Raw genomic sequence first — 102,528 nt, 5'->3', positions numbered from 1 at the left:
CTTTCCAGCAGAAGTCATCCAGGTTTACAATATAAAATTTTTCAAACCATCTAAAATATTGACAATGTCAGACAGCCGTGGCAGAAATGTTCTTCTGACTGTTTTAAAATTTGCATGAGCAGTCAATCAAATTAATTTGGGTCCAAAGCTTTCTTTGAAAGCCACACTTTGCTCACCAAAAAGTAGTCATAAAGGTCTTTCTGGGGAGTTGAAAAATGAATGCAGACCGGAGGACACCAATCTAAAAGCAGGTTCATATGGAAAGTCACAGTCCTTTCCCATAGACTGCACCCAGGCCATTTAAGGTGCCTGGCAAGCTCCTTGTCCCTCTTGATTTTTTTCAAAAATTGTTTAATGGGAAGGCAGGCATGCTGCAAAGAGAAGTGCAAAGCAGGCATGCTGCCATCTTTATTTCCAGAGGCCCGAAGGCTTTCTTAGAAAATCGAAGTGGCAAATGGCTGCCACCCAGCACTTTGTTTTGAAGTGTGCCCAGGCAAAAGAAAAATATATTTTGTGGGTGGTACTAGGGAGTGTCACTGGGGGCTAGATGGGTTGACAGGGAGTGGCGGGAACTGTTTTGCCTATGGGGTGTGGTTTTCCTTTTTGGTGTGTGTGTGTGTGTGAGTGAGAGAGAGAGAGAGAGAGAGAGAGAGATTTGTTTATTTTTGTGTGGTGTGTGTTTTGCTTGGGGTTGTTTGTGTAGTGTTTGTCTTGTCTGTGTGTGTGTGGGGGGGGTTTGGTGTGGTGTGTGTTTTGCCAGGCTTGTGTGTGTGTGTGTTTCTCGGGGATTCAGATTTTTGGTTTTTGCTGTGGCTGTGTGTGTGTGTGTGTGAGCTTAGTGTGAGCTCACTTGTACATAGGCTGTTGGGTAAACTGCTTTTGCCTTCTGGGAAATAGATGTTTTGTGTCTGCTCACACCGACTATGGCAGCCATTTCGTGAAGGGGCAAGCCCTCCCACATAGTAGCCATTTTGTGGGAATGTCCATAACACTCTCTCAAAACTCCAAATATGCCCACCTGCCAAAAAACATGGGGGCAGTGGACTAGTTTAGGACATTAAGGTTAGGAGCAGCACTTAATTGGTAGCCAGCCCTGGGGTGATGTGATCAGAATGCCTCACACCCATTGATAGTCTAGCAGCTGAAAGTTCCAAATCCTTTTCAAAGGCAGCCCCCATGTAGATTATTTTTCATTAATCCAACCTGGAGATAACAAGGGCATGACTGACCATGGCCAGGTCCACACTCTCCAGGTAGGGATGCACCTGGCACAGCAGCAGTGGACAAAGCTGATGAAACTGAGAAGTTGAGCTGAGTGTTATCAGTGTACATCTCTGGCCAGCCTCACTCAATAGTTTCACATAGAAGTTACACATAAGGGGGTAAAATGGTGCAAAGCTGAAGAGAAGTGCACTCCACAGGCCAGGGGCTGAAGCAGTAATCTCCCAGCCTTGGCCTCTGAACCCAACCTTCCTGGTAGGACTGGAGCCACTGCAATACAGGTACCTCTCAGCCCCAAGATAGGATCCAGAAGGACATGATGGATGGTGATACTGAAAACTGCCCTAGAAGTCCTCTATGAATTAACAGGGCATTGCTCCTGCTGCCCATCTCCCAATGTAGGTCATCCACCAGCGTGACCAAGGCCATTTAAATTCCAGATGCATGATGGAAGCGAGATTGATAAGGGTTTAGATACTTGGCATCATTCAGGAAGACCTGGAGCTTGCAGCATGAAGATGTTGCCCTTCAAGTGTGCGAAAGGTTAGTGAACTTCATTAGCCAGGATCAGCTCTAGCTTTGAAGGTGCCTGGAGGTGTCTCTACCCTCCCACCTATGTGGCTCAAAGGTATCTTCTCCTCCCCCACCCCTTGCTTCCTTAGAGCCAAGTTATCAAACCTTTAGCCCTGCATGGAGCTATTGCTACGGAGGAAACACATCCTCTCCTAGGAAAAATGGTCCTTTTGTCCAGTGGTTGGAGGACAGTTGGGGCTTTGCTGATTACACAAAATTCCAAATAGCCCGCTGGAGAACGTGTATGATTTTGATGCTTTTATGCCCAGAACTAGGTGTTAAGGAAAACAACATCAGAATAATGGTAATAAGATTAGTTGCTGAGAAATCTCTCCCCCCCCCCCCCCCCCGTAGCGGTTGGGAAGGAATGAAGAAGATAAGTGCAGCAGTGTGAAACCTCATTAGTAACGTTTCTATGAAGTGTAACAAACATGCCTGTCATCCACAAGAGGGTGCTAGTGTACAAGGATTCAAGAAGCATCTGGAACTGGAAGAAAGTAAAATGCAGTGGGCAGAAGAAAACCCAGTCCTTCGGACCAAGTTTAGCTAGAGCAGTGCATGCAGTGAGTTGCACCACAACAGGTGATATGTGCTGCCTAGTGAAGGATGAGGCCCTTCCTTGCTTCCGAGGCAACCCTCTTCCCTGTCCTGCTTTACCTCTCTCTGTGTGATGGCTTCTAATTTTCCTGTGGTCCTAAAAGGCTGATGTGACCCCACCAAAAGGGGCCAGGGTAGGGATGAACTCTCCCTGGTTGTGTTGCCCCTGGGAGCCATAACCAGAGCTTAATTTGAGTTAAACGTTTCCTTAGCACCAGTTCTCTGCTCTGGAATGTGTGCAGCAATGGTGTCTCTGACCATATACAGAGTATATGTCCTGTACCTCTGAACTAGTGTCATCTCACCTCCATGTATCTGGGATGAAGAGATAGTACTTACTCCTTTATCAAATGTATATTCACTCTCCCTCCCAGGAATGCAGGGCAGCATATCCCCCCACCCCCTTGTGAAATAGTGTGGGTGAAGAAATGGTGAGCTGTCCTAGGCCACTGATCCACAATAGCTCCCCCACGGCACAGGTTCCAGGCAGGCATGAGCCTCAATTGGCTGCCAGTCCATTTCCTGGCCCGAATCAAAGTGCTGGTATTAACATTCAGAGCCCTTAACAGCTTGGGGCTGGGTTACCTGAAGGATTGTCTCCTCCCCTATATACCTGCCAAGACCCTAAGATCAACTCAGTGGCCCTTCTCTGGGATTCCCTGCAAAAGGAAGTGAGGTGGGTGGCTCCTAAGAAGACGGCCTTTTCTGCTGTGGCACCCTGGTTGTGGAATGAGTTTCCCAGAGTGGCTCATCTGGTGCCTACACTGTGCTCTTTTTGGTGCCAGGTGAAGACTTTTTTATTTTCCCAGGTTTTTTAGCTTTTCAGTTTGTTTTAAATCTAGTATTGTATTGTAAATCTTTGCACTGCGGCTAGGTTCTATTTGGTTATTTTATTTTATACTGTAGTTTTAAACTTTTTAATTTGTATATTATATGTTATTGTCTTATATTTGGTGGTTTTAATTGTGAATCACCCAGAAAGCTTCGGATATTGGGCGGTGTAGAAATGTAATAAATAAATGTCTCTCTTTTTAGACAGGGCCACTGGGACTCTGTAGGTCCCAGTGCTGGCACCAAGGCACATGGGGGGGGGGGTAGTTCTGTAAACGTAGAGTTCCGCTGAGCACACCGATGCCACCTCCTTGTTTCTCAGTAGCCCTGTTTTGGCTCAGTTTCTATTAGTTTATTATGACACAAGCTTCTGTGGAACCCAGACTAGAGATGCATTGAGGGAAATTTAAGAGGTCTTTCTGTTTCAGGAATTAGATTTTAAATAAAGATTAGATATTGAGGCTAGATGTGATGTTTTTGGCATTATAGCCCAGCAGACCAAACCATTCCTTTATTGCAGCTCCAATGATGTAGTGAAATGTACTGGTTCTGCCAAGATGAATGCAAAATATGCATTCCGCCTCCTGTAGGGGTCTCCTGTAACTTAGGTATGTAACAACATATTTTTGCAGTTCATGCATTCTTAGTAGAAACCTTTGCAACCCTGCTCTATCTTTTTTGGAGCAATTTCTAACTTCCATGGAATTACCTTGCTAGAAGTGTCAAAATGTCCATTTCGTCCAGCATTCTGTTTCCAGCACTAGCAAGCCAACCAGATGCCCCTAGAAGTTTACAAACGGGATTTGAAGCTGATGGATTTTCCCTATTTGTTGCCAATATCTCATCTTCACAATAACCCTATGGTCAGGCTGAGAGTTAGGAACTGGACAATAAGCTTTGTGGCTGAGTGGGGATTTTAATCCAGTGTAAGTCCAATACTCTTACTCAGGAGTGGGCAACCTGTGGCTCTCAAGATGGTGCTGGACTTCAATCCCAGGCCCAAGCCAGCATGGCCAATGGTCAAGAATAATGCAAATTATAGTCCAGCAACATCTGGAGGGCCATGGCTTCCTTGCCTCGACTCTGATCACGACACTACAGTAGCGCACTGCTTCATATATTCCAGCCCTGCAGGGAAACTGGGCAGGCCCCACAGTACCCAGTGTTGTTCTGTCAGTCCCAGATTATAGGAGAGGCAAACAAAATGCTTTCCTCTCTCTCTTTTTTGGATCCCTTTCAGATTTGTGAGTTTATGCTGGCATTCTGAGCTTAATTCAGCTCAGGCTGTGGTTCTGTCTGCCACGAAAGCTCTTTATCTGGTTCAGTGAAAGGCATCTCTTTGTGGAGCTTTTGTCCCTTCGTGTAGCTAAATGCTAGCATGCCTTTTAGAGGCATTGTGCCTTATAGTCAAGGTAATGAAGAATGCTTTGGAATAAATAACAGCCAAGTAGCATTTCTGTTAGAAATGGGCAGAAAACTCTCCTTTCCCCCTGACCACATCAATCAATAATCTTTATGTTGAAAAATCTAAACAGACATTTCTGTTTAATGGCTTTCCATTTCCCATTAAAATTTCCATTAGTCACATTTTCCATTACAATGTTTTGATTGTAAACCCCCCTCCCCTCCGGTCTTTCCCCTCTATACTGTATTTCAGCGTAGTCCGTGGAAATCAATGAATGTTGGGTATGCAGCAGAGCCTGAGATTATTTGGTTTACACTAATGGTTTTTGGATGGAAAATTTGGGGGTAGAGTGGGGTGTGGAGCAGGTGTGCTGATTCAATGCATCCCACACCCACGCACTACAGAGGGACCGTTAGGAGACTAGCGGGGTCAGCATGGGTGGCGTAAGCAACAAGGTGATACAAAACACTATGGAACTTTAAGGAACCCAATCCCTTTGGATTCCCTAGATGGCCACGCCCCATTCCTCTGACCACGCCCCATTCCCATGTCACCTGACCAGTGATCGTTTGGTGGTTTCCAGTGGAGGCTGGTGGCTCCAATGTCAGTGGGGCCATGAATCCGCTCCAGGTTTCAGTCAGAACTCTAAAGATGCCATCCAAGGTGCTTTGTCGGTAACAAGTCACCATGCTTCACACTTTGGATAGCTTTTAGAATTCTGACTGAGAACTGGTGTGCATGCACTGCACTGCTGACATTGGCACCACCAGCCTCCATTGGTGGTTTCCCAGCTTTTCTGCACCCCCTTCCCCATTCTAAGAGGTTTCCCATTCCTGCCGGTAACGAAGGATTAAAGGTAAAAAGGTAGAGGTGTCCCCAACCAGTCGTGTCCGACTCTAGGGTGTGGTGCTCATCTCCATTTCTAAGCCGAAGAGCCAGCGCTGTCCGAAGACACTTCCGTGGTCATGTGGCTGGCATGACTGAACACCCAGGTGCACAGAACGCTGTTACCTTTCCCGCCGAAGCGGTACCTATTTATCTACTTGCAATTCCTTGCTTTCGAACTGCTAGGTTGGCAGAAGCTGGGACTGAAGATGGGAGCTCACTCCGTCACGCGGCACTCAGGTCTCGAACTGCTGTCCTGCTGACCTTCCGGTCTGCAGTTCAGCGTCTTAACCACTAATATGCTGACAGTTCTTGTATTTTGGCCTTGCCTCTTTGCCTTTGTCCCCACCCACCCGTGGAATCACACCCCTAGAACTTCTCTGAAATTCAGCACTTAGTCTAAAAGAGGTTTGGCACCCCTTCTATGCACACTTATCTGGGAACATGTCCCATTGAAGTCAATGGGATTTCCTTCTGAGTAGACACCTATAGGATTGCACTGTAACCCCCTTCCCTGCCGCCACGTATGATTTCCTGCACTTCTCATTAGCAAAGTATGCAGTCAGCGGTATGAGATGCTGCTTTCCGCCAACTTTCCTACCATTCCTTATTGGCTCAGCCAAAGCCCTTCTACTTCCACCTCCTCATGCTGAAAGAACAAGAGAAATGTTACCCAGTGTGGGATGAAGGAAGGGCATTTGTATATCCTGGTGGCTAAAACCCAGCATTTCACAGAGCTAGTCTCAGTGCCTAAAGTCAGCTTTGTTTTCAGAAAAGCAGAACTCTGAAGAGTTGGATTTTGAATGCATGGAAATATACCTAATAGGCACTATTTATGGTGCGTATAGCCAGATGTTCAGAATTGTTCACTAGGTGCAGCAACAATTTCTCAAAAATCAAATACTGAGTACTGCCCAAAATGTAACCTAGAGATTAGCTTGGCAAAGAAACCTTTCATTTAAACAATTATGAACAAACAACCAAATTTAAATTCTTCGGTTTAAGTTAGTTTTAGTTTTAAATTTAAGGTTTAAAGGTGAGATTTAGTTTAAAGTTTAAATTTAGTTTTATGTTCTTGAGTTTAAGATAGCAACTTTGGGTAGTATTGAACGTTAGTCCTATGTAGAGTAGACCCATAGAAATGAATGAGAAAAGTTAGCCATGACAAATTTAAGACCCATTAATTTCAGTGGGTCTACTCTACATAAGACTAACATTGAGTATTTTTAATGTAAAGCTAATTGAAATAACTAATTTCTTGACATCTGAATGGTGAAAAAACATTATGAATTTGTGTAATGACAGAGGTCGGGAAATAGGAGAAAGTGGGAAGCATAAATAGGATTATTCATTAGTAAGTCCAATTTGATTCAAAGAGGCTTACGTCCAAGTAAATGTGCACAGGAGTTAGCCTATGTGATTCTTGGCCAATTTTAATTCACCTTTTAAAAATGCAGTGCATACGTCTTATTTTATTTTACCCTTTTCCCCAACACTTTGGGGACACGAATATTGCTGTTCCCAACATGAGTATATGGTAGACTATTAATAGTTATATTGTTTAAAAAACAAAGCAGACTGAAACATATCAGAAATGGCTAGTGCTGGCATCAAAGAATGTGTGGAGGTTCACTCTTATGAACACACTTATGCAGCCATTTCATGTACATTATAGTGTCACACAGAATCATCACTTTATTGAGTGTTGGTTCCCTTTCATATTGTATGTTCACAGCAACTCAGCCATGCCACATTTTGCTCAGTCTCACGCCACATTCTGGAAGAATGGGATCTCTTCATAATATTCAAGCACACTGCCAGCTCCAGGTTTTTGAGGGCCCTTAGGCAAAAACACCCCCAATGGGTCCCCTCCCTCAGTGAGTCTATCTTCTCACCACCATTGTCATTAGCTGCTATTGTTCCTCACCCTCTTTCTCATCATTGCTACCACTTGCTTGTCCGGGGCAGAGCGAGAGACAGGAACAAGAAGGTTGCCGTGGGGAAGCTGAGTAGCAACTCCAAGGGCTCTATGTGCCTTATCTCTTAAGCTAAGTAGGGTCAGCCCTGGTTAGTACTTGGATGGGAGCCCACCTGGGAATCAAGCTTCCTGCACTGAGCAGGGGGTTGGACTCAATGGTCTTGTAGGCCCCTTCCAACCCTATGAATCTATGATCAATGGGCCCCTACTGGCATGTGGACCCTTGGCTGGTGCCCAACCATGCTTATTCTTGATGCCATCCCCGTTCAAGAACACTGTCTAATGACTATACTTTTATGTATGACTTTTCATATTTTTTAGCAAAGTGTGCCACTTCATTGTTGTTCAGTCTGTTTGAAGGGAAAAATAGACAATAAAAATGGGATGACATCACAAACAGGGAAAAAAAGGAAACTCCAGATGCTGAAGGAAGATTTATTGGTAGGCCCAATGCATGTCCTTAAGGGCACTATATAGAACACCATTTTCACTTTCAACAGTGATCTACCAATGGTAGGGAAGGATTCCCAAAAGGTATTGGGCCAACCAATATATCTTCCAGCGTCTGGAGTTTCCTTTTTTTTAACCAGTGTCAACTGATTTTTATTTGAATTGATTAGAATTCTGAAATGCTTAATAAAATGTAATAGTAGTAGTAGGATGAAGATGTCTGGTGCTCCTAGGCGAGGGGCTCACAGCCCATGCCCACAAGCAGCCTTTGGCTTCTCCGAGTGCGCCCCGTGGAGCCCTGCCCAGAGACTGGAAATAAGAGTAGGGTTTTCCTTGTTAGCACTAGTGCTAGCTAGGGAAACCCCAGGGCACTAGCCATGGCAAGGGAAACCCTTCCCTTATCTCTTCAAGGGAAACCCCACCTGGCAACAAGACCTCTGAGGGCCAAAAGGGGCAAGCAAGCCAACAACAGCAGTGAGGAGGCGCAGCTGTCACCATTCGCTTACTCACCTGCCACTTCTCCCTAGCAAGTTAATGGTGGTGAGGAGGAGCATCTGGCAGCAATGATAGCAAGGGGGAGGAGCAAGGCCCCTCGCGCAAGGATTTTCTCAAACCTTGAACTGGTTCTGTGCAGGGAGGGGGCAATGCAAATGTTGGGGATTTCAGTACAGGGTGTGGTGAAGGAGGACCCATTTGGGCTTGACAAGATAGCAGGCCTGGAGGGGACTCAATGTGTGTTGGGAGAAGATGTCTGCCATACCTTGAACCCCAAGGTTCAACACGATTGCAGTTAATTGTTTGACCCATGGTGTCACAATGGCCCTGGATCCAATTTGAGTCCAACACTGTCAAGGATTCAGCCAGACCCAACTTGGGAGATAGGATGGAATGGGACCAATGATGTGGTTGCTATCAAAACTGAACTGCTGCTAAGCCAAATGCAAGACTGGACAGTGGGAGTAGCTCCAAAGGAGCCGTGTAGCGAGCACTTGGAAGCCCTTCCCCTCCTGTTACCTTGCTCATTAGTGATTGGAACTGAGTTTCAAACCACAACATCTAACTTCACATTTCCTTTTATCTAGAAGGTCAGAGCCAGGAAAGAGCTGTGTATAAGCTTGTGGGGAGGAAGCTTTTTAAGCCAGGTGTTGATGGTCTGCTTAGCAGCAGGTTTTATGTGTTCGATGGTGGACATCCTCATGCCCCCTCAGACTGCGAAAAGCAGTTCAAATCCCTCTTCAAACCCCACATTTTCTGTGAAGCCTTTTGCACAACCCCCTTGTTCCCATGCCCTACGGTAGCCTTCCCCAGCCTGGTGCCCTCCAGATCCATCCCACTCCTGATGGAAGTTGTAGTCGAACACACCTGGAAGGCACCAGGTTGGGAAAGGCTACCCTAGTGTAACCTAACCTGGAACGAAGTCATGTGTATTTGAAACAATTGCATATTGATTCCCTGTTTACCCCTACCTCCCCTTCCCCTTTGTCAAAGTTGAGATTGTAAGCTCCTCAGCACAGAGATTTGTCTTCTTGCATTCTGTAAAGTGCGATGCACGTGGTGCTTTACAGTATAATAATAGCAGCATATAGTCTCCTTCTCCCACAAACATCTTATATATCAACAACTGTAAGATACTAAGACACATGACGAAACAATGGGGCCATCCTTACCGGGGACAGCAGTTACATCTCCACAGAAACCATGCCTCATGCCATATCCAGGCCTGGACCTTTGTTGGGAAGGCAGTTAGCTCCTCAGAGTGACGTGCTTCCCACATAACACTCAATTCCTGGTTCAAACACATAATGCTCAAGTGAGTGAGTGCACTGCCACCCTCCCACCTGCCACTTCCCCTGTACAAAACAACCCAGGAATGGGCATGCCTAGGTTGTTCCATGATGTCTGAAACTAGGAACTCTGGGTTGTTCAGCAGTTAAACAACCTAGAGTTATCCCAACATTGATTAACTCACAGTTGTTTAACCCCTAAATAATCCAGAGTTCATGGGTTTGGACATCATGAAGCAATCCAGAAATGGGGTGTTCCTGGGCTGTTACGGAAAGAGGAAGTGACGAGTGGGAGTGAGGCAGCATCCTCTCTGGCTCCCCTGCAGCTATGCCAATTCCTGGGTTGTTTGACCCAGGAATTGAGCATTATGTGCAAACTAGATCATGTCTTTCCACGCTAATTGGTTGCTACTCTCTTATGTCTTGCTACTGTTACTTTACAACCAACACCATACAGACATATCATTAGTGCAGTTACCTAATTAAACTTGGGGTAGGGGCTGATTTGTCCTCCTAGATCTGCCAGCCATCTCATACCATGGCAGGTAGATCTCCTGATGTTCTGACTTCAGCTCCCAGAAGCCCAGCCTGCCAGCATGGCCAGGAATGCTGACAGTTGAAGTCCAAATCTACTCTCTGCCCACCCTTTGCCCTACAGTGCAAGGCCTGTTCCTGCGGCGGAGCCTAAAACAAGAGTACTGCTTACTTGGAATGCAGCTAGGAAAGATTTTTTTACAAAAGTATGTTATATATCTTATTGTATACAATAAATTTAAAAACAGAAAAGCTATCTATTGAGGTGGATCAGGGATGGGCCATGGGATAGCTGGGGCCTGGCTCTGAGTCTCTATTCTCCCTCCCCACCACACACTTTGCCCAGCCAGCCTTGGTCTTACATAGCAGGAGCAACCAACACATTTCCCCTAAGCCCTATGCCCAAGGCAGAGTCTGGCTGCCCAGCTGCAGGAGAGTGCTTCTAGGTACAGGGTGCTGGAAGACCAACTGGAGTTCTTCTCGTGAGGCTCTCAGCTATGTGTAAAGTTGCCATCTGGACTCAGCCTTATTGTTGCAGTGATAACAGTATTTACGGAGTGCTTCTGTGTGTTTGATAATGCTTCCATGTCCCTTATCTCAGTTGTCTATACAACCTTTAAGGAAGCTTAGTATTCTTACGCCCATATTGCAGATGGGGTTTGTAGAAGACCGAGAGAGAATGTTTCGCTTAAGGCTGCTTGGTGTGTCAAGAACTCAGGCAAGATTTGAACTGGGGACTTCCCAGCTCCTACCACCAGAAATTATCTGGAAAGTAAATGTTGTTTATTTGTTCTGTCGCTTCTGACCCTTCATGACTTCATGGGCCAGCCCACGCCAGAGCTTCCTGTTGGCCGTCGCCACCCCCAGCTCCCCCAAGGTCGAGTCTGTCACCTCCAAAAGTGAACATACCATGCTGCTATTGTAGGCAGTTGTTTGGATTGGCCTGTGTCAGGAAGTCTACCGGAATGGCCCATTCTTGTCACCGGTGGTGAAAGGTAGCTGGAAGAGAGAGGTACAGAGTGAGTACCAGCAAACTTTCCAGAGTCCTGCCCAAACATTCCACCCACGTTCACTCTCCTGACCCATTTTCATATGTCAGTTTAACCCCTACCATTAGGCAGGATGAGGGGGCCTATGAGTTGGGAGGCAGGGGTAACATTAAAGGACAGCCCATTTTAATTTAGGGTTTCGGCTATTTCTGTGCGTGTTAGAGGTAATGTGAGTTGAACAGTTACCGTGCATAACAACCAGCCCTTGTGCATCTTCACCAAGGTTCATGGAGAATATGCATACAATCTGTTCATGAAGCGGGAACTGTGCACATTCTCAGGCCATTATGCCTTGGGGAATGGAGGACACCATTTGGGTTTTCTGCTTTGGGCACCAGCATGTCTGGAACCATCTCTGCCAAGGTGACTAGTAACACAAGAGGGCAGGGCTCGTCTCCGTTAATCGTTCTGCGGAAGAGGGAATTTGGCGGGTGCAGCTTTTCTCCCTCGCCCCTGGGCCCACTTTGCCCCTCTGGCTAGGAACACCAGGCGCCCCCTCTGCCTCCGCTCCCCGCCAATGGGCAGAAATGACCTTGGCCCCGAGCACTTCCCAGCTGGGAAGGGACCGGCCCGGGCCCGGGGAGGCCCCGCTTTCTCCGTCCTCTGCCTCGCTCCCTTCGCAGCCTCCGCAGCGGTTAGGGAGCCCATGTGCGGCGCAGGCCAGGCGCCAGCCGGAGCACGCTCGGCGTGCCCTTGTCCGCCGGTGCCAAACAGTTCCGCGAGGCCCGTTGTTTGCGGCAGGCAGGGCAGCGCGCGGCCCGCCTTGGGCGACTTTCCCCGGCTCTCCCCCCCGCCCCGGGACCTCGTGGGTCCCCTCCAAGAGGTCCCCTCCCGAGGGAGAGAGGGCGGGGTGCGCGGGCGAGCGCGCTCTCCAGGCATTGCAGGGGTACGTGGCGCCCCCGCAGGCAGGCAACGGGGGCGGGGCGGAGGAACGCGGCCCGTCGGCCTCCGCTCGCGCAGCGTAGCGGCTCCGCAGCGCAGAGCAGAGCAGCGCGGGGCGGGGGGAGGCAGGGGCGCCAGCCACGTTCCCGGGCTGAGCCGCCAGCCCTTGCGCGCGCTCGCGAAGGAGCCGGGGAAGAGGCGGTGACTCAGGCTGCCTCTGCGCGAGCCCAGCGCGAAGAAGTGAGCGGCCCCCTCGCCTCTCTCTCAGGCCGGCGGCGGGGAGGAAGGAGGCAACGTGCCGGGGATGTGCCGCTGAGGAGCCCGAGCCGAGCTGCAGAGTTCGGAGGTCATTAGCGCTGCACCAAACTCCAGGCGAGGTAAGAGGCGCCGCGGCTGCTGCTGCGCCACCACGCAAGGCGCTCGCCAGCGTGTGGGAACTCAGCTCGACGCGGGGACGGTCGGGCCGGGGGGGAGACCGGCCAACGCAGCCGGCAGCTCCTCCGGCCGAGCTGCTGCTTTGGGCGCGCGCGCAGAGCGCGGCGTCCGCGCAACGCGGCAGGCTGCTGCTTCGCGCGTACGGAGCTCCCCACGTTCGATCCCTTTGCAAAGCTTATGGGACACGCGGGCGCGCGCTCAGCGTGCGATCCGCGGCGCCCTGGCTTCCCCCCGACGGCCCCGATCCGCGGCACGAGCCCGAGCATGATGGGGGGAGTGCGCGTGCCTCGCGAAGTTTGCGCCTCGGCCGTGTGCGCGTGTCTGCAAGGGGGGTGGGAGGGGGAAGCGGGCTGGGCGTGACTGCCGTGCGGAGTCTTCCTGGCTTTAATTTAATTAATTAATTTGTTTTTTTTTTAAAAGAGAAGGTTAACCGGACTCGGAAAGGTCCAGTTAGTTTTGCAAGACATTTATCAGCCGGCCGTTGGAGGCAGGAGGCGAGGATAAGGGGGAGGATGGAAATAGTGGCAGGGGGTTGGAAAGGCTCGGATCCAAAGCGCGTGTTCAGGAGGAGCAGAGCTGCTTGGATAGAGCCCAGGCGTGGGAGGGAATTGCATCAAAGCAAAGGGTGAAGTGATACTTTTTTTTTTTTTAACGCATCTATGTTTCTCAAAAAATACACTTCACAAATCCCAGAACCCCCCGATATTGTGGCAGAGCGTCCAACATCAGCTGCATCCCGTCGTGTAAATGCATCAACAGTTCAGCTTTTGAATGGGGAGGGGGCGGCTTTGTGTGTCGCTCCGGAGGCAGTCGAGGCTCTCTCCCCGCGCTCCTCCGAAGCCAGGAAAGCCTTCTCCTCAGGCTACACTTCGGCTCGTCGTCTTGCGTGCAGGAGGAGCAGTCACGGCTGCCTTTTGGAGCAAAGCTTTCCTGGAAGTTTTCGCCTCCAGGCTGGGGCCGCCGTTGCAAGCTTGCCGGCTTTGCGATCTAGGTCAGGGCGGCGTGCCCGTGGTGAGGAGAGGGCTCCCCCCACCCCGCCTCTTTCGCCCTGGGCCAGCGCCAGGATCGGGGGCGCTTTGGTCTTTGTAGTATACCTCCGTGCCTTCCTTCATGCCGTATTTGATTGTTGGGGGCAGGAGAAAGATGTGGAGCTTGCTCCCCCAAATCCCGAAAAATCTCTCATGTGGGGGAAAGGGGTTTGTGGCGACAAGATAATAAATGGCAAGATGTGATGGCTATATAACTAAGCCCTCTTGTCTCCACTTGGCCTCTGAAGCAGCTACTAGCTACAAGATTGCCTAGTTAAAAAAGGGTTGGAGCTGAGATGCTTTTGCCTCTGTAGTTCCCACGTACTGATTAAAGCTGTCAATTCCTACAGCTGCCTCTCTCTCCTCCTTCCTCCCTTTGGCTTGTTTTTCCCCTAGAGACATCTGGAGTGCTTCAGTTTTTTTTCTTTATTTTTACCTTCCCAAGAAAACTGCCTGCCTTTGTAGATGATGTGATGTGTAATATCACATGAATAATGAATTGCGTAGTACAAGGAATACATTCCTCATGTGTAAATCAAGAGCCCCTCTGCTGATGGCAGTTTCAGAAAAGCTATTAGGTAGAATGTGGAATAGCCTTTAAAAAAAATTGGGGGCTGAGAGAATTCCTTCCATAAAATGCATTCAAAAATTCTCAGCTAGGATCGGATTTATTTGATGGATTGATTTAAAATGTATTCCCCTCCTTTTTGAGAAGCCGTCAATGTGGCTTGCAATTTATCCATAATTACTTAAATTGGTTTTGTCCTCATTGGTATTCCAGCCTTCCTGCTAGGCTCTCAGGTCAGGCAGCAGACGTGGTTCACACATAACCAGAAGAGAAGCCCCCATGGGTGAATTTTCCCATGGTGCTTCTCACTGCAGTGACGAGTGCCATTTTGAATATTTGAACTGTGGTGGGAGCACGCCCTAACTTCTTGTTACCTGCGAACCTGGCAAGAGTGGGTTGTTGGGGCGGTTGACAACCCATCCAGAACCCGTGGAGTATTTTAGGGTTGCAGCACTTGTCAATCACCCCAACAACCCACCCACGCCAGGTTCACATCTAACAAGAAGCTATGGCGTGCCCTTGCTGTGCCCCAAATTTTCAAAATGGTGTCAGTTGCCACAATGAGAAGCCCCAAGGGAAAATTCACCCACGGTGGCTTCTCCTTACATGTGAGCCGGGCCACAGTTTCCCCCTTTCCGCCTCTCAGTAGTACCGTGAGGCTGAAAGAGAGCATCCAAAGCCCAAGGTCACCAGCGAGCTTCATAGCTGCACAGGGATTTTTGAATGCAGGTTTCCCTGTTCAGAGTTAGAAACTCTGTCCACAACGTTATACTGGCTTTATGGTAAGACATGCACTAATATGACAAAATATAAAACACAGTCAAAATCAGTTAAAATCATCAGAGTGGCTTCATTTTCCCCCTAACCACAAAAGTAAATAAAAGTTTTGTCACAATGTAACATACTTTTGACTAGAGTAGTGGTGTAATACTTTCAACCGTTCCATAGCGAACCAGTGGGACTTACCTCTGAGTAAGCATACATAGGGTTGTGCTTCATACCAACCCCCCCACCCCCGATAAGACCCTTAAGAGCTGTTGTCTTCCTAAGGTCAATGGTGCAGTGCCTTTGTTGTTGTTCAGTCGTTCGGTCGTGTCCGACTCTTCGTGACCCCATGGACCATAGCACGCCAGGCCTTCCTGTCCTGCGCTCTCTCCCGGAGTGTGCTCAAGTCCATATTCATTGCATCGGTGATGCTATCTAGCCATCCCATCCTCTGCCGTCCCCTTCTCCTTTTGCCTTCAATCCTTCCCAGCATCAGGGTCTTTTCCAGGGAGTTTTCTCTTCGCATTAGGTGGCCAAAATATTTCAGCTTCAACATCTGCCCTTCCAATGAGCAGTCAGGGTTGATTTCCTTTAGGATGGACTGATTTGACCTCCTTGCAGTCCAGGGGACTCGTAAGAGTCTTCTCCAGCACCACAGTTCGAAAGCATCAATTCTTCAGCGCTCAGCCTTCCTTATAGTCCAGCTCTCACAGCCATACGTTGCTACTGGGAAAACCATAGCTTAATGTTATATTGCTTCCTTGCATCATAATCCACAAAAGCTGTTTAATGCACAATATTTGTTATTGGCCTGTTTGCCCAAATACACCACTGAAAGTCATCCCCCCCCCCCCGCAACAGCCTGAAAGAACAAAGGACCAACTCTTTTTCCAATTTATAAAGAATCCCCTCCCAGATTGCCTAGACTCTCTGCCCTAGGCATATCTTACTTGCCGTAGGCAGTAAGTGATTATTTACAAGCCCGTTAGATAGGTTATGAAAGCAACAGCAGTAATAATAGCAATTGTCCTAAGCTGAGAAAGAGAAGGTGCATGTCTAGTGGCTATGTGCATTTCCTTAGGAAAGCTCACTTGGTAAATCATGGTTCTACCTGTTGTTGTTGTTCAGTCGTTCAGTCGTGTCCGACTCTTCGTGACCCCATGGACCACAGCATGCCAGGCCTTCCTGTCCTGCACTCTCTCCCGGAGTGTGCTCAAGTCCATATTCATTGCATCAGTGATGCTATCTAGCCATCTCATCCTCTGCCGTCCCCTTCTCCTTTTGCCGTCAGTCTTTCCCAGCATCAGGGAAGTAAATTGTTTTTCTTCTTTAGAGTATTGTGGGCAATCTACATTTCATTTCACTTGCCCCAAGTATGACTATAGCTTACACCGCTAACCCTTACTCATAGTGAACCCCTTTTATAGCTATTGCTTCCACTGTCAGCTCAAAATCCCGGAGTAAGCAGATTTACACCAGCACTTTTGATCTCAGAGTGCAAAGGCAAAGGATGGGCTAAAAGCAGGACTGAGTTTTCATCTCCTGCTCCACCCCACCCTGATCAGTTTTATTCCATCTGAACCACAGTGTGCCATAAACAGAGAGTGAGTGCATTGGAGGAAGGTGCCAGCACAGCAAAAACGAGCAACTCCAGATCACTCCAGCTGGCAAGAGAGCCAAGTCACATACTAGTGGGGAGCACCACTTGGCATGTCTGTGCACCCCACAGCATGATGCTTGTTCCAAAATATGTTTCTGCTTATTTCATAGTTTAAAAAAAAGATGAGGATCACTCACATTTATGCATCCTTTCCTCCAAGGAGCCCAAGGGGGCATACATGATCCTCCTTCCCATTTTAACATCACAACAGCCCTGTGAGGTAGGTTAGGCTGAGGGTTAGTGACTGTTCCAGAGTCACCCAGTGAGCTTCATGGCAGAGCGGGGAGTAGAACCTGGGTCTCTCCAGTCCAAGTCCAACATTCACTGGCTCTATGCCATGTCAAGTTGCCCCCCTCCCCCAAATACACTTATGTCACCATTAAACATATATGCTATTGATGCGGAGACAATCACAAGATACATTTTGTTGAAATCCGTTTTTGCTGTGGTGACCAGATGTCACTTTTGGTCATTGCTTTTGGGTTTGAAATCTAATGCCATCTGGGATAACTGAGGGAGTGTTTTGCAAAGGCCTTCTATCTGGGACCTTGGTCGGGCACATTTCTTTTGCTTTCAGGCTCTTTTTTCAAACATACTCAACTTTAGCTGTGGTTGGTTTATATGAGCTTCTGTGCTGGGAAATCTCTGAGAAGGCTTCTGTCTGCATCTTGCTTGCAGTGTCAGGCTCATAAACCTGCCATGGGAAGATGTCGTATACATTTTAAATGAAAATGTCCATGTGAGATACATTGTCACCACTGGAACTCAGCTGGATTTACTTATACTGATGCATGAAGGTCGTATTCTTTTAGATTTGCTGCCTCTATAAAGCAGTAGAAGCTGTGGGTGGGCGGCCACAGCTTCAGTTTTCAACACCCCCTTTATACTCAGAGAGACTAGCCAGGGGTATACTAGGCCATTTGTTCTTTGGTGTTTCTGGTTTCAAATGTGGGATTCCTTTAGGAATGCCCTTTCTTGCTGATGTAGGAAAATGATCTTGTCTGCAGCAGCTGTTGAGCATCCACAGCTTCCTCCAGTCTATCTGTAACACCCCTGCCTCTGGTTTCATGGCAGGTTTGTTGTGTTCTCTCGCCTGTGCTTGGTTGAATGCGGGCTACCTGATGCGGGAGCTCCGCTCCTGAAACTTCAAAGTCTTCGCCAACCTGGCGCCCTCCAGATGTGTTAGAGTACAACTCCCATCATCTGCAGCCAGCGTGGCCCATGGGCATGTTGGCTGAGGGTGATGAGTTGTAGTCAAAACGCATCTGGAGGGCACCATGTTGGGGAAGACTGGTCTATGGGCTAGTGTGGTTACTTCATAGAGAGAGGAGATCTCTTGGCATGTGCTCCAGGGATCCTTTTGTCTTCACACATTCCAAAGCTGAATTCTGGCCTTTGCACAAAACACCACAAAGCACCTTGGGCTAGCCAGAATGGTCACCCTGAAGATCATCTAATCGAAACTCTCACACTGAGCAGGACACCCCATATCTCACAAAACAGTCTACTTTATCCGGATCACAGATGGACATCTTCAGGCAGCACCAAACCCACGTTATGATTTTGTCCCCACGCACACCTCTCCTCCCTGCAACGTGTTGTGCACCATTTGCAGGGGTGCACGTGGCTGTTTTGTCAGGCTCAGAATGCCAAAGAGGACGACGTGGAGGCGGAATAACTTTGGCTTTCTTTTTTGCCCTCATGCTGTCCTCTACTTGGAATGTGCTTAAGAGTCACTAGGTTCTTGAGTTGAGGGGAGGTCAACAAGGCACTGGGTCTTTCTCCAAGTTCCCCCACCAGATAAAGTGAGGCAGATGGCTACTACAATGAGAGCCTTTTCTGCTGTGACACCCCGGCTATGGAATGAGCTCCCCAGAGAGGCATGCCTGGAGTCTTACATTGTGGTCTTTTCGGCACCTTATTTTCCCAGGAATTTTAGTCTTTCAGTTTCTGTTGTTTTTAATGTCATGGGGCTAATACCCCACCCCCAGCACCCACTTCAGAATTAATTGGTGGACAGAACAGCAACAATTGCACAGCACCACTGTCACTTTACTTTCCCCCACTAGACACTTCAGTTCTGGATCCCTGTTTTTAACACCCAGTTCCTCTCTGCCGCTTCTCTCCTTCTTTCCTCCTATTTGCTTTCTCCTTCATGTCCTGTCTTCTTGCTTGGCCCCATCTCTGCCCACTTGCTGCCTTGAGCATAATTGCTCGAAGGCTGGGGAAGCACTGTTGTGGATGGAGCCTTGTTTCAAATGCAGGGTGTGAAGGATTGTTGGTCTCACCCCAGCAACCCTACAAGGTAGGCCAGGCCCAACTTAGCCACAAATCTTCCCAAGCTTATGTAGTAGCTTCCCTCCCAGGCCAATAGACACTGTATTTAGCACTGAAGTTATATAGGACACACCACACCAATGGGAAGTTGGATAAAAGTTTATTAGGGGAAAGGAACAAAGAGGAAAGGGAGAGGTGGTAGGTTGTACAGGAAATTACAAGCAAGTTACAATACTCAAAGCAAAACCAGAAACACCAGTCACCAAGGCACACACTCCCAGGAGCAAAACAATAAAGCTAGCTAGTCTATCCTATACATGCCAAGGTATGGGTCTCTCAGGATAGTCATTGACCAGCAGCACATCCTAGTACTATCAGAGCAAATGAAGAGACACCTGCCCCTTCTTTGGCCCCCTTTTTATAGCCCAGCCCTAGCAACTCAAGGCAGATTTGAAACACCCATTTGTAGCCCAGTTCCAGGACACCCCACTCAACCCTCCAAGGAGGCTGAATTTTCTCACCAGACACGGCTGTTATCATTTCCCCAATTAGCTGGAACAGAGTGTGGCCTTGAGCTGCCAGGCTGAGAAACAGCCAAAAAATCAATCAGCTTCCAGGTGGCTACTTCGTACCTGACAACCCAAGCGGCCCTCATGGCTTCAGCTTCTACTACCCTCATCCTTAACGCAGGGAAATGGTCATGGAGCAGCTTTTCATGCATGAACTGTTGGGGAGGGAGAATCTGCCCTCTGAGTTTTTTTCTCACTTTTTGGGGTACTTCTGCAGACCCATGGGTTTCCTGAGCATGCTGATGCACTGTTCTTGTGAACTGGTGGTGCTGTTTGGCCACATAAACATTGGCACTCATCTCATGAAGTTGGCAAATAGAAGGAATGATAATACGTGTGGAAACACACAATCATTTATAGTGAGAGGAACACATGGGACAGTTTCTAGTACAATGTAAGCTAGCATAGGTTTTTTGGTATAGGTGGAACTTGCTGTGTTGTAAGCTCTGTTTATTTTAAAATAACAACTTCCCATTCTCAGGACTTGAATAGGAATAATGAGTAGCTCTCTTGTTATAAAAAGTATCTCATTTTTTGTGTATTGTACTCAAGTTCATTGCTACTATAGTCAGAGGGTGTTCTCACCACCTGAAGTGTTTCTTCAGTGTGATTGAGTCTTTGGCAGGAAGTATTTTGAGGGGCTACATGATCACAGTTGGTGGCAAAACTTGGTGACATTGCATTGGGAGGGATCAGGGCCTTGTTCCAGATAACGCACACAACCAACTCCGTTTGAAAGGTGATTCCTGTAGTGAGGCGTTATCTATCACAAGCCCACTGGAAAGAAAGTAAGATTTAATAGAGAAAATGTAGAGGCAGCTTCAAATGGACAGATGAAATTGGGTTGTGAATTTAAATGGATCAGTTAAGCCATATTAAGCCTCCATGTGGACATGAATTATTTGGATTAAGAATGTTTCTTTAAAGTTTAGCCAAATCCAGTTAGGAATGGAATAAATTCAAATTGGTCAAGATTAAAATGTCTGACTGCAAAGTAGCCTAATCCATGTTATCAGATTTAAGCAAACTGGTTTATACTTAGGGTGGGTTTATACTTAGTATAACCTCCCTGTGAGTCCCCTGACATAAACATTTAGAAGCAAGGGTTGTATTTTGCTGAGATCCAGGCTCCCAGCCACATATTTGGATTGCCCTGTATCACACAGACAGTTTTGTGAGTTGCCAAGTCCACAGCTCAGAGTCTCAGTCCATTGGTCTGGGTGTGTGTTATGCTGCCAGCACCAAAGTCTGATCTTTTACAGTTTACTCCAAGGTAACTTTGGAGGCCTATACATGTTCTACGTGGGCTATGGGAGGATCAGTGCCTTGACAATTTCGGAGTCTTTTAGACACTTGCAGCACAATTCTAAGCAGGTCTGCTCAGAAGTAAGTCATTCAATGGAGTTTACTCCCAGGTAGTGTGCATAGGATTGCACCTTCAGTTGTTGACTTTGGGAGTAAAGCTCTTCTAAAATATGATTGCATGAGGCTTTAGGAAGTTGTAGGTGCAGCCTTTTGAATCTCAGGGCAAAAGGTTTTATTTTAATAAAAAGAAGGGAGTGACAGAGTTCAGCTTATTTGCATTCTTTGATAGGATTCAGTCCCTTGTTCGACAATGTTATTTTTCATCACTCACAAACGACCACAGCCCTTTACATTGTAAGCACCATGCCTCTCTCTGAAAAGAGAAATTGTTAAAAAAGGTCAGTGGGATGGAGGGAGATGACATCATAAGGGTGGGGTTTCTGGAGTGAGGCCACACCCCCTGACATCATCTGGCACACCAGCTTGGTCCAGTTGAGTAATCTGGCCCCCAGACCAAAGGTGGCTGTCCTCCCTTGCTCTACAGCCTCACCCTTTACGGGGAATCACCATAGTCAGACAGGACAACTAGTGATAGATGGCCACAGAGCATGGCCTCTGATGTTGAGTAGTGAGGTCTATGGTTAGATGTGTATGAGAGGATGTATGAGCAGATCCTTAAGGGATCCTGGCCTCAAGCCATTTACAGTTTTAAATGTAGAGAAACTTTTATGATCAGAACCTCAACACTAGCTCTTTTGGGGCAGGATATTGAAGGATATGCGAGATAACAAGACTTTTATAAACAAAAATAATCATGACCTATTTTCATTTCCTCTTATGATAGCACACCGTAGCCAGAACCTCTTCAAAATATAAACCAGCACGGCTGTCCATCTCAGACTCACATTGATTAACTTTTGGTTTCATCGAGAAGTTGATTAATCTTCTGATTAAAGCATACAGCCTGAGCTTAAATCATGGTTACACTTACTATTTTAGAAGTGATACTCGGCTGTTCCTTTGTTCCAGGAAGTCCTTTCTTCTTCCTGTGATTGTTTTTTCTCACCATCCATATTGAAATGTTTATTATTTCTTTTTTTGCAAACGGAAAGTGATTTCCCTGGCTTCATTTAGCCCTGCCTGTCACCACTCTCCAGTCTAGAGCAGCGCATAAAGAAAACTAATGAGAATCTGTCTTCGGTTGCCTTTGTCTTCATTAGATTTTCATCAGCCACCACAGGCTCCACCGGTACTTTAGTAAAACTACTGGCAACACAAATAGTATTAAATAATGTTGCTCTATGACATGTTGCTCTACAATCACTGTATGGAAACCTTGAGGGATATTCTGATGAGTGACATAAAGCCCTGGAATAGTGAGTGAGGAAACATTCATTTTTTTAAGGAGAGAGAACACTCTGCTATGATACAGAAGCATATGAAATTACCTGTCATGATTTCCAACCCTTGCACCTTCCATAGTGCAGCAGAGGATTCTGATGAGGAAGAAGCTTAGGGTACTTCCACAGAGGTAGGACAGTGAGGGCTTTAGGCAGGGCCCTCCCGGCCAGAGGACACAGTCCTGCCATCGGCCTCTGATTCAAAGGATGAGTTCCCTGCATGTCCCCAGCCTAGCAAACTACAAAATCAGGCAAGGGCCCTTTAACAGGCCAGTCAGCTCCTCCAGGAGGGGTGGAGTTGGCCATACTACAGGTCTTGTCAGCCTACATAAGGCTTCAGTTGGCTTCAGCTCCCTGCTGTGCTCTTTGTGAGGTTTGTGGAGTGGATGAAACTACAGATCATCTTCTTTGGGACAGTCTGATATATAGTACAGAATGGGGCTTTCTTATTAATGAGCTCCAGAGCTTGGTGATTTAAGGCTTTTCCTTGGAGTCTGTTCTCTAACTTAAGAATCTTAGTAGCGCAGTATTCAAAATGCTATGGAGATATATTAGTTACAGGCATTTCTGCTCACTTGTAAAAATTAGTTGTGGGTTTTTCCAGTTTCCAGTAGGTGGGGGTCATGGGGACTTTTTGGCCTTGAACGGTCATTACATCCCAAAAGAAACGGCAGCAGTTCCCCGCTGAGACAACATCCTCCTATTCTAGTATGAGAGAGTTCCAGCCAGCAAGACCCACTTGGAGCTATACATCATCCTATTTTCTTCCTGCCTCTACCTGACTGCCATTGGATGCTACCAATGTCAGCTATTGAGAGCTTTGGCTATAGGGCAGTATAGAAATGAAATAAATAAATAAGCAAGCTTCTCCTGTGAGCCTCAAGGAATCACAGAATGGGACACTGCCTTATAATGACTCTGATTATTGGTCCATCTAGCTCAGAACTGAGAGGAGACAGTCTTGAGCTACATGAACCAATGAATGGACTCATTGGATGGTTTCAAGGCAAAGAGTTGTGAACAAATGAGAACTAGGGGAGCCTTTTAACTTGAGATTCCAGGGGTTGAAACTGGGGCCTTCTGCATGCAATGGCTGTGCCATGGAGTTGCAGAATCCCCTTGTAGAATACACTTAATGTGGGTTAGCTAAGAGGTGTGAATGAGTGTAGTCCTTTTCAGGTCAGAAAGGTTATGCTGGCATTTCCCCACTGAAGATCCCAAGGAATCCAGCTAATGCAATTGGCATTGCGCTAGAAGTCCTTTACAGAAGCGCAGTGTAATTTGCTTTAGTGGATTGTCACAGTAGGATACTGCTCCAAGTTTATAATGGTTCAGTTAATGAGGTGTTGGATTTGGACTGGGAAAATCTGCATTCCTGCTCAGCCTTAGCCAGTGGATTTGGGGAGATTTCTTACCAGTGTTTCCCATCTGTATTATAGAAAGAATATAGTGAGCTACTTAGTCTGTTGGGTTTGTTTGAGGATGAATGAGAAAACAAAACAATCACTGAGCTTTAGAATCTGGTCTGGCTATACATCCAATTGTGCAACATCTTTTAGATTGCCAATTGTCTAGCATTAACATGTAGGTGCCAGATACCAGCCCTACTCATGTTACAAATGACATGAATCTGTTTGGGTCAGTCTCTTGTAAGTGTTTACTCCCTGGTTTTATTTCTTTTGCTGAATGCAATGTTTCTCAGGCTAGAGTTGCCTGAGAAACATTAGCTAGAGTTTCTCAGGCTAGAGTTGCAAGCCATTTGTGACTGGGGTCTCAAAGTACATAATCTTGGAGGGGGGGCACAGTTTGCATATTTACATTTAAAATCTTCTTCTTCTTCTTCTTGATATAGTGCAGAGTGCATCTCGCTTTGCTCCCTCTATCAAGGAGCTTACGGCACTGGGGCCTTGAACGGTCATTACATCCCAAAAGAAATGGCAGCAGCTCCCTGCTGAGACAACATCCTCCTTTTCTAGGCAAGGACAACAAATTAATAGAGGGGAGGAATGAGAGAGGTAAGAGAAGCAAAGGATGAGCACATGGCTGTTCCATGCGCCCAAGCTTACAGTGTGACCCTGTGCATGTTTACACAGAAGTAAGTCCCACTGTGTTCAGTGGAGGCTGCTATGGGGAAGGTGTGCATAGGATTGCAGGCTTAGTTTCAGTTGGGGATCTTGAATAAGAGGTTAGATTAAAGGATTCATGGAAAGCCTTATATCTAATAATTTCATTAAAATACTGTAGCCTTCCCCGACCTAGTGCCTTCCAGATATGTTGGACTACAAATCCCAGCATGTACTGCTGGCTGGGGATAATAGGAGCTGTAGTTCAACACATCTGGAGGCCACCAGGTTGGGGAAGACTGAGCTAGGGAATGAGAACAAGTCAAATTCTTTGGTATCTTTCTTGTTCCATTTTGGACAGCTCAAGGACAACGTGGTCACACTGTTCAGCACCAAGAACAGCTCCAGGGATTGATTATGATCTAGTATGCAGATTGTGTTTACGCATAGCAAAGTAACTTGAATAAAACTTAACTAGATATCAGATCATGGCAAAGTGGCTGATTCCTCCACTTCTGCACTATTTTTGGAGGTATTTATTTGATTTGTACCCTGCCCTTCTACCAAAAGTGGCACTCAAGGCAGCTTACAATCACTAATAAAACTTGATAAAAACAATAACAAGCAAAACATTAAAACACAGTTAAAAACACTGATGCCCAGTGATTGAAATATTTGTTCATAAATCTACAAACAACCCAGATAGAAGTCCTGGAATGATGAGATGTATGCAAAGGTTCATCAGCTAAGCTTTCCAGCCAGATGGGTTCACCCGGCTCAATCTTTACAAGTTGAGAATTGCAAATCTCACTGTAGTTGAATAATTTTCCCTATTGCTGATCTTCAGAAACAACAGCTTTCTTTGCTACTCTTGACTTCTTCTGTAGCTTCTTTAGGATTATGCCTCTTATTTTTTAGTTTTTATCTTCAGTCCAGTTCATTAAAAAAAAATAGCAGTAGGATACTCTAAGAACCTCCCATTTCCTAGGTAGGAATTACAAAAAACCCAAAAATCTAATCAGAAAGGTTTGTCTTATTTAGCCATAACAGTTCAGTGTCAAGTGTTAATATGGGGCTGGTTCACACATACATGTTCACCACCTGATTAATTTGACTTGCATGTGCAAATGAGCTATCACAGATTAGACAACGCTGACAGAATTTCCATGTTTCTTCACCTCACATCACACACAGTGCTTTTCAGTGACCCTCAGCTGTCAATAATGAAAAGTTATTAATGTGTGAACTGCTTCATATAGTACAGTGGGTTGTATACAACCTTGCAGTAGCAGAAGTTTGCTCATGCAATGGGACTTTCGCCCTCACTCCTGCCCCCTGTGCTGCCCCCAAATCTGTTCCATAGGGTTTTCCAGTTCTCTGGAGCATATTTTGAGGGCATGCAGGAGGCTTGGGGTGGGGGGATCACCCCTGTCCCCTGACAGAAGCAGTTCCATCAATGGAATTCCACCATTGGACCCAACCCAGTATCTGTTTGATGATGAACAAAGTCTAGACTCGATGAAAATAGCATGGTTAAAACAGTCTTCCCCAACCTAGTGCCCTCCAGATGTGTTGGACTATAACTCCCATCATCCATAGCCAGCATGGCTATTGGCTGTGTTGGATGGGGATGATGGGTGTTGCAGTTCAGCTCCCTGGAGTGCACTAGGTTGGAGAAGACTGGGTTAAACTTTTCTTTAGGCAGTAGGAACAACAACAGTTCTTTCAGTTTGATTTCTGTTTATTCCTCCTAGAATTCTGGTGATTTAATGTCCACAAACAAAATGTACTATAAGCTGCATGACTGATGATCTTGTAGTGGTGTTGGTTTTTTACTCCACTGCGATTAGGGATTCTGTTTCATCCATTTTGCTGTTCCACCTCAGTTTGCTGGTATGACATCTCAATGCACGCTTGTGACTGTGCTAGGTTTGTGGTCCCTGTTGTGTGAAGATGGCTTTGTAGAGCATCCTGGGATAATATTTTAGGCTGGAATAATCTTTTATGATGTAATCAGAAGAACAACACACAGAGGATCTCTGAACCAATTGCTGACCTCATCTACCTTCAACAGATTAGGAAAAGGGGAACATGAATAAAATGCCAAATGGGTTCTGTGTTTCCATATTTATGCTGGTGCTTTTTATTTTTATTGTGGATCTTCTTTTGTTTTTATGTTTGTTTGATATATTTTTATTTATTTATTTTCAATAGCCCCTAGTCTGCTTTTCAAAATAACCTTCCTCCAAGCAACTTACAAACTTGAAAAATAAAAAAATATTAAAGCAAAAATATAAAATGCAATAAAAGTAGCACACAAACATTTATACATGTAAAAGCCAGCCAAATCTCGCTTTCAAAGGTCTCAACACTAATAAGAGGGACCCAGTGGCCTTCTTAACTAAAGTCAGGCCAAAACAGAAAGGAGCCCATATAAAGGTCACAAGAGAGGGAGCCAAATGTATATCTTCGGGGAGGGAGTTCCACAAATAAGGAGCCACTGCTGAAAAGGTCCTATTCCTTATGCCTACCAGTTTATGTCCTGCTAATCTTGGGCATATGTGCAGAGCCTTGGTAAAGATCTTAATATTGGGACAGGTTCCAAGGAGTGCAGGAGGTTCTTCAAGTAATTTGGTCCAGAATTTTTTAGGACTTTAAGGGTTAGTTCCAGCTCTTAGAACTGAGCTCAGAAGTGAATAGGCAGCCAGTGCAAAACAGCTGTAACGTAATCTGAATGACTAGCCCCTGCTAGCATCCAGGCTAATGCATTCTGCACCAGCTGAAGCTTCCGAACATTTTTTTCAAAAGCAGCCCCACATAAAGTGTATTGCAATTGTCTAACCTGGATGTAAGCAGAGCATGAAGTGAGATCTGCCACATCCAGATATGGTTGTAGCTGCTGTACCAGCCTCAGCTGGGAAAAGGCACTCTTGGCTTACGCAGCCATCTGCATATCCACAGATAGCCCTAAGACGACCCCCAGACTGCGAACTTGGTGCTTCAGAGGGAGTGCGGCCCCATCTACAGCCAGTTGAACATCTCTGTCCAAGCCTGCTGGCTTTCCTACCCACAGTACTTCCATCTTGTCTGGATTAAGTCTGGATTTGAGCTTGTTCACCCTCATCCACCCTAAAACAGCCTCTAGACACTTGTGTGAGGAGTTCCATAGCCTCCCAGGAATCAACAGGTGGAAATGTGGGGTGAAACTGCACGTCAACTGCATATTGATCGCCCTTCGGCCCAAGCCTCCGAGTGGCTTCCCCCAGGGCCTCCACGTAGATGATAAAAAGCATAGAGGACAGTATAGAACCTTGTGGCAGTTAGTTAGTTTCTTAACTGAGCATGGTCAGTTAGGAAAGAGCAGAGCCAGCTTAATACCAGGCCCTCCAGCAGACCCGGACCTGGTGATTCAGATGAATACCATGGTTAATGGTATTGAAGGCCACTGAAAGATTTAGGATAGTCAAGTTCACACACCCACCGTCCATTTCCTAGCATAAGCACCAGGGCAACCAAGGCTTTTCCATACCACAATCAGGCTGAAAGCCAGATTGCAACAGGTCTAAATGCTCTGTATGATCCAAGACTGCCTGGAACTGAGACACCACCACCCTCCCCAGGACCTTGTTCAAAAATGGAACATTAAATACTGAGCAGTAGTTAAGCAGGATTATAGCTCTGATATTTTCAGTAGAGGCCCCACTATGCTGTTCTGAAGGCAGCTGGCACTTTATCTTCCCTCAAGGAAGCATTCACCACTTCCAAGGTCCATGCAACTAATCCAGATCTGGCAGATTTTATTGGCCAGGAAAGGTGAGGGTCTCAAGAGCAGGTGATAGGCCTCAGTCCTCCAACCAGCTTGTCCACATCCTCAAGTTGTACAAGGTGAAACATCCAGCACAACATAACCAGATGGAGCTCTGGCTCTCCATCTCTGACAAAACTGTGGTGTCCAAGTTGAAACGAATGTGAGCTATTTTATCTGCAAAATGCTATACAAATTGGTCACAGTGGGCCTTCGTTAATTCCATAAACCAGTTCTGCACGCTGATATGCAAAAGGTTCTTCACAACACAAGAAAGATCCCCTGGCCAGCATTCCACAGATGCAATGGTGGTGGAGAACTGGGATTTCTTTGATGGAATCACTGCCACAGAGTAAGCTGTATAATGGTTTCTTACCTGCATTTAGTCATGCTTGTCATGAGTCTTTCAGCTTTTGCACTCTAGTCATTTCATTGCCTGCAGTTCTTTGGAAAGCTAGGGAGCTGACCTGGCTCAGGAATTAGGTCAAGGATGGTTGGGTGTGATCATATTAGTGGCTCTAGTCATCTCTCTATCCTGGCCAGAGTTGAGACCCTCAGCAAGACCACTGGCTAAGTCTAGAGGGAAGTCCCCCCATGACTTCAGGAAACCCTCTGGATCCATCAGTCTTAACTATGGGCAGTATCTTATACTGTCCCCACACCAACAGGACCCACCGCTGGTGCAATAGGGAGCCAGTGGTTGTTAAAGCAACCTGAAATTAGCAGAAATGGGGCAGGTCAGCAGGTCTGGCGGAAGGAAGCTCCGCTGGTATGTCTTGATCTGGAAACGAGTGTTTCCACTTATTTCTGGAGTTCCTTTATGAACCACTAACTTCCCATTGTGCAAGTGGTAGGTCCCACTGGAGCTACACAGTCAGTAGGAGTGCAGTGGCCCAGTTGGATATTGCCCTGTAAGTCCTTCACCTCTGCAGGGGTTATAAGCAGCCACAAGATTCATCTGAATCAGGAAATGTTCTGTTCATATCACAGAATCACAGAATAGTAGGGTTGGAAGGGCCATCGAGTCCAACCCCCTGCTCAATGCAGGAATCCAAGTCAGAGCATCCCTGACAGATGGCTGTCCAACCTCATCTTGAACGCCTCCAGTGTGGGAGAGCCCACCACCTCCCTAGGTAATTGGTTCCATTGTCGTATTGCTCTAAACGGAGTCGTCACAGGCTCCCCTATCCACAGGACATTGTCCTCTAAATCAGTACAGAAGACACATTCTCATGTTCATGAGTCAGGCCAGATATACTTTGAGACCAGCCCATGGTTGTCATGGAGGCCAGGAAATCCCGAGCCTCTCCAGACAAGAGAGCCTTAGAGGATATGCTTAAGTTCTCCGTGACCGAAAGACAGAGGTCTTCAATACCACCTCTGCGACCACCTCCTTCAGCTCAGGCAGGGAGGGTGTTAGGCAGTGTAGTGGACAGTACACTAACAGATATCCCTATCCTGTCTCTCGTGCAGACACTCAAACCTTGTTGACTGCTGGATGGAGTATGGCCAGGGAGGTGTTATCCTTAAAGATGTGGCTGCTACATCCTGCCCTGCTGCTCAATTCATACTTGGGGCTGCAATGGGGATCCTGGTGGACATAACTGGGAGAGTTTTACACCGTTGTCCTGGTTATACAGGCCAGGTCAGCATGATCTTGTTGGATAAGGTCAGATATAATTAGTGATCTGGTGTTTGCGAGCAGTACCTTCAGGCCTGAAGGGACTGCACCTAAATCCCCAAGTTGACTGAACCTGGAGATGGAGTAGTAGAAGAAAGGGTGCATACATGTCAATTTCGCCTTTCTCTGGATAGAAACCTCTGCTTCCCACCACCATAGCACCGTCTGCCTTTAGTAACCGTTATGGCAGCCTCCTCCCCCTCCCTACACGCCCTAGTGTTGGCTGTTGCTATATTGCAAGCCAGCTTGGAGATTACCATTGAGAGGCAGGGTATAAATATTTTAAATATTCAGTAGGCCACCTGTTTTGGTGCATTGTGTGGGAGGATCTTTTCAAATTCTTCTGGTAAACAGAAAAAGCAGTATTATTCTTTCCGTCTCGGGTCCTGTGCTTATGGACATGTTGGGAGCTCAAACCAGGAAGGGAGGCAGGGTAAGAGGGGAGCTCTGGGCAGGTTAGAGACCACCTTTCCTATCAGTAAATAATTGGAGGGGGTCAAAATTACCCTCCCTCCCAAACTGGCTCCAGCCTGGGAGGTACATCCACTCTTCCCTTTGCCATTGGTAAGTAACTTTGGCTGAGGGGAGTAATGCACAGCAACTAGTGCTGAGCAGGTATGGGGAGTTAACGGTATTGTTGTCTGAGGAAAGTGAGCTGCTCAGTCAACACAAGGGGGCTACATATCTCTTCCCTGCAGAGGTTGCTTCAGTGAAGTGAGGCTGAGCCCTCCTTTCCCCTTCAAAGTAACCACTTCGTTTGTGTACGTGTACGCGTGCGTCTGTTTCAGAGAGACAGAGAGCGCACAGAGATACCATGCTTTTTTTGTGCTGCCTTTGAACCCCAATCCCTCCTCCTCCTCTGAAGTAACTACAGTGGGAAAGAGGGTGAAACCGGGCTCAGAGAGCACCCTTTGGCATGCATCTCTGTGCCTGCCCCTCCCATTTTGGGGGGCAAAGAGTGGCTGAGCTCTCTTTTTCTCCTCTGGAATTGGTCCGTGGGGAGAGTGATTTTCCCCACAGTTCATTCCTCCCCCTTGCAAAATTCACAGGGATCCCACTCCGTAGTATTCTGTATTGCCTTGAAACAGAATTCCTAGCTAAACATAGCAGAGTTTAGAGCAGCACAGTGTCCATGTACCGTGGGAGAATGTTCCTCGAGGCCATAGTGATAATGAACAGTTTTTGTTGAGGGAATCCATTTAGTAGCTCCAGCATAATCTATCTATTTTGCACTGACCTCTGAATAAGACCAACTCCATACTAAATGATTTGGCCGTATATTATCCAACACAGAATCATTTGTACACAGAAAATGAGGCAAGTGATGGGGAAATAACAAGCTAAAGAGAAAGGCTTAGTAAGGTGGCTGTAGAATGTGAATGAGGTTGAAAGGGAGCAACATCCCAGCTGGAGAAGAAATCAGATGTTCGAATGGGCAGAGGGGAAGGGAAGAGAAGAGAGGGTTGATACGCCAAGAAAATACAGAAGGAGAGCTCTGAAGTAATGAAAGTGCTTATTCCCTATGTACTTATTTATATTTTACCATTCAAAATCTAGAAGCATAAAAACCAGTTGGAAAAATGTTAGCAGCTTAGAAAACATGAAGATTTCTTCCAATCATTGCACATTATATGGTCCTGTTCCTCAAAAGGCTGACCTTTTGAATATGGGCTATAAGGCCACATTGCAAAGGGTCAAATTGGATGAGACAGAGATCCATGACCAGATCTCTTGTCTGTCTATTTATTTAAACTGCATGACGAACCTCAAATCGGATTGGGACCATTTTCCTTTCCCCATTTTCTTTTTTCCTGATGTAAATCCCGCCCCCAAATCTATTTACCATTTTAGGGAAAACTTAGTGCCCTAAAAATCCTGCAGCCTAAGCAGTCAGAGTATCTTATCATCATTGTCCTCTCATCTGTTTATTTGTATGCTGCTTTTCCACGTGGTTGTGCCTAAAGCCATTCACAATTTACTAAATTAGTAAGGAGGGAGGGCTTCTGCTCTGAAAGGTGGCCAAGAAATATTTCAAATAAATAAAATTAAATAAATAAATTATTGGATATTTTGAGGGTTTTTCCTCTTTTTATTGTTCTCCACCCAGAAATCTTGCTAGATATAGAGCAGCTTATAACTTTTGTAAGTAAATGAACAGCAATAAATATAACAATTCAAAAAACATTACAGAAACAATTGCAAATAACTATGATGTCAATAAGTAAATATATAATTAAAATATCTATAAATCCACACAGCTCTGTATAAAACAATACAAAGAGCATGCCTCCCCTCTGTATCTGGTGTGATAGGTACAGTATAGGGATGCTGGAGAAATTTGAGATGGACTAAAATGAGCTTGAATTTCTAAGAATCCGACCTGCGGAATCCGCTGTGGAGCGGCACCCTCAGGCTGCGTGGAGTCCATGGACATTCAGATGATTTTTTTACTTTACGCATATAAATTCATAGAAAAATACGCAAGTTTCTGCTGAATGGAAATGTTGAATGGAATGAGGGACAATACACTAAATGTTACGTACTAAGGTAATTATGTAAATACTTACATGCAAATTTTTCCACATGATGAAAAAAAAAAGTTGCATCTGTTTGTGGGCAGACAGTGGAACAAAAGGCACCTGATAATCCGCGAAACACAGACAGAGCAGATTTTACACAGTCCGTACATCCCTAGTACAGTACCTGCTTTCTCACTATGTTTTGAAAATCCCTGATATGTACTGAATCTGTATCCAATATTGGTATTTGCTTGTCAACTCATTTGTAATCTGTTTGGCTAGCACCATGCTTCCCACTTTAGTTGCTAGTAGGATCTCAGTGTGTAATGTAATGTGAATTTATGAAAATGTTGAGAGGAAGATGTTTTGTGGCCAAAAAAGTATGAAATGATGGTTTCTAAATATGGATAGGTGCTTTCTGAGTCATAAGCTTATGCATATTTTCATTGCGATATTTCAAAAAATTCTTGGGCAAGGACACATCACCAATTTCCCGCAAAGTGTCATTCATACTACAATCCCCATGTTTAATGTAATATAACATTTATTAGGTAGTATCCAGCTGTGTCATTCTGCTAGCATAAATGGTGTTCTGCTAGCAGAAACTAGGTTCCAAACTGTGCCTAAGAGGGGAACCCAAGTAAAATTAGGTTTGCTCAAGTGCAGTTGCGCAAGTGTTGTGCATTATGGTTGTGCAATCCATTGTGCAACCTGTAGTGCATTATGCTCGCACACCCAGTTGTGCACCCGGTTGTGAAATGGAAAGACTCAGTGGAGCTCTGCTAGCACTATTTGCGTTTGTAGAATGACACTGTTGGATACTACCCTTAGGGTGCAATCCTATACATGTTTAGACAGAAAGAAAAGTCCTACAATTCCCAGCATTCCCCAGCTAGCCATGCTGCCCGGGGAAATGCTGGGAGTTGTAGGACTTTTTTCTGTCTAAACATGCATAGGATTGTGCCCTTAATTATGTAAAAGCCAGTGTGTGTAAAGTAAAACCAGGGATTGTACATGAAGTATTCAAGCTGCTGTTGTTTGTTTTGGCTCCACAATTTGGTGGCATGACTCCAACCTCAAGCAGCAGCTGGGACTCTGACCCAGAGGTGGAGGAGCCAGAGAGATCAGGAGGCCTAACAGGGCAAACTATGGATGTGCTGGACTAAACCCATGCTCAGGAACCAAACCCAATCCTGTATCTGGGAGCCTGTTGAACTGGGACCCCTGAGACAGCACCTCGTGAGCCAGACTTGTTATTATTTATTTATTTGTTATGTTTATATCCCAGCTTTTCCTTGAAGGAGCCTAAGGTGGCATACATGATCCTCCTCCTCTCCATTTTATCCTCACAACAACCCTGTGAGGTAGGTTAGCTGAAAGTCACCCAGTGAGCTTCATGACTGAGTGGGGACTTCAGGCTATGTCTTCCCAGTCCCCGTCCACCTATCCACTACACCAGGGGTCCCCAACCCCGGGCCACGGACCGGTACCGGACTGTGGCCTGTTAGAGACCGGGCCGCAGTAGGGGTGTGGGAACCCCCACTTACCTTGGGTCCGTGGGGGGGAGGTGATCTGTCCCTCCCCCCCGCCCCGGAATCCTCGCTGGCCCTGGCCGGCTCCGCTCCGCGGTGAGTCTGCGGAGCTGCCAGCCAGCTCCTGCTCTGTTCTTTGCAGTAATAGCCTATTACTGCAAAGAACAGGGACGTAAATGGCGTCTGCTATGCGGATGCCATTTGCGTCCCAGCGGCTGGAAGTCTGACCCCAGCCACAGCTGGCCGGCAGCTCCGTGGCGAGTCCAGGGCCAACGAGGATCCCGGGGGGGGGGGGGAGGGACGGATCGCCCCCCCCCACGGACCCAAGGTAAGGGGGGTTCCCACACCCCCACTGCGGCCTGGTCCCACCCCGCTCTGTGGAAAAATTGTCTTCCACGGACCAGTCCCTGGTCCCAAAAAGGTTGGGGACCGCTGCACTACACCACACTGGCTTCTCAGGTTCCCCTGAGGGGCCTTCTGTACCAGGGGTCTCAGGCTCTCTAGTCTCCTCTCACCACTGCAGGCAGTGCACCAGGTAGGAGGGAAACGAGTGGCAGAGTGCGAGGTTGCATGCCAGAGGGCCATAGCTCAATGTGATGGAGCACATGCTTTGCATGCAGACGGTCCCAGGTTCGATCCGTGGCTTCTCCAGGTAGAGCAAGGCAAGAATCCTGCCTGAAACCCTCAAGATCCACTGCCAGTCAGTGTCGACAATACTGGGCTAGATGCACCAGCGGTCTGACTCAGTACAAGGCAGCTTCCTGTGTTCCTAAGACTATCCTTTTAAGGTTCTTCCCTCTTCAGGAAGGGGGCAGAGCCTGAAAGGATAATCTGACTGGCCTAAACTGGATATAAGATTTCAGCTGAGTTCCAGGCCTTGTTGGGGAAGTTGCTCATGCCGAGCTGTCCGAAGTCCTGGAAATCCAGCCCCGCCTGCTACTCTGATGTCTTCCACTGCCTCCTCATGCCATGTGCGTTTGTGTGTCCCGTCAGGGCAGGAATCTGATACTTTCTGTTTAATTCATCTGATGCTAAGAGATTTAATATGCTCCATGGAAGTCCCCATGACACATCCTAGGAGGCTTTCCGCAGAATTAGACCCAGAAAACCATAGTTTGCTTTGCGGGTCAGGTTTGGAGACTAAGGAAACTGTAAAGTGTGCTTTGGAGGTGTTGTTCAGTATCTTCATTCATCCCTCCTGTAGGATTTAGCTGGTGGGAAACTGGTGATTTCACGAACAATATAGCAGAAAAGTTCACTTTCAGCTATATGGAACATAGGGAGTAATACAGCCAAAGTTAAGCAACTTTAAGTCGCATTGTGGGAGTGGGTTTGTTGTTGTTGTTCAGTCGTTCAGTCGTGTCCGACTCTTCGTGACCCCATGGACCATAGCACGCCAGGCCTTCCTGTCCTCCGCTCTCTCCCGGAGTGTGCTCAAGTTCATATTCATTGCATCGGTGATGCTATCTAGCCATCTCACCCCCTGCCGTCCCCTTCTCCTTTTGCCTTCAATCTTTCCCAGTGGGAGTGGGTTAAGCATTGGTTAAGCATCAGTGGGAGAGAGTTGAGCATGTGTGTAAGTCCTTCAGACTTAATGGTGCTTAACTTTAGCAAGACTGTGCCATTGTACTTCAAACATTTCCCTGAAATGTCTTTCAAGTTTATTTCTTGGAAATAAGAAGCAGCCTATCTTCATGATTGTGTTCAGCAATCACCATCCCTTCTGTTTTTGGCCCTGTCAAAAGTACCCAATATTCTTGCAGAGGTTAATGACATTGTACATTTGTGTGCTGTAGTATTGAAAATTATTTTGTTTTTTAAAAAACTGCCATGAAACATGCATGTTTTTTGTGTGTATTTGTTTTTAACCACAGAAGCCATCACATTTTTAACATGTCAACCGTTGATGCTCCCTTTAGCATTACAGATGTGTGGAGAGGGGCTTGAGATGTAGAAAAGTTAACAAGGTTTCCACGAGCATTTGCGGTTGTGATGCAAGAACTGCAGAAGGTTGGATCCAGAGTTTTTATTCCACTGGCTGGAGCACCCCCAAGTGGAGTTCTGCTCAGAACACTCCTGCTGGCAGAAAGGGGTTGGGGAGGTGATCTTCGCAGATTCTCCCTTCCTTCTGCATCTCCTGGCACCACCTTCTCCACTGTTCTGGAGGGTTCTCCAGTCCTCCTGGACAGATTTTTGGAGAACATAGGGGACTGCAGAGGGAAGGGGAATCAGTGAAGGTTGCCTTCTCACCCACTCAGCTGGTGGGCAAACTTTCCTAGACCAAAAGCCTCTTGCTGACAGAAGGAGCTCTTCCATCTGCAGGCAGCTTCTGCTGGATCCAACCCAATCTCTTTACCCAAAGTTGCTGAGATAGAAGAGGCTTTAGGGCATCCTGGCCCCATAGATCAGAAACTGCAGCTTGCCACTAAAAGTTGTGATGACAAATCTTGATGGAGATCCTTAATGCAAAACACTGGGGGTCACTAACTACTTGAAAGGACAGAAGCCAAGCAGGAAGTCTCAGGCAAATCTTCACCGATTCATCACTTGAACTTGAAATGGAACAAGGTAGTAATTCTTCCCCAGCAAACAAAGAAAGAGCCTTCAAGAATGAAAGATAAATCAGAGCTCTGCCATTGGCAGGTTATACTGCAGCCCTGTTGCAAGGTTCCAGAAATCAGTGACTTCTAATCCTGGATGACCTACCTGAGAAGCAGGTTTTAATAAAGCATTTCCACAAAATGCTGTGTACTGAGGACTCAGGCAGCGCCAAAGACAAAGACTCTTGTCTCACATAAGTTCCCAGCACAGTGGCTGGGATTTTAAACTTGTTTTGTCTACCAGCTTATCGGGTCACTATTGGTTATTGAAAGTGTTTTATAGTGCAAACTCCAAGGCCTAATTAATGTGCTGTCTGTCTGGCACAATTGCCACTGGGAACTCGACTGTGTGGCAGCTACTTCACCTCGCTCCACCCCCCGCAAACAAACTGGGGATGATCAGAGCCATGTCCCCAGCTCCATCCACGAAAGGAACTTGGTACCCACATTAAAAACAATCAACTAAAAAGCACACATGGAGGTTTTTCTCTTCCTGTGAGTTTGCTACACAAGGGGCCTCTTCGGTGACGGCAGAAGCAGGGCTGCTGCTGACCCCTCATATAATGTTAGGGCCATTGGAGCAGTGTGCTAGCACCACATAGCAATGAGCAACAGGTAATAGGACTGGGGCAGGGCGCTGCTCCACCTCACCAGGAGAGAGGATGCTGTATTAGCTGCAGGAGCAAAAGCCTCTGTTTGCACGGCTGTAGCCTAAGCATCGTTTGAGGACCAGGCTTCCCACAAACAAGACAGTTGACGTGTACAAAGGGCTTCTTTCACAATCTTGGAAAAGTGCAGCACAGTGAAGAATGGCATTCCTCTTTTATGTTAGTGATGGCGGGGGGACAGAAGTAAGGAGGATATGTTTTGATTCATGATGAGTTCCAGGGTAAAGAGTGTGGTCTTGAGTGACCCTAGAAGTGGGACTGCTCCTGTGTTCCTTAGGGACAGTCTGTGTGGGTCCTGCATTGTCCCAAAACAATCACCCCAGTTTCCTCAGTCTCTTGTTCTGATCTTCTTCTAGGCAACTGCTGTCACCCAGGATAATCACCATGGACAGTAACATTGCTGAACACCGACTCAGTGGTGAGTATGTTGAATGCTGAGCAACCTGGGTTAGGACGTTATTTGAGGGTGTTAATACAGATGAAATTCTCCTTGCTAGAGAAAGCATCCCATTATGTGCCCTCTGTTTAGGCAGGCATTTTCTGGACACAGTAACCATAGGTGAGGATGCAGCTGTCGTAGCCCTAAGAGACGGGAGGGTATCCAGGCAGACATGGAGGGCTGTATCAGAAAATGTCATGTGTGGACTTCACCTTCTATCCTGCATTTTTCTAGCTATCAATTCATTCTAAGTTCTAAGGGCCAAACTAGATGAGATGATGGAGATCTGTGAGTAGTTCAGTGGTATATATGCCATGTGCTTTAGGGCAGAGATATATGAGCATATCACACCAGTTTTGAAAACTCTTCAGTGGCTATGGGTGAACTACTGGGCCCAAATCAAGGTGTTAGTACTAGTGTACAAAACCTTAAATGGCAAAGGGGCCAAGTACTTGAAGGACCACCTTCCCCAGTACCGACCAGCCTGGATCTTAAGATTGGCTGAGGAGACTTTGTCCTTGATGAGTGCGGCCAGGGGGTGGGCAGGCTACCAAGTGTGGCAGGGCCTTTTCGGTGGCAAGGCCCTGGCCGTGGAACTCTTTCCCAGTGGGGATCTGGCTGTCCCCCATGCAGTTGTCATTTAGGCACCAGTCGACAATGCATTTGTTTGTGCAGTCTTTGGGGGTATAAGCATGTTCTTACCTGTTCATCTTTCTACTTTGGCTGATGGTTTTATTGTATTTTATTATATGTTCAAACTTTTAGAATAATGGTTTTAATAGTGTTTGTGTGTGGTGTTGGGTTTATGAAGGTCATTAGCCATCCTGGGCTCTTTGTCAGGAAGGGCAGGATAGAAATTCAGTCAGTCAGTCAGTCAGTCAAATATACCAGGAGCTCACGGAGTGAACGGTGTAGTAAGGTCTGTGGCAAGGAGATGAGCAGGGAGAACATATGAATCCATGAGCCTGCCCTCCTTTGAGTTAGACCACTGACCCATCAGCTTCCTAGAAAAGAAGCATCTTCTCCCAACCGGGGTCTAGGGCTTTTCAAATGAATATCTCCGTTGGGAAATGGTTAGTGCGCAATGCATGTTTATGGGCCTCGAGGTCTTCTAGAAAGTAACCTGGGAAGCTGTCCTGAGAATATCTGGACACAAGAAGAGACTTGGCTATATGATAGCCAAATAACTTGTGGTATTTTGGTTCACCGAAATCTCTTATTGCTAGCCTCTCGCAGACCACTGTTTTTTTGCTTGCTCATGAGATGCTCACATTTATCGTAATTAAGTGGAAGCAATTTTCTGTGCCAGTATGAAATCCATAGCATGAAGCTGAAATCTTGGCCATGTATCTCTGTTGAAAAGATGATTGCAGTCCCAGTCTGGTGAACAGGCTGCTTGGATAAATATGAAAACAGAATATTTGAAAAACGAAGAGTCAGAATACCAAAGATAATTCCCCCCTCCTCCAAGGAAGAAACACATTTTAATATCAGTTAGAGAAAAAAATAGATCAGTTTTAAAAGCCAGGGACATCCAAGCTGAAAGGAGGAGATGATTCCTTAGGAACAGCTGATGGTAGTATTCATAGAGCAATACAAATATTGAACAGGAACTGAATAATGTGAAATTATTTAACAAAAGCTTTTACATATCAAAAGAAGAGATACAAAGATAATAAGAACAAAATACTGTCATTTTCCTACATTTGAGAAGTCACTTCAGTGAACTAACCAAGAGATTTGTTATTTCAGTGGCAAAGATCCATTTATGTTAAATGACCACATTTCTTCATAAATATTTGACTGTCCAACAGTTCAGTTTTGTAAATAAAGATGTGATGAATGTTGTTGTAGATTCAAATCATTTTCTTGCATTTTGAAAGAAAAAAATGCTGTTTACAATGGCGGAGTGGGTGGGGAGGAATTAAAGATGACCTGTCCTAGGAATCTCACTCTCACTCTCACCCTCATCCCAACATCACTAATCTATCAAGGGAAATACAACACAGAGTCCAATTAGTTTGATAGTCATAGACTGTTGCTGTAACATTTAAATACACTGTGGTGGGTCTTGGCTTCTCTCACAAGAACTCTGTTTTCTTTCAGTCATAAAAAATCCACCTGCATGGGAAATTGGTATCTATATTGCTGGTGCACTGGCTCTGCTGGGAATAGCTGGAGTAAACCTGTGGAAGCTCTGGAAATCTGGCAGCTATCCTGCACCGTCTCCATTCCCAAACTATGACTACAGATACCTAGAACAAAAGTATGGGACCACGTATTCTCAGATCAAGCAAAAGGTAAAGAGCAGTTGATTGTGATACTGTTGAGAAATCCATCAGTTACCACATCTACCTATCCATCTCCTCTGTGTGCCTACTGCCTACAATATCAAAATGTGAACAAGAGCTCCCTCTTGAGTTCAGCCTCTGTATTCCTGGTTAAGACAGTCAGGGTACAATGCTATGCATGTTCAGACAAAAAAGAAATCCCTCAATTGCTGACTGGAGGGATGCTGGGAGTTGCAGGACTTCTTTTCTGTCTAAACGTGCATAGGATTGCGCCCTTAGAGCATATAGGGAAATGTTGTTGTTGTTGCTATTGCTGTTGTTAAAAGCATGAGTGGACAGATCCCTGTCTCAATGGGCTTACAGTCTATATAAATCAACACAAGGGAGACAGCAGGGCAGGGAAATAGAGGCAGGGGTAAATGGGAAGAATATGGAGTTATTTTAGTTCTATATAAAGATTAGTTACAGTAGGTCAGAGATAGCCAACTTGGTGCCCTCTGGATGTTTTAGACTACAAATCTCATAAGCCCTTGCCATCATGGCTAATGGTTAAGGATTTATGGGAGCTGTAGTCCAAAACATCTGGAAGGCTAGATAGCCTCTGCTACTCCTCCTGCCTTGCAATGGATGACTAGATGCTTCCAAGTTTGGGGGTTTCCGATCATCGAGGGCGCAATCAGTGGGATCGCACCTAAGGCATTACACCCCCAATGTTTTTTCTGTGGTGAATACAGTTAGTTTTATCTCCTAAGGAGACAGTAGCAAATCAAGATTTCTAGTCCTCCTCCCTCTCTGGGCTAAAGATTCTGAATTTGTTTTTTTATTTGAATTCAAGTATCAAGATTTTTAAAAACTTTTTGCCATAATTATGAAGCAGAGAAACACTGCAGGTATATTTGTTGTTTTTACTTAACACTTAATAAGGGCTAATTAGATGTAGAGCAATAGACCCATGTGGCATACTACCAGATTCCTATGAAGTGTGCGTGTGTTAATTTAAAGCACCAAAGGGGTGAGCCGAATGGGGTTGCTGAACTCGTCCCCTGCCCACTGCCGCTTTTCCTTGCCAAACCTGCTCCTTCTGCTGATTTCCCATGGATGGAGCCCCAAGACCCAAAGTAATTCTGCCAGAGGAGAAATGGCTGTGTGTGGGGGTGGGGGTGGAGTGGGGGTGCAGAATAGGTTTTTAAGGGGAAAACATGGACAGTGGAAGGGCTCAGCAATTGCCTGCCTCAGATATGCTTCAAATCTCACCCACCCACTCATCCGGCTTTAATTAAATTTGGCAGTACCTGCATTCTAACGGGTGGGTTGGAAAGTCACATCCACTGTTGTACGCAGTTAGTAACTCCTTAACCATAGACCCAAGGCATGTTACAGAGAAGTGACATCAGTGTCAAAAAACCAATGAAACACAACGAGCTACTCTAAAAAGCTATCAAAGCGTACATTTTAAAAATAACACCGTGCCATTCCAAACACCTTTAAAAAGAGGAACGTCTTCACAATCTTTTAGAAGGAGGCTCAACGTTGACCCAAACTGGCCTCCCAAGGGAGAAAGGTCCATAACAGGAAAGGGCCCTGATTTGTAACTGCCGGTGTAGCCTCCAGAGTTGGTGGTACACTGAGCAGGGCTTCCCTGGAAGATCTAGGAGGGGAGGTTCATATTGGGGCTGTTCACACAACATGTTGTTTTGGACCATGTGTTGTTTGTTGAACCAAGGGTTATCGTGTTGTCTGAATGCAGTTGGAATGGCTTGTTAACCCTGCAGTGTGGCTTATTTTCTCAAACAAACCACGTTGACCCATGGTTTTTTGTTGGGTTGTTCAGGGTGGTTAACAACCACAGTGCATGGTTAACAAGCCACCTTGGCTGCTTTCAGACAACATGTTAACCCACGGTTCAGCAAATAACCCGTGGCTCAAAACACTCAATCAGTGAGTGTGGGTTAGCATGTTGTGTGAACAGCCTCGCTGTTACACATGCCACACTTCCCCAAGTGGTGGGATGTTCCAGATGAGCAGTGTTTAGCCAGATTTGATTTTCTTTGGAAGGAGAGATAACTGAAGGTGTTTCTGTCTCATTTCAGTTTATTTACAAGTATACACGTTGAGCATAGCTGGAGGAGCACAGCTTAAAACACACCTATCCCAGTGGAAGCTGGTGGCTCTGATATCAGTGGGGCAGGGAATCTGCTCTTTGTTTCAAGTCAGAACCAGTCAGAACTCTAAAGGAGCTATCCAAGGTGCTTCTCAGAGAGCTATTCAAGGTGCTTTGCTATCCACGGTGCTTCGCAGTCCCCAGGGAGAGGGACTGCAGGTACCCCAGAAGGTGTCTTTTAGAACTCAAATCTAGCTTCTTTTGTCTGGCCTGGTTCACACGTAATGAGAAGTCACCATGGGTGAATTTCCCCATGGGGCTTCTTGTTGCAGCAGCCACTGCCATTTTGAATATTCGGGTGCAGCAGGGTGGTGCCGTAGCTTCTTGTTATGTGCAAATGGAGCAAGGGTGGGTTGTTGGGGTGATTGACAAATCACCCAGAATCCATGGGCTTGTCAACCATCCCAACAACCCACCCTCACCAGGTTAGCACCTAACAAGAAGCTATGGTGTGCTCCACATATTTAAAATGGCAGTGGCTGCCACAACGAAAAGCCCCACGTGGAAATTCACCCACAGAGGCTTCACGTTATGTGTGAACCAGCTCCTGTGCTCTCTCTCTCTCTCCCTCTCTGCATCCCTTCCAAATCTATTGTTTTGTTCCTTTTTTATAGACACACAGGCCTAGATTATATTGGCTGCGATGGATTGGGTGGGAGAAAGGAACGCCCTAATTCAGAACAGAACAATCTAGGATCTTCCTATTACCTAGCTATTGAGAGAGCATCTATTGGCCAAACAAAAGGAAGGTATGGGTCAGCCTTCCCCAACCAGATGCCCCCCAGATGTGTTGCAGCATGCCTCCCATTATCCCCAGCCAGTAACCATGCTGGCTGGGGATGGTGAGACTTGCAGGATGACACATCTGGAGGGCAAAGGATTGGGGAAGCTTGGTATATTGAGACTTGGCCAGCAGGCTTCACCATTTTTAACCAGTCCTTCACTTCTGGCCCCGATAACCCTCTCCTGTCCAAACACATAACACCATGAAAACTGACACTTCCATAGGCAGTTTGCAATAAAAGCATGAGTTGGCCGTGCCACATCTGTGCCTAGTTTCTGTTATATGAGTTGATGGGTGTAGGTGTATTTCTGTTGGGTGTATCTTCATAAAGACACTCACTGATTGCTAATGTCATCAGTCCTTATGGAGGATATGCCGGATGTAAAAAAATAACAGCATTGAGAGTTCCTGCTCAGAGTGAATTTTGGGGACAAATAGAGGCATGAATCATACACTCATTGATGTATGATACACTCAGTGAAATGGTAATGCTGGGGCAGGGGGGTAGGGGGGAGAGGGATCAGAATTAGACTTGCCTGCTATCAGAGTCTTGATTCTGGTCATTCTGATTTGGCTTGTTTGTCCAGTCATTAAACTGGACCCTGCTGTCTTAGATATTTGTAAAATCCAGTCAAAACAGATAGGACCTGTAAAGCTCTCTTGGAGAGGGAGTTCATTGGAAAATAGTCACTTTAAACAATGAGGGTCATTTGTCCCACATGGCTGGGTTGCGTAAGTACTCTGGGTATGGATATAGGAGAATGCTACAGACTGCACTTGCTGCTGAGTTAATATAGCTTTGGGGATTTCTCTCTCTCTCTCTCTCTCTCTCTCACTGTCCATTTGCCTCATAAATAGGAATACCTGACATGTTTTTATCTGAATAGCCCTTCCACAGGTAGGCAGAGAACACTGACAGGAGAACAGTTGTGGGGGAATAGGAATTGGATGCAGTTCTAAAGCCTTCAATAGGGCTATTAACATGGGCAAACACAGGAAAACTCGAGGCTGCATAAATTGGGTTATTGATTCTCTGTCAGAGTTAATATATTCCTGCAGAGGGTGAAGGCTTAATGGCTCAAAGCCATAATTCTAGTCGCCTTGTTAGAAACAGTCTAGATCACCTATGAGTGTGTGTGCGCAGGGGTCTGTGTGTATGGGTTTGACAGCAGTTCTTATTAGTGTCACTGATTAAAAGTGTGTTGAAGATTATTGCATCCTTTTTGATGATTTCAGCGGTCTTTGAATCAAATTTCATAATTAATAAACACTAGGAAGGGTCATAGCTCAGTGGCAGAGCAGCTGCTTTGCATGCTGAAGGTCCCAGGTTTGATCCCCGGCATCTCCAGATAGGACTGGGAAACCCTGGAGAGCTACTACCAGTCAGTGTACTGCTCTAAATGGATTAATTGGCTGGCTCCGTATAAGGCAGCTTCCTGAGAATATGTGGCTCATGGTACTGGCTCTGCACAGTTTCATTCACGGGTTCCTAAGCTTTTTGGGTCAGTAGGCACCTTTGGAATGCTGAGAGAGTTGGTATTCTCACAAAATGGCTGCCATGGGGGGCTTGCCCATTCACAAAATGGCTGCCATGGGGGGCTTGCCCGTTCACAAAATGGCTGCCATGAGGGGCTTGCTCGTTCACAAAATGGCTGCTATGGGGGGCTTGCCCATTCACAAAATGGCTGCCATGGGGGGCTTGCCCGTTCACAAAATGGCTGCCATGGGGGGCTTGCCCATTCACAAAATGGCTGCCATGGGGGGCTTGCCCGTTCACAAAATGGCTGCCATGAGGGGCTTGCCCATTCACAAAATGGCTGCTATGGGGGGCTTGCCCATTCACAAAATGGCTGCCATGGGGGGCTTGCCCGTTCACAAAATGGCTGCCATGAGGGGGCTTGCCCATTCACAAAATGGCTGCCATGGTAGGCATGGCTGCTCAAACATGAAAATGAAAATCAGGAGGGGCAAAGAGCCTGGTGGGCACCAAGAGAGGTGTCAGTGGGCACATTGGTGCGCATGGAGACCACATTTGAGACGCCATGCTAGAAAAAGTGTTGCACTCAGGTGGTTTTTGGTGCAGACAGGTATTCTGAAGACATCTTTTCCCTTTATTTATACCTGATTTTCCTTCCTGCAGTCCTAGGTACAACTTAAATTCAGGAATTATTTTTGGCAGACTGTTCATGAATCATATATAGCTTTCCCCAAAATAATGATGGGATTATGTGCAGTCCACATATGGAATGACCATTAACTGAATCTTGTATACAACAAAGTAATGGAAGGAATAAAACAGGTATGCAAATTTTAAGTTGGAAAGAAATGAGGGTTACCTGAAAATGCTAATAAAAGAGTGTACACATACATTTACAATTTTTAAAATGGATGAAAAGATACTCCATTATGGAACAGTTGCTGTATTAAGCTAATTATTGCAGGAGAAACAGCAGTCTTGTGACACCTGAACATAAGAACAAAAGAGTTCTGCTGAATCAGACCAAGGGTCCATCTAGTCCAACATTCTGTTTGCACAGTGGCCAACCAGCTGCCCACAGGAAACCCACAAGCAGGACACAAGTGCAACACTATCCTCCTGCCCATGTTCCCCAGCAACTGGTGTAGATAGGCCTACTGCCTCTGATACTGGAGAGGGCATACAGCCATCAAGACTAGTAGCCGTTGATGGCCTTACCCTCCATGAATTTGTCTAACCCCCTTTTAAAGCTGTCCAAATTGGTGGCCATCACTACGTCTCATGGTACCGAATTTCATAATTAAACTATGTGCTGTGTGACGGAAGTACTTCCTTTTATCTGTCCTGAATCTCCCACCAATCAGCTCCATGGGATGACTCTGGGTTCTAGTACTGTGAGAGAGGGAGAAAAATGTCTTCCTATTCACATTCTCCACAGAATGCATAATTTTGTAATTTTAATGACTACCAAGTGCTTCTTGCCTGTGAAAGCTCAGGAGTACATTTATTGTACTTTGTTGAGCTTGGTATTCAGCGTTCCTGTGGAGCTACCTTTAAAAAGTAGAGACACATGCATTCACAAAAAGATGAGTTGAATTACAATTATGACATCTTTAAAAAAAATCTGACTACAAGAATTGCCTCGAGTTGTTTCACACCACCACTGGATCAGGATTATTGCTATTGTGGACAACTTTCAAATGTCAACAGACCTGTTACCATTCAGAAAATATTTGTAGCAACTTGTAGGGATGTACAAAACCCCCTTACCTGGAGTCCGCGGGGGGTCCGCGGGGGGGGGGAATCCTCACTGGCCAGCTCTGCTCCACGGCAAGTCTGCGGAGCTGCCAGCCGACTCTGGCCGCTGGCGGACTTCCGGCTGCTGGGACGCAAATGGCATCTGGCATAGCGGACGCCATTTGCGTCCCTGCTCTTTGCCGTGATAGGCTATGTAAATCTTTATGTAGCCTATCATGGCTAAGAGCAGGGACACAAGTGGCGTAGCAGATGCTTTTTGTGTCCCTGCTCTTTGCCGTGATAGGCTACATAAAGATTTACGTAGCCTATTACTGCAAAGAACAGGGGTGCAAATGGCATCTGCTATGTCGGATGCCATTTTCTTTCGCAGGACGGCAGCGGACGGACCAGACTGGCCAGTGGCAGGTAGGATCCATTCCGGGGCAACTTCATGGGGTGACGGAGGTGCATGGTCCGTTCTGCCACGGACTCCGAGGGGCCGGATTCTTTAGAGTCCATGGTGGAATTCTCTAACAACCCTACTTCTGAGTAGCTTGAACTAATGTTTGAATTGGCACACTTCTTGGCATCAAGTGTTCCTGTTTTAGTAGCACACATCTGCAAGATCTCACTTTTTGACTGTGGTTTTAATTGCCTTCAATTTCGCCTTTCATTGAGAAAATGGCCCCCCGCCCCCTGAAATGTGGCATATTTCGATCAGCTTTGCTCTGAATGTTTTCATTGTGCCCATTGATAATTATAAATTGGGGCCTGCAAAAGCTTCGGAGGGTGGGTTTAACTGGTTGGTTGCTGTCTATTTCTTTTATTGCTGTGTTTTTAATGCATTTATTTTTATGTTATGTTTTAATTAAGATGCTGTTTTAATCTGTATTTTATTACTGTTAGCCGCCTTGACCACCATTTTTGCCATAAAGGTGGGATATAAATGTTGTAAATAAATAAGCAAACCCACAGTGGTAAATATTTTGAAGTTGAAGTGAATCATGAGCTCTGACTGGCTTTCTATTCTCTCTTACCGTCTGTAGAGAGCTGCGAGCAACTTCCGAAAGGCAGGAGAAAGGATATCTCCTGTGCGCAAGCCAAGTTTGAAAATGGATGACACTTTCGAAAATATTAATGAGTTAGGCACTCTAGAGCTGATGAACAAAGAGCTTGAGTTGGCTCCCTATGGGCCCCTGAAAAAATCTGTCTCCACTGACTCGCTGAGTTCCATCTCCTCCATTGGGAATAACTTTGGCCAAGAGTTCACGGTGGGACAAGTGGAAGTCAACATGGAGTACAATGTGAACTCCAACACCTTGCATGTCACACTGCTGCAGGGGAAAGATCTCATGGAGAAGGAAGATGTCAACTTTGAATCCTGCTTTGTGCGCATCAGTTTGCTCCCGGATGAACAAATTGTTGGCATTTCTAGGGTAAGTTTCTCCACCATCTTTGCTTGTATTCAGTGGGGCATTACACAATGGCTAGTAATTGCTCAGGCTGGTATTTCACCAGGTCTTCCAGTCGTGTGAGCAAGTGTTCATTCTTGGAGAGCTTATGTTGTATTGTTGCTGGCTTAGTTGTACTGAGTGGTGGGATCTGGGCAGGTAGATTTCTTTTCTATTTTGGCCTCCACTATAGTTGATTCCAGAGTTGTTCTGTAATTGGACTGAAGTTGGACTGAAGCTCCTTAAGGCAGAGATTGTTTGCAATTTGGCTGTGACCACCTTCATGGCAGGAATTGTGTAATGTGGAGGCACAGAACATCAGGCCAAATTGAGTCCACCCGGGGTCCCAATCTGGCCCTCTGGGGTTCCCTAGACAGCAGTGCCCCCCACCGGCCCCACCTCCATTGCCCCCACCACCATTTGGTGATTTCCCAGCTTTGGGGCAGTTTTTTCTCCCATTCTAAAAGGGTTAGTTACTTGCAATAAGAGATTTCAGCTAAAAGATGCTGGCATTTTTCAGCCCCACCCACCCCTGGAATGTAGCCTTGAAGAGCTTATCTGAAATTGAATTTGGCCCTCGGGCTGAAAGAGGTTCAGCACTGCTGGTGTAATGTATAAACCAGCCGAGGGCCTGCCAGTGTAGCTGGGTGCAAGTATCAAATCACCTCTAATACCCACCTTGCTCCTTCTCTGCTTCTGTCTGCATGCCATGATTGTCTCCAATAGTTCGCATAACTGTTGACCTCCACAGAACAAAGCATACTTGCTGTAACAAAAGGCACATCCATACCTACTGCATCTGATTGGGTGCCCACATAGAGCACAAATTCATGGAGGACAGGGCTATCCATTGCTACCAGTCATGAAAGCTATATGCTACCTCCACTATCAGAGGCAGTAAGCCTCCATATACCAGTTGCTGGGGAACACGAATGGGAGGGTGCTACTGCACTCATGTCCTACTTGTGGGTTTCCCACAGGCAGCTGGTTGGCCATTGTATAGACAGAATGCTGGACTAGAACTAGATGGACCCTTGGTCTGATCCAGCATCTTGATCTTCGTACATTTTAAGGTTCTTACAGAACTTTTTGACAACAGTCTTTAAGCTGTCCTGTAATTCAGCATCGTTCCGTGCCATTTTCTGTGGAGTGTTTCAGATCTGGAACATAGCTAAGTTATAAATGGCATCCAAAGGAACTGCCCTGCCTTCCTTGTGCTCTTGCCAAGTATAGACAGCTTGAGCTTGTTTTTAAGTGGATTTTGCTAGGGTTACATGCTATCTCTTTTTAATAGATCTGTGGTTTGATTTTAATTTTTTTTTACTGTACATCGCTTTGGGCATTCTTTAAATCGAGAAGAAGTTAATATGTTTTATAAATAAAAAACAAATAAATCCCTAAAGCCAATACAATCTGCTGATCAGCTATTTTAGCTGCCCGCCCCCCCAATATTAAAGTTAAGGTGCAATCCTATGCATGTTTAGATAGAAAAAAGTCCTACAAGTCCCAGCATGCCCCAGCCATCATGGCTGGCTGGTACATGCTGGGAGTTGTAGGAGTATTCTCTGTCTAAACACGCATAGGATTGCACCGTTAGTCGTTGTTTCTCTTTGAAATTAGCTGACCCAGCTTAGCTAGTTTCATGTTACAATCTGTGATAGCATATAGAGTCCTCGATGGCCACTGGCTACTTTAAGGCAGAGAGAGAACCTTAGATTCTACCATTCCAAGGTCTGTGAGCAATTACTGCCCAATGAAATAGCAACAGTTATGTAGTTACACTTACGGGTTTTGAATGAAATCTTGCTGATACAAGTTGGCTGAATGTTCTCAAAGCTTTTTGCTCAAAAGGGGCAAAAGTGCCCAAGCTTTATCTTGAGATAAGATAAAGAAAATTATGCGGTACCAGTGATTTCTCCACCTTTGCAGGACTCCAGATATTTCCCATAGTTCACAAGGGGGATAATGAAAGCACTCTTCAATCAACTTGATACTTTTGCTGAATAGGCATAGGTTAGCAGAAGCTGTGTGATCATAGAATGATCAAATTGTAATGCTGACAGTGACCTAAGGCTCAGCTAGTCAATTTTTCCCTTGCTTAGTTTCTAGGCAGGATCCATCACACCACCAACACTATAAACATGACAGCCTGTGGTGTTGCTGAATTTTTGTAACCATTTCTTGACTGGTAGCCATGTTAATCTGCTGCAGCAAAAACAACAGGGTCTTGTGGAACTTTAATGAATAACAAAGCAGACTCTAGTTGGTGGACAGTTAGATCCTGGCTTGTTTGAACAAACCAGAGTTTAAACTAACCAGAGTTGCCCCAAATTTAGATTTAACAAGAAACTCTGAGTAGCTTAAAAGCCCAAGTGAATGCTTCCAGTTTCACCTTCTTGGCTGCTCCTGTCTTAAGCTGCATGGATATTACTGTATGTACTTGGATTGGGGCTGTTGTATTAAGGCATACATTAGGGAAAAAATGATCCCAGCATTGTCTGTCAGGTGCCTTCAGTGTGGCATCATGAGTGTGGGAGTTGCTTACCTGTCAGTTTACTCCACACCACTGCCATAGCATTGAAAGTAGGAATGGAAGAATTAGGAAAACTCGAGCTTGCTGAAATTATCTGAACTTTACTTCACACCTCAGTTTGGCTTGGTCCCATTCTTGTTTGCAACCTGTTTTTTTCAGTTTGAATGGGAAAAATGCTAATTTTTCAATGAGCCATTGATTAAAGTGTGAAAATGTGATTTTTTTAAAGTGTGCATTTTTTAAAAATGCACACTTTTAAAAATTCACCCTTTAAATTTTTAAAGTTGTGCATTTTTAAAGTTGCGCATTTCTTAATGTGTGTATTTTTTAAAATGCACATTTTGTGAATGCAAGTTCAGGAATTTACGAACATTTTGAAAACATGCGCCCCTGTTCCCATTGGTGTTTGGACTTGTGAACAGGGCATTTTTGCAAACTGAAACAAAATACTCATACATCCCTAATTGAAAAACCCAGCACCATGTGGGCAGGGCCAGTATCCATGGGTCCTTCAGCCAATTGCCTGGAAAGGATCCACGCAGTGGGCCCCTGCCCACATAGTGACAGATCTTTAAACAAGCTGTTGGCATAATGTCAGGGGGCATAAATTTGAAGAGTTAAAGGCTCTGTCTGACTTTGAGGTCCATCATTATAAATGCTGCTCAATAGATCATGTACTGTATTTATTCTGGAGTTGATCTTGCATACCAGGGACTAACAAGATACCATAATTTTTGGGATCCAGATTCTATCTCACTCAGATAATATCCTGAGCTCACTTGGCTGATCTTGTATTCCAATTGTATTACTTCTAACTAGGTAAGTGCTGCAATTTGTTTAGTTCCTCAGTTATTAATATTTATATCTGTAATTTTTAATTGTTCAACCTAGTAGGTCATCACAAAACTCCATTCAGATATTAGAACAAAAATAGAACAGTGATTATAGGAGATTAATTTCGAACAGTCACTTCTGATTGGGTGAATATCTGTGATTCTGTCTGTCAGCTGAATAACACAAACTTTTGCTTCCCATGTCACAGAAAAACAACAGCATGTTGTTCGCTGTCAGCCCTTCTTTCTTGAAAGTTTTGGGTGTTTATTTAGCAAGAAAATTGTCTTGCTCAGTTCAAGCATACAGAAAGAAAGAGAAACAAATCCATGCTTTGAAGTAAAAATACAATGTAAATGCTTGGTGAATGTAATTAACTTCATATTACCATACTAATACAGCTTGACACAAGTCATGAGCAAAGAGTTCTAGAAGAACAAATGTACGATTTTCTAAAATAATGAAAATATTGTTGTATATTCATTAAATAGATTATATAGTTAAAATGTACCCTTCTAGGCAGCATAAAGGCTTTTCTGATTTGTAAATCAACATGTTTTAAGTAGCTATTTCATGCATGTTTGTTTAGGGAATTCCTAAAGTGAGATTTAAAATCAATTATTTAATTCAAGGATTTTTTTCTTGGTTACGTAATTTATCATTATTTATTTATTAACAGTATGTACATAGACACTCCATAATGCAAGTTCCTTGGGTGGCTCATGAAAGAATTTAAACTAATTCACCCAGTGCAATGTCTAAAGTCAGCCAAGTCTCTGTTTTTGTTTGTTTTAGATGAAATAGAGAGTTCAGGGTTCATTAACTTACCAGGGTCTGTTTTCAGTTAATTAGTCTCATCTCATTCTCAATGCCAGGATGTGCTTGCTTATAACTTAAAAACAAAGTGTTCTTCAACTCTCCAATGTCTTTTTCATCCTACGGAATGGATTTAATTGCTCCCATTAAAGTTAAATTGACAGATGGTATCCCAAACAACAGTCAGAGGATGCTCGACTTTATCACTAAGTTTATCCCCCAACACCAAACTTAGATTCTACAGGAAAGGCTTCTTTTGTGATTAAGATACACATCTCCAGAATAGAAAGACAACTGCATATACTGATGGTGCAAATTCATCTAGGCCCTCTCTTCCTCCTTAAGTGAATAATGGGATCCCTTTAAAACAGGCATCTTGTTTGGGTTGGAACGTCTGGGCCCTTTCTTCTCCTTTTCCTCTCCTGCACTGCTTTGTCTGGATTTTAAATGTGCTATACTGGAATCACTAGGTGTCAATGTAGTGCTAGCAGCACATTTAACTGCATTGTATCAGGGTGAAGCTACGAAGAAATCATGTCAGACTTTGAAGCTTTGGGAAGGAAACAAGAACTTTTGGGCCCAGATAGTTTTCTCATCCATCCTTCCAGTAGTTAGAAGAGGGACAGAAAGGGAAAGAAAAATACTCCGGGTGAATGACTGTCTACGAAGGTGGTGCCAATGAGAGAGATTTGGATTCTGGGACCACGGGCTATACTTCCTGGAAGATGGACTGTTGGCAAGGGATGGGTTGCACCTCAGGCTGGGGAGAATGTGTTTGGCCACAGCATGAAGAACTTTATCAGGAGGGCTTTAAACTGAATCCTACGGGGAAGGGAGACGTAAAGTTGGGGGTAACAATGGACGAAGGCTCATGCACCGCAACGGAGAGAACAGCTCCAATAGCACCCAATAATAGTCTTCACAAACATGTAGGAAGAAAGCCAGACCATGAAGCACGTGGTCTTCGATGTCTATATACTAATGCCCAGAGTATGGGAAACAAACAGAACGAACTTAAACTCTTAATACAGGAGGGAAATTATGACTTGATAGGTATAACTGAGACTTGGTGGGATGACTCTCATGACTGGAATACAGCAATTGAAGGATATAACTTATTCAAAAAGGAGGAACAGAAAGGGAGGTGGGTTGCACTGTATGTTAAAAATACATATCTCTGCACAGAAATATAGGAGGATGAGCTTGGTAGCCCCATCGAGAGCATCTGGGTGAAAATAAACAGCAAAGAATAAAAGGAGCCTGGTGGTCAGAGTCTACTACCGGCCACCCAATCAAGGAGAAGACGAGGATGAAACTTTTGAAAAGCAAATAGCCAGTGTTTCAAGGAAGCATGATGTAGTAGTGACGGGGGACTTCAATTTCCCCGATATTTGTTGGGAGACAAATTCTGCAAAACATGGCCCCTCCAGGAAATTCCTGACTTGTGTGACGGAGAACTTCCTCCTACAGAAAGGAGAGGGAGGAACTAGAGGATTGGCTATCCTTGACTTGATTGCAACCAACAGAGATGACTTAGTGGATAAAGTAGCAGTTACAGGAACTCTGGGGGAAAGCGACCATGTTGTACTTGAGTTCATGGTTCTAAAGGAAGCAAAAGACGAGTGTAGCCAGACGTGTACCCTGGATTTTAGGAAAGCTGATTTTAATAAACTCAGAACAATGATCAGTAAGGTCCCATGGCAAGCAACTCTAACAAGAAAAGGAGTCCAAGATGGGTGGGAGTTTTTAAAAAAGGAAATTCTCAAGGCGCAATTACAAACAATTCCAACAAGAAGAAAATGTGGAAGACAACAGAAGAAGCCAATATGGCTTCACAAAAAGCCTAGAGATGACCTGAAAACAAAAAAGGACACATAAAGGAAGTGGAAGGAAGACCAAGCAACAAAGGAGGAGTACAGGCAGATAGCACATGAATTGCAGGGATGGCATCAGGAAGGCTAAAGCTGAGAACGAGCTGAGGTTAGCGAGGGATGCTAAAAGCAACAAAAAGGCTTTCTTCAGCTACGTGCATAGTAAAAAACAGAGGAAATAAATGGTTGTTCAGCTATTAAATAAGGATGGCAAAATGATAACAGATGACAAAGAAAAGGCAGAGGTGCTCAATTCCTACTTTGGCTCAGTCTTCTCCCAAAAGAGGGTCCATGACCCCCCTGGCAAAGGCGAAGTACAGGCGGAAGGGGCAGGATTGCAGCTTGAGATCGATAGTCATTTGGTCAAGGAATACCTAGCTACTTTGAATGAGTTCAAACCTCCAGGGCCAGATGAACTGCATCCTAGAGTAATAAAGGAACTGGCAGAAGAACTCTCAGAACTGCTGTCTATTCTCTTTGAGAAATCGTGGAGGACGAGTGAAGTGCCAGATGACTGGAGGAGGGCTAATGTTGTCCCTATCTTCAAACAGGGTAAAAAGGAGGAACCTGGGAACTACGGACCAATCAGTCTGACATCAATCCCTGGGAAAATTTTGGAGCAGATTATAAAGCAATCCATCTATAAGCACCTTGAAAACCATGCAGTGATTACTCGAAGCCAACATGGATTTGTCAAGAACAAATCTTGCCAGATGAATCTGATCTCATTTTTTGATCAGGTCACCTCTCTTGTGGACTATGGGAATGCTGTGGACATCATATACCTTGAATTCAGCAAAGCTTTCAACAAAGTGCCCCATGATATCCTGATGAGCAAACTAGCTAAAAGTGGGCTAGATGAAAGAACTCTCAGGTGGATCCACAGTTGGCTACAGAATTGGACACAAAGAGTGCTTATCAATGGGATCTTCTCAAACTGGGGAGAGGTAACAAGTGGGGTACTGCAGGGCTCAGTCCTGGGCCCAGTGCTCTTCAACATTTTGATTAATGACTTGGAGGAGGAGGTGCAGGGAATGCTGATCAGATTTGCAGATGACACAAAATTGGGTGGGATAGCTGGAAGACAGAAACAAAATTCCAAGTGATCTTGATAGACTGGAGCGCTGGGCAGAAAACAACAGAATGAAATTTAATGGGGATAAATGCCAAGTTCTACACCTAGGAAAAAGAAACCAAATGCACAGTTACAAGATGGGGTGTACGTGGCTCAACAACACTAAAAGTGAGAAGGATCTTGGAATTATTGTAGATCACAAGCTAAATATGAGCCAACAATGTGATGTGGCTGCAAAAAAGGCAAATGCTATTTTGGGCTCCAAATAGAAGCATAGCTTCCAAATCCCGGGAAGTACTAGTTCCCCTCTACTCATCTGAAGAACTGTGTCCAGTTCTGGGCACTGCACTTTAAGAAGGATGCAGACAAGCTGGAGAGGGTTCAGATGAGGGCAACAAAGATGATCAGGGGACTGGAAACAAAGCCCTATGAAGAGAGACTGAAAGAACTGGGCATGTTTAGCCTTGAGCTCAAGTTACAGGAAGCCAGATTCCGGCTGAACATCAGGAAAAACTTGCTGACTGTCACCGCAATATGACAATGGAACCAATTACCTAGGGAGGTGGTGGGCTCTCCCACACTGGAGGCATTCAAGACGAGGCTGGACAGCCATCTGTCAGGGCTGCTCTGACTTGGATTCCTGCACTGAGCAGGGGGCTGGACTCGATGGTCTTGTAGGCCCCTTCCAACCCTACTATTCTATGATTCTATGTTCCTTGCGCAGTAGTCTTCAACATTTTCAGACCTGGACTCACCTTTAACCCAAACATTTATTTGGGGATGCATTTCTCAGTGTTTCACCATACTTTCTATGGTGGTAGTCCTACTGTCATTAGGTTGCCAGTTTCTGAACCAGCCTGTGTAGCTCTGCTTTTAACACATGATCTATAGCAATTAAACAGGTACTGATGCCACTATGTTGTGAAACGCTCCTCCTAATTCCTGCATATGAGGTTACTATTAAAGACACAAGAGCAGACCAGGCTGCTGTCTTTTTTCTAGTTCTTTGGCAACCCCTATCGCTGTAATGATTTCTAAGTCTATATATCAACATTATTTTCAAACAGTGATTCAATTCCTCCCCCCCACCGCCAATATTTGAGAGTAACAGTTGTAGAATAAAATTGTTGTGGCATATGTGTCAGGAGCACCCTAGCGGCCCCTTTCAGTATACTCCAATAGCCAACTCAAGACACAGACGAAAGGATTCTTTTCAAGCCTTTAATCCTTTTACAACTTAATGACTCTTTCAGATGCTATCACCAGCGACTAAGCAATGAACAGCAGAGTAGCCTATGCTCCGGGTAGGCAGTTGGTCCCCGTTTGAAGGACAATCACTTGAAGACCCTGAACTTATGGGCTAGGGAGAGATCCTCCCTCTTTCCCTTGGGTCCACGGGACGCAGCCGTTGCTTGCGTGCCAAATGGGCGCTACATCTCCTTTCCACGCCCTCCATCGCTTGTCGCTCCCTGCGTCTGCGTCGAGCATCTAGCAAGCCCCCCTCCCACACTTTCTCACTGCCAGGGTCACTATCTATCTCAGGAATGCTGGTAGGAGGAATCTCTGCCAGCTGCTGTGCCTGTGAGGGATGAGCTGGCTCCTCTCCCACGGATTGCTGATCCTCCTCAGAATCAGAACTGCTCTGGGGTTCTATCGGCTCAGTTTTCACCCTGACAATATGTTCAACATATGCACTGTGCTTTAGTATCACAGTTATTCACAAAATAATTATCATAGAATCCTAGAATAGTAGGGTTGGAAGGGGCCTACAAGGCCATTGAGTCCAACCCCTTGCTCAGTGCAGGAATCCAAGTCAGAGCATCCCTGACAGATGGCTGTCCAGCCTCGTCTTGAATGCCTCCAGTGTGGGAGAGCCCACCACCTCCCCAGGTAATTGGTTCCATTGTTGTATTGCTCTAACAGTCGGGAAGTTTTTCCTGATGTTCAGCCGGAATCTGGCTTCCTGTAACTTGAGCCCATTATTCCGTGTCCTGCACTCTGGGATGATGGAGAAGAGATCCTGGCCTTCCTCTCTGTGACAACCTTTCAAGTACTTGAAGAGCACTATCATATCTCCCCTCAGTCTTCTCTTCTCAAGGCTAAACATGCCCAGTTCTTTCAGTCTCTCCTCATAGGGCTTTGTTGATACATTATGATACATTAATTATTTTAAGTACAACATGAATCTGCCGATAACGTAGCACTAGGAGTTCCATGTGTACCCTTATCAGACATTAAACTGCTCTCGTGAGTAGACTGCTTGCAGCACAGTCTTTTGTATAAATGAACAGGCAAAAGGCTCTTAGCTCTTGTTCAGGTGCAAATCTGATAGCTTAAGCTAAAGGGCAAGCAACTGGGGCCCCCTGAGCCAAATCTGTGGCAACAACCCTAGTGAAAAAGTCACTAGTAGTTTTGTGTCATCGTCATCCCCCCCCCCACCTTTCTCTCTTCTCAAAATGGCCCTCTGGCAACACTAGTGGTTGACCAGTTACCTGAGCAGTTTATAGACCACTTGCTTTGGCTTAAAAACAAGATACAAAGTTTTGTCTACATTGGTTTGTAGAGTTTATTTACTGGTAGCCAAGTCATCTCCAGCAAATCTGAAAAGTTTCCCATTTTGCCTGGGTCACTTGCAACATCTGTGACCCGTAGGTCATGGTGGAAGAGGCTGGTGTTGGTGCCAGCTGCAAAGCCCCCTGTTCCTCCGGCACTTCCACGCTTGTGCTTCATTGCCGCCTTTGCTACAGTCCCGTCCCCTGGTGAAAACTGCAGTTACCTTCGACTACAAGTGGAATGGAGAGCAATGTGGATAAATGGCATTTCTGGACACACTGACGTGAACTTGACAAAAGAGGGAGCATTTGGGAGCCTGGCTGTGGAAAACATAAGGACAGTTACTGGGATTGAAAAATATGTGTGTTACCGTTGTTTTCCCTGCTTCTCATCCTACCCGGGCCACCGGAGGCCATTTGTTTCACTGTGCTGTTGGAAGCCATATCACAAAATCATATTTCATGTTTGCTCTTCCTTGCAGGCCATGAGCCTTGATGTCTTGTTCCTTATCGGGCTGTGGGCTTGCTCATCCGGATGGATGAGCAAGCGAATGAAAGCAGCTTTGCAAATTGGATGAAAACGGCTACATCAAACGCACTGGCTAGGGAAGTGGTTGGCCACATGCAGGTTGCATGCGGCTGCTGCGGCCTTTTTTTTCCCCCGCTACCCACACTGGGTTTGCCACACGACTGGATTCCCATTGATTCTGCTGGGAAACAAGGCATGCAGGCAGTGTGCATCTTGTTTCCCAGCAGAATTGCACTCCCACCCCCAACCTGCCAAACAGCGATTCTGCTGGGAATCCAACCATGTGGCCACTTCTGTCAGCAGCAAGGAGGGATTCAGCCAGCAGCAGTTTCCAGGGAGGGTGCTAATGTGCCCCCCTGACCCATCATAGTTGCCCACCCCTGGCTAAGGAGTGAGCCCCACTGAATACAGTGGGACTTGCATCCAATTAAACATGCATAGGGCTATGCCAGTGTGGTGTAGCGGCTAGAGTGTTGGACTGGGAGTTGGGAGATCCAGGTTCTGGTCTCCACTCAGCCATGGAAGCTCACTGGGTGACTTTGGGCCAGTCACTGACTCTCAGCCCAGCCCACCTCACAGGGTTGCTCTTGTGAGGATAAAAGGGAGAAGGAGGATTATGTAAGCTGCCTTGGGTTCCTGAAGGAGGAAAAAAGGTGGCATATAAATGTAATAAATAATAATACTAATAATAAATAAAATATGCTGTCAAATCAACAAGCGGGTAGCCGACCCTTCTTTGATGCCAGCTGCAAATATCTGCTTTTGCCACCAACCTCTGCATCCTTCTCAGGGCTGTAAGAGCTTCCTATTCTCAAAGGATATTTCATTCTCTAGATCCCTTCAGTGCCACAAGAAGACTCAGATTTCTGTAAAAAGAAAGCAGTTGTGTAGGGGGGGGGGGTAGAAGAAAAAGAGACCCATGTCCTTTCATTCCTGACTCATTTCAGTCATTAGCTTTGAGTAGAAACAGGCACATCCCGACTGCTTTGCTTTAAGCATACTTACAGCCTGGAGACGGAGCACAGTTTTTTCTGAGAGCTGAAAATGGTGCATTAGAACTATCGAAGCACATGGTGCATCCGCTCATTCCGCCCCCCGGGCCAGTCCAGTGAAGTCACTGGCAGAACAAATATTGCAGGATTTTGTAGTGCTTCAAAACCCTGCAAAACCTTTTTGATGAAGGTGTAGCAAATGAAAATAGTGTGTACAGCACAGGCAATGGCAACGTTCTCATGCCACCTTTTCTAAAACAGTTGTCTGTCTCCAGCCATCAGTGAAGCTGGAGCTGCCTGGTTGCTTCAGTCTCTGGCCTTTTCATTCATCCTTAATGTGTGCAATTCACCACCAGAAGATGTGGTGGTGGCCGTGAACTGAGACGGCTTTAAAAGGGCTTTGGACAAATTAATGGCGGATAAAGGCAACTGAAGGCTCTTAAGTGATGGCAGCTAAACAGAACCTCCATGTTCAGAGGCTGTGTGCCTCTGAATACCAGTCACTAGAGACATACGATGTCGATAGGCTTCATGCCCAGCTTGTAGTCTTCCTGCAGGCCATTTTCCAGCTGCCTTGGTTTATTGGCAAAGTTTGTAGGTCTTGAGAACAAGTTTCTCTTGAAATGCATAGGGAATGAAGCACTCCACATTTCTGCCTGCCCTTCCTTCCTTCCTTCCTTCCTTCCTTCCTGGAAAAATAATAATGTGGTTGTCTTTCTTCAGTTTCAGCCTAATACAGCCTTTCGCAACCCAGTACCTTCCAGATGTGTTGGACTACAGCTCCTATCATCCCCATGGGAGTCGTAGTCCAACACATCTGGAGAGCCCTGGGTCAGGGAAGTCTGGCCTAACTTTTCCCTTTGCAGCAGCCATGTGAAGCTTGTACCGCTTTGCATCCCATTGCCCCCTGCTGCTCCCAAGAATTCTAAGCAGCTGCTTACCACCTGTAGCATAGCTGCATGAATGTATGGGGCTCCCTTATACTAGGTCAGAAGAACATCGATCCATTTATCCCAGCTTTGGCAGGCAGCTCTGGCTGGCGGCAGCAGTGGCAACTCTCTAGGAATGTTCAGGTGTGGGGCTCTTCCTCAGCCCTACTGCCTCAGATGCTTTAACTGGGGATGGTAGCATCTGAACTCAGGATCTGCTCTACCACTGAGTTATGGCCCCTCCCCTAAACTATAGCCTCTCCCACAGGTGACAGGCCCTGACTGCTTCCTTCTGAGGTTTTTGCAATCCTTCCATGTCTCAAATGTTCAAGCTACAGCTCAGCAGCTCCCCTTTTGATGCTCTATAAGACAAAGAAAGAGTCCATCTTCTCCAAGGCTACATTTTCAAACATCCACACTTACAACTGAATCTTACACTTAAGAGTACAAGCTCTTGGAGCTTTTCTACACAAGGCTGTTAATCCACTGTATCTACTTTCGGTTTTGTCACAGAATTGGCATCTGGACACTACACAAACAGTGTTTCCTTTCTTGCTTTTCCACTACATAACCTCTAGGTTGCACTATGGTATAGTGCAAATACACAAGTGGAAAAAGCATTTTCTTTCCCTTTTACAATTAAATACTGCACTTTCCCTGCTCTAAAAAAATTGTCAAAAGTGCTGTTTACAAACAGAAGCAAAACTGGACAGTCACGATGTCGTCTAAAGAACCCATAAACAACTGTGAGTAGGTAATGACAAGCACACAATAAATCCCTCATGTAGAAAAGCCCTTTGTATCTAGAACATTATTTGGATATTCATCGCCTTATCACCACAACTGTGCATCCAGAGCCCCACCCTGTGCAGAGTTAGGCATGCTAAAGCCAATGGATGTCAACAGGTTTAGGGATGCCTAACTCTGCATAAAATTGGGTTGTCACAGTCTTGTGCCTCCTGAGCAGCACTGAAGCAAGCGAGACTATCCCCTGGTAGAATATTTTCCTTGAAGTGGCGCTCATTTTGACATTGCTACTCTCGATGAACGTATGGATGAGCGATCATCAGTGGAGGCTGGTGTCTCTGATGTCAGTGGGATGGTGAATCAGCTCTGGGTTTCAGTCAGAACTCTAAAAGTGCTATCCAAGGTGCGGAAGCACCTTGGATAGCTCCTTTAGAGTTTTGACTGGTTCTGACTGAAACCCAGAGCTGATTCACCACCACATTGATATCAGAGCCACCAGCCTCCACTGTCTATCATCCCACTTCTGTGAAAATGTATTTATTATATTTTTAGTCTGCCCAATAGCAGAAAGTTCTCCAGAAAGTTCTTGAGAAAAATCATGAGAGGAGAGGAATCATGTCTCCCAAGAGAAACAAAACAAATAACCCTGGCCATTGTTCATTTGCATTTGCTACTTCATTAAGATATATGCTAATTTAAAGTGGACCATTATCTAATATCAGCATTGACCTTTAAAAAAAACCAGGCAAACATTCAGTACATGTATTATCCTCCACCTTATATAATTTCTGCTTCCTTGCCCCCTAAAATTCCAAATTTGCAATAGCTTGGGTTAAGCAATAAAAGTGCTACAGGCATTTTGTGCAATGTTAAGGAAGCTGTTCCTAAATCTGTGTGATTTTAAGATTATTGCATTTGCAATATTCAGCTGAGATTTGGGGGGTTTCGTACCAAAATGTAGACCAACATTATTATACTCATTTTAATGCCACTCTTGTCTCTCCACAGTAGAAATTTTCAGTAGTTTTCCATTACAAACCTCTCCCACTTGCAATAACATCTCCAAAAAGGAATCTCCGTTCCCTGCACAAACACATGAATACCATTCCTCCTGGGACTTGTCTATTCAGTGTGCTGTCTGTAGTTGTGTGTGTGTGTGTGTGTGTGGGGGGGGGTTATAGAAATATAGTCAGACAACCTCCTCAGTTACAGGAAAGGACCTGGGTTTCCAAGAGAACCCAGCGAGTACAAAATAATACTGTCTGACAAGTATCTTGGCAAGTAGCTTTGGTTAAAAGAAAATCCTTATCAAATAAAGACTATTCTCTCTCTATTTACACTCTACTGTTATTTATTATTTATCACCTCTATTTATAATTCACTGCCAGTATTTATTGTCTCCCCCATGTCCTGTGACAGGTAATAAAGACACATTAGTTTCTTCGCTTTAATGCTCTCCAGTCTTTTAAGAAAATAAGTAACATTTGTAGATCATCTTTCGTCGGACTATGCAGCTTTTTGCAGAGATCAGTCTTCCCCAATATTGATAAAGGCCGCAAGAAGAGATGCTTGCTAGTAATGGCATTGCGTCCTCTTGTGCACTGATTTACAACAGGACACGTAGAGCAAGGATGGGCAACACTCAACCCATGGGCAACAGCCTTCCCTATACACATTCCATCCTAATGCAGGCATTGTACTGCTGATTTTGTTGTCATGTTTAAGAGATTGGCCACAGGTTTGGTTTAAGAGATTCTCCTTCATGAATTCCCCTTTGCATTCCCATCTCAGCATTAATTAACCATGGCAAAGTGTTATGGCTGAACTGTTGCTAGTCACGGTTGGCTTTAATCAGGAATTTACAAAGGAGATTGGCTTCAAACCACGGTTAAAAGCTAACCCTGGATACCATTAATCATGGCTAGCTGCGGTGCAGATATTCATCATGGTTAACTCTGACAAAGTGAGAGAGAGGGCAGAAGTTCACAACTCACCCCCATTCTGCATTGGGCCAAATTAAGACTAGACCACGTATTCTGCATTGGGCCAAATTAAGACTAGACCACGTATTCTGCATTCTGAATGGCATCTAAATGGCAAATGTGGTTCATTGTAAGCAAGTATAAAGTGATGCACTTCGGGGCAAAAAATCCCAGCTTCAAGTATAAGCTGATGGGATCTGAACTAGTAGTGACTGACCAACAAAGAGATCTTGGGGTTATGGTGGACAGCTCGATGAAAATGTCAACCAAGCCTGCAGCTGCTGTAAAAAAGCCAAACTCCATGCTAGGCATAATTAGGAAAGGAATTGAGAATAAAACTGCCAATATCATACCATTATTATACTACTCTTATATAAATCTATAGTGTGACCGCGCTTGGAATACTTTGCTACTAGTCCTGATGCCTCTATGCTACCTCCAGGATCAGAGGCAGTAAGCCTATGTACATCAATTGCTGGGGAACATGGGCAGGTGGGTGCTTTTGCACACATGTTGTGCTTGTGGGTTTCCTGTCGACAGCTTTTTTGTCACTGTAAATAGAATGATGGACTGGATGGACCCTTGGTCTTATCTAGCATGGCTCTTATGTTCTTCGCTATCCCATTTTTATCTCAGTTCTCCTCTAAGGAACCCAGGGCATCACACAGGGCAAAATGTTTTTCGAGTTTACTCTTGCAACAGCTCTGTAGGTTAGGTTGAGAGTTTGCACTGGGAATGTCGCAGGTGTCCAGCTAGGGCCGTGTAATCTTGTGTAAAGGGCCACTTTCCGGCCGCCATTTTCTCAATTGGATGTTTATGAACAAGGACAAGCTGTCCTTTCCCACAAAATGGTGGCTCAGTGCAGAAGTGGGCGGCAGCATGCTGCTTTCTAGGCACTCGCAGACCGCCTGGCAGCTTGCATGGCACAGCGAACGGGATGGGTGGCTGCCAGGGGTCCAGCAAGCCGTGTGCAACCCAGACCATGGTGAGTTCGCCCATCCCTAGTTTGCACCTAGTCCCTGGTCTCCCTATGAGCTTCACGGCTGCGTAGGGATTTGAATGTAGCAACGAATAATCGCAACAGCTTTCACCTGTAAACACTGCTAGAACAACATAGAATCCGCCCTGTTCAGTCACACCGTGGTCCATCCCACTCAGTTTTCTGTCTCCAACATTGGTCATTACCAGTGGAAATGGACAAAAAATAAGGCAGTCAGCTAGAAAGCTATTTCCAGTTTTAGCTAGCAAACCATTTTCAATTTTCACATCAGTCTATATGGAAGTAAATGGAACCTTCCATTTAAGGCAGTACATGGAATACATGACATTTTTCTTCGTACCCACATTGAGTAAACTACTGATGGGCACATCTTTCATTCTTTCTCTCTGAACTAAGGCTGGAATCCTTTGCATAATTTCTTGAACCCAGTTGGATTTACTTCTGATAAACATGTATGAGAGCTTCAGCTGTTGGGTTGTATAGAAATGTAATAAATGAAATGAAATCTTCTAATAAGAATGCACAAACTGTGGTGGCACATTGCAGGCTGCAGGTTGTCTATCCTGTAAAACAACACATTGCTCTCTGTCATAATGCCTGTACTCTGAGACAGTACTCTCTGTCCACCTTCTTTGTTTGAACTTTTTTGCTGGTGTGTGCAGGAGAGGTATTGTCAGAAAGTTAAGAATATGGGGAAGCTAATAGATGGTTTAGATTCATAGATTCATAGAACAGTAGGGTTGGAAGGGGCCTACAAGGCCATTGAGTCCAACCCCCTGCTCAATGCTCAATGTTTGGAGAATCTGGGAGAGAGGCTTTTTAGGAATTGTAGTAGGTAATTATCACTGCTTTCCCCTGGTTTAGGAAGCCATCAGTGCCTCTGTAACATCAGCAGGCATTATACCTATCTCTTTTGTCATCTTAGCCCTGTTTGCATGTCTAGCAACCAACATTACAAGGAAAGACAGGGGGCAAAGACAAGCATGCATACAAAGCCTGGAATCAAAGAGTCATGAATGACTGTGGACATATCAAAGTGAACAAAACCAGCACAACTGCTGCATATTCATTTCCATCTCATCAATTTGCTCGTCATTTCTCCGTTTAAAAAAAAAACATTTTGCTGGTTCGCCATATTTTTTCTTAATCTACTTCTCTGTGTTTTATATACATTGCTTCTTGTCCTGCATTTGAAAGATATGGTGAAAACCTCCCTAACCCTTTAAAATAATTTTCCAGAAGCAAAACACACCGAGTTCCTTTACATTTCCTTTACATTTTTCACACTTGAGTACTGTTTGAGACTGTCATCAACCTTACCATTTCCTCCAAATCTCTCGAGTTATTCACCATCTTTATTTAATAGTGTTATCCAGAAGTGAACCCAATATTCTTGATAAAGTCTTAGCATTGTAGAATGGAAAGGTACTTTTCAAGTCTGGGATATAGGGTTTTTGTACATATCTCTACATGAGATATGTAGAGTCATGTCTCGGAATGATGTGCCTTCGTCATTCTTTACTCACAGTTGTTAACAGATTCTTTAGTCGATGTCATGACCCAGTTTCACTTCTGTGTCTAACAAGCACTTTCGATGAGGTTGGGTTTTTTTGAGCAAGGAAAATGCGGCATTTAATTGTGGAAACGAAATAAAGTATGATTTCCTCTTGTGTATTTGGGCTATTCTGCTGTACCACAGTGCTACCTAGAGGTTATGTAGCAGAAAAGCAGGAAAAGAAATGCTCCTCATGTCGTGCTCGGATCTCAGTTCTGTATTGAAACCGAAAGTAGATACAGCAGATTGACAGGCTCATATAGAAAAGCTCATGTTTGTTAAAGCTTAAAATTCCAGTGGTCATGTATCCCGGTGTATCCAATCATTGACATGTGAGAAGATTTCTCTCTATTCCTCCCACCCCATTTACTTCTCCTTATCTGCTGACTTATGAGTGATGGAAGTTCTGTTGAGCCCCATCTGAAACAAGAAGGGGAAAAAGAGAAAAGGAATGGGATGCTCTTTTGAGCAGCAAGTGTGTGGGGTCCTTCCTGGATGGAAAGAATCCTCCAAAAATTCAGGGATTTGAGGTGCACTTTTTATCCCTTCTTTCAGAATAGAGCCTTGTGTGGCACAGAGTGGTAGGCAGCAGTATTGCAACTGAAACTCTCCCCATGACCTGAGTTCGATCCCAGCAGAAGCTGGGTCTTGGGTAGCTGGCTCAGGTTGACTCAGCCCTCCATCCTTCCGAGGTTGGTAAAATGAGTACCCAGCTTGCTGGGGGGAAAGGTAGTCACGACTGGGGAAGGCAATGGCAAACCACCCCACTACAGTCTGCCATGAAAATGCCAGCGGAGGTGGCGTCCCTCTAGGGGTCAGTAATGACCCGGTGCTTGCACAGGAGGAACCTTTCCTTTCCTTTTCAGAATTTAGTATTTAAACAAACAAAACAAGTTCTCACTTTGAGGTTGCTCACTGGATTTGCAAGAGGAGGTTTCTAGGTGTCAGACGCCAGGAGAAGAAAGAAGAAAAATGGCTTTTCTTTCTGCTTGGTGGCCTGAGGAAAGTGGTAGGGGTGGGTGGGTAGGGGGGAGTAGATGGGTCTTTTGCATTAATATATCTGGCAATCACATGTGCAGGTGAGAAGGATAACCAGGGGGATCTTGGTAATTGTCTTAAAGGAAGGCCTCGCTAAGACGACAAAAGTAGTCAGGTAGGCATGCCAGCCTACACAACACTGGAGGTTTCAAAGTTTCACAGCTTAAAATACTTAAGCTGCAATCCTATGCATGTTTAGAGAGAAAGAAGTCCTACAACTCTGAGAATTCCCCAGCCAGCCATGCCGGCTGGGAAACGCTGGGAGTTGTAGGACTTTTCTGTCTAAACATGCATAGGATTGTGCTCTTAAAAAGTTAAACAAAGTTAAACTGGGTAATATTTTTTCCTTCCATCTGGCTTAAACAGGAAGGTTAGAAACCTGCACAAAATATTCCTTGATGGGAGCTTCTCTGTCTGTCACCCTGAAGTAAGATCTGAAATGTGCAAGTGTTAATACAGAGGAATTAAGGAAATGCAAGGAGTCATGCAGGTAGCATCACTTGGGATGTGCAGGTGTGTAGGGCCTGAATGTCCTAATGGAGTATCCTAATGGAATATCCTAAAACCCCAGTCTCCTTCCATACACAGGCCCCTTCTTCCCCAAAACAGCAGCATTTGGGGGAAGAACATGCATAGCTGCCCATTTCTCCCATTGTGTATACCAGGCATGGGGAACGTGTGGCTGCCTAGATATTGTTGGGCTACAGCTCCCATCAGCCTTAGCCAGGATAGCCAGTAGTGAGGGATGATGGGAGTTACCGTGCAGCAATATCTGGAGGGCCACATGTTCCCCATCCCTGCTGCATGTTGCCTGCATTATACCAAAATGACAAATCATAATGTTGGAAGACTTGGAAAGGAAATTATGGACTATATTGTTTGCTTCCATCTAAGGACAGGATTGCCATCTGTGTGAATAATTATTCTACCTACAAACTAGTGTGGAATCTAATCCAATGCCCTTGGGTATATGTGTGCTGTGGCATTTCACTGGCATCCAGCCCTTCTAATGCCATGCCACATTGGTTCTTTCTTCTTGCATGCCTTGGGTAGCACATTCAAATCCCCTGCTGCAATGCAGCCTGTCTCTTTGGCAGCCTCCGGAATATGAGTCATCTCATCTTAGGAAGTCTGTCGAGGACTTCCGAGGGGACACAAGCTGTCTGTGAACTACAGCACATTTGTTTATAGCCACAACTGAGAAATACTAGCATTAATCTGCAGAGAAAACAGTCATGCCCCACTGTGCTATAGCATGTCAAGCGGAAGGCTAATTCTTTGACAAAGTTGAGGATTTACACATATCATGGTTGCTGGGGAAATGAGAGGTTTCACATTCCTAAATGATGCATATGTGAGAGTTCAGGGATTGATCGGTAATGTTGTTTGGAAAGGGATGGTACACTGCAATTGGAGAAGCCCCAGATTATTTGAAAGATTGATAAAGTGACCGCTCCATGGTTATTACCCTGTTTAAATACTTCTAGTTTACATGGGTGGGGAATTCCAGTCTTTTTGCCACATCATGTTCCACATGTTGAAATGTCTGAGCCCCGGCAGCAGGGGTTGTTTGGGGTTAAACAACCCTCAAATAACCCCTGGTCCGTTGTAGGCTTATTTGGGGGTTGTTTAATCCTCAAACAAGCCCTGCCATTTGGATTCGGATGACAACAAACCATGGCAAACAACCCTCCACCGGGAGCTGAATATACAAAATGGTTGCCTGCCCATGCTGCAACCCACCCTGGCTTAAATAAGCCACGGTGGGCTGCGGTGATCATGCGAACCGGCAGATTGTGTTGCATTTTGAGAAGCAATGGCTACAGTATACTTTACAGCATGGGAGGCAAATCTCCAGCCTGCAGGTCTAATCTGACCCACAGAGGTTCCCCATATGAGGACAATGTGCGCTGTGCAGAACCAGAGACTTGGCAGGTGCGCTCTTCCCAGCTCCAGCCAAGTCCATTACCCCTGTGGGGGCGACACATACTGCCTGAAGCCTGGGATTCAATTGGCAGTGGGAGGAGGAGCTGCTCTTCTCAGCTCCATCTGAATTCATTCACACAGCACACACCACCCCAAGCTAGGGACTCAGCTGGCGCTGGGAGGAGTAAAGTTTACAGACATTAATTAATTAATTAATTAATTACATTTCTATATTTCCCAATAGCCAAGGCTCTCTGGGTAGTTCACAACAATTAAAACTTTAAAATACAATACAATAAAATATAATCTAAAAGTTTAAAACTACACTATAAAATCAAAATGAAAACCAAAATAAAACCTAGCAGCAGTGCAAATATTTTAAATACTGTAACTGATTTAAAACAACAGAAGCAAAGATTAAAATGTCTGGGAAAATTAAAAGATCTTCACCTGGTGCTGAAAAGACCACAACATAGGCACTCAGGTGAACCTCTCTGGGGAGCTCATTCTACAGCCTGGGTGCCACAGCAGAAAAGGCCCTCTTCCTGGTAGCCATCCATGTCATTTCCTTTTGGGGGAGGCTCCCAGAGGAGGACCCTGAAGATGATCTTAGGGTTCAGGCAGGTGCATATGGGAGGACACTTAGACAGAACAGTGCTGAAATCATGGCAAACTAATCAAAGCCAGTCGAAGTTTATTTCAGGACAACTAATTAGCCAAACATATATACACTTCTACCTTACATTGGATTTAGTCCATGTTAACATGGCTTCCTCCAGAGAATCCTGGGAATTTTAGTTTGGCAAAGTGCTGAGAATCCTCTGTGGAGATCCCTGGGTTCCCTCCCCCTGCAGCATAACAACAGGTATATATCTACCATATGGGGTGTGTGTGTAGGGGGTGTTGACCCACAGTTATGTGGAACTTCCCCATGGAACTGGCATCCCGCTGGGAGTCACCTTGCATCTGTTTTAAGGTTTTGAATGCCTGGCCCCTTGTTTGTGGTTTGTATCTGCTGCTCCTGTTTATATTTTTAGTTGCCTTTAAAAAATATTGTGATTGCTTTTTAAATGATGTTATTGGCCACCTTAGGCATTTTATTTTAAATCAAAAGGTGGGATATAATAAATATTTTAATAAATTATATTAAATTAATAACAGTATAAACTAATAATATTAGTCAATAAATAATATTAGTTTTGCTTACCTACAAAATCTAATCTATATTAAAATGTCTATACCTCAGCCATTCTAAAATGTATCTTTTCCCAAACATCTTAAAACCTTTCCTTTGCCTAACATGCCAACTCAGGGTGATGGTCAGCACCAAGGGTCTGTCATTAGGAAACCCATATCAATAAATTCAAATAAGACAGAAGCTGTTCAATAAACATAGGATCGATTTTCAAGATGATAGTGAAATAATCTAATGAATGCGTAACAAGTACAGAGCAAAATCAAAACGAACAGACCCCAAAACAAGGCTAATCCACACTGCTAGTTCTAGTCTTTCTGTGCTCCAAGGAGCCAAGAGCCAAAGTCCCCCCCGCCCCGAAATATAGTTCGGGGAGGGGCCCTCACAAGGCTAGATGCTTCCCAGCTGGCTCCCTCATGTCTTCTCCAGAGGAGGCCGGCAGCAGTAAAAGAGTACAAAGGTTCTGCGCAAATCCATTTTCAGTCTTCATATGTACTTTCTATAGATGAATATTTTAAGAGAGAGATAACATTACATATGTGAAGCATGAATAAAAAGCTAATTTATAGAATGCCTGTTCTGGACCATGTTTGTGAAAATCCAGATGATGGAGTTGTCAGTTTTTTCATGACAATCTTGCTGCAGGTTATCGTTAGGCAAAGGGTGATATAATTTGGGTTTTAAGTTGAAAACTGAGAGGTGTTCAGTTCCCTCTTCTAGAATGGACTTCCCACCTTCTTTTTTAAGATGCTGAAATATTCTTTCTGTTCCAAATCTATAACAAAAGGATAGAGGCCTACAAAATTATGCATGATGTGGAGAATGTGGATAGGGAGACATTTTTCTCCCTCTCTCAAAATACTAGGACCCGAGGTCATCCTATGAAGCTGATTGGTGGGAGACTCAGAACAGATAAGAGGAAGTACTTCACACAGCATGTAGTTAAACTATGGAATTCGCTACCACAGGATATAGTGATGGCCACCAATTTGGATGGCTTTAAAGGAGGGTTGGACAAATTCCTGGAAGAGAAGCCTTTCAATGGCTACCAGTCTTGATGGCTATGTGCTCCCTCCAGTACCAGAGGCAGTGAGCCTATGTACACCAGTTGCTGGGGAACATGGGTGGGAGGGTGCTGTTGTGCCCATACTCAGTCGACAGCTAGTTGGCCACTGTTTGAACAGAATGCTGGACTAGATGGACCCTTGGTCTGATCCAGCATGGCTCTTCTTATGTTCTTATGTTCTTAAGAGAGCTTATCTACTTGAAAGGGGCACTGTTGATGGCAAAGAAGGACCAAGACACAGGTTTCTCTTGTGGCAGGGGAGTTTCTTCTACAGGGTTGGATCCCATTTCGCACCACAGTGATGTGGAGCTGAAAAATTTCCAAAGCAGAAATGTTGGGGGCGGGAGTATTTTTCCATAGAAAATTTTCCATTCCATAAGTTCATTAGTAATCATGAACGGATGCCAAATACAAATACAATATTAGGGAAGCTTGGTAGTTTCAAAGTTGTAATTAATGTCTTTCACGTGATTCTCTTTTGCAAGTATGTGAGAGAATACATACATGCCACTGAAGTACATGCACATGTCTCAGTATGAAATAGGACTAATAGGCAGTGACAGTTAAATTGAAGTTGCCCCAACAACCTTAGTGGAAGAGAGTTGAATTCTGTTGAAATAGACAAGTGGTTTCCAGCATATCATGCACAGTTCTTTGGATTGCTAAAATGTATTAGGGCACAATCCTATGCATCTTAGATAGAAAAAAGTCCCACAAGGCTAGCTGTGGCATGCTGGGAGTTATAGGACTTTTTTCTGTCTTAACATGCACAGGATTGTGCCCTTTGTCATCAATTTACAGCAACTTTGGGTTTTTCCCTTAAATTTAAACAATGCAGGAGAAGGACATGCTATTGTCTTTAACTTTTTACAAGTATTTCAATAAAAATGTCTACATATTATAACATTTAAATCACATTAAATGTGCTTTAATTTTCCCCCTCAAATATTTCAGATCAAATCTTTATGGTGTATTGGGATAAAAAATTAACACTGGTTACTTTTTTAAAGCTTTGTTTACTTAATACAAGTAAAATAAACATACTAATTTCATCATTATCCAGGGCATCAGAGATTTTTCCTATTCAGACTGAAAATTTTACCTTGTGAATTACAATATGCAAAACAGCCTAACTTGCATTGTAAAGTTTATGGATTTTTTTCTGGAAAGTTTTCCAATTCAAAAATGTCCAGGAAATCCACATCACTATGCACTTATAACATCTATGAAGGAACTGTGCAGGTCGAAAGGACAGGGCAACCCAGACTTAGCATGGAAAGCAACCACATCTTCCTCATCCCACCCGGTTCCTCTCTTACTTGTTCAGCACAAAACCTGACCACTTACAAACATTTCCTTTGCTGCAATGGTAATGTACTAATTGGCTCTAAGATTTTAAAATGCAAGGAGACTGTATACTGTGTGCTGCTGATGAGTATAAAACCTCCGAACTCTCTCGCTGTATTTCAGATGTTTGCAAACATTCATCTCAAATGGCCTTTAAAAATGAGTGAAAATGTGTTAACTCCCCAGAGGACAGACTTGGCAGACCAACTATAAACATTGCTGCTGGGCGGGTGATGAATTGAGCACAGAAGTAGTCTGTGCTAAAGCTGCCTCTTTCCTTCCCCCCTGCATCCTTTCTCTTTTTCTTGGTGTCCCCTTGTTTGTTTCATTCACAGTCCAGTGGACTCTACTGACCTGCATATGCAGGCCTGCTACAGACAAGTGGTAACATGCCAGGCATAAACTGTCCCACCTGCCCCCATTGGCTGTTTCCCTAATGTGACAATCCCTGAAACATACCTCCTGGGCAAAATTTGCACCGGTACTCACAAGCATCCCATCCGCTGTACTATGGATTGAAGAAGCTCGTCAGGGGTTACTCACTGAGAAGAACTGTAGTTTGTGATGGCCTTCCTGGAAAGGCAGCTTGCCATTGTATCCTTTGTAATGTGCCACTGCAGGAGAGGGTTTGGATTTGTTTTATTTAGGGCAGGGGTGGGCAACTTTTGGAAGTCCAGGGGCCATCCCCTCCCCCCTGCAAGTCGCACTCCTGCCACCAGCGCCCTGTAGAATTTGGCGGCAGCAAAAACGTGACAGATTTGCAGTCAGTTTTTAGTGGCAAACTGCTACAGAACACAACAGTGGCCAAATTGAGCTTGAAAACAAGCTAAATGAGGCCATTGTAGCATTGTGTAGGCTGGGCACCGATTTCTGGTGGCAAATTGACCAAACTTTTTACTGCCATGAATTTTGGTGGCAGGGTTGGAGGGGCCACATGTGGCCCACATGTAGCCCATCCCTGACTTAGGGCCTGCTCTTAAATTTATGTGAGATGTTGGCAAGGCCCAACCAGCTTGGTCATGCCCTGGACCCCATAACTCAGTGGTAGAAGGAATACTTTGGGATGAGGAAGTCCCAGGCCAAGACCCCAGCATTTCCAGTGGAAAGGATCTCCAAAAGCAGGGCTAGGGCAGAGCACAGGCTGAGACCTTGAAAGTTTCATGGCCCAAGACTGCAAGCTCTCATAGACGGAAACCTCTGGAAACAGTGGCTCTGAGGAGGCAGCAGGACCAGTCCCTGGTCCTTCTGAACTGGCATCCACTTGCTTGGATCTCATATCCAGTCCATGCAACCCCCCATGAGGTGCCACCACCTCCTGACTCTGAACAGGAGCCAAATACAGCACCTGAGGGGATGGAGCTTCCAGAAGGCTTTTCCTGACTGACTATAAATCCCTGCTAGTGGCTCCTGGTCAGTGCAGGAGCAACTTGTTAGTACTCCAGTGCCAAGACCGTTGTCCATGGTCCTGAAATCCCAGACATGATCCAGTTGCCTCTTCATGTTGTGCCTCCTTGCTTGAGATGGCAGAAGAAGCCCAGATGAAGCAGGACAGGAAGCTGCCAGTCAGAGCAGGCAATACTGGGCTTGGTGGAGCAATGGTCTGGCTCAGTATAAAGCTGTTTCATATGCTTCATATTGATGAACTGGGTCTGAATCCTAGAATAGGCCCCAGGAGACTTTGCTGAATGCATGGGTTCATTGGCGGATGAGTCCTTGTGGAAAGAGTTCCCTAAAGAGTGTCATGCAGGTCTTCTCATTTTCTATTTTTCTGATTCTGCACTCCTCTTTCCCACTCTTCAGATATATTTTATGCACAACTATTAAGCCACTGTTCCTGGCTTTTAAATCTCTGGGTTAAAGTTAACCTTTACCTACCTATTGCTACTCCTCTACCAAGCCTTGTTATCTTCCTTTTGTCTCTGGTCTTTGCTCTTGAACATGTTTCTTGGATCATAAAGCCTCAGGGCAAAGGCCGTGTCATTTCTGTCTCCTCTTCACATCGCATTGCACACTGCTAAATAAATGTTCATTAGCAGCTGGATGGAAGAAATCATCAAAAGTGTTGATCAGTGGCTCAGGTTTGTACTATAAAGGGCTCTTGTGCTTTTAAGAATTTCACAAAAAGGACATTCTCCCAAAGGCATCTTTTTCTACCACTGCAGCAATATGAAGAACAAAGATACAGCTGGTAAAATTCTCCCTCCTCTGCAAGCCTTAAAAGGCACTGGGGCCCTCTCAGGGTCTGGGCCAGGCACTCCTAATTGGCCTCTTTGCTTTCTTGAGGTTGACGTCTTGTGAAGGTTCATTTTTCTAATACACTGAAGTTTGGAAATGTACATTTTTAAAGTGTTTTTAAATAATTATTTTAGATTTCAGTCCTGCAAGATTTTACTTTGGATTACTCCTTGTGAAGCTAAATAATCACAGTTGTTACTGTCTGGTCTTTGTTTAAAGCCCAGAGATGTGGCATGTATAAATTACATGACTTCAAGAGCTAATGGATTTACTAAAGCAATGAATATTGCAGGGCTAAGTGTCAGAGGTCGAGCATTTACCACTCTGCACTATACATTTGGTTTCATCATGAGGATTGCAGTCCATCTGGCAATGGAGTAGTTCCTATGTGTGTGGCAGCCTCTTTCTTGATTTATAACCTTTTGTAGAATTTTAAATCACATTTTTTTTTATCAACAGCAGCATGATGCAATAATAAAAGTGCATCACATTGGTACCATTTGCAGCAGCAGCATCTACAATATGAAGCCATCATACACTCCAGGCTGTATGTGATAGTGCTGATGCTAATGATAGCTAGGTGGTTGCAGGGTTTGAGGGTACATAGGCAAAGACCTAGTGCCTAATGATGTTAATAGCAGCTAAATAAATGATAAAATAAAAAGATTGTGCAGAAACAGCAATTGGGTCCTGGTATTTGGGGATGCCATAGATTTGTTTTGCTGCGTACAAATATCTCATTACTGTGTTGGAGAGAGAAGATGCCTGAGTGAGGAATCTTGCTAACTGCCTACCTGCTTAGTGTGGTTGGCCCAGTGATTCCTGAACTGTGCAAGGAACACTAGCTTGCTTGAAGTGTCTGTGCCTTGAAAAGTTAATCCATCATGGTGGACATGCTCACTAGTCCATGTCTGTTGGAATGGGAATGCTCCATGCAGCAATGATTTCCCACTCCCTTCCAATATATGGGCAGCAATATCCTCCAGAGACATGGGGTAAAGAGAGCCCAGGATCCCTTGATTCAACCCATTCTACAGCTAAAAGGCACAGGGAAATCTCAGAAGTATCATCATTGACCAGAAAGCACAGTCCCATTCTATCCCTTTGATGGGGCAAAGGAGCTGGTAGGATGCCAGGAGGCAATACAAACTGTCCAGTTGCAGTTTGTCTGTTCATTGTCTGTTCATTGTTGCAGGACCTAATTGAGAAAATTTGTATATATTTTGGGGTATAAGAAAGACAAGTGCCTCGAATTTTAATCCAGAAAAAAACTGTATCCTGTCAAAAGTTTGGGAAACACAAAGTTTTAGTAGCTACATGCTGGGTGCCATTTTCCAGCTTGAAAGTGTTCTAATCACAGAAGCTATTTTACATTATTCAGGTAATTAACCGCCAAGGGCTGCTAGATATTCTGCCAAAAAGCTCCAACATTAAGCGCTGTTGAGAGTTCCTTGAGTATGAAGTGCTCTAATGAAGGAAATGACACAATGTTGTAGAGGAGAAGGGTGTCTAATTTATTAGGATCTAGAGAATGAGTATCAAAACGAAGGATGGATTCCAGCAGAACTAAAACAGAACCGGAATATTGGCACTGAAGATCCAAATTGTGGTTGAAGAGCATCTAAAGAAAATATTCACGAAAGGATGACAGGCATAGGAAAGGTCAAGGTATATCTTTGGGGTGAATTTACATATTTGGGTTCCATAATCCTACAAAAGTAGATGAGGTAACTTGGTATGGAATAGCATATCTGCCACTAAAGAAAGAGAATGACATCTCTTGACAGTTTTAAAACTTGGTAGATTAACTGGAATGGATGAGAGACAGTCATGCCAGGATACAAAAGCAAAACATCAACCAACGGTAATGTTTTTGGTAAAACAAGCGGCTCCAGTGTGAGATTCTAGATATTCTGCAGAACTTCTATAGAACCTTTACAGACAGAATTTCCACATATCTTAGTGGAAATTCTGAGTGGTTGGAGATGACTATTTTACTACCCGTTCTACCACCCATTGGCACCGGTTGTGTGATCTTGGTAATATGATATGGACAGTCAGTTCTGTCCTGAAATGAGAGATGTATGTCTAGCTGATTCAGCTAGAGCTGGATAATGCACATGAGCCAATGAAGACCTGAACATCTTAGGGAGTTCTTCCCTTCTAAAGTATCAGAGAAGGCCCCCCAAATGGAAAAGGAATATCTGATGTGGTGGATATGCATATGCTAAGAACTTGAGAATGGGATGGGCTTTGAGGAGGCTTAGTGGACATGTTTTCTTTTTTGAGTTCAGGGTCTTTTGAGTCTTTTTTTGGGTCTGGTAGGGCATTCTCCTCCAGCTTCAATTTGTGACAGTCCCAAGTCCTGGAGGGTTTCCTCAAGAGGAGCTGCTTGATAAATATGGTAGCACTCATAGTCAATAAAAGGGTGGGAAAAGCAGTACTGGGGTACAATCTCAAAAATGACAGAATGATCTCAGTACAAATCCAAGGCAAACCATTCAACATCACATTAATTCAAGTCTATGCCCCAACCACTGAGGCCGAAGAAGCTGAGGTTGATCGGTTCTATGAAGACCTACAACACCTTCTAGAACTAACACCAAAAAAAGATGTCCTTTTCATCATAGGGGATTGGAATGCGAAAATAGGAAGTCAAGAAATCACCGGGATAACAGGCAAGCATGGCCTTGGTGTACAAAATGAAGCAGGACAAAGCCTAATAGAGTTCTGTCAAGAGAACACGCAGCTCATAGCTAACACTCTTTTCCAACAGCACAAGAGGCGACTCTACACATGGACATCACCAGATGGTCAATATCGAAATCAGATTGATTATGTCCTTTGCAGCCAAAGATGGAGAAGCTCTATACAGTCAGTAAAAACAAGACCTGGAGCCGACTGTGGCTCAGATCATGAGCTTCTTATTGCAAAATTTCGGCTTAAATTGAAGAATGTAGGGAAAACCACGAAACCATTCAGGTATGACCTAAATCATATCCCTGATGAATATACAGTGGAGGTGAGGAATAGCTTTAAGGGATTAGATCTGATAGAGTGCCTGAGGATGGAGGTCCGTCACATTGTTCAGGAGGCAGCAACGAAATTCATCCCAAAGAAAAAGAAATGCAAGAAAGCCAAGTGGCTGTCTGATGAGGCTTTACAAGTAGCTGAGGAAAGAAGGGAAGTGAAAAGCAAGGGAGAAAGGGGAAGATATATCCAACTGAATGCAGATTTCCAGAGAATAGCAAGGAGAGACAAGAAGGCCTTCTTAAATGAACAATGCAAAGAAATCGAGGAAAACAATAGAATGGGAAAGACTAGAGATCGTTTTAAGAAAATCAGAGATCTCAAGGGAATATTTTGTGCAAAGACGGTCATGATAAAGGACAAAGAAGGCAGGGACCTAACAGAAGCAGATGAGATTAAGAAGAAGTGGAAAGAATACACAGAAGAACTATACAGGAAAGATCTTAATGTCCCTGATAGCCATGATAGTGCGAGAGTGAAGTCAAGTGGGCCTTAGGAAGCATTAATAACAACAAAGCTAGCGGAGATGACAGTATTCCAGCTGAGCTATTTAAAATCCTAAAAGATGATGCTGTTGAAGTGCTGCACTCAATATGCCAACAAATTTGGAACACTCCACAGTGGCCACAAGACTGGAAAAGGTCAGTTGACATTCCAATTCCAAAGAAGGGCAATGCCAAAGAGTGTTCAAACTACCGTACAATTGCGCTCATTTCACATGCCAGCAAAGTTATGCTCAAAATCCTACAAGCTAGGCTTCAGCAGTATGTGAACCGAGAACTACCAAAAGTACAAGCTGGGTTCCAAAGAGGCAGAGGAACTAGAGATCAAATCGCCACCATTCACTGGATCATGGAGAAAGCAAGAGAATTCCAGAAAAGTGTCTATTTCTGCTTCATTGACTACACTAAAGCCTTTGATTGTGTGGATCACAACAAACTGTGGCAAATTCTGAAAGAGATGGGAGTACCAGACCACCTTACCTGTCTCCTGAGAAACCTGTACGAGGGTCAAGAAGCAACAGTAAGAACCAGACATGGAACAACCGATTGGTTCAAAATTGGGAAAGGAGTACGACAAGGCTGCATATTGTCACCCTGCTTATTTAACTTATATGCAGAGTACATCATGAGAAACGCCGGGTTGGATGAATCACAGGTTGGAATTAAGATTGCTGGGAGAATGATCAACAACCTCAGATATGCAGATGATACCACCCTAATGGCAGAAAGCAAAGAGGATCTAAAGAGCCTCTTGTTGAGGGTGAAAGTGGAGAGTGCAAAAGCTGGTTTGAAACTCAACATTTAAAAAACTAAGATCATGGCATCTGGCCCTATCACGTCCTGGCATATAGAAGGGGAAGAAATGGAAGCAGTGACAGATTTTATTTTCTTGGGCTCCAAGATCACCGCAGTTGGTGACTGTAGCCATGAAATTAAAAGACACTTGCTCCTTGGGAGGAAAGCTATGGCAAACCTAGACAGCATAGTAAGAAGCAGAGACATCACCTTGCTGACAAAGGTCTGCATAATCAAAGCTATGGTTTTCCCAGTAGTAACGTATGGCTTTGAGAGCTGGACTATAAGGAAGGCTGAGCGCCGAAGAATTGATGCTTTCGAACTGTTGTGCTGGAGAAGACTCTTACGAGTTCCCTGGACTGCAAAGAGGTCAAATCAGTCCATCCTAAAGGAAATCAACCCTGACTGCTCAGTGGAAGGACAGATACTGAAGCTGAATCTCAAATGCGAAGAGAAAAGTCACTGGAAAAGTCACTGATGCTGGGAAAGATTGAAGGCAAAAGGAGAAGGGGACAGCAGAGGATGAGATGGCTAGATAGCATCACCGATGCAATGAATATGAACTTGAGCACACTCCGGGAGAGAGCAGAGGACAGGAAGGCCTGGCATGCTATGGTCTATGGGGTCACGAAGGGTCGGACATGACTTAACGACTGAACAACAACAACCTGGATTTATGTCCATATCTTTCCTGCCCCTTTTAAGGGTTCAGGGCAGGAGGCACCATTTAAGAAAACCCTAAGACACACACGTTCTTACAGCATTTAAGGTTTTTTAAAATTACTGTGTTACTACAGGGGCTAATTTTTTAGGGATTCCAGGTATGTTTATCATAATATATCCTTGCAGAAAGATGGAATACATGCTGCCTTGTACTTTCTAATCCCTGCAGTTATACGACACCAGCAACCTTACGCTCAACATACTTACTTTGAAGCAAGTGCCATTGAGTTCAATAGAATTTGCTTCCAAGTAAAGACCAGGACATATAACTTACTTTTTTCCTTCCCCTCTGAAAATCTTCAGAATGAGTTTAGGGAGCTGGGAGTGGGTTTTCTCTTCCTGCACTGTTGCCTTTGTGACAGCTGAGCTGGACACACACAACTAACATTCTCCCTCTGGAATGTGCTCTGCTGTTGAGAAATGATGAAAGCTGAATGCTTGCTTCATTGCTAGCACTGGCTGTAGTCTCTGGGCTAATTCTGTCTTTCCCAAGCACTGGAGGGGTTTGTGTCAGGCAATCAGAGATTCTAGAAGAAGCAGAATAGAGGGAATGCAGCAGCAGCATATCGAATGACAGCTTGAGCCCTGGAGCCTTCATTAGAGAGGGGCTCCATAGGAGGAATTGGGCCTGGAAATGAACAGAAAGACTATTTCTCCATCACAGAATGACAAAGCAAAATTTAGGTGGGAGAGAGAAGACCAAAGAGGTCAGCGGGGTGTTGCAGACACAGTGGCAGGTCTTCACTTGATTATCTGGGAAATATCAGAATTATATGATGAAGTTTGATGACATGGGAGATTGGTAACCTTGAAAATCAGCCCATAAAAGTTACTAGCCCATGAACACATTACTGGCCTGCCTGTGCATATGTAATGTTAAGTTATTTGTTTTTAAGAAGTACCATCTTTTGTCAAGCTTCCCTCCTTGGTAGCCTGGAGGAGATTCTTGCTCTCCCCAGGGGACCAGGCGAGTGACAATTTTCAAATCCGAAGATTGATCCTGTTTAACAGGTGATACCAATACAAAGGCATTAATATCTCTTGCATTCCGTGAGTGTCCTCATAAGCCTCTCAACTCTGCTGTTTGCTTGTGGGTAACATGGTGACTGTGCTTAAATTCACAGTAGTCTGCTAACTGCAGATTCTAAAAAAGGGAACCACTTTTATTGTCAAAGTTGCATCCCTGAGCACTGAGAACCTTAGAAGGTTTCAGACACTGAGGACCTGATGGTTACTAAGGCCGGTACAAGCTGGATTGATTAATGTCTGAAGACCTGGATGTGCATCCAGACAATCTTTCCAAGTTATCCAAGAGGGTCCTTCCTCCTCTTTGCCCTGCCTCTGCAGTATAAAATGTATTGGCAACTAGCCTCACTTGGGGCACATGCAGACAAACATACAGATGAGCTGCTGCAGGTTTTTCTCTTCTGGTTTGAGCTCAATTCCTCACCACCACCACCACCACCTTTGCAACTCATTGGACAGACATTCAGGCCAGCAAATCAAATGTTGTTTCTATCGTCTGTCTTGCCCTCCCCCAGTGTTTCATGCAGACTGTCCACCTTTTAAAAATTATTTTTAAAGCACCATCTCTATTCAATTAAATGTTAATTTGTTGCACCCCCCCCTTAAAACAAAAAAGTGGAATCATTTCTTTAAAATACTGAAAAGCCCCATTGGAGAGGAGCAGGGAAATGGTTTGGCGACCCATTCCCTGCCCATTGGTGCTGGGCACAGTGGCTGCTGCTGCAGACAAGAAGAATGGATTTCCTCTGAGCTTGGTCCCAGGGAGAAGATTACATGTCTGCTCAAATCATGGTGAATGCACTTCTGCAGCAGGTGCGCCACTAACATCATCTACCTCTGGGTGCACCTTCAGGTTCCTCTGAAGTCCTAGCTACGATCAGGGAATGAACCCATAATGAACGCTGCAGTCAGCACTTCCACAAATACCTGTTTAAATTGGAGTCTGCTTAAACAATGTGTTATTCACGCTGTGCCAAATGCAGCCTCTTGGACTAACAAATAAGGAAGCTAGTATGTAAGATGAGGTATTAAGAGGAAGTATTCATTGCCCTGATTGGTGCAGCCAAGTTGAACGCTTCCGATTACATTTCCCTTCCAAGATCAGACTGCACGCACAAATGCAGAATTCTCGGGGTTTAGGTAATGAGGATACAGGCTATCTTCTCCCTCACATGGAACCCGTAGTCTCTCGTCCTTTCATCGTGCTGGGCTCGTTCATCTCCTTGCTGCTGACTAGGGCAGACTCAGCAGGGAAGGGATGCAATCACAGCACCTTTGGTGAAGGGCCCTTCTGTTTTTCTAAGTGTCAGAGAAAATTAGGAGCCAGCCAGGGGAACCTAATGTAATGGTGGTGGCACATTGCAAGGCCCAAACAGGGAGCTCAGGAGATGATTTTTGAAGTATAACAGGAAGAATTGCATCTCAGTCCGATACACCAATGTTGGGGAAACCCATGGAAATGTTAGGGAAATCTGTCAGTACTCTCTCTGTGGTGATTCTCAAGCAAGAAGCTCCATTTCTCTGGGTAGGGAAGGAGAAAGATTTTCTCATCATTTTCTGCCTTTGGAGGGATCAATCATAGGCCAAATTAGGACCCCTTGGAGGGAAGCGGCCTCCTGCCTGGCTGTATTCAGTCGCCTACAGAAAATACAAGCCCTGCTCAGGCATTGGCCTCGACATGTGAGGGCGAGATGTGTGCGGGGTCCAATGGAGGTTGGTGGCTCTGATGTCAGTGGGGTGGTACATCTGCTTAGGGTTTCAGTCAGAACTCTTAAGGAGCTATCCAAGGTGCAGTCAGAACCTGACTGGTTCTGACTGAAACCCTGAGCAGATTTACTGCTCCACTGACATCGGGACCACCAGCCTCTGCTGGCAGGGTCGTATGCGCAAGCCCCCACCTCCAGTGTTCTCCTGAGTGCCACCCCCTCCTCAGACCTGATCACATGGAGTTTCTGATCACATGGAGGCTTCTAAGTGCCTTCAGCTGAACATGCTCAGAAAGCTCCTTAGACCTTCGTGCTGAACATGTGAAAAAGAGGAGCCTGTTGGGAACGGGGCTTGCATGCCATTTTGTACTTGCTGTTTTTACCCTTCAAATGCTGCTTTAAAAATAGTCCTTTTAGTGGTTCTATCTTTACTGCAATGATCCTGGTTTACTTGCTTACCCTTTCATTGTTTGGTCAATGTAGTAACTGCACTGCAGTTTTTTCTGGCCCAGCTGTCTCAGCTTCACCCCTTCTAATCTCAGTTCTTCTGCCTGGTTCTTGTTTTTCTGTATTTTGTTTTGTTCCTGTTTGTTACACCTTCTTCAGTGACTCCTGTTTCTTTATCAGATCCAGTTTCACTTCTTTTTGTTTGTACATCTCTCTGTTCCTTGGCCTCTTCTTATCATTCTTCCCATCTTCTTTGTTTGGGTCCTTGGCATTTCTGTGGTGCCGATGCTCTTGTTGAAAGATTGCTTTACTTCCGGTTTCCACCTCCTTTCTTTCTCTGTTGCTATCCCCTTTCTCTGGCCCTCCTAGCACCTGGTCATCTGCACTTCTCCCTCCTTTGTTAGCAGGTACAACCCCGGAAAACTTCTATCCTCCGCTGTGCTGCTCATCTCTGAACTCAGCCTATTTTTTTTCTTTTTCCTTGAGATCCTTCCTTGTTCTTGGTGCATGTAAGGGTTTTGGTTTTTTGTTTGTTTAAGGGGTGGGCAGGGCGGGGGAGAGGTTGGTTAAATGCTAGGCATGAGGCCAAAGGTTTGTTGTGCTTTTTTCACTTTCCTGTAGAGTGAAGCACTTTATAAGTAATGAATATTATTATTATGACTAAACACCCATAAGGGGATGTGAAGTAACTCCATTTCCAAAAGCCAGCAATAGGTGGCTTGTAATGGGTATGGCTGAATGCAGGATCTGTAATTCTGCAGGTGCTTCCAGATATGACTTTTATTGTGCAATAGCCCTGCCTCTTTCATAGAATTGCGGGGGGGCAGGGTTCCAGATGATGGCATCTTCCACTCGTAACTCTCCCATGTTTTTGTACTTCTTCCATCTTTTTCCACACAAAAAAATCTATTAAGGAGGAAAAGGCGGAATAGCTGCACAATGCCTTCTGATGGGTAGTGCTAGGAGCCCTTTGTCTGGAAGCACGCTCTGTGACTCTCTAAATGTGTTACAGCCAGATTTCACACACACTTCACTAAGCAGCAAGTTTGCCCAGAGCTATGACTGCTTATGTGCTACAGAGCAAGGCAACGGATCAAATTGGACATAGAAAGGATGAGGCTGGTCCCTGTTCTCTGCCCTCTGGCAATGTGGCATGCAAATCTTGGTGCTTCAGCTGTTCTTAAGAATGAAAAAAGCACCAAAAAGGTCAAAATGGTGCTGAACTGTTTGGGAACAACAGTACCAGAGGAAGAGGGAAACTGAAGGCAGAGTAAGGAAACGGGTGGCTCCCTGCCATTCCTGAAGTACAAAGAGGATGTGGGTGAGCACCTGTTTTGCATGGAGGAGCCCTGAAATACCCAGTGAAAGAAGCTTGAGAGAGCTGGGCTTGATAAAACGTCTCCCTGAAAGCCATTGAGGTCCTTTGCATCAGGAGAAATTGGAACTCATTTCATAGAAGCATAGGGTTGGAAGGGGCCTGCAAGACCATCGTGTCCAACCCCCTGCTTAGTGCAGGAAGCCTGATTCCCAGGCAGTCTCCCATCCACGTACTAACCAGGGCTGACGCTGCTTAGCTTCCAAGATCAGACGAGATCGGGCACATCCAGCCCTTTGCTCGTTCAGAACCTATTTTCCATATGGGATTGTGTGTGTGTGTGTGTGTGTGTGTGTGTCTTGGGTACACTCATTTTGCTCACCTCAAGCCCACAAATCTTGTGGAATCCACTCAGAGCTTTCACTTCTCTAGCCAAATTCAGACGTTGTGGGAAAACCCAGGGTGTACACAGGGGGCACATTCCTCAACCAGGAAGGTATGATGTCTGGACCGGAAGTGATCTGCATCATCACAGCATCTTCTTCCTGGGACTGCTTTCCTACATTTGTGGTTCTGCACTAAAAAAGGAGCATGTAAAGCAGGATGACCAAGGTGTTGCAGAGGCAAGACTTCTTGTACCTTTATGAGCAGTACAAAAGAGGGGGATTTCAGCAGTGCGTTTAAGAGCAGTATGGAGTGTTTTGTTTTTGTATACCTTTGCGGAGAAAATGCAGGGATTTGTGGTGGGGGAGCTTCTGGATGAGGTTTTTATTGTGACATTTCCCTTGTTCATGGAATTTCACAGGCAGGTGTCAAGATGTCGTCACCTTCCACTTGTATCCCTCCCATGTTTTCCCACTGCGTCTTCCATCTTTTTTTCTTCCCACAAAAAAATCCGTTAAAGACGGAAAGACGGAATAGCTGCACAATAGCTGGGTTCACACAACACAACAACCCACACTCAAGGTTGAGTGTGGGTTGTCGCTGAACCGTGGGTGGTTGTTGAATCGTGTGTTGTGTGAACAACTCACAAAGAAAACACGTAGTTTGTTGTTGGGTTGTGAACTGTAGGTTGTTCATGGTTAACAAACCATGGTTTGTTTCCACAGCTGGGTTCATACAACAACCCACGGTTCAACAACAACCTACATTCAACCCATACATAACCTTGAGTGTGGGATGTCGAGTTGTGTGAATTTAGTCAGTGTCTTTTGATTAGGATTACTAGGAACCCCCTGGAAGCGCCCAGGGTAGTAAGGAGTCGGGTGTCCACTTAGGCATTGCCAAAAAGGAGGACACAAGAGGGCAGTGACTTGCATAGCATTTGCATATCAAAATGTATAGGTTTAGATCCAAATTGGGGAAGACAGTGGGGAAGACTGTGACCTGTGGGCCTGCTCAGTCTGCAGTCCAGGGCGATACTCACCTTCAAGATCCCTGCTTGGCCTTCTTAATATGCTTCTTTATCTTTAAACTGGACTTGGACTGAACAACCCTTCAAATAGGGGATGCCTTCAAATAGAGGAGTGTCCTCTGACAGCCCGTCAAAGGGAGGAATGTCCTCTTTAAAGTAGAACACATGGCCACCCTAGTGGGAATAGTGACAGTATCCCAAATGTGTAGATTAAAAGAGAATTTTATCCAATGTAGCTCCCAAATCATGTTATGCAGTGGGGGCTGGTGGCTCCAATGTCTGTGGGGTGGTAAACGTGCCCTGGGTCTCAGTCAGAACTCTAAAGGAGCTATCCAAGGTGCAGCACTGCTAATAAGCCACCATGCTTTGCACCTGGGACAGCTCCTTTAGAGTTCTGACTGAGACCTGGAGCAGCTTCACCGCCCCACTGACATCGGAGCCACCAGCCTCCATTGGCTGGGAGCATGGTAGTACAAAACCAGGGTAGAGCCCTGTTGCCAACACTCATTCTTGTTGCACTGGTGGCCCTGCTGTTGACTGGCTAGACAAATCATCCCGCCCCCATTGTTTTTTTTTTAGTGAAATTGCAGCTTTTGCTTCAGTGAAGTGGAAGCTGATGAAATAAGAAGCCCAGTGCTGCGGAGTTCATCACTGGTGGTGGTGGGTGTGGGCTTGCTGAGGTTGGAAGGTTGTGTTGCGACTGGACATTGTTTACAGTATTTCCTTTCAAATGCCAAAGTGACAGCCGCTTTGAGTTTGCACTGCAGGCTTGATCATTGATTTAGCAAATCTCCCGCGCACCTTGGGAATGGGAGACAGAAGCAGACAAGGAGGGGAACAGAGGGAAGGAGGTTCACTTTATACATTTCCATTCTCAGAGGCAGGACAAGAAAAATCTTCTCCTTTGTGCCTAAATTCTTCCCTCAGCATGATGAGCCTGTTACCTTAATTGCAGTGTGTGTACAGAGTGATAGGAAACTAGTCCTTCCTTACCAGTGATCAACTTACAAAGCCTGAGGAAAAATGAGGGAGGTGTGTGTGTAATCTGTTCACAGGGTGTCCAGTGTTTGATCCTAATTCTGATGAAAGGGATGATGACTTGATATTGTATTATATTTGTAACATTTATATCCCATCTCTCCTCCAAGGAGGTCATAGTGCCATACATGATTGTACCCCACCCCACTTTATCCTCGTAACAACCCTGCGAGGTAGCTTAGGCTGAGAGATAGTGATTGGCCTTAGATTGCACAGTGAACTGAGCTGGGATTTGAACCTGGATCTCTTTGGTCCTAGTCCAACACTCTAACCACCACACCATATGGGCTCTGAGGTAGGGTTCTGCACTGGAACATAACGAGCGTATCAGTGGATGTTTGCTTTTACTACAGTAGCCAAACATGAGAATAAGGTGAAGATATTCCAGATAAGAAGGGTAGGGCGACCACAAGATACTTGACTCTCCCTTTTCAGAAATAAGGACTGGGTAAGTCCTGACGATAGTGGAATACAAATTAATGTTAAATTTATATCCCTGTTTTATTGTGCCTGTCTTTTTCCTCCTTTGCAGCTAATAGTAGCACGGTGGTGGGGGTGGGTGGGTTGATTTAAATTAAGGAAACGGAACAGTGAGGGAAGTGGTTTAATCCCCCTCACCTAGTTCTGTGGCTGCAATCCAAATCACCTTCTCCTCATGGCTGCTTTTAAGCAACAAAAAAGTCATCCAGAGACCAGATAACTGATTTCCCCATCTCATCTCATTTGGCCCTAAGAGCTTGACTATTCATTCATTTAAATATGTATATCTGCCTTTTTGAAAGGATATTGAAGGCAGCTGACAATATTTTAAACACATACGCAGAAATGCACATTAAAACAGCAAGTGAAACATAATGCACAACAAAGCAATCATCCAACAGCTAATCAATCAATCAATTAAGCAGCAGTAAACAAAGATCAAAAACCAGGCAAAAGAAAAAGAGCAGCCAAGGAAGAGGATCCAAAGTTTAAACTCAAGAGGGTCCTGAACACCCTCTGGAACATCACAGCCTTTTCCTGGAGTTGGAAAACTAACTAGGTGTGGGAATGAACTTTCCCTGGGAGGGCGCATCAAAGCCTCAGTGCCAACACTGAAAAGGCCGTGTCCCAGATTCCTTTTAATAGCGCTTTTAAATGTGTGTGTGTGTGTGCGCACGTGCGCACAGATGCGCGCTCAGGGAAAGTGGTGGTGAAACAGGGCTCTGCTTGTGTGGAAGCAGGAAAATCAGTTGAACTGGTGCAGTTCTCACCCTTGCGGATTCCAGGAGATCCTGAGCAGCGCCTCCTGAAATTCCCACTCCTGCACACAGATTAATGAGACAAAATCCCAGCCCTCTATTGCTTCTGGTCAGCCTGGAGAGAGAGAGAGAGCTGCTTCCCAACATCCCCTTTGAAAGACATTCTGTACCTTCTCTTGTCCTAAGACTTATGAAAGTCTGATCACCCATCTCTTTCCCAAGGAAGGTGTTTCTAGGGGCAATGCACATATACAGATGCACACACCCAACCACCACTGGCAGCCGCTCAGAGCTTGCAGGTTTTCTCCCAGGCATATGGAAGATCCTTCCACTTCACATTTCATCCCAAAATCCATATTAGGGCAGTTCCTTTTTTAGGCCAACAAAATGGTCACCAAAAATGGTGCAAGCATTCCAGATCTCTGGAGATATTCATGTTTCCTTAACAGCCCAGGCCCTCTAAAGACAGCTTTCCCCAACCTGGTGCCCTCTGCATGATTTGGACAACAACTCCCCTAAGCCTCAAGTCAGCATGGCTGCCAGTGGGGGGTGATGGGAGTTGTAGTCCAAAATATCCAGAGGGCACCAAGCTGCTCGGAAAAGTAATGTGGGATGCTGCCCAGAAAAAGAATTTCCCAGGTCACCCAATAAAGCCCTAGATGGGCTGAAACCTAAGGATCCTGCCTCCCAGCGAGCCTGGAAAAATGGAGAACAAACAGGGTTTTAAAACATTTTCCAGGTAAACACCTGACCCCATTTTTCTGGGGTGTTTTCCAGGCTTTCACATCTCTAACTGGGACTTCAGCAGGGGCAAAATGTTAAAGCCTGCTCCCACTTAGAGGGCTTCATGCCTCTCCCCACTCCCCATGCCATGGTCCTGATCAGCCTCTCCCCCCCGACCCCCCCCCCTTCTTGAGCTGGCTGTACATGTTTAAAAAGAAAAACACCAGCCACGCAAGGCCAGATCACAGGACAAACATCACACATAGTTTGTCCCTTCAAGTCACAGCGGCCCAGAGCATGTTTGGGAAGTTGCAACCCTAGGAGGGAAGTTTATCCAGCAAACTGGTCCAGGCCTCTGTCCACGTTATGATGCCAGCTCTAATGTCCTCCGCATGGTGTCTGCCTAAAGGTAATGATTGGCTGTGCCTCGGGCAACCATTTGCTGGCACAAAATCCCAGATTTCGTGAGCTATTTTTGCTTAAGTCACGGAAATCATGGATCGTTCAATGCAAACGCTTTGGAGAGTGAGCACAAGGAAAATGCTCTCATCAGCAAAATGCACTGAGCAAATTATTCAAAGAGGAATCACAGGCAGAAGCCAATGTTATGGATTTTGCACAGAGAGCAGGCCAGAACTCTGGAACTCCATCTAACCCTTCGACCCCTGGGTGCAGAAGGGGTCCTTGGGCGAACACAGCAGTGGTGCTGTTGGCAGCGGGCAGTAGTTATGAAGGCGACCAGTCAGTATAGCGCTGGAAACCAGGGGATCATTAAGCAATTAGAAAGTGATTAGCACCGATCAACAGAGTATGGGAAATCCTGAGAGCTGGAAATACAGGAAGTGCCCTAGGCATCCAAGAGAAATAGTTGAAGGAAGCAGATCCTTCGCCGGCATGAATCCACGCTGACACCAGCCCTACTGTTTGTTTGCTTACTCGCATTCTGGGATACATTCATTAATGCGAGTATTTCCAAGGTGGTGCTAGAAAGAAGATCTGCGACCTGAATAAACAGCGCACACTTGCATATAGAGAGCCAGTGTAGTATAGTGGTTAGAGCAGACTGGGGAGACCCGGGTTCAGATCTCCACTGAAATCACTCTGTGACCCTGGGCCAGGCAGTCATCTCTCAGTGTAACCTGCCTCTTAGGGTTGTTGTGAGGATAAAATGGGGGTTGAGGGAGAACTATGTAGGCTCTCCTGGAATAACAGTCGTAATATTGTTACTTTTATTTTGTATTTTCATTCTGCTTCTGTTAACTGTGGAGTGGAAGTCCAGCTGAGCTCCCGCTGGCTTCTGAGATTTTACGGCCGTAAAGATTAGAAATCGTGTGTGCGTGCGTGCGTGTGTGCATGTTTTTAAAGAGAAAATTGAAATCTTCTGGATTATTAATTCTGCACCAGACACCAAGTGTGTACTCGTGTACTATGATCCCATACATGTGCAACGCATGAATGCATAGCTATAGTGTACATGTCCATTTGCTAGGACTTAAAACGGTGCACTCCTAAATCCCCATCTGATGTCCATGTGTGCTAAAGTTTCCTGGAGCAGAAATTTCTCAGGAATGTATTTTGCTGGCCCAACCGAGATCCCTGTGGCATTCGCATCTCTGCACATATTCCAGCAATGGTTTGCCCTAAGCCTCTGTACAGATCTTTTGTTTGTCTCCATTGTAAGGGGATGGCTCCCCATTTTCTGCCCTCCTCTCCCTTCCTTCCAGGGAGTTCTTGAGACCAAACGGGAAACATCAGCACTAACGCAAGTCTTGCTATTGCTGTAAACTAGGATTGTGATTTCCCTGTTCTCCCTTCCTAATTTTCCGACACCCCAGGGACTGTGCAAATATTGCTGTGAGGATGGTGCATCGTCATTATATTGAGGGTTTAACAGTCATGCAGTCATGCTTACACGTTTCCCAGCACCCTCTGCTGCAGGGAAACCCAACGATTTCCAGAGGAGCTCAGAAGGACAGGAAAACCCGCCTCTTCAGAGGACTCGTTGGCTCATTTGAATAATTACATTGTTAAGTTAAACATGCTCTGTGTGGAGAGAAAGAACAGGAACCCTGAACAGTCTGAGGAGGCATGCTTCACGCCTGTCCTTATGTATCTCTGCCTGTGATTGTGGCTTTTGTTGAACGAAGGTTTAGTTAAGGGGATTCTCCAGTTAAATGACGAAGAGCAATAGGTGAAGTATCCCTTAGGGATTTTAAGCTCTGGTTCTGGATAGCTCAGCTTCATTGAATTCTTCTGATCTACCAGTTGGCTACTTCTTTCTTTTTTGATGTGAATGTTTTCCAGGACCCACAGATGGCTCTCTTTAAAAGGAAGGAAGGAACAAACAAACATACAAACCCCCTGTTGGCCTAGAGTGGATTTCTCACCTGTCATTTTTGATCCTGTTCTCTCCTTCGGTTTTCTGGTGCAGATCCAAAGGAGTGCCTACTCTGTCTTCTTTGATGAGAGGTTTTCAATCCCCTTGGATCCTTCTGCACTGGAGGAAAACAGCCTGAGATTTTCTGTCTTCGGCATCGATGAGGACGAGAGAAACATCAGCACGGGTGTAGCTGAGCTGAAGTTGTCAGATTTGGACCTCTCTATCCGGCCTTTCAGTGCCTGGCTATATCTGCAGGACATGAACAAGGTAGGGTTCCTCTCTTGGCGCATCCTTCCCCCTAGGCAGCTGCCTCAGGTAACTGAGTCTGGGTATCGTGGAAGGGCAGCAAATAGTTAGTTGTTCAATTATGGTATATTTACTGCCATGGGAAGGGAGAGGATTTGTGGGATTTTCTGCTTCAGGTGTCAAAATCACTTGGCTGGCTTTGGGCCCTGTACACCTTGGGGGCAGGCAGGGAACGCCGTTTGCTGCTTTGGTTCAGGTAGCAAACTCTCTCAGGCCAGCCCTGACTGTCATCTTCCTTTCCTGAGACTGGGTTGGATCCAGGATCTGCCTTCCACGAGAGGAAGGGACCTTCTGCAAGAGGACGGGCTCCACTTCGGGTAGCATTTGGGTCTGGAAGTGCTGCCATGGGAAGGAAATCCACTTCTGCCAGCACAGTTGATCCAGTTTAAATCTGGATCCAACCCCGATGAGTTCACAGACAACAGCAAAGGTATCAGGGCTGCTAGTCAACCACCAGGTGCTCTTCCCACTCCGTGCCCTTTGAACAGGGGCAAGACCGCAGAGCTGAGGGGAGGGGAGCTCTAGCACAGTGGTAGAACACACGCTTTGCAGGCAGAAGGTCCCAGGCTTGATCCCTGGCATCTCCAGGTAGGGCTATGAAAGGACCCTGCCTGGTTTGCTGGAAAGCCACTGCCAGTCAGCGTTGACAGTGCTGGGCTAGGGGGACCAAGGGTCTGACTCAGTATCAGGCAGCTTCCTATGTTCCTAACAGATGGGACTGAGGGTTGAGGAGGGCATCTTCATCCCCTTGAGAATGGTGGGGCTCTTGGCAGCCCACCTAGGTTGTCTGAATGCTGGTGTTGGTCTTCAGCTTTTGTGTCATCGGTCTCAATCACTTTCGAACATTCCCCACTGCCAGGAGATGAGGAAATAATTTCTACCCTTTGTTCTTTTGCAAGGCTAGTGGAATAATGAGCAATTAACAGTCTTCTTTTTGCCTATAGGCAACTGATTCTGTGGGTGAAATCCTGCTTTCTCTTAGCTATCTACCAACAGCAGAGCGACTGACGGTAGTTGTGGTTAAAGCCAAAAATCTTGTGTGGACCAATGGCAAAATGACGGCAGGTCAGTAAAGAGTCTTGGGGCATCTCTACACCAGCCTAAAATCCTGCATTTGAAACCAGGCTTTCTGCTTCCATTTTAAATGCAGGATCACCACTGACTCCCTTTACATGCGCTTCCTTCTCCCCCCCCCCACCCCCATCTGAGTCTTCCATTATCTTTCATTGATCTCGCTCCTCTTCTTGCCACTTTTCCTCTTTTCATGGAGGAAACTGAAGCGGAACACAACGGGGTACTTTGGCATCATGCAAAGAGCTCGCAAACTTCCGTGACGGAGCAATCTCAATCGCAGGATAAAAGCTCCGTGTAAAGAAAGCCTTGAAAGATTCCTCCCTCCCTCCCCCCACCCCGCAATGCAGGTTAGATTGCAAATATGCTGCCTCACACTTCAGTGGGTAGATTAGTAATGCCTGTGGCATAATCTTAGAGATATTTTTAAATATGGTAAGTGGTATATAAATCTATTAAATAAATAATCTGCACCCAATGCAGCACACAGAGCCTTTGCTTGTGTATCTGCAGTCTTGTGAAACGCATCCTTGTCTTTTAGCTTCCAAGCCACAGACTCATCCAATCTGATCTAAAGAATCCTTTTCTGTGGTTAGTACCAGGTAACATTTTGACTGGATTCTGTATTTTTCTGTATCCTCTGTCTTCTAAACTGCAATCTTGCTCTCTTGTAAGCTGAGGGGAAGGGTTAAATTCGTCTATTATTGTGCTCCACTAGAAGACACTGGCCTATGAGAATAGTTGATGTTAGAGATGAGTTTAGTCTTGCCTGCTGTGTACAAGTTTAAAAGATAACGTATGATCATGGCCCACTAGTCAGTGCATTGTTCCATGTGCAACTTACCTTGGCCAGTAGACAGAGATGCTGAGTACTCCTAAACTGCTGGATTGCCAGATCCCTACATATTATGACCAAGATGTGTGAATACATCTCTACATTTTTTTCAAATGGCAGCAGTGGGACAAGCTAGACTGGGGAGGGGGGAGGGAGGGGGAAATTTGTTCCATTCACATTTTAATGCAAACTTAACTAATTTGCCCTTCCCACATGGAAACACAGCTATGCTTCGGTATTTGCCCTTTTCTGGATCTTTCAGTGCAGTTTGTCAAAATATGTGTAAAAATGCATAGGGTTAGGAGAAAATGTACACAAAAATGTGTATATATTTGTGAAGATAATGCACAAAAATAATGCATTGTTAGGGGAAATTGCTTTGCAAAAATGTGAATATTAGGAAAAACTGTGTTCAAAAATGCTTATCTTAGCAGAACTGTGCACCACAACGCAAATGGATTTTCATGCAGATTTTAACAAGTTGCAAACTCATTTAGACACCAGACAAAATGAACACGCGTCAGGGAAAATGAAAAACTGAGCAAAACTGAAATCGACCAATTTGTCCATCCCTATTAGGGGGGAAGAAAAAGGATTCACCTCTTCTCCCTGTGCTGCTTTTCCCAATGAAAAGTGTCCCAACAATGCTGCTATTTGTCCAGCAGCAAAAATGACAAGCACAGCCTGTTTGTCCCTCTGCTTTTGCTACCAGGGCCAATAGCAGTTTTGGGGATGGACATTTTCCATCATAAAAACAGTGCAGGCAGAAAGGATTAATCCCGTCTACTTCCCCCCATGGTCCTGATCCAGATTCCCTCTTCTGGCTGCTAGGGTAGTGTAAAGATATTTAAAATGACAGATTTGCATTCACTTATTTCCATCCTAATGTGTATTATGTATTATTTAGTGCTCTTCCAAAGAGTGGTGTTAGCCTTCCCAAGAGTATAGGACATTCTGGACATTTTCAATCATAGGCCTCACAGTATTGTACAAACACCTCATGACAAAAATTAACACACTCACATGCATGCAGCAAACGCAGTTAAGCAGCTCGGGTATTCATGGTTCTTGGCCGGTGATTAGTTTTCCAGGATTGGAATGGCTGGGAATCAGGGGTGACTGGGTGCCACGTCCTCCAGTCTGGAAGGCCTGCCCTGTAACCTCAGGTGTGTATGGTCATGGTGTGCTGCTTGGAGATGAAAGTAAGGCACCTTATACAGGCTTACGAGCACAATCCCGTCATGCCCCCTTATGCTGTTGACATCGTGCCAGAGGCCACTTACACTGGTGCTCCATCAGTTGCGTAACCACAATGGCCCCGTCGGATCCTATCCTTTATTATTGCTAGTTTGAATATTCTGGAGATGACAGGAAGTGGTAACATCCTGGCTTTCCTAGCCACTTGCCATTGATTTGGAATTAAGGGGAAACTCCTTTAAAATGGCCACAGAGTGGCACCTTACACCCTGGAAAGTAGCAAAACGATATAATTTGGATACAGGAAGGTGCTGCTTTTGTCACAACAATAACGCTGATCCTTTACACAAATGGTGGTTTGTGCAAATTTGGGGAAATGGCCATTGATATTGTATTAGAAATGTTTCCATAAATTGCCACTGAAAGTTTGCAAGAATCAGTTCCGAATGTATTAGTAGTTACTTGGCTGATCTTTGCTAGACTGTGGAAAGCTCAAACAGCTCCATCAAAATCAGGATGGTTACAGAAAGTATAAAAATCTAAGCATCACTTTAAATTGACAACAGTGGAGGCTGGTGGCCGTGATGTCAGTGGGGCGGTGAATCCGCTCTGGGTTTCAGTCAGAACTCTAAAGATGCTACCATGGATAGCTCCTTTAGAGTTCTGACTGGTTCTCACTGAAACCTGGAGCAGATTCACCACCTCACTAACATCGGAGCCACCAGGCCCCCCCCCCCCCAGTTGACAATATATTGGTGCTTAATTCACAGCACTGATAGCACTTCAGAACTGGGCTGTATCATGTATAATGAATCAACTTTCAATAACTCATAGTACTTTCAGTTGATCGAATCATTTGGAATCCAGAATAACCATATAATATGTTGTGAGTAAATGTGATTTACTTCTCAGTAAATCCTTAGAATATTCTTATATTTTACCCTGTCACAAACATTGATTTTGAATTAACAAATACTGAATGAATGCATATATCAGCAGCACTGAAATGAGGAGGGTTTTTTTTTCTCTCCGTTGTGAGAAGAATTAACTATTAAGGGGAGGTTCCAGTTTTGTCACTCGTAATGGGGTGGTTCGCATGATTGCAGGTTGGTTAATAAGCCATAGTAGCTTGTTAACCACCCCGTGAATGCCAATTGCGTGCTGGACCAATTTACATAATTAGCCATGCTGGGCACGGCTTGTCATGACGTTCACACCTAGCAAATGTGTTTGAAGTGATTAACAAACCATCCTAGAACTCTAGAACAGCCTGTGGGTTCAGAGTGGTTTGTTAACCACCGCCACCACCCATCTTCACCAGGTTCGGACATCATGAAAAGCTGTGCTCGGTGAGAGTAATTAAGTAAATCGGGCAGCATACACAGGATGGGTAACAACTCACCATGGCTTATTAACTACTCTGCAGTCGTGTGAACCAGGCCGCAGAGTAGGGTAATTCTTGACTAGACATTTGCCACTAGGGAACTTAAATTTTTAGGTACAGTGACCACAAATTCCACAAATGTCCACAAATTCTCACCCTAAATCTTTAACAAGACAATTGTTTAGCAAAAGTTCATAATAATGAGAAACATATGAAAAAATAAAAACATTAATGATAGCTATATTTATAGGGTCACTGGTTCTTTCAATAATGTAGGATCCAATAGCTCGAAAGCAAGAAAAAAAAGAATTTCACCGAGTATTTTCAAGCTTCTCTGGTCCTCTCCAGAGTGTCATCATCACAGCAGGCCAGTTATCAAATATTCTGGAATGTCCCTCCCTTAGTCCTCATGTTTGGGCTACTTAAATAACCATCAGCAGAAATTGAAAATCTGTGGGTGGTGAGCCTCTTTGAAGGGTCTCAGAAGTGATCAATTAGTTTCCAGTTTTAATTAACTGGATTTCTCTTGGTTGCTGTAAGCATGTACATGACCTTCTAACTTGTATTTGTTTTAATTCAGTCCCAAAGTCCCTGACTTTTAACACTTTATATAACACTTTAAAGCTGGACTGCTGAGAAAGAAATTATCTAAAATGTGATTTTCAGCAGAAGGTGCTAAAGGGTATTTTACATGTACACACACATGCTAGCAAAGTCCAGACTGGCAGGGTCTTCACAAAGAACATTATGGGGGCATTTTACTGGAAGTAGGACCAGAGTAAGACATTGCAGAGCTTCAAAGGTAAAGTCTGTAGATAGAAAGCCATTTTCCTGAGACCCAATTAAGACAATCTTTTTCTTACCATGCAATCAGATCCTTTCGTCAAAGTGTACTTGCTGCAGGATGGGAGAAAGATCAGCAAGAAAAAGACTGCAATGAAGAGAGATGACACAAACCCAGTGTTTAACGAGGCCATGATTTTCTCAGTGCCAGCAATTGTCCTACAGGTAAGAGCCCTTCGTCCAAAGAGCCCCTTGGTCATTAGTGCACATAATGATACAGCGCTCAGCTCATAGCATCAGGCATGCAGATCACAGCAGCAGATCACTGGGTCAACCTGTCCTTCCTAGTGGTTTAGGGAACCCAACCCTGGCCCAAGCACTGCTGGGATGTTGGCAGTGCTGTGTCAATACATCTTCCAGTTGTGCCACCTGGAAGGTGTTTCTTCAGGATGTGGAGATGGTTCTGTTGCTGCATTCCTGCCCTTACCTTCAACTCACTGGAGTGTCTACTACACTGGTGGGGAACATGGAACCCTCCAGATGTTGTTGGACTCCAGCTCCCCTCAGCCCCAGCCAGCAGTCCAGTGTTCAGGGACAATGGGAGTTGTAGTCCAACAACATCTGGAGGCCCTTGGTTTCCCCACTCCTGGCTTACTAGATCCTAGGCCGGGTGCATCTTGATTCAGGGGGCTATTTCACACTTACATATGTATGTATAAACCACATACTGCGTCAGACTGTTAGTCCCAGGTGAAGGACCTTGCTGGCTGAGATCCTTTGTTTAGCTGGAGAGGCCAGGGACCGAGCCTGGGAGCTTGCAAATGCAAAGCATGTGCTCTGCCGCAGAGCTCTGCGCCTTCCAGCCATTTCAGCTTATGCTGAGCCAGGTGTGTGCATCTCTTGCACAGGGTAAATGCTTGATGAGCCGATGCAAACCTCCCTACATTTGGGCATGCGCTGGCAGAGATGGGCCATTGCTGGGCCCTTTGGCCGCACCCTGTTCCTTGGCTTCAGAGCTAGTGGCACAGCCAGGTTGCTCTGGGATTTCAAAGACAACAGGGGTCAACCCCCAGTTGTAGGGTTGGATATGGCTTAAGCTGTCCCAGAACAAATTATGTTAGCAGCAGCTCAAGCCAGTTTGTAGCGTCAGGTTGCCTAACTAAGAAATGTGCCAGAGATCTTGAGGGGTTCATATGATTCTGTTTCAACTATTTCCTGGTTTTCTCCCAAAATCTTACCTTAGAGGTCTGCCTATGGGAATTGCTTCAGAAACAGTTTCATCTCAAGGCCATTTTGACACACGAGCGACAGCCAGCCCACGCTGACTTCTGCTGCTCCGCCCCATGCTGAGCCACTTGTGTGGATGCTTGCCTGCCACTGGTCGAATCCAGTTTTTGCCAGCCACCACAAGCCCACAGTAAAGGTGGGCTGTGGCAGTGTGTCAGATGTTGACCTTCAGAAGAATCCAGGCAAAGACATTAGTAGACAACAGTATCCAGCTAAATAAGAGTAGGTATATAGCATTCGCTTCTCCTTACTCCTGCTGACATCTATAGGGTTTTTCCACCCTGAATCTTTATGAGTTCACAAGTTTTTCTTGATGGGCGATAGATTCTGCCTACAAGGTTTTTTGGCGTGCAAAGCACAGACTTTCAAATTAAACTCTGGGAAGGCCAAGCCAGCAAGGGAGATGTAAACAGAATCACTGCATCACCTGGAAGGCAGAATACATAATTTCATTTGCTTTTCAGTCATTCAAAAGTGTCTGTGCTGGAAGCTAATAGAACACCTCTAAAAGAAGCATCTTCAAATAAGAGATAATAAGGAGGAAGTTTTATTCAGCAGTGGCATGGAGACAAGAAAAAAGGATGGGTTACCATAACGACCAGGCAAAGGCCTACAGCTGTGGCTTGTCCCTTCCCTTTCTTGAGGATGAGAGAATCATGAAGCTAGGACAAAAAGTGGTGGAAATTGTGCTCATGAGACTGTCTAGGTCCTAGGTATGGGAAGGAGAGGTAAAGTCAGCCATAAGCATTCGGTATATCAGCAGGCCAGATGTCCTCTGGATCAAAGTCACTTAACCCGAGTGTGAAACGTTGCTTATTCACCATCTCACGAAGGTTGGCAGAGACCAGGCACAACTGCAGCTTTGCCTCACAGATTATGTTTATAGGGAGGCTTCTTTTCATGGTCTGTTTTGTGCAGGAAGCGGGGGGATCCAGTTCCTCCTCTTCTCCTCCTCCACACCTCTCCTGGGATCAGGGAGGTCACAAATATAAATAGATAAAATTAATATATCAAGAAACATAAAGGGTATCGAGAGCCAAGGGAATAGGGAAAAGGGGAGCAGGTGGGGGGATTGCTTACTATTTGCAAACGGGGGCGGGGAGTCTAATAAACAGTTAATAACAACAACAAACCAGGCCATTATTCAGTGCTGACAAATATCATCATGCTTCCTCTATAGAATGGAGGCATGTATTAAGAAGAATACTCAAATTCCCTAAAGTCAGCAGTGGGAAATTTCACTTAACCTACATGGCACATCCTCCATTTTACCTTAGCATTGTTTTCCTGCTGTACTTGTGACCTATTCTCAAATTGCATGTAATGGTGGCAGGCTAAGCTAGGTCATTGCCATTTTAGTTTAGAACAGGGTGGGGTATCAAGGTAAAGTTCAAGATGGCAAGGGCGGGGAGCTGTATATTCTTGGTGTATGCTCTATTCTCTGTCCCCCCACCCCCAAAATGAATTCTTTGTAGTGACTTCAACATCCCACTGCTCTTCAACATTTTTTTAATGACTTGGAGGAGGAGGTGCAGGGAATGCTGATAAAATTTGCAGATGACACAAAATTGGGTGGGATAGCTAATACTTTGGAAGACAGAAACAAAATGCAAAGTGATCTGGATAGACTGGAGCGCTGGGCAGAAAGCAACAGAATGACATTTAATAGGGATAAATGCCAAGTTCTGCACCTAGGAAAAGAAAACCAAATGCACAGTTACAAGATGGGGTGTACGTGGCTCAACAGTGCACAAGCGAGAAGGATCTTGGAATTGTTGTCGATCACAAGCTGAATATGAGCCAACAATGTGATGTGGCTGCAAAAAAGGCAAATGCTATTTTGGGCTGCCTTCATAGAAGCATAGCTTCCAAATCCCGGGAAGTCCTAGTTCCCCTCTACTCAGCACTGGTTAGGCCTCATCTGGAGTACTGTGTCCAGTTCTGGGCACCACACTTTAAGAAGGATGTAGACAAGCTGGAGAGGCTTCGGAGGAGGGCAACAAGGATGATCAGGGGACTGGAGACAAAGCCCTATGAAGACAGACTGAAAGAACTGGGCATGTTTAGCCTTGAGAAGAGAAGACTGAGGGGAGATATGATAGTGCTCTTCAAGTACTTGAAAGGTTGTCACAGAGAGGAAGGCCAGCATCTCTTCTCGGTCATCCCAGAATGCAGGACACGGAATAATGGGCTCAACTTACAAGAAGCCAGATTCCGTCTGAACATCAGCAAAAACTTTCTGACTGTCAGAGCAATACAACAATGGCACCAATTACCTAGGGAGGTGGTAGGCTCTCCCACACTGGAGGCATTCAAGATGAGACTGGAAAGCCATCTGTCAGGGATGCTCTGACAGGGGGCTGGACTCGATGGTCTTGTAGGCCCCTTCCAACCCTACTATTCTGTGATTCTATGATTCTATCACTGTGCCATGTTAAGTAGTTCTGGTGGGATGCCAAGTGTGGCTCTTTCACTCTGCTCTTGATAAGAGTTCTGTGATGAAAGATCATGTAATGTAGGGGTACAGAACCTCCGGCCCACGGGGGACCCCAAGCTGGCCTGCACAGCCTCTTGGGTTTCCTCCAGGTGACAGGGCTTAGGTTCCAAGCCTTGCCCCCTGGAGGAATCCTCTCAGAGGGCATCGTCACTGGTATCGTGCTGTGTACTTGCCTTTGGCAACTCACTTTGCATTCTGTGTTTGCTTTTCAAAATAATTTAGAACAAAATGGAAATCAGGACTGGTTCCTCTAAGGGTGCAGAAATAATCTCCATTGTTGATGCAGCTTTATGCTAAGCTCGCAGTACTCTTTGGCTCAGGCAGATATACATTTGTTACATTTATATCCCGCCTTTTCTCCAAAGATCCCAAGGCAGTGTACATAATCATCTTCCTTTCCACTTCATCCTTGCAGGAACCCTATAAGGTTGGTTAGGCTGAGAGTCATTGACTGGTCCACACTCACCCAGTGAGCTTCATGGCCAAATAGGGACTAGAACCCAGGTCTCCTGAGACCCAGACCAACAGTCTAACCACTGCACCACACTATCTATGTCTATATCTATAGTTGTATCTGTATCTATCTTAATAGAGCTGACACTTCAGTTACTGCTTATTATTCATGCAAATGCTGACCTTTTTATGAGTAACAGTATGTTTCTAGTCCTCATGGTTTAATATAACCTGAATAGGCAGATGTAATTACTCAAATCTTGTCATCCAGTGGATAGATAAAAATGTTGCAGTGCTTTTGATATATCATTTACTTGCTTTTGATATATCATTTTCTAAGCTTTTGAGATATCATTTACTTGCCCATTATTTGGACCTTTGTGTTTGAACCTTTGTGAATGGCATCACTATCCTTCCCTATCCTTTTACCCTATTTCCATCATCATCATCATCATCATCATCATTATACTACAATATAGTGCCATCAGTGTACATTGCACTCTGCAAGAGGATATGTCTGTGCTTGGAGGAGCGTACACTCTAAAACTGGACATGGGGAAAATAGGGAAAGAATATGCAGTAAATTTAATTTCATCTACTTAGGCTTAATTGCAGGCTTAATTACAGCAGGGTACAGGAACTTCTAATACAGAATCACACCCTGAAACTTAGATGCTTAAAAAGTCTCTGACAGTTCAGACAGGATAGTAAAGCTAATGGTGGGAACAGCTGAATATATGAAATTTAATCTATGTTCTACACTATTCATACCTACTTTTCCAGCTCTCTCTTTTTGTTTTGACCCAGCCTTATATGCGATTGAACTTAACTGGAATGAACTCGAGTCAGTTCAAATCATCACATGTTTCAGTTTGCTTCTGATAGTTGTTCTCAAGTAGCAGCTGACAGAATGTTCCATGAAGTTCTTGGTCCCAGTGCAGCGATTGCCTTTTAACTGGTGCATAAATTATCTGGCGCTAGGGGTGAGCAGTGATGTGGCCACATTTAGTGACAACACTGAATGATTTAGGGTGCTTTTAAAAAAAGGACAGCACAGAACTCCAAAAGCATCTCTTCAAACTGGGAGAATGGGGATTGAAATGGCAAATGTGGTTCAGCGTAAGCAAGTGTAATGTGATGCACATCAGGGCAAAAAATCCTAACTTCATGTATACACCGGGGTCTGAGCTGGCAGTGACTGATCAAGGAAGAGTAGTTGTATAACATACCCTTGAACAACACCCTGTAGATCATTTAGACCACAGGAGGAGTCGTACCTGCTAGTGCAAAGCCATGCTAGCCAAAACTAATGGAAGAGGATAGGATCGTTAGGGAGAGGGGCAGAGATGCTGGGTGCCATCTTGCTTCCCAAACGTAAGACTGGACTTTACTTTAAGCTACTAATTGCACTACTGTCGATTAAAGCTACTAATTGCACTACTATCGATTAAAGCAAGCTCTGTATTCTCAAATTCGAGGTAGCAAAGTTCTGAGTTACTGTATATAGTGGATTGTTGCTAATATCCGCTTGGGTCCTTACAGGAACTTTCTCTTCGGGTGACCGTTGCAGAATGTTGTGAAGATGGGAGAGCCGAAAACATTGGCCATGTTGTCATAGGCCCAGCTGCAGGTGGCATGGGCATCACACATTGGAACCAGATGTTGGCCACCTTGAGGAAGCCTGTGTCCATGTGGCATCCACTTCGACGAAGCTAAGGCCATAATTGCACCTCACTGTGAATAATCCAGCACGGTGCCCAGACTCTTCCAGCAGGCAGATACTGTTGGCAAGTGAAGTTTAAGAGCAAAAACTATTTTTTCCCAAATAATCTTCACAAAACAGAGTAGCAACAACAGAAAAAAAAAAATCAGTTGCCAAATGAAGACCACACAAGCCTTGGGGAAGCTTCAGAACTACAACCATAAGACCAGAAACCATCCGAGTACAAAAGTGTGCCCTGCAGTAGCTTGTGGACAAACGGGGTGGTCTTTTGACTCCATCATTCTAACATCACCAGCCTGGAGAACCAATCTTTATGAATTTATTTCTTACTGGGTTTGGGAGTCCCATGTGGTTTCTCCTCAAGCCAAAAAGGTTGGAGGGGAAAGCTTGTGGCATATTACTCGCTGGCTTCACCCAGATCTTAAACACATCTACTTGGAAGTCAGATCCATTGAACTGAATGGATCTTGCTTTGAAGTAGGTATGGTTGGAGTCACAGTTTTGTATTTCAGTCCTCATCATCTTTATCACGAACCAAGTCCCAGTCACTTCAGAGGAACCTGAGTTAAGGAAAATTACTTCTAAATAAACATGCTTGGGATCACAGCCTCCTGTCATCATAGTCGCATGTATCTCCGTCATGGTGCAGATTGTGGAACAGAAGCCATGCTAGTCTGTTGCAGCAAAGAAAGCCAAGTGGCTAACCTATGGCTGGCTGGGGAATGCTAGGAGTTCTAGGGCTTTTTTCTGTCTAAGTATGCATAGGAGTGTGCCCTTAAGTACTGATTTTTTGTAGCATGAGCTTTTACAGTCAAAGGCCTGTTTCATTAAATGCACAAAGTAGTCCTGGTCCTTGCATCTGATGAAGCTGGCTCTTGCTACAAAAGCTCATGCCGCAACAAATTAGTCTTTAAGGTGCCGTGAGTCTCTTTGTCTTTGTTTTATTAACCAGGGAGCATTTATTTAGAGTATTTTTATCCCGCTCCTCAAATAATCAATAAAAGAAGATAGTCCCTGCCCACAGGCTTACA

General features: G+C 45.1%; 1 protein-coding gene across 1 annotated transcript; it reads left to right on the top strand.

Annotated features, from left to right (window-relative positions):
• Positions 1 to 12,022: 12,022 nt before the first annotated feature.
• On the top strand, positions 12,023 to 102,106 carry SYT12 (synaptotagmin 12). Its single transcript, XM_084858272.1, has 8 exons — positions 12,023 to 12,566; positions 37,421 to 37,482; positions 39,610 to 39,803; positions 47,000 to 47,389; positions 90,013 to 90,228; positions 91,212 to 91,332; positions 95,629 to 95,762; positions 101,317 to 102,106. Exons 2-8 carry the CDS (start codon positions 37,449 to 37,451, stop codon positions 101,488 to 101,490), a joined length of 1,263 nt encoding a protein of 420 aa, XP_084714398.1. The 5' UTR covers positions 12,023 to 12,566; positions 37,421 to 37,448; the 3' UTR covers positions 101,491 to 102,106.
• Positions 102,107 to 102,528: the final 422 nt, after the last annotated feature.

Source organism: Heloderma suspectum, chromosome 1 (genome assembly GCF_057233095.1).
Source record: "Heloderma suspectum isolate Gila_16-S chromosome 1, 16-S_ref, whole genome shotgun sequence".
Classification (NCBI taxonomy): domain Eukaryota; kingdom Metazoa; phylum Chordata; class Lepidosauria; order Squamata; family Helodermatidae; genus Heloderma; species Heloderma suspectum.
The sequence above is the reverse complement of the archived record's forward strand: the minus strand, read 5'-3'. Positions and strand labels throughout refer to the sequence as shown.

Coding starts and splice junctions, on each gene's coding strand:
- SYT12 (XM_084858272.1), top strand. CDS start 37,449: ATGGACAGTAACATTGCTGAACACCGACTCAGTG. Junction 91,333..95,628: donor CAATGGCAAAATGACGGCAG/GTCAGTAAAGAG, acceptor CCATGCAATCAG/ATCCTTTCGTCAAAGTGTAC. Junction 95,763..101,316: donor TGCCAGCAATTGTCCTACAG/GTAAGAGCCCTT, acceptor GGGTCCTTACAG/GAACTTTCTCTTCGGGTGAC.